The sequence below is a fragment of the Micromys minutus genome (genome assembly GCF_963924665.1).
Source record: "Micromys minutus genome assembly, chromosome: 2".
NCBI classification, from domain to species: domain Eukaryota; kingdom Metazoa; phylum Chordata; class Mammalia; order Rodentia; family Muridae; genus Micromys; species Micromys minutus.
Genome location: NC_137971.1, coordinates 4,504,984 through 4,649,162, shown reverse-complemented (window position 1 = coordinate 4,649,162; position 144,179 = coordinate 4,504,984). Strand labels below are relative to the sequence as shown.

General features: G+C 48.2%; 2 protein-coding genes across 10 annotated transcripts; one reads left to right on the top strand and one right to left on the bottom strand.

Moving 5' to 3' along the window:
* Positions 1-31,555: 31,555 nt before the first annotated feature.
* Positions 31,556-62,851, top strand: HABP2 (hyaluronan binding protein 2; the record flags this gene model as incomplete). 2 transcript variants are annotated; one of them, XM_080911570.1, is made up of 13 exons in its annotated part: positions 31,556-31,612; positions 40,983-41,019; positions 49,700-49,810; positions 51,706-51,813; positions 52,882-52,998; positions 53,708-53,827; positions 54,191-54,362; positions 55,201-55,298; positions 56,859-57,114; positions 58,087-58,229; positions 59,415-59,549; positions 60,942-61,087; positions 62,687-62,851. In XM_080911570.1, the coding sequence occupies 13 exons, from the start codon at positions 31,556-31,558 to the stop codon at positions 62,849-62,851; spliced, it is 1,665 nt and encodes a 554-aa protein (XP_080767696.1). The 2 variants fall into 2 exon arrangements, with proteins under 2 accessions (XP_080767696.1, XP_080767697.1); XM_080911571.1 differs by lacking the exon at positions 49,700-49,810.
* Positions 62,852-63,363: 512 nt separating this feature from the next.
* Positions 63,364-137,855, bottom strand: NRAP (nebulin related anchoring protein). Of its 8 annotated transcripts, none has more exons than XM_080912509.1 (42): positions 137,615-137,855; positions 137,216-137,310; positions 136,591-136,678; positions 133,783-133,881; positions 130,729-130,833; positions 129,247-129,354; positions 128,126-128,230; positions 126,886-126,993; positions 126,521-126,622; positions 122,657-122,761; positions 121,640-121,756; positions 117,606-117,710; positions 116,161-116,268; positions 114,937-115,041; positions 108,994-109,092; positions 108,073-108,177; positions 106,934-107,041; positions 106,549-106,653; positions 104,188-104,385; positions 103,693-103,797; positions 100,227-100,325; positions 98,425-98,529; positions 97,117-97,224; positions 94,792-95,103; positions 93,918-94,022; positions 90,843-90,941; positions 89,170-89,274; positions 88,314-88,421; positions 87,668-87,781; positions 85,671-85,868; positions 83,645-83,749; positions 81,492-81,590; positions 80,126-80,230; positions 79,658-79,765; positions 78,565-78,876; positions 72,847-72,951; positions 71,600-71,698; positions 69,849-69,953; positions 66,565-66,672; positions 65,069-65,380; positions 64,197-64,328; positions 63,364-63,615 (listed from the first exon to the last, which is right to left on the bottom strand). In XM_080912509.1, exons 1-42 carry the CDS (start codon positions 137,684-137,686, stop codon positions 63,511-63,513), a joined length of 5,190 nt encoding a protein of 1,729 aa, XP_080768635.1. In that variant the 5' UTR covers positions 137,687-137,855; the 3' UTR covers positions 63,364-63,510. The 8 variants fall into 8 exon arrangements, with proteins under 8 accessions (XP_080768635.1, XP_080768636.1, XP_080768639.1 ...); XM_080912510.1 differs by having other exon boundaries at positions 129,247-129,351; XM_080912513.1 differs by lacking the exon at positions 106,934-107,041.
* Positions 137,856-144,179: the final 6,324 nt, after the last annotated feature.

Here is a 144,179-nt window from a genome sequence, read left to right as displayed (position 1 = left end):
CAGCAAGTCCAGTTTCCAGTCGTCTAGTGCCCTCCTGTGGCCTCTGCAGGAACTGCACTCATGGGCACATACCCATATACAAATACACAGAATTTAAAACATTAATCATTAAAGGCATAGTGAATCCATACCTATGCTTTACTCCATAGATTTTATACAAGGTTATTTGGTCCCTCTGAGTTACTTTTGTAAATACCAAGAAGCAGGGGCCTCAGCTAATATTTTTTTTCTGGGAGCAAATTCGGCTGTCTCCGCCCATTTGTTGAGAACACCGTTCTTCTCTCCTCTAATGGTCTTGAAACGCCTGTCAAAGTCAAGTGGTCAGCGCCGGATGGGCGTCAGCTTGGATCCTTATTTCCACTCGGTGCACAGGGCCCTGCATGGTTCCCGCTGGGAGGGTCTGTGCTTTCAGGGGTGTGACTTACCCACGATGACCACTTTCCAGAGTGACCTTTTGGGTTGTGTTGTCATCTCTTTAGTATCTTTACCAACATTTGTCTTAAGGGCTGTCGCACAGTGTGGTAGGAGTTACTCTGGCCAACCTTTCCAGGCGTAGTTTCCACTCCACACTTCAACCTATTTGCCTCTTGTACATAAAATGAGTTCCTTATAAACAGCACCTCGTCCTGTGCTGCCTTTTAAATGGACACTTTGAACCATTTGCTTTTTAAAGTAATTTTTAATATGAAAGAATTGAAAGAAATTACACTCATTTCACTGTGATGTATGTTATATACATGTGACATATAGACATATATATGTATACATGCATGCGCGCGCACACACACACACACACACACACACACACACAATCCTATATAGGAATGATGGAGTGCTGGCATAGTTACCCCTGCCCCCTGCGGGTTGAGACAACTATCAGTATCGATAGATAGACAGATAGACAGACAGATAGATAGATAGAGAGACAGATAGACAGATAGATAGATAGATAGATAGATAGATAGATAGATAGATAGATAAATAGATAGATAGATAGATGATAGATAGATAGATGATAGATAGATAGATGATAGATAGATAGAGAGACAGACAGACAGATAGATATCAATAGACAGATACATAGACACTGATAAATAAATAGATTGTTGTTGAATATCGATTCCGCCATTAGTGCCTCCTTCGGGGATATGTATACATGTGTGTGCACATGTATGTGTGCATATGGGTTTGCATGAGTGTAGCAGTCAGAAGTCAACATCACATGTCTCCAGTGATGGCCTCCCCATGGCTTTATCTTTCTGAAACTCACTCTCACTGAGCTTGACGCTCCCCACTGTGAGTGAGCTTCCAGGACCGTCGTGATTCTGTCTCTGCAGCTCCGGACCCCAGGTTTGCTTGTTTTAACTCAGGTGCTGGAGTTCAAACTCTGACCCTCACATGCACAGTGAGCACCTTACTGCCTGAGCCTTCTCCCAGCCCCTTTGAATTTTGATTCTTAATTTTTCTGATTTTTTGTTTCACTCAGGTATGTTGTTAGATATGCAGAGCATATTTTTCACCTTTTTTCTCCAACTAAAGTATTTGTGTTTGCTTTTTTATTTATTTGCACATTTTTACTGCGTTCCAATGGCTTATTTTGTTCTACCCTGTCTCTGTCCTTGTGTATATGGTTTCCTTTAGGTCTTTGAGCACATTTAAACTAATTTACTCAGCATTTAATCTAGCCAACTGGATTGCTAACTAACACAGCTCCCTGGGAATCAGGACTCTGGTCCTACATACCAAATGCGAAACTCTCACATTCTTCGGACACATTCCTCTTTCTTCTCCCGTGGTTTTCTTTCTTCTAAGTTCCTTCTCTGTTCCGTCCTCTCATGAGTAGATGTCCTGGTTCTGCCGATCAAGCGGAGATGAAACCGACAAACTCAGGTGGGTTTCGGGAAACCGGATCTGATGGTTGGATCAGAAGTTGAGAAGGCAAGCAGGACAGAGACTGGTGCCGACCCTAGGTAGGAGAGGAAGGCAGGAATAGCAGCGACCCAAGAAAAGCCAGTGAGGGCTGTATCCGGAGGAAGACTGGAGAGACAAAGGACCCAAGATGAGTGGAGATCAGAGCAAGCCAGCATGCGCGGCCTGGTTGGGGGAGGTGCAGTGCCAGGTTCTGCCGTCTGGGGTCTTGTACCAGTGTGAACATTCTCCTTAAAGCAACAGCAACTATAATAATCACCATCCCAGTGCTGTGGGGTGGGGAGCACCCACACTTATGCTCAAGGCCCCTAATACAACAGTGGCCTTCAGAACCCTCAAGCAAAGCGACCCAGATAAGGAGGGGAGACTATTCAGCAGGCAGAGGGCTATGGCTTCATTGCTGGTTCCATCCCGCCTTGGTGAGATTATAAAACACCCTCCCTGCCTACAGATGTGCCAAGGAAGAGGCGCTTCACAGCACAGGAAGACGTGATTAAATAAATATAAAATGGACAGCGTGCTTTAAAGCTCAGGGATTAAATGGCTGAGCTTTGTGCTGAAAGTCGGAGGAGAAACAAAAATCTCGGGTCATGTTTCCAGGCTTAAACAAACATCTTCTAATTATTATTTATTTGGATAGCACTTTAGAACAAGAGAAGAAAGTCAAACGTTACATTTTCGGCATCAAAAAAACATATGTAAAAGAGTGCCTACTAGCCCACAGTTGACAGGGACTGCCTTTCTGGAGCGGGCTCCCACAAATACCTTTGTACTGCCGAGTTGTCCTTCTAGACTAGCAGATCAAGGGCTGATGTGAAAGCATTTTCCGCTCATGCTCAGCAAAGTTCACCACATCCCCGAGCAGAAGAGAAAGAGAGCACATGGCCGTTCTTTCTAGAAAGCTTGGTCCTTCTGGCAATGGGCAGAGAGGGAGTTTGCCCTGTGTGCTTGGACTCAGGAAGGAGGAGTTGGGATGTCCCTGCTTCGAGAAGCTTCCCTGTAGCTTCCTGTGGGTAAAGGTAGCTCTTTGGATCTTGTCTGGTAGCCCAAAAGTTGCAGGAAAGTCGTTTGGAGTTAGACACAGAAGAACTGAGAACATTCCAAATCCTGGATAGTGATTTATATGCACTACTCCATTTGATTTCCAGAATAATCTTCTGATGGAAGTCTTTAACCAAAGAATTATCACGTCTGGCATGTTTTTAAAATGAGACTTTTTTTTTAAATGGGTAAAGTTGCCCAGGTTAGCCTTAAACTTTCGATCCCTGCCTCAGCTGCTTGAGTTGTTTAATGTTTTTGAAGGTCTCTCATATCATGATTCAGACTGGCTTGGCCCAGAATTCACTGTATGGCTTAGGCTGGGTCAGGCTAGCCTCAGACTCTCGACAATCCGCTTGTTTCAAACTGTGAGTGCTGACACTACAGGCATGAGCCAAGCCCAGCTGAAATTATTACATTTTTCCTTTTAGATCTATTAGAAAGAAATAATTTGAGACACAGGCTGAATCACACGACACGAAGAACATCTGCACTGGTGCCCTTTGAGCAGAAAGATTGGTGTTTTGCATGAGATTTTATTAACGTTCACATTTGGTGGGACACACACAAAAGTTAGCTTCCTGACCATTTGGACGGGAGAGGCAGGAGGGCCTCTGAACCTGTGTGGCAACACCCTTGCACCGTGAGGAAGCTGTGCTTGACTCTGCATCACACTCTGATTTTGAGTGACAGCTTTCCATCATGTCATCTCTCTGGGATCTGAGCTCAGTCCCTCTGGGGTTTGAGTTCTTGCTGCCCCCTCTTTGTCACGCCCTCTGCTGGGCCCTCGGCTGCTGGAGCATCTGCCCAGTTGCAGAGATCTTACCTCCCTCCCCTCAGCCAACCCTGCTTCTTCCTTCTTGGATCTCAAGGAGGACCAGCCAACGGGTAGACAAACGGCAAAATACGGTCATTTTTAATTTAAAGAAATGGAGCTCCAGTAGATGTGTCTGCCTGGGATGCTGCTTGACTTGGGAACCGTCATTGGTGGGTGTAGAACAGTCCATATCTGATACAGTAAACATTTCTAGAGCAGCAGCCGGCTTCTCATCTGGTGCTCAGATCACCCTGCCCCTGTAGGATACCCACTGGGGGTCACCTGGGTCTGGAACAGGGTTTTTGGAGACTTTTTGGCCTGTGTGAGCAAGACCGTGGCCTCCAAAAGAGGCCAAATCCTAACAGAACCCGGAGCCTTCCTCAGGGTGTCTTGGGTTGTCTCTGCCTCTCTCTCCTTCTAAGTTCTATCCAGGTAGAAGCCAAAGGGGCTCAAAACTATGAGTCTGAGGCAACAGAGAGACTCTGTGTGTGCAATAGGGCCAAAGCTGTAAGACTGGGGTGATGGAGAGGCTGACTGTGTGCATGCAATAGGGGCAGGCACCCTGCCCTCACTAGGGAATCCTGTTCTTCCCAGCAATAAACGATGTCTTCCATAAGTTTCCAGCTGTGAGTGACAGGGGCTCCTGGGCCATTGCTCTGGGTCTGCAGAGAAGTGGAAGCCTTTGGCAGAGAGTTTGCCTTTGGCCTCTTCAGGCAGCTCCTGTCTGTCTCTCGAGCGATCGAAAAGACCTCTCCATTCCAGGAACAAGCGAGCGCTGAGCTAAGATGAGTAGAGAACTCCATCATGCCTCGGGAGAAAGGAAAGTTTTGCTGCTGCACAGAACTTCGGCTGTGTGTGGCTCCCTGCTGACCCAGCTAATGTTCCAACTTTCAAAGAACCAGGTAGGAGTCTGACAGGCTCACCGAGAACAGAGAGGAATCAAATCTTCCCTGAGAATCTTGCAAGGTACTTTTTTCTCTGTTTCTGAAAGGACTTAGGTCCAAGTTTTTGCCTGGGGAGAAACTGCTCTCAAGAGCTAGGGGGGCAGGAAGAGAGTGGGTTTTGGGGAGAGGGCCCCTAAGGGCAGAGGGAATTCCAACAGGGACCCCAGGCAAGATGGTACTGTGAATAATTCGATCAGAGCGGCTCCAAGCAAGAGACCATGCTGAAGATGTTACGTGGGGCCACAGCTCACCACTTCTCAAACAAGCATCCACTACGTGAGAAATCTCCAAAATGTGTGTGACTCTTAAAATGCGTAGCATTTCATCATTGAAATTAGTTTAATTGACAGTGCTCTCTCTCTCTCTCTCTCTCTCTCTCTCTCTCTGTGTGTGTGTGTGTGTGTGTGTATGCGTGTATGAAGATCTCATACTATATATAGTCCAGGATGACCTCAGACTCACAGTGATCCTCCTGCCTCAGTCTCTCCCTACTCAGCTGAGAGGCAGTTTATCTTATCCAGTGACACATGAAAGAAACTGGGGGCACCTTAGATTTGTGTAACTCAGCGTTACTTCATTGTGATTTGAATGTGACATGTCCCGCATAAACACCTGTGCTTGAACAGGTCTCAACAGGAGGCACCTTTTGGGGAGGTTATGGGACAACTAGGCTGTGTGGTTTTGCTGGACGAAATACATCTCTGGGGGTGAGCTCTGAGGTGTCACAGCCGGGTCCCACTTCCTGTTGTCTGTGTTCTGCTCTGCAAAGCCAGGAACACTGAGCATGCGCGGCTGCAAAGCCAGGAGCACTGAGCATGCGCGGCTGCAGTGTAGTTCCTATACCTTCTGGATCTGTAAGGGGTAAGCCCTTTCCAGAGGATTCTATCACAGCGGCAGAAAGAGGCATTTGTCCTGCAGATTGAGGACACCAAGGCTCAGAGAAACAGGTTAGGAGGGCCACATGGCCTCTACCAATACTTAGAATGGTCCATGCTTGCTTCTCGGGAGGCAGGAGAGGAAACTCCATCCTCTGAGTCAGGGAGCATCTGCTCTTCAGACACGGAAAGAGGATGTCACAAGACTGCACGCAGGCTGGTGAGCTGCAGAGTGACACGGGGCTGGGCTCCCCACTGTCAGCGCAAGGGTTGACTTCAGCCGTTGCTCAGTTTGCAAACTTCAACTGATTTTAAGGCTCTGCCTCCAAGTTAGATGCAGTTTTTAGATACATTATTGTTGGTTAATGGATGGATTCATCAGTCAATCGATTGGCTGATTGGGAGGTGCCACGGCACCTGTGTGGAGGTAGGAAAAAGACGTACAGGAGTTGGTGTTCTCCTACTGTGTGGACTCAGGTCATCAGCAAGCGTCCTTGTCCACTCAGCCATGTTCCTAGCCCAGAGTCACTTTAATTCGAGGTAGCTGAGATGTCGGTGGAAAGCAAGCAAAACCCCACAAAGGAAACGTTCAGACCAGACCAGCCATGGCTGACTCGTCCATAGAGGCAGATAGAAATGGAAGAACTCTGAACTTCAACATTAAGCAAATACAATAAGCCCGGATCTTGGCTTGAATGTGTGCACGTGTGTGTGTGTGTGTGTGTGTGTGTGTGTGTGTGTTGAGGGCTCCAAAGACTGAACTCTCTCTGTAGCCCAAGCTAGCCTTGACTCTCCCCGGTGGGGGGGTCACAGGCCCGGCCTCTTGTACTTTGTAATCAGTCTCAGTTCCCTAAACTCCCCGAGCCTCCGAGCCTCCGTGTGTCCGTCTGCAGAATGGGAACCGTAGGACACCAGGCAGGAAGTACAGTTGTAAACGTTTCCTATCTGGGAAAAGCCTGGCATGGCTTGTTCTCCGCTAATTGAATTTCGGGTTGTATTGTTGTTGCTGGGGGATCATCATGGGGATCGACAGTGCCGGACCTTTCTATCCACATTGCTCCTGGGACCACAGACATCTTGCTTTACCCAGTCCTCCTTCCGCCTCTCTGAGACACGCCCCCAGGGGCTGTGCTGCTCTCTAGCGCCCCCAGGTGTTCATGATGCTCGTGCACATTGTTTTCTCCCTGTGCCTTCAGGTCCGCCAGAGATCTCAGGCTAAAGGACGAGGGTCAGGGAATGGTGGCAGTCCTGCCAAGGAGTTTCTGGCCTCTCCTCCTCAGCTGGAGTGCCACAAACAAAGGGAGAGAGAGTACTGGACTCCCCCAAGAGCTTCCTAGGCGATCAACCCAAGTCCGTGTGCCCTGGTGCCCCAAACACTCCCCCAAGCCCTTAGGACCCCAAGATTCTCAGGCGTGCTGGGTCCGCAGCTCAGGACCCCAGTGACCCCTGAGTTCATCATAGCAGAAGGGGAGGGCACTGTGATAATCACTCTCCGATATGAAACTTAGGGTTGTTCCTCTCCAGTTTTGTTTATCTGGGATGCCCACCTTTGACCTCCAATGCAAGGTCAAACGTTACCTCCTCCAAGATGCCCTCCCAGCTCTCAGACAAGCTCTGGGCCTCCCAGACATCTTTGCATTAATGCACTAGAATTTGCCAATCTGCATATCCCGCATGGTCCACCCTCTTCCCCTCACTGACAGCACAGAGCTTTTCTATAGTAGATGCTCAATAAATACAGGCCGGACAAAGCCGGAGATGACTAAGTACCTGTTCCCGCATTCTGCTGGAAGTTGCAAGGAAACTATCCATTAGATCTCTGCATCCGCCTGCTGTGGCACAAGTAGTCTGAGATTAATGACAGCAGCCACAATAAAGGAAACAACATCCCTCCCCGCTGAACTTTCCTTGCTTTAAGAGGCCTGGTTTAGGAGTTGGATTTGGTATCCTTGTTTGTACTGCCCTCTTGTGGAAAAATATTGCTACTGCATTTGGGTAAGTTAGAAACTTCATTAAAAGCCAAGACGCTGTTTTTACACCCTGGAGTACTGTTATTTGGAGCCAAGGCTCCACATTCTATACGAATCTGTGACCTTCATTCCATATTCCCAAATTATAAGGGAAACTGTAAGTCTAATAGATAGTCCCCACCCCTAAAAGCATCATGACAGAGACCCCATCGATTGTGGATTAGAGCTGCTGGATGTCAGTGTGGCAGGAAAGGATATAAAAAGTATATAGTAAGTTTCCCCCTGCCCTGCAAAGACTTTAAAATAATCGTAGCAGTCTCATCCGAAGCAAGTGGCTCTGGACCACACCAGCCACCAGTATATTTAAAGAGACCAAGATTTGCATCATCTAACTACCAAAGTTTGTTTGGAGCCAGACACTAGTCCCACCGCGCGCACACCCTCTAGTTGACTCCAAAAGGCTGCTTTAACTCTGTGGATATGGCTCCCCATCCCCAGTGTGGCTCAGCTGGACAACCTGCTATACAGTTGTGTCAATGAATGAGACTTTGGAACGACAGGGTCAGGGCTTCAGGGTGCTGCTGGCGTCCAGTGAGCTCGGATAGGAACTGGCCATAACTCTGCTAAGTCCTTACCTGTCTGGTGTAGACAGAGAACGGAAGGGAGTCAGATCTCACCCCTCAGGGGCAATAAAGCAAGATGTTTATTGATGCAGTGGTCCATGGTAAGTTGAGACAAGCCATTGTCATAGGTTACAGGAAGACGCAGACATCCATCGGCTCCAGACAAAGTATACTTCCATTTCTCCCTCTTCTATCCATGGTAGACATCACTAATCAGCAGTCTGCCTTTCTTTGACCCATGGCAGACATTATTCATCAATAGCATCTCCTTCCTATAACCGCAGCAGACATCACTAATCAATAACCTCCTCCTATACTCGGGGATACATCCCTAATCACTGCTCTTCCATGTGGCCCATGTACCTGTTTCAGAGTACACATCACAGAGGACTCTACGCACTTACAACAACTGAGCCTAGTGGGAAAATGTCAGACAATGGAAACCACCTTTCCAGGTCATGGCACCTGGGTAGATTAAAGCTGTTCTGGGGGAGAAGGAAGGCATTTTAGCCAGAGGCAGTGGAGTAAGATGAAGTGTGCGTGAAAAGACAGATCTAAAGGGAAGAGGGAGTGAATTAAAGATGGGCTGGGCTCTAGCGCCCTCGACAGCTAGCTTTGGAGAAGTCAGAGGCAACAGAGAACCTCACACAGCGGTTGGGCAGGTAAGGGTGTGGTCACTGGCCTAAGAAACAGATCTCTGTGGCAGCCGGGGTGGGGTGGGGGGACTGGGAGACTGAGCTGGGGCCACCGTGTGAGGGAGGAAGACCTGCTTCCCCTTGGAGCCTCAGAACGGAAAGGGGAGATGGCCGCACATGAGGCTTCTTCCTGTCTGTACTCCACCTGCCGAAGGACCGTGACATCCCCACCAGACAGCAGGCTGGGGAGAGAGAGGAGATGCCTTGTTTCCAGCCCCTGGCCTTCGAGGGCTTCGGGACATCCAGCTGTGGGCAGCTGGCAAGAAGTTTGGAGCCAGCGCTGTAGCCGGAGAGGAAAGGGAGGAGGCAGTTAATGCTTCCTGAGTCCGGCCTCATTTTCCCTCAAAGCAGCCTAAGTAGGAAGAGAAGGCCAGAGCCAGGAAGCAGCTGAACTGGATAAAGGTTAGGCCTTAATTAAGAGCCATTCTCTGCAATCTGCTCACTTGGAAAGACACCGCGCATCTGGGTCACGTGTTCTTTTCACATCCTCACCCAACAAAACGGGGGGGGGGAACTTTTTTGGTACTGGGGTTTGAAGAGTCTCATGCACAGGACCCCTCATGTCCCCGTTGCTAAGAAAGAACATACACATTTAACTGAAATACCCAAGCAATCAGAAGCGGGGTCAAAGTGACAGCCCCTTTATTCCAAGACTCCATCTCCTAATGGGTGACAAGGTCCCTCGAACTTGAAGGTCAAACAGACTTGGGTTTGAGCCTCAGCTCTACCACTTCCTAGCTGGGTGACCCTGGACAAGATACTTAGCCTTTCTGAACCCCGCGTCCCTCATCCATAGAGCAGAGATAATAGAGTTTCTAGTTCATAGAGCCAGGGTGACAATCAAACGAAGTAATGCATATGCAGGCTGAGTGCGGGACTTGACACATAATTGAATGGATTAGAATCGCCTTTTTATCCAATCACCTACCTGCTTTAGGAACCAATTTGAAACGCCCAATCTGTCTTTTCAAGGCTGACATGGCTCCTTGCTCCTGCCAGGGAGACAGAGAAACACAATGCTGTAAGCCAACAGGCTAAGTGACTTTCATCTCTGCCCTCCACACCATCCGGGAAGCACAAAGTAGAAAAGGACCCAGGGATGTCACAGAGAGCACAGCTCATAGCCCCCTGGGAGGATCAGTGGGCTCTGTCTTCTACCCTTCAGTACTCGGACAGCCGTCTGGAAGAGGGCCAGCATGCCCAGGGAGGGTGAGGTCAGCATTCGCAGAGCAACCACTGTATCAGGAACTGTACTACACTCTGGAACCCGTTTTACCTGCATCGAAATCTATGAAGAGTCACCCCACTTCACACACGCACGGTCACTGCGGTCCAGAGACCCTAACCAACTCGCCCAAGGTATTTTTAATGTCTGTGCGATGTGTCTGGTCCCACAGGATTGGAGTTGCAGACAGGTGTGAGCTGCCATGGAGGTGCTGGAAATTGAACCTGGGTCCTTTGGAGAAGCAGTCGGTGCCCCTAACTGCTGAGCCGTCTCTCCAGTCCTTACCCAAGGTCTTACTTACACTTAGTAAGTTGCAAAGAAAGAGTTGAGTAAAGACTGCCGGGTTTTCAAAGACCACACAGTTTCCTCGGGTGAGCGCCTCTCTCTGGAATGAAAGCAGGGACAATTATAACTTACCAGTGTTCACCCTCTTCCCTTCCAAAACTGCCAGTGTTCCCTTCTGTACCTTCCGGAAGGAAACAGCACATCTTACTATATTCTCTTTCCCTCCTCTGATGAAGACACTATAAGTGTGGCAGACTCACCATTCCTTACCCCCTGACCTGTCCTACAGAAAGATGGAGGAACATTTTACGGCCACGGCCATAAAGACTGAGAAGTACTCTGAGAGCCCTAGCAGAGATCTCAGGTAGAAACGGTAGGTACAGGGAGAGGACGCTGACCTCCAGCCTGGGGGGATCTTTTGAAGTATGGCGCACAGATCCTACCCCAGACCCCAAGGCTCTGCTGAGCCTGGATCACTCTGAGACTAGTCCAGGCATAGGACAATCGTAGGAGGAAATCCGAGCACGCCCATTCACGGGCTTGCTCTTTCACCCCACCTACCTGTGTGGGGTGTTTGCTGTGCTGAGAGTCCTGCTCTGAGCTGAGGACTCAGAACCAAAAGAGGACAGACTTTCTGAGGACACTTGGGCACAGAAGTCTCTGGGGACCCAGCAGAGGTGCTCCCTGCCCCACACCACTGCCTGGAAAGTCAGAGCCCCTCCGCACTCTATCACGAATGTCTTTGTCATCAGGACCAAACAGGTGACTAAAGCAAAAAGGGAAAGATTTAGACTCAGCTTCTGAGGGCTTTCAGTCCATCCTGGCAGGGAGGAAGGAGGGGTGTTCTGTCCAAAGCAGTGGGCCCATGAGGCGGGACAGCTGCTCATACAGCGGCTGACCTTGAAGTAGAAAATGCAGGCCAGAACCAGGGGCCAGTATAACTGTCAAAGACCCACCCCTCATGCCTCTTTCTAGCAGCCAGGCCCCACCTCTTAAAAGCCCCATATTCTTCAAAACAGGACCATAAACCGGGAGCTGAATTTTCTGAACACAAGCCTGTGGAGATGTTTCAAGTCCAAACTGACACAGCCCCGTTTACTATAAACTCCACTGGGAAGACAATGTGGCAAGGTGACTCTATCTAGGCCTTGGGGAAAGGCTCCTGGTGTGAAGTCCTGCTCCGGTGGCTCGCATGTGAACCCAGTACCCAGCGCTCAGCCAACCTTCTTCCTTACCCACCCTTAGCAAGCCATGTGCTGCCCGTAGCTCAGTTAAGCCGAAGGTTTGAAGAGCTGTCCTTCTTCTTCCTATCTTTCTAAACAGCACCAGGTCATGGGGACAAGGGCCCCCGGAGCCCTCCTCTTTGAGGAACAGGCAAAACATTACAAAGGTCACACACACAGATTTCAAGCCAGATTCATCTTGGTTCCAATCACGGCTCTGCCCCGTGGGCAAGTGTCTTAATCTCTCTGGGCTTCAGCTTCCCCACCTGAGCACGGTGGAGGATTAGAGGACCTTCCTCACAGGGACATGGTGACAGCGATGACTTCAAGGCTCTTAGCGTAGAGCCTGGCACATCGGAGCCCACGACAAACGCTCGCTGTTAGTACAATGGTATCAAAAGTGTTTTTCATCACGTTCCTGGCCTTTGAAAATCAGAGTGAATTTAGAGGCAGAGGGCCTGGCTTAGAGTCTGGTCCTGCCTCACCTCGCTGTTCTTCACATCCATCTGTAAGCCCCGGGCTTCTCTTTCCTGGTCACTGAGAAAGAATGTCTGCCCTACTGTGTTGTGAGAATTAAATACCACGAAGGATGGGCAAGGGTTTTGAACGTCCAGAGCGGTATACATGAAGATCAGGAGCCCTGTGTTCCAGCCTCCCTTTATCTCTCTGGGCCAAGCACTGCCTGGTCCTCAGTGCTCCCTGGCTAACCCCCGCGCCTCCCTCACCTCCCAGAATCCCTTTGGCATTAGTATCACACCCCATCCAGAACTTCTTTGACTCTTCCGGTCTCCGAGGAAATTCTAACTCTCCCAAGATCAGCCCACACCTCGTACACTCAGTGTACAACCCAAGCCCCGTTCCTGCCCCGAGGTGTGCTGGTCTTTGTAGTCCCTGCACGTGCAGCTTGAGGAAGAGCTACAGGCTAAGCTAAGACTTTGTTCCAGTAATTTGAACCAATTTAGTCCAGCTCCAAGCCAAGTGCTTAGTCTCACGCAGATCTGGGTCCGTGGGCTCCTCTCCTCCACGTGTGCCCTTTCTGAGTTAACCGACATTTCTGTTTTAGTCTCACTCCTTGCCTATAGGAGAAGAAACGACACAGGAATTCATGACCCACACTGGCAAATACCTCTTAGACCTTACTGGAGTGCTGAGGGGTGAACAGAGACTGTTCACATCCCAGTTTTCCAGCATTCCCCCAACCCCAGGAGAAGGGCCACCCACGGAGCCCACACCCCACCCTGATTTCTCCCTGAAGCCAGTCCCAAGGTGTCCTGCTGTTCCTGTTCAGGCCAGCAAAGGCACGGGCCCTGGCTTTTCTCAATCTTACTCATGTCTCCTGCCCTGGTGACAAGGGTGGCCCATTCCTCTGGGACACGTGAGTAGTAAAATCTTCCGCGGGTCTCTCATCCTTCACCCTGTGACAGCACTTGGCACTTCCACACTTGCAAATGCCTTTGGAGACAGATCAGACTGAGCCTGTCCCAAGAGGTCTATGTTCAGGGGAAACCCAAAAGCGTGTACACGTGGCAGCCAGTGGCTGGAAAGGCAGGGGTGGCAAGTCCGTGGAGTTGGATGGTCAGAAGATGAGCCTCAAAGGAGTTTCATTTGGTGATACTTTTCATGAGGAGGGTATTTATTTCTGTTTACAAGGGGCGCAGGGCAAAGATACAGAGAGACATGGCAATGAGCCGCCAAAGAAAGAGTCCACCCAAATCGAGCCGAACTGATAAATTTATTGGGGTCGGCGACATTCCGGAACATGGATGGGAGGTTACTAACAGGAAACTGAACAGGAACCGCTGCATGACCAAAAAGTCCCCCGCTGCCCCTCTGGCATAGGTGAGCACTCAGAAAGTTCGCATCCCCCAAGTCTGCACAACCTGCAAGCAGCTCCACTGAGCAGTCTCCTCTGCCAGGCCAGTGTTGACTGAGTCTACAACTCAACCCAGCAGGGGGCCGCTGCAAGTCCCAGATTTTCCTTTGTGTGGTGATCCTCCAGAATGTTCCGTCTGGAGGCAACGTCTAACAACGCACCTGAATATGGTAGGAAAGGAGAAGTGTGTGTTCCAAGATGAAAGAAAAATAAGGAACATCGCAAACTAGGGAATGAGAAGCCTCTCAAGTATACCAGGGTAGAGAGGGAAGGCGAACTTGGCTGGCATAGAACTAGGAGAGTTACAGACGAGGCCAGGCGCATGCGCTGTCCGTGACTGGCAGGAGCATGCGCTATCCGTGACTGGCGGGAGGCAGGAACTCACTGGAGCATCTGTAGACAAACCGAATTCAACCTTTGTCTTTCTGGTGATGCTCGTGTGGGGACAGCTTAGCCTAGCTCCCCTGCTAGAATATTCAGCAGTGCCCTGGCTTATTTCTGGTCACCAGGAACCAGGTTCTTGGAGGAACAGAATGAACAGAAGTTGGAGACAATGCTAAGAATTCTCAAGGGTGCAAGGGCAGTCCTATAGAGAGAGAAATTCCCAGGAAGTGCCCCAGGAACCCTAGTAAAGACCCAAGGTTTGACAAAAGGTCCGCTTGGTTCTTAAAAGCGGCAGCCATGTCCCTCACATATTAAGTCTCCAGAGTGAATAGTCTCTCCGTGACTATTTCCTTCCCTGTCTCAAGGACTTCCTGCTGGCCACTTCCTGCAGGTTGGTGCCTGCTGGGTGCCTAAGCTGAGGAGAGATTTTTCTTTCTCTGACAAGCCTTGCACGTGTGTGTGTGTGTGTGTGTGTGTGTGTGTGTGTCTTCGAGCACTGTGTATATATCCTACATCCTGAGTCCTGATTTATTAGCTCTAATCCCTGTCTAGGGGGATGGGAAGTCTTCCCTGTAGGAATTCTGGGAGGAGGACTTGCCCATTATTATTTTATCGGGACACCACTGTGTATTCTGTGGTCCCTGAGTAGATGTCACAAATTCCTCAGCTGATTTAGAGAGTAGACAGCCTGGGGGCCTTGCTGTCCCCTAAACTGGGAACCGGGGGATACATAGATTCTCATGAGTGAGTCCCAGAGCCTGTCTTGGTTTCCACCTCCACTCTTATTCATGCCAAGCCTGGCCTTCCACATGAGTGAGGCTGCCAACCCGGGAAGAAGGCATCCTGTTTTCCCAACAAACGTGAGTGAACATCTGGGAAGCTGCCACCTGCGGCCCCACTTTCTATCCTCAGAACCTGTGGATATCTATCCAGTTTCCCTCCGAAATCAGCACCAAGAGAGGAGGCAGGGGCCGATTCACATGAGCTCACAATCACCTCAACCTGGCAGATGTGCTCCCCACAGCCTGTGGGAGAAAGCATAGGACTCCCTGCCAAGTCTTTAGCTTGCACTGTCCCCAAGAAGAGACAGCTGTCTCTGTCACCCACCTTCTCCACCCTGTCCCCATGCTGAGTCCTCAAACCCGACGTAAATTGCTCATGTGTGTTCATCTCAGCAGGGACACCCTGTCCCGGGTCTCTATGCCTCCTCCTAATACACAGACAGAGGCTACAATCAGGTCCTTTGGGGAATGGCCCACAGATTGTCCTTGTCTTGGTGTGTCAAGGAGCTCACGCTATGCCCATGGTTGCTCTCCATCCCCTCCACCCCCCATTGCTTTCCTCTAATCTGCTGAAATAGCCAAGCTAGGAATAGGCCATGGGAAGGCAGTTGAATCAGAGCTTCAAGGTTAAATCCTGATACTATACCTCATGACTGACAGCTCTTGGGCGGGCTCTTTCCCCTCTCTGAACCTCCATTTTTCTCATCTAGAAACTTCCCTCCTTGGGTTGTAAGCAGGACATGAAACAACACAGCAAAAGCAGCTCCTGGGCTTGGGGGCGGCGGTGGGGGCAGAGGGATGCCGCTGTGTAGGTTGCTGGTAAGCAGAAGGACAGTGGGGAAGGACATTTCCTCTAGGGCTAAGGTGGCTCTCAGCACTTGGGCTGAGCTGATAGGATGTCTTGGGTGTCACACTGGATCAGATGAATAGGGAGAACACTGGGCTGGTGTGACAAGGGTCACAGTGACCCTCTGGTGAAACAGACCTTAGGAGATGAGACCTTCGAGGACTCCTTTTCTCTTCTGCCTGGTGTGTAGCAGTGGGATTGGAGCACCAAGTTCTCACACTAAGTTTTGAAACCATTCCTGTTTAGCTCATCAATAGTTGCCTTATAAGAATGATTCTTGGCCTAAGAAGTGTTTTAAGCCTTTTAAGCTCCAAAGATTAGGGTAGGGTTGGCGGAAGGCAGATAAACAACAGACCTGAGAGTATTCTCCTTGCAGGCGAGTAAGCTTGCTCACTTGGGTTAGATTAATCCCCACACGGAAACTAGCTGACTATTGTTCTGAGGAAGGAGAGTGGGAGAGGAGAGAAAGCCCCTCGGCAAAGCCCAACATTGAGCGGTTTGCAGACCATGTTCTTTGCTCTGCAGCGAAGGACACATAGACCAGCCCGTGGAGGACAAATAGAGGGTGAGAGGTAGAGGGGCCAGAAAAGGACGGGAAAAGTATGACTTCCATGAATGATGCCCAAACTTCCTGTGAGGGTGCATGACATCATCTCTTCTCAGCCTGGGGACTGTTTGCCTGCCTGGGGCACACCCTAGGAAGTCACTGCACCAAGCCATATAAAGGCCAGCCTTTATATTGTCAGGGTGGCCAGCTTTGCTTCCTGTCCCAGGCAGGGGGATCCTCACAAAGGACCTCAGTACTCACCAAGAGGCCACCTAGTCTCCATTCCTAGGACCTTAGCCTTCTTGGAAGAGGTAGTTTAGGCTGGAAGTCAAGGTTGGCATCGGAGAGTCCAAAACAGGATGGGATATGTCAGCTGGATGTCCACTGAAGGGAACTGATACATCTTCCAGCTGGCCTCGGGGCTTCTCAGAGCACACCGTTCATTTGAATGTGTTGGTAGCTTACAAAGAAAAAGAAATCCAATGGCTCCGGTCATCTCTAGAAAGGCTGGATCTCATCCTCTGCAGACATAACCTGGAGGAGCCGGCTGTCGGGAGCAGAGATACAACAGGCCCTGTGTGCACAGGAAGGGCCCTAGCAGGAAGCTTGGAGAGCCAGTGCAAGTGACCTCAGAACAGAGGGAGGGCAGGCAGCCCGAGAGGCGCGGGTGGAAAAGACACCTGATCCTTGCTACCCGCTCCTGTGGTTTAAAGATGGTTAGGTATGATAAAGATCAAGTCCCAGAGCCAAGTGAGGAGGAAGGGCACCAGATATGGCAGTGACCCCAGAAGAACACACAGGGAAGGGCACTGAGGCTTCGCCAACGTCCTGATTCTCACTCCTGTCACAGAGAAGTCCCAGTTTGCATATGAACTTTAGGACACCGTTTGGTTTTGCTGTCCAGCTGCACAATGGCTCCAACCAGGGCCATCTGGCTTCTCTATAATTAATATACTTTTCCCTTCCACAGTGTGGAGTAAAGATGGCGGCCAGACAGGCCTGCCCAGGACTGTATGGGTTGCATCAGTGGAGGACAGTTTATTTGGACTCACTGTGGGAGCTTGAGTCAGCTGGTAATATTCCACCCCAGTTAGGAAGCTGAGGTAAGTGCTGGGGTTTGGCTTGTTTCCTCTCTTCAGTCCAGGGCCCCAGCCCATGAGAGGCAGCTTCCAACATCTGGGATGTCTTCTGTCCTTGTTTAAACCTCTCTAGAAACACCTTCAGGGGCATGTCTGCGGTCAAGCGCAGTCAAGCCGCCAGTGGATATGAACCATTGAAGAGACCCAGGGTATTTCCCAGAGCTCAGTGCGGGGCAAGGCTGGAGGACAGTGGCATGGAGAGGCTCATGGGCGAGCCTGTGAAGCCGAGAGAGGGCCCTCTGGAGAAGCAGGTCTCAGTCAGCTCTCTAGATTGCTAAGGCGCCCAGCACCAGCGTCCACCTAACCAGTCTCTGATAGATGTCATGTCCTTTCACATCCGGAAGAATCCATGTCTAAGAAAATATGACAACCTTGTAAGCTTTACCCAAACCACGGAGTTTTACAACAGGATAATTCAAGTTGGGCATGGTGGCACACACCTTGAACGCCAGAACTTAGGAGACGGAAGCAGGCCGGCGTCTGTGAGTTTCAAGCCAGTGTAGTCGATATTGCAAGTTCCGGGCTTGCTCTATGTCCAGCCAGGGTGACACAGTAAGACCCTGGTCTAAGAATAAACTAAGTAAGTTGTGTTGAGGTTATAGAAAAGCATGACTTTTTTTTTTTTAAATATCCACCTGCTGACTTGCGATGGAAAATAACCCTCCTCTCAAAACCCAGGGGTGACATCCTTTCTGTGTTAATATTTTCTGGTTTTCTTGCTGGTGCCCAGGTTGCCATCCTCAGATCATCTACTTCTTACCTTGTCTACTTGACAATTACCTGCTGACCTTTGGCCTGGGCAGAAGCAGCCTCTCAGAAGTCCTCTGCCCCTCTCCTTTCCTTCAGGGAGCCAAGTCAAGTCACCTCTTAGCCCCCCTCGGTTGGTCACAATGTCTAAATAATCTACTCACGTTATTCAAAAGCACACTGACAGGTCATAGGTCACAGGTCACCAAGGACAGCCAAGTGACTGTCCTTAGGCTCTTTGGTCACAGTTCAGAAATGTTTTCATCTGTGTGACCTCAGGACAGGTGATAAAATGTGGCGGGTGGGGCAGATGCATGTGGAGCTGATGTCCCGGACCCAGCCTGCACCACCGCATATATATGCACAGGGTGTTATCCTGTGGAGGGTCCTGCTTCTGTAGAAATCGAGAAAGCTTTGCCTGGTCCCTCGTCGGCCCACCATCACCTAGTTGTTGATGGCATGCTCAGCCTCCCGACATCTTGGAGCACCCAGCTCTGTTTCTCTACTTCCTTCCCTGCACCAAGCAGCAGTGAGTTCTCCTGGGCCTCTTACTGCTTGGACACTGAGAACGCAGCGTGCATAAAGGGACAGGTCTCCGAATCCTGGGTCTGAGGCTTCAGAGGCCACTGAAGGGATAGATGACCAGTAACCATGTGTTTCTAGGATCTCTCAAAGGGATGTTGATGGAGAAAAGGTGGAGCTCTTCCAGATGGAGCTGGACATATAGCAGCGGAGGCTAGAGAACGTGAAAAGAGACGGACAGACTGAAGGAAAGCCCAGAGAGGGGGAAAGGCACGTGCAGAGAGCACTGGCAGAGAGGAAGCCAGGAGGGTAAGAAACTGGGGAGTCTGTCGCTCAGTTGGCGTTTCGAAGTCAAAGGAAAGTGGTCCAGATAAAATGATAAAAAAGCCAAGGGGTGGGCGTACACAGACTTGCTTGCCCAGGAAAGCATTTTTATCTTTGCTAAGCGCATTAGGAAGAAGGCAGCAAATGATTTCAACACAGTAGCAATGACCCAGATTTGGATCCTGAAGGGCACTCTTCCTGGGGCATCCTCAGGGCCCCCTCTTTTCTAACTACAGGCTCAGACACCCCATTTTTGTGCTGCTCGCCTCAGATGCTATCATCTGTAGCCAGCAAGCATCCAGAGACCTGCTAGATGGAAGGGCCATCGCAGGAGCGCCGCCCAAACCAAGATCCCACATGGAACATTTTCCAGGGGGGCTCTTTCATCCAAGCTGAGAGACTGTTCCCTCACTTTGAGCGACCTCTCAGGATGTGTGGAGTCTGGCTGGGCAGGAAGACGCAGCGGCCTGCCCCCAGGATTCCCACTGGGAATTGGAAGACAGTGTGGCAGCTCTCTATTAACTTTTATATTTTTTTTTATCACCTGAACTCATTCGAGGTCCCCCAGGCTCCACAGCAGGGGTCCCCATGTGATATCTGCCAGGATCCACCCCCACTTTCAGAGAGTGGGGTTTCTACACTGCCCTCCGTTGTTCAAAGCCTTTTGCTGGTCATCAGAGACTCTTGGGTTGGGTTCTGAGGAACCGGGGGGCTTCATCTCTTCTCGCCTTCTCCCTTTTCTGCCTCCTCCACCCCCTCACTTTCTCTCCCCCTTTATACTGAGTGATCTGTTCAAAGCAAGCCTTCTCCTGCAAGTGCCCGAATGGGATCCTGGCTCTCATCAAAGCCACAGGAGAGTCCTACAGCCTAGCTCCAGTGTCTGTCACAAGGACTAGTGTGGATTTGGGGGGCTGCTTCTGGCTTTTGGGGGCTACATGGTTGGGGGCTAGGGTGGGCCTGGTGGTTGGGGTCAGAGTTGGCTAACAGAAGTGAGCCTTGAGCCAGGCCACCATGGTTTTTCACCCTTGTAAAATACCCATGGCCTTAGATACTCTGGTGACCTTGGGTCTCTTTCTGGCTATACCACCGACTGGTAGCAGACAAGTTCACCACTCTTGGACTCAGTATTTTCATCTGCAAAGTGGGCTGATGGTTAGAGCATCCTCTTCTCTGGTTGTTGAGATGATGCAATAAAGCATTAGACACCCAGTATCTGGGAATGGCAAGGGTCCTTGCCATAGCCAATCAGATTCCGCCAGGCCCTGAGCAGGCCCTGGGATGACAGAGGAGACCCAGACATATCCAGAGTGGATACAGCAGGCAAAAGAAGAGGAAGGACTCCTAGCAAACACTTCCTGTCATCTGACCTCTGTCGCCTATGAGTGGTCAGACGCACCTAGAAGACTAGAGAACCTGAGAAGCACAGTTCCCTCCATCAAAGTGATGCAAGGCAAGCCTGCAGTGGAGAAGGCAAGCTGTGTGCCACGTGCTGTGTGTGATGCTGTCACACTTGGGCATGCGCGCACACTGTCTAGGCTGTGTGTTCATAAGTACAACAGAGGAAACAGCAGAGTCTCCATCCACCCTCCACAAGGGTCCTGGGAGAGAAGGAAAGAAGAGCTCTGCGTGGACCAGGCCAAGGTCCAAACTCATCTCCTGGGAAAGCCAATGACTATGGGGCAAATGTTCAGGAGACAGGCCGCGTTCGGTGGGCAAAGGATGGAGCATTCAGAGCTTTTCTCACATGCCAGCTTCTTGACTCCAGGACGGTTGGGGAGTCAGACTGGTGCTAGTAAAGGAGAGGGGTACTCCCGTCTTCTCTGGGAACAGCAGTCTTGGGTGCCACCTTAAGTTGCTCCTTCAGGTCATTGAGGTTGCTGTGCACCTTTCTGGATCCAGTTAGCCATGTTATAGTCCTGGGCAGACTTCTCAGTGATGAGTACATTGATATCATAACTGGGTGGGATTTGACCCATCATAGGTTAAGGTGGCACAGAAGACGGGCAGAACGTGAAGACGGAGCTGGTGCACCTTCTCCTCCAGTTCCGGTCACCCATCTCATGCCTGCAGATGCAGGTGAAGAACCAGTGTTCTCACAAGAAATCCAGCCTTCGCAGCCAGGAACGGCAAGCCATACCTGTGAGCCCAGCACTTTGGAGGCTGAGGCAGGGGGGCTAGCTAGTTTGAAGCTAGCCCAGGCTACACAATGAGTCCCTATCACAAAACAAAAGACTTTGAAGTCCCTAAAGCAACCCGGACTGTGATCTCTACCCACCCAGGACTGCTATACCGACTAGGCTAAATGGAAGCTAATAATGACCTGTTCAGCTCTATTGTCACCCAAGCTAGAGCAAGAGAAGGCGGTGGCATCTTGAGACACTTCCTCAGCAACGTTAAGGGAGCCACTATCAAAAGCAGCATTTCTCAACCTGTGGGATGAGACATCTTTGGGGACCCAAATGATCCTTTCACAGGGGTCACCTAAGATAGATGAAAACACAGATATTTACATTACGATTCATAACAGCAAAATTATAGTCATAAGTAGCAATGAAAATAATGTTACGGCCAGAGGTCACCACAGCATGAAGAACCGTATTAATGGTGACAGCATTAGGAAGGCTGGGGGACCCACTGCTCTAGAGGGACAGAACTTTGGACTATGACATTTGCTTGGTGGTTGTGGTGGCCATTCTTGGTTGTCAATATGACTACATCTGGGATTACCTAGAACCCAAGCAGCGGGGCACACCTGTGCTGGAATTCTCCTAATTAAACGATTCAGAGTGGGAAGATCACCTTTAATCCAGATCTTTTGAAGTGGGAAGGCCCACTTTTGACCTAGACCACACCTTCTGATGGCAGCCTATATGGAAGACACAGAATAAAGGACATCACACCTGTCAAGGTCAGGCTCTCTGGCAAGTTCATTCCTCCACTGCATTAGATCTTACTTTTTCAGGGCTCTAGCATATATAAGAGCAGCTGGGAGATCCAGCCTTTTGGACATTTCTTTTAAGGTTTATTTATTTATTATAGACAAGTACACTGTAGCTGTCTTCAAACAGCACTAGAAGAGGGCATAGGATCTCGTTACAGATGGTTGTGAGCCACCATGTGGTTGCTGGGAATTGAATTCCAGACCTCTGGAAGAGCAGTCAGTGCTCTTAACCACTGAGCCATCTCTCCAGCCCCCGGAATTTCTATTAGTAGACAGCCATTGTTGGACTAGCTAGACTACAGCTTGTAAGCCACTCTGATGAATCCCCGAGCGTTCTTTTGTGTGACGATCTTCATTGCCAACTGGACTGAACTTTCAGCATCATGGAACATACCTCTGAGTGTGTTTGTGAGGTTGTTTACAGAGCAGCTTACAGGGGTGTGAGCAGCAGCATCCCACAGGAGACCCAGGCTGCATGAACAGGAAAAGGAAGATGAGCATCTGCGGGTGCGTCTCTCTCTGCTTCCTGGTTGTGAACTCGGCGTGACTAGCTGTTTCAAGATCCTGCCTCCATTACTTCCCCAGCATCATAGACTGAGCCTTGAACTATAAGCTGAGAATAAAACGTCCTCTAAGTTGTTTTTCCTCAGGTATTTTGTTTCAGCAGCACTTCGGAACACTGGGCATGGATTCACCCAAGGCCTCTCATGCCTTAGGCAGTGTGTCCAGAGCCCAGCTAGCCTCACTTGGAACAGAAGCCTGTGACTCTGGCCTTGAGCCGTGGATGGACCAGCCGTGCTCTCTGTCAGGAATATCAGTCTACCCCTTTGGGTGGAAAATCCTGCTGAGGGAAATCTCAGAGGACAATCATTCGAGCTTTGATTATTTCTGTCTGTGCGATTCACCATTTAGAATTGCTTCCTCAGCAAACTCAATCTACTGCTATAGGAAAAGTAAGAATCAATTATCCCAGATAGATAGGGAGATAGTAGCTTTGGGGGAATAAAAAATATTGAATTTTGTCCACACAGATGAGTTTCTGACAAAACCTTCAAATAATCGCCCCCCCTCCACGCAAAGTCTGAGTGGGCACAGGCAAAATGAGAAACAGCAAGAACAGGGGTGCAGCCTTCTGTCAGCCCGAGCCCTTCCCCCTCCCTTGGATCCCTAGACAACAAGGTGAGGGCTCTGGGGAAGCTAGGTTCTACCTTTCTCCTTCTCTGGAGATGGAAGTGGGCTTCGAGGGTGTGGTCTTTGTCCCCCCCCCCCACCTTCATAATAACCACTTAGGCTGCAGGAGCCCAAGTCCTACGTGTTTCTTCTCTGTACTGCTCAATTTTATTATCATTCTGAGCTTAATTTACTGCAAAGGAGGAGTAGATGGGTATCCCTGAGACCAGGAGAAGAGGCAGAAGACAGCCTGTCTAGATGGACCAAAGGCCTTCACTAACCCCATATCCTCCTCGGTCCTGCAGTTCATTGTTGTGACAACCCTCCCTCTGCTGACCCTGTGCCTCCGCCTCCCTCTTCCTACCCATCCGCTTGTCTCTGTGACCACCTGCACTTGCAGCCCAATGCGGTTCATCTACAAATGTCATTGTTTCTGTCTTGCCGCTTGATACCAGTTCTCCCTGACTCCTCTTACCACTTTCTGAGATAAGGTCCCACGTACCCCAGGCTGTCCTATACAGCACAGAATGACCTTGGACTTCCAATATGCTGAGAATAAAGGCAGGTACCACCAATACCAGGGTCATATAGGGCTGGGAATTGAACCCAGGACTTGATGCATGCTAAGGCAAGCATGTTGCTACCAAGTCTCTGTGGATTAAATTCACGGTGAAGGATGGACTGGTTTCCCCAGCTGCCTCTCTGTCCTGCCAGCTACCAGCAGTAGTCTGTTCCTCTGCCTGGGGGTGGGGGGACTGGCTCATGGTCCCTTCTGTCTTTACGAGTTTGCTTCTCACACTCTTCTCTCTGTCTCTGCCACCTACTGACACACATGTGACACAGCAGCCACACCTGCAAGGTCTCTAGGGGCAGGTGCTCCACCTCGCTGTTTCTCTTTCTCCTTCCTTCTCTCCCAGCCACCCCTCTGAGACCTGGGTTTTCCCACACACCCATGAAGTGATACGTCCATTTTTATACCTTCAGCCGACAATACCAAGCGCTGACCAACCACAGTGTCAGACCCTAAGTCCCACCAGGGTCCTAGGGCCACAGACAGGCAAGATGCCAGGCAGAGAGCTAGCTCTGAATCCAGGGAAGATAAAACCTTTCAGGAGATGTGTGGGACTCTAAGTCCAGATATTGAGAGTTCCTCCCTCAAACTGGAGAAATTAGAGGCATTAGTGAGGATACGTGCTGAGCAGATGCGTGGGGTCGGCCTGAGAGGAGCGTGGAGAGCTGGGGAGGGAGAGAAAGCTACGGGCAACAGATTAGCAGGGCCTCCGGTGTCACATTAATCCCACTGAACTTTGTCCTGTGGACAGTGTGGCAATACCGGTGAGCTTCAAGCAGCGGTGACACCAGACCTCTTTAGGCTCTTCCACCACAGTGAAAGCAGGGCTCCAAGGCTGACAAGGGAGGCTGTACAAGTCCAAGGATAGATATTCCAGGCCACGGCCACAGGCCTGCGGCTGGGGTGGGGCTGAGAAGGCAGAAATGGAGGCTACTTGGACGGGCGCACGTCTTCACGCCGCCTCTCTGCCGGAGGGCAAGCTCAGTCAGCAGGTCAGAGGACGGCTTAAATTCCAGAGACAGAGCTACTCACAGGACGAAACTGCCCACTGCCAGGTCGTTTTGACAAGCAGGGATGACGCGGTCAGCGGCAGAAGGGCTGCAGGGCACAGAGTACAGTCACACCCGTAATCAATACGCAGCAGTCCGGGGAACAAGGAAAGAATAGACGGCTGCTTTCACAGGGCATTGCCCTCCCAAGCCACGCTGGCCCCAAATAATAGAACTGTCTCCATGGGCCAAATAAACTGTAGCTTACAGTTGGGATCCCTGGGGTTGGAGGAAGTCACTCACTTGGTCCAGGATACAGAGATGCTCCCAGAAGATTAACCCCAACCCATGGACCACATTTTTTTCAGAGTCACACTGTCCTGTCTTCTCAAATTTAGGGACCTGGTTTTCAGTTTCACATAGAGGGTTGTGACAGCCTAAAGCGTGGGTCTGTACCACCTGCCAAGCACAGGCTCAAACCCTTTAGAGCCACAGACTGACTAGAGCCAACCATGCCGTTGGTGACCGTGAGTCCCTTCTGGAAAGAACAGGAGTCTCTTGCAAGAGGTGTTAGGATCTATGCCTCTCCCCTGCTCATTCTTGCTACAGAGAGAGTGGCTTTACCCCATGCACAGAGCATGCACAGAGACAAGAGCCACTCAGGGAGGCGTTCCTGTCAGTCCTCAGGCTGACATTTTCCAGCATTCTCACGGTACATTTAGAGAAAGGGATATTTTGCAAGCACAGCTGAGCCGTTGGGAGGCCGTGTAGCCCTGAATGTCCGCAGTAAAGGCAGTGGGCAGCCATCCAGCCTTCTTACCACATATTTTATTCTGCACAGACTGTGGCGGCGGCGTCTGTCCGTTCCTTCTCGTCATCGTCTACCTTTAGTATTGTTCCTTTGTTTGAAGTGTCCTTTGAAATCCTGAGACAGTAAAATTGGATCCCACTCTGTTTTCAGGCTTGCTTGATAAGGGACCCAGAGATAGTGAATAACATGGAAGATCCTGCTGTAGACATTGGAGGGCAGGCTGCTTTCATGTTCATAGATGAACCCAAGCACTTTGAACTTGGTTCGTTCCAACCCACGAAGTTGCAACACTATAAGACACACCCTAATATCCCCCAAGTCATAGACAACAAAACTGAAACTCAGAAGAGAGGGCTCCTGTGAGTGAAATGGGGCTTCTTACTCCAACCACACGCTCAAAGCCTGTACTAGACGCATGCACACGTGTACACATACACACACGGTGAAGATAATCGCCCACATGACATCTAGTATCACTTTACGTGTGCTCTGTGGTTGGAGTGTATGCTGAGGGTAAGGACTCATAGTCTGACATGACAGGTTTTGTCTTAGGGTTTGTATTTCTGTACAAACATCATGACCAAGAAGCAAGTTGGGGAGGAAAGGGTTTATTCAGCTTACACTTCCACATTGCTGTTCATCACCAAAGGATGTCAGGACTGGAACTCACACAGGGCAGGAACTTGAAGGCAAGACCTGATGCAGAGGCCATGGAGGGATGTCACTTACTGGCTTGCTTCCCCTGGTTTGTTCAGCTTGCTTTGTATAGAACCCAGGATCACCAGCCCAGGGATGGCCCCACCCACAATGGGCTGGGCCCTCCCCCCTGGATCCCTAGTTGAGAAAATGCCTTACAGCTGGATCTCATGGAGGCATTTCCTCAAGGGAGGCTCCTTTCTCTGTGATAGCTCCAGCTTGTGTCAAGTTGACACAAAACCAGACAGTCCAGATGGTCACTGTGTGTCCCACCATTCTTCCCACACACCTTCCTCCTGGAGTCGACAAGTACTTTGGCAAGGTTTCACGAGTGTCTGTGGATCTGTCTGTCAGATTTTTTCCACAGAGATGTTCTCTGGTGTTCCTTAGGACGCAGTGATACCAAGCCCACAGCGACCTCTTAAATGATGAGAGGCATCACACACCTGTCTGAGCACCTGTCACTGTCTCCACCCCACCTGACTCGGTTTTGTAAAATTCCCACTGGCTGCTGTGCCCACTTGGAGAACAATGCACATCTCCATGAGCAATTAGACAAGCCAGGCATGGCGGCACACCTATAATCTCATGACCTGGGAATTTGAGTCAAGAGGATCATGGGTTCCAAACCAAGGCTGCAAAGGGAGTTCAGGGCCAGCCTTGGCAACTTGGCGAGACACTTGTTTCTAAACAAAGGTGAGAGAGCCGGGGTACAACACAGTGGTGGGGCTCTTACCTAAAACAGGCAAGTTTCCAGGTTCAGTCAGTCTCCAGTCCCACAAAGGAAAAGGAACATTTAAAGAAGAAAAAAAAAAGACAAATTAATACAAAATAAGTATCTGTTGTATTTTAGGAGCTGTTGCTAATATAACTGTGCACATTTAAGCTCAAAACATTGAAGACAGACTCAGAAAGATTAATCAGCTTGCCCAGAGTAACTCAGCACATCAGTGGCTTTTTTTTCTTATTGGCTGTCTGATGCCAACCCAGACTGTTGCTTGCAGAACACATAGCCAGCATACAGATGTTTGGGAAGCCAGCATTGCCAGAAAAATGTCTAGAAGTTCATTTTAGAGAGGGACTCAGAGGTCTCTCTTCCTTCAAAGAGAAGAGGCTTTGAAAATATTGGTACACTATATTCAGAAAAACAGGAAGTCTAGACTTCCAAATCTCTAGTTCCCTCTCTTTGAGGTTTTCTATTTCATGGGAGGGAGATGGTTTACCATGTGCTAAATGAATGCCGAATTTTACTAAAAAAAAAAAAAGTTTAATAAATCAAAGATGGCACTGAGAACCAGAAGCATCACACAGCCCAAGAGATGGCTCTTTGTGATGTTGCAGATCCAAGCAGGCAGGCTGTGTCTCCACAGAAACGATTGGCAGGAAGGGACAGGCCAGGGGGAGAAGCTGCTCCCTGCCTTCCACACCATCTGAACAGAGGAAATGGGAAACGTGAAGGGGAAGACTGAAGCCCCCACTGAAAAGTGTAAAGAAATGGCACCAATGTGAACGGACCAGCCAAGTACTGGGGAGGGAGTTATGGTGTGCACTTCAGACTGGGTTTAGCTACAACAGGGCTCCCATCTCTCTCCAAAGCTCATGGTGTGTAGAAGTCAGAAGCACCAGTGACTCTGAGCTACATTCCATGTGGCAAAGGGGAGCACACCACAGTTTGGAGCTCATAGCTTGACTATGAACCTTGGCCAAAAGAGAGCATCTGCCTTCTGATCAAGCATGGCTGCCGCCCATTTCTTCATCCATTCATCTATCAAGCCCTGTATACATACATTCATCCATCCATCCTGTATACATTCACTCATCTTTACCTGTCCATCCATCGGCACTCCACCCTCATTCATACATCTACCCATATGTACATCCATTCACATATTTACCAAGCACCCACATTCATTCATGTGCCCAGACAGCCACAAGCCCCATTCATTTCTCACCCATCTATCCCCGTCCATCTACACATCCCTTCATCCTCCTAGTTACCCCCACCCATTCATCATCATCATCGACCACGTCTCTATCAACTAACCCATCTATTTACCTCCCACCCCTCACCTATTTATTTATCCAACAGATACTTATCAATGGTTGCTTCTCGGCAAGCCCTAAGTGGGAGGATCATGACATGTGAGGAGGAGAGCTCACTAATTAAGTGTCAGGGCGTGAAGCAAGGCTGGTGAAGTCGGCGGAAGCCAGACCAAGCAGGACCTTGGTAGAAAGTGGGGCTTGTTCACAGTTCAAGCTTTTGATGGCGTGTCCTGGGACTTCTGAGAATGGCCAGTTTAGAAGAGCCTTTCATCCTTCAGCTACCACTGCCTAAGCACCATCGTGTGCTGGGAATTCAAAACTTGTCTTGGAGAGGAGGGATCCTAATTGAGAAAATGCCTTCATAAGGTCCAGCTGTAGGGCATTTTCTTAATTGGTGACTGAGGGGGAGGGTCCAGCCATTTGTGGGTGGTGCCATCCTTCCCCCAAGAGGTGGCCATCTTACAGGGACGTTTCAGTGTCACAGGCACATGTTCTGCAGAGCTCTTCTCTTTTGTTAGTCCCTTCACTAAGCACGTAGCCCTTGGCCCTGCACACCTCCCAGTTGCCATGAAAAAGAAACTGTTTCCACCTTACAGGTGGGCAAACTGAAGTGCTGAGAAAGTAGATGATTAGCCCTAACCTACATGGTAGGTGTGGCCAAGAGGCTGGACCCTAGGTCTGTTATGATTCTAAGCCGAGCCTCTTCCAGGTTGCCATCTCTCTTGGGTTGCTTGCTGTCTGTCTCCCCAGGCTGTTGTCACTCCCAGATTGCAGATTGTTGTCCAAGGTTGCTGTCTGTCTGCCCTAGGTTGCCATCTGTCTTTTCAGGCTGCTGTCTCTCCATACTGAAGGCCTAACAGGAAGAAGGCTGGGGCTTTGAAGACAAAGAGTAAACATAAGTCATGCCCATTCAGTCACAACATGTGGCTCCTGTTAACAAGAGGCCTGGGCATATCAGAAAGGACCCGTCCTGGCCAGGACTCTGTGAGTGTGTCTTTCCTGAGAGCCAAAGGAACAGCTCAGTGGAAACTAGCTTCCCAAAGTCTGTTGCCCGGGACAGGGCTCCATTCAGAGCCATGTAACCCAACTCATGAGAAACTGACAGCCAGAATGCTCAGAGCACAGACGGTGGGGACACCTGAAACCACCACAGAGCACCAAGCGAGAAATCTGTTTCAACTCCCCAGCTAAGCACAGGTTACACAGTAAGCCAATCGGTCCCCTTTGCTGTAGGAAGCTAAAAGGATTCTCTTACAGAGAGTTCTCTCTAAAAAGTGTAGTGTAAAAGTGTCTTTAGGTTACAATATCGTGATAATATTTGGGGAAACGAGAGACAACGTATTGGAGGTCTGCCATTATTACAAAAAAGTGGGAAACTGCTCCACTTTTTAAAACAGAGTGGAGAGATGGTCTGATAGAGAAACAAGTCCAGGTTGCTGAGAAAAGCAGCAAATAGGCCCTGCTCACTGGAAGAGCAGTTCTTGGTTTGGTTTCTAGGAATCTCTTCCCTGACATAAAACAGGAGAGAAAATGGAGACACCAAATCAGTGAGTCAGCATGTCTACCTTACCCCTCATTGCCTGCAGATGTTCCACCTTCAAACCCAGAAAGCTGGGGTGACTCCCACAGCCTCTCATAACCACAGGCATCACCCTCAGGACACCCTAGCAACCCACTGAACTGCCACCACCGCCTCCCAGTCTCCTCAAAGCTTTCGTCTGTGTGGTTTCCATACCTCTGACTAGTTCTCCGTCTTTTATGCTCACCACCAGCTAAAGTTAGGTGCCTCACTTTTTCAATCTCAACCTGCTCCCACAGAACGAAGCTCGAAGCCTGGGGGTATGGTTTGGTGGGTAAAGTGTCCCGAACTTGAATCTCTAGCACCCACATATCAAAGCTAGGCATGGCGGCACACACCTGTGACTTCATCACGGAGAGATGGAGATCCCACACACTTGGTGGCCAGCCAGTCTGGCTGAAATGATGAGCTCGGTTTAATCACACACACACACACACACACACACACACACACGCACACACACACAAACATTGATGGCCAGCACCTTCATCCACAAATTACCAGTACCCATTCACAGTAGATGTCTATGAATCCTGTAAGGCTATTAATGGGTTTCTGAACAAACACGATTGTACTGAACAGTTCATAAAAGCCTCTGCTTTTTTCCCAGCCAGTTTGGTCTCCGCATGGATCAGTTTCTACCGCCTATTCCCCTTCGCATGGAGCTGCCTTTACTGTCTATTCCTGGGCTGTTCATCTTGAGATGAAACACCCAACTGCTGCTTCCATAAAGTGACTGTTCATCTGCTCCTGTCCCTCACATAAATCTACTGAGTGACCATCTGTCTTGGGAGCTTCTCCCTCAGCCTCACGAACATTCTATCTAAGGGGGCAGAGAGAAGAGATATTGATGATAGAGGAGAAATTGTCCTCATGATGGCTTTGTGAAGTTTGCAGAGCAAGATCCATCTAGTGAGTGGCTCTGACTTCAGGCCCCAGCACTGGACAGAGCCTGTGTAGGGTTGGCCACTCTGTTCACTGGCTTCTAGAGGGAGGAACAGCCTCTGGCTGAGCAGTGTGAGTGCTCTGCGGGATGGCTGGCGTGAGAGGTGAGCATCAGCCATGAGTCATTTGGCACCATTCCAAGTCTCCATTGAAGAATCAGGTGGGAGGATTCTTGGAGCCTATAGATAGATTATTGTGGACAGACTATGGGATCCGCTTTAGCTGAGATCAATTGAGTCAACAAGAACCCGTCCTTCCCAGGTAATCGCTGCCTCTGTAGCCTGCCTGCAACTGGTGCTACCAAGTAAGGAACACTGGGACCAATTGTCCCCCCAAAAATGAGCACCATGGTTGTTTTTTCTCCTCTTGGTCGAAAAAAGTCTCCAAACGAAAGGAGAAAATAATTAAAAGTAAAAGCCTTATGTAATGAGATTTAAAAGGAAACTTTTGAAGCCAACAAGCTGCTGTGGGCCACACTTCAAAAGGCCCAGAATCAATGTTTGTCAATAGCAGTTTGGTTTTCTTTAATTTATCTTTCATGACTGTAAAGTGTGGTGTTATTAGGGGCCCGGCCATGCCTTAGTTCTGGTTGAGATTTGAAGATCAGAAATCTAGCAGTAACCTCAGAAGTGACAGAGCTTCTTGCCCTACCTGGAGTCCTTTATCCTGTGGCCTATGCACCCAAACCTGAACTGAACCTCCCCCAGCTCCTCCTCCACCCCATGCCATGGGGTTCTTTATTTTGACTGCTATCTTTGGAGACTTTTTTTCTGCAGAAGACAAGGCACCCCTTGGCTCTGCCCAACCCCCAAGTTGCCATTTGTTTAATCAAGATAGTTGGTTCGCAAAACATTAAACAGTATTTGATGCCTAGTTAATAATTTGCACCCTCTTCATTTGTTCCGGAATCCCCGGAGACTGACATCGCCACCCCCACTCCCACCCCCAAAGGAATAGACAAGAAGAGAAACTGTAGAGGGAAGGAACGGAGAGGCCTTCAACTGCACAGATGTTTGTCAGGATGTTGGCGTTCCGTGTCCTGCTGCTAATCACCCTGGTGGGGAAGTCAGCCATAGGGGTAAGTGGCCACCTCACATTTCTATGGTTGAGGGGCACTGAGGGTTTTAGCAAAATCAAACCATCTGGGTTAGAAGCAAGGAAAATCTTATACTGGGGAAGACTGGTGTTGCCAAGTTGCGTGTGTCCTAACCACAGCAGCTACACAGGCCGTATCACGGAACTTCTGGGCAGGCAGTTTTGTAAGGACGTGTGTAGGACATGAGTTCTTGTGGCAGAGCCTCCACGAATTCGTCCCCACAGTGGTGACTAGAGCACACAAATACTCTAAGGCATGGGTGAAGTGTGGCACGTACCTCAGGGAATCCTCTGAGAAGTCATGGAAAGTTACATACTCTGCCCCTAGGAGAAACCAGCCTTAGCTCACAGGGCAGATTATCTAGCCATCTGGGGCTGACACTAAGAAAAAAACTCCTGAGCTTTGGCCTCAGGGGGATCCCCTGATGGTTGAAAGGAACCCAAAGGATTTTCTTAGCTGCCTTCTATTTGCAGAGACGTCCCATGGTTAATACTTACTTTTCTTTTTCCCATGACCACAGTGGACAAGACAGGGAAGATGAGCCAAGGCTCAAGGGAGCTTGTGGTGCACCAGAAAGGGAAAAACACTCTAAGGGGGCTTTGACCAGGGGCCTGAGACCTTTGCACTGAACGAGTAGTAAAGATGCTGGCCCATCTACACACACAGTAGAGCTTCCTGATATCTCCACGCTGCCCATGGCCCGAGGCTTGAGTGTTGAGCCTTGGATCCAGGAGCAGTCTTGATTTTGTCACATAACTGCAGTGACAATATATCGCCACAATAATCTGCTCCGAGCATCCAAGGATTCACCGACAGCCAACTGCTCTTGTGGTAGAGGTCACGGTAACGAAGGGTGCAGACCTGGTGTCTTCCCGTAACCCTTATCTCTTTCTGCTTTTGCTTTTCTTGCTGCTGCTGCTGATCAAATCCCAGATTCCTATCATGTGTGCCAGGCAAACTCTTTCCAGGGGAGCGAAGCCCCAACCTAGAGTCAGCTCTCAGAGAAAATGCCCAGAATGAATGTAACCCCCCTATAAAAATCAGAGCACAGTCCCTTTGAAGAAGAGAGGCAGGGGAGATCTGGGGGAGGGGAGACATTGTGAACTTCTTGCATCCGGTCAAGCACTTTTGGACTGGATTTCCCCTTTAGGGTATTTCCCCATAAGATATGGGGTCCATAAATAATGGTCACACCTCACCTGTCAGCCAGTTCAACCAGCTCAGCCACCTTCCAGCGTCCCAGGTCCAGTTGCCAAGTGATTTGCTGTAGAAGATTGTCTTTCCGAACTATGGGGTGGGGGCTGCAATTATAGTAGCTGTCAATCACAGGGATCCAGTCTTGTAATTTCTTGGTGGGCACCTGGGGCCTAAGAAAGAGCGGCTCTCACACAGGTGTACAAAACGGCAGTGGAAATTATCAGAGGTGCCGAGAGAACACCAGCCAAAAACAACTGAGCCTGAAGTTTGTAGGCAGGAGTTGACAGAGTATGATGTTCACAAAAGGATAATATAATATCCCAGCCCCCAACCTTCCCACACATCTTTCTTTTTTTTAAGAGCCAGGGAATTTTTACGGTAATCAATGAAACTGTAAGTCAATAATGGATAAAAACATATGAGGGTTAGCCTCTGGGCAATGAGCGTAGTCAATTCCAAAGAGAGGACTCGAGTTTTTTTCGCATGTTTGCTTTCCCAGGTGTGTGCCAAACAGGTGGTTGGGAAGTCTCTTCACCTGCTGCATCTAGGGCCAAGTGGCCAAGATGGATGGATGCTTGGAAGAGTTCTGGGCTTCATCAGGGACAAAGTCACGGCCTGATGGGCTGAGCTAAAAATTGTCAGCACTCAAGAGGTTGAGGCAGGATTATGAATTCCAGGCCATTCTTGGCTATATAGTAAGCAACATGGGCCAGCTTGTCCGTGATGATGGTGATGATGATGGTGACGATGATGGTGATGATGATGATCTCATAACATGTAGAAGAGTCAGTTCGAAGCGCTAGCCCCTAAGTTTGCTATGGATTGGTTCACTGCCAAATGGGCGCTGAGCCATGGGTACTCTGACCATTCCTATTTTATACATACAGAACTGGATAACATGGTCTCCAGCCCCACAGCTAGAAAATGACACAGTTAAGCCTTAAGCCTTTAGAGGACAGGCCGGGGTCCCTGAGCACAAGAACTGGGGTGCTTGTGGTATCAGGAGCCGCATCCTTGCTGGAGGCATGAGGCCATTTGCAGAGTAGACGGTAATGGGTTCCATGTGCCTCTGAAGCTGACAGAAGGGAGTCTTAGCATCAGTGGTGTGCGGGAATCATGCGTACTTATTCCTAGGGCTGAGTACGTCAGAGGCTGTTCAAAGCACTTATTGTCATCTTCATCATTATGCATGCGTGTGTGTGTGGTGTGTGTGTGTGTGTGTATGTGTGTATATGTATGTATGTGGATGTGTGTATATGTGTGTATGTGTGTGAATGTGTGTGTATATGTGTGTATGTGTGTATATGTGTATGTGTATATGTGTGTGGTGTGTGTGTATGTATGTGTGTGCACATGTGGTATGTGTATATGTGTGTATCTCTGTGTGTGGTATGTGTGTATGTGCATGTACATGTATGTATATGCATGCATGTGTGTGTCTGTGTGTATGTGTCTGTGTGTGTGATGTGTGTATGTATATGTATGTGTGTGTATGTGTGTGTGGTGTGTGTGTGTGTGTGCGTGTGTGTGTGTGTGTAAACAAAAGGACAACCCGGAAGGATCAGGTATCTCCTACCCTGTGGGCTCTGGGGATTAAGCTCAAATCATCAGGTTTCCCTAATCATCTCTCTGGCCTTGGCCCGAGACACAGCAGTGAGCTCCAGGCAGCCTTCATATGCCCTCATGCCTAGTCTAGCATGGTTTGTGTACACTTATTTTACAAATCATTTTGAGTGTCCATCCCCAGCATAGCTGTGTGACATTATTCCTGGTCTCCAGAAAAGAAATAAGACCGGAGCAGAGCTGCTAGGCTCTCTTCTACCAGACCTGAGACGAATCTGTCTGACCCTCATCCTGACAGGAAGACCACCCAGCTGTCAAAATCCAGGCACTGCCTTAGAAACTCTTTAATAGTGATTCTTAAAATGTTTGAGGGAGTTCACTGGGCTTGACCACAGTGAAATTCTATCTCCCTCGGGGTCAGAATGAGAGAATGATGCTTGTAACCCTGTCCTGCTTCTGTGAAGATGCTGGTTTCTCCATTACTGCACAAAAGGGAGGTGTGGGCAAAGTGCTCCATTTACTACAAATCCATACTGTTTGGCTTCTGGAATCTTCCTAGGTGCTGAACCACAGAAATGGTCTGTGTCGATTGCATGCTGGGAGCTTGGAGTGTATCCTGCTCACAGCCTAGCTTTGTTTGTTGTGAAGAAGGTAGGATGGCAGCCGTGTTCTTTGTCTTAGTTGCCAGGCAGCATTTGAGAGGCAGAACATCTCGAACAGAGATAGGGATTTCCAAGGTTTCATCAAAGTTCCATATTCCCGTAACAGTGAGCACACGTTCCTGTCCACACTGCACCACGAAGGGGATGCCCGGGAGCAGCCTCTCATCCTTCATCACCTAATTGGTGGAGGGAAGAGAAAAGGAGGGAGGAAGGGAGGGAGGGAGGGAGGGAGGGAGGGAGGGAGGGAGGAAGGAAGGAAGGAAGGAAGGAAGCAAAGACTGATGTACAGAGACAGAGGTAGACTTACATTATTCTTCCTCGAACACATCATAGATGGTAAAGTATTAATGCCATTTTGGAGTGGGCCAGTCCCCAGTCTCAGCACTCAAGTACAAGTGGGCCCTAGGGTAGAATCTGAAAGCCCCCTTTTGGGTGAAACCCCAACACCCAGAATGCATCTTTTTCATGCCTGAGGGTTCCCTCTTCTCTAATCGAGAAAAGATTTCTGGAAAAGGGAAGAGATTGAATTCCCCTGAAACTTCTCATAAATTTAAGAGGGGAAAAATCCCCAAAACCAATCCCAAAAACCTGATTGCAAGCAGGACTTCAACTCATTAGGTTTGCAGTGTACAATGACATTTATGGAAATCAGGTCGCTGAAGTCACGTGTGTGTGTGTGTGTGTGTGTGTGTGTGTGTGTGTAAGCGTGGATATATTTATATTCTAAATGCATTAGGGTTTCCCAGATGCAAAAGAAATTCTGCTGTCACAGAGAAACAGCATGGCAGAAAACTCAGCAGCCGGGATTTTAAATAAAACACGTTTTCTCTTCATAATTAATATAACAAAGTTTCCTGGCTTAGGGTTTGGCAAAGATCCCAGGGAAAAGCAGTGAGTGGGGGGCTGTGTGACTTGCCTGTGATCCACCCAACAAAGGAGTTCCTGGAGGACTCTGTGCTGAGAGGGCTCTCCCAGGCCCGCCCCTCCCACGCTGTGCACCAAGCAATTTGAAAATAGCAGCAATGAGATAAACTGTTGATACTGGTGTCTCGGAACAGCGCCACTGCCATTTACCGACTTTTGCCACATATTTCTTGTGGTTTGAACTTTCTGACAAACCCATGAGGTAGGGCCACGGTCGATCTAATAAATAATAAAGCAAGCTACAGAGACAAGGTAGCCTATCCAAGACGGTGCCCACAGCAGGTCAGAGAGCCAGACTCAAACACATCTATGCAAATCTAGTTTCCAGGTTTGTACCCAAGGTGACATCAGCGGGTGGTCACACCAGGTTCTGCCCAAAGACTACAGGTCTGATCGACGTGGAACCAGAGGTGTCAGGCTAGAGTGTGGCTTTGGATCCCTGCTTATGTGGAGGCCTCCACTAAGAGGTGAAGTTGGTTCCTCCTGGCAGCCTCCCTTCAGCCCAGGAAGCGTCCGGTCCTGGCAGCAGAAGAATCAGTCAGGCCAGACAAGCACGTAATTAGAATTCAGACACGGCTGAGTCTGCTCCAGAAATTCTGCCACAGCCTCCACTGATGTCTTAATAGTTCTGTTAAACAGACTTACCTTTCCCTTTTCTATTTTTTAAATTTTATTTTTATTACTTTTCTGTATGTACATCTGTACATGTGTATAAGTGTTTGTGAGTATACATGCATGTGCGTGTACTCGGGTGTACATGTATGCCTGTGTGTGTACATGTATGTGTATGTGTGAGTGTACATGCATGTGTGTATACTTGGGTATACATGTATTATGCCTGTATATGTGTGTATATGCACATTTGTGTGAATTACATGCTTTTTGTATACATGAGTGTACAAGCATACATGTTTGTATATGTGCACATACATGTGTGTATGTGAGTGTACATGAATGTGTATGTACATGAATGTACATACATACATATGTGTATATGCATGTGTGTATATCTGAGTATAATGCATGAATGTATGTGCCTGTATGTGTGAATGAGTATACATGCATGTACTTGTGCCTGAGTGTATAAGCATGCATGTGTGTATGAGTGTACATGCATGTGTGTGTACCTGAGTGTAATGTATGCATGTGTATATATGAGTGTGCACGAATGTGTTTATACTTGGGTGTACATATATGCCTATTCATATATGTATGTGTACATCCATGCATGTATGCACAAATGTATTGCATAAATATGTACCTGAGTATATATGCATGCATGTGTGCACAAATGTGTATGAACGTGTACCTGAGTGTATATGCGTGTGAACAGGAAGCTCGTGCATCCCGGTGGGAGGAACATGAGGTGGCACAGCTGTGGATAAATAATAGCACTGCGGGTCTCAGGAAACAGGCAGATCTGTCACCCGAACCACAACTTCCCATCTAGTGACACCCAGCCAGAATAACTGTGAGAAGGGACATGTCCAGATGGAAATCTAGGCTTCAGAGCTGGAGGGGTCATTCTAAATCCATGGCTGCACATTCTCACTACTCTGGAGGGGCGACTACTCCCAGTCCTTTAGGAAAGATGGGTCAGCTGTGAGTATGTGTTTAAATCCCACTGAAACCAGGAATGAGGTCAAAGAAGAAATGGGCGGCAATTTACACTCTATATGACTAACAAGGATGTTTCTTGAGATGTGTTCACCACAGCGGACTAGTTGAGACACCCTTTCCCACTCTCCCCAGCTGCCACCGTGGTGATGTGACTGTCACTGCCGCCTCCCAAGACTAGACCCTACTAGATAGAACTTTGATAAAGTGTCCCACTAACAGGATCCTTGGTGTTTCCACCTCACTCCAAACCTGCTTCTTGAGATTGAGGAGCTCTTGCATCTTCTCTGTGCCGGGTACTTTCTGTCAACTTTACACAAGCTACAGTTGCCTACGAGAAAGGACCCTCAGCTGAGATATTGCCTCCAACAGATTGCCCTGTGGACAAGTCTGTGTGGCATTTTCTTGACTGTTGATTGCAGCGGGGAGACCGAGCTTACTGTAGATGGTTCTACCCTTGGGAAGATGATCCTGGGAGATGTAAAAAGCCACCAACCATGAGTGTGTGAAGGAGCCAGCAAGCCCGTTCCTCCACGGGTACCGCCTCTGCTCCTCTTTGTTCCCTCCAGTGATATTCAGTACTGGGAACCTGTGAGACAAGTTAACTTTCCCACATGGCTCTTAGTCATATTTACCACAGCAAGAGCAACGAAACGGGGACAGTCTCTGCCTTCTACAGCAGTGTGGGCAAGCACTGACACAATCTCTCTCTGGTGGCTAGAAATCAGGACTGTGAAGGATGACGGCCACTCATATTCCAGGGCTATGTTGATGATTTGGGTGTTCGTTGATTATTACATATTGGAATGGCCAAGTGCCTTGGGGAATAGTCAAGACAGTGTATATGAAACATTTTACCACCACCCCTGGCTCACCGCCAGCTCTTCATAATTCAACAGGGCGCCCTGTTTTCTCACTTGCTCGCTGGCTATCCCTCACCACACCATTTCCTCCACTGAGTCTCATCTTCGGATCCTTACGTCCCAGGAGGAAGGACTCTTCTATTATTCCCGCCTGAGGAAAATCAGAATAGAATGGCAGCGTGGAAGGAGACAAATGGTGTGTGTGCCGCTTGCTTCTACACAGTTGGGGTTGGTTTGTAGAGACCCAGATAGCAGCCAGGTGGGGGACATTCCAAGGGGACCAGGCTGGTTCTGCAGGGAAGCCTGCCTATTTCCAGTTTAAATTCCTTCAGAGGCCTTGCCTAGAAAGGACATGTCTGCCACCTGCTGGCTACAGGCAGAACAGCATCAGCTGTCCCTTGAGCTCCACATATATTTGGAAGTTCCTAACTCTGGCCCGTCACCCAGGGCTTTTCTCTGCGGGCTCAGAAAAGATATCTCTTTTGTCCTGCCCATTGCTCAGGCAATAGTCAGTCCTCATGACTGCTCCTAGTTAGCTTGAATTGAAAAACCTTAGCAGAGAGGGTCACAGACCATGGGTCCCCCAAAAGTTCAATGGAGGAGAAATGGGGCTAAGCAGAGAACCAGGTCCGAGGTGCAGCCCCTGGCCGTACTGACAGTGGGGCCATTCTCCAGGGCCCCCCAGCCATTCTTCCAGCACCCTATAAAACTGTCATTTCCCCAGGCCTGAGAAAACCCCTCCTCACCACCAGTGAAACATGTGTCCCCATCCCATTCCCTATAAAAACGGGGGAGGGAAGCCACACGGTAATTAAACAGCCACACACTCCAGATAGTGGAAACAATTTCCCCTTTTCCTTTTCGTCCCCTTTCTCCCTGGGTTTCATTTTATCACTATTCCAACTTAAGGGGAGAGGGCTGCCAGGAGCCCCTCCCCCTCCACTTTGTCTTCCCCACATTTGTGCTCACCCTCGAGAGTATCCGGTGTTTGTTTCCTTGTCCTTCCCAAATAGAGGACAGACAGCACCCTAACCGGCTCTAAAGACCCTGTCCTACAGACACGAAATGCCCCCATTTACTCTCAGGAAATTCAGCAGAGACACCACGACACTACCTAATACATCTGTATTGAGGTTCTCTGTGATCTCGACAATGCCCTAATCCAGGGCCACACCCTGAGCTGGAATAGCCAGCCTTCCCATCCTTCTGCTTTTAGGACACCGTCATCTCAGTGGTGTGGAGATGGGGTGTTCTGTGGAGATGGGCTGTTCTGTGGAGATGGGCTGTTCTGTGGAGGTCCTGTGATCTTGAGAGAAGAATGGGGACCTGCTCCACCCCCAGGATGCATTTCTATCAAGGATGCTATTTAATGATGCCACATCCTCACTGCATGCAGACCTGTCCTTTCACTTTCTCTGTGTTATGACATCTTCCCAGTCCTCAATATGGTTCGACAGAAAACCACAGCCTGAGCGGGGAGTTATCACAGACAGCTCAGTGCAGGCACAGGGATCTGCATTTGAGCCCTAGGATCTGGGTACAAATGTGTCTTGTGGTAGTGTATGCTTGGAGTCCAAACTTTGGGAGCTGAGGACAGGAAGGTCTCTGGACCCTGTTGGCCATCTAACCAAGCCCACTTGTCCAGTTTTAAGCCCACAAAAAAGAAAAAAGGACATTTAAGGAATGATATGAAGCCTTTGGCTTCCACATGTGTGTCCATACAAGTACATGTACACCTGTGCCCACGGGTACCCTCACACATGTCCACCTGCATGTGAGCGTGCACACACCACACACACACACACACACACACACACACACACACGGAAGTAATGAATAGAGATGATGAGGTGCTGTTCTGGCAGGGCCTCTGTTCTGAGACTTGGTCAAGAGCCTGAAAGAAGGTTCCAGATTGAGGGAACGTCAGTGCAGAGGCTCAGGGTGGGAGGAACCTGGTTTGATCCAGTCTGAAGCCAGATGTGGCAGCTGTTCTCTGGGGGCAGGGAGGAGCGTGGGAAGAGGCTTGCACTCAGGACAGGTGTTTGTGTTTTATTCCAGGAACACTGGGGAACTCTGCAGAACTTTAAGTATTTGCTCATTCCCAATCCACAGGGGTGATCACCCCAAGAATCACTTAGACTAGAGCATAAATCCTAAGCGTTCTCATCTGTTAATGGGGTTGCCGTGGGAACATAACATAACCACATCATTCGTGATCCCAGAGCAACTGCCTAGTTAATATTGAGTCATATCCCAGGGCCACCATGTTCCAACAGGTGTGTGTGTGTGTGTGTGTGTGTGTGAGAGAGAGAGAGAGAGAGAGAGAGAGAGAGAGAGAGAGAGAGAGAGAGATGTGTCTGCAGAGAGGATGGGTCAAGATGTATGCACAGGAAGAATATCTTCCTCTGCTCCCTCAGCAGACTCCCAGCACCTGTGTCTGGGCAATGGTGATTTCTGGCCAAGGGCATCTGAGGGAGGTTGGCAGCTCAGTCACATACTCCCTCACTGTGTTGTTTTCTTTTTCAGCTCTCACTGATGTCCCTCATTGCACCCCCAGACCCAGGTGAGTGTGCCATCACCCCAAGCTCCCACCATCCAAGAGCTGGAGCATAGGAGCACTTATGGGATCTTGGGACTCAGCTGGTTTCAGACATCACAGAAACAGCACCGCAGCCATATGACATTCCACACAGCTCTGAGCTGCCGGTCTCAGCCACCTAAGGGAAAAACTATGAATGTGGCCAAACACCCTGTTTTACAGGGAAAGAAACTGAGGCCCAGACAAGGGAAGCCACTGGTTCCTTGTCCATTAGTGAATGAGGAGATAAAAATGTGACTGAGCAAGGGGCTACCCTACTAACCCCAGTTCCTCACAGGGAAGCCAGGACACTGGGTAGGTAGCTCCTTGATGAGATACTCCAGTGTTACCCCACCAGAACCACCACCTCCACTACTGTTGGGCTTAGGGTGTCCAGAAACCCCCCCCCCCAGGAGGTCTCAGGTCCATAACAAGGCATGCAGCACCGAGAGTCAGGTAGACCCGAGGTGGACGCCGTACGGCATTGGCACGGTGTTAACATTGCACTAAAAACTGGGAATGGCGAACACACAGGCAATCCTGACCCTTGGGAGATGGAGGTGGGAGGATCAGGAGTTCAAGACTAGCTTTAGCTACATGGCAGGTATGAAGCTAGCCTAGACTACAAGAGACCCTGTCTTAAAGCAACAACAAACAACCACAACCCCACAACATGACTGCATCGAAGTAGATATGGCATTCCAGTGGACTAGGCTGTTTCTCAGTCTCTGCCTCTCCCAGACTCAGCCTGTCACCTTGAACCCTCTCTGTTTCTTCTGCCCAGTGCCATAACCGCAATGGACCAAGCAGTATTACCCTCTGCCCTGCTCTGAGTTTGAGGTAGAAAGTCCTTACTATTCCAAGGGAGCAAAGTCAGACGTCCCCACAGGTAAGGTACTAGGTTGGTCACGATCAAAAGACCAGAGCAGGACCTGTACTTGCCGAGGACGAATGCGATTTGAGCTTGTGGCACGGACTCACTTAGAACAAAGACGGTGACCACGAGCCAAATGCTGATCAGCCATCAATATTCTCCAGGAGAGAGTTCTGGATGGGCAGATAGACAGTGGCAGTTCAGAGCAGATGACCCAGACTTCCACCCCACATGCTCTTGGGACAGAATAGAAGCCTGTGCCCAGGCAAGCATGGGCCCAGGTGAGCATGGATCTTAGAGGGAGTCTGCATCTTTCCCCAGAGCAAGGCAGAAAGGTGCATCCGCTCAGGTTCCTGGCAGGCAAGGAGCTCAGAGAGAAGTGGAGGCCAGGACTGGGCATCATGTCTCCAGCCTCAAGAATACCTCACTCGGACATTAACAAAGGATTCTTGGACTTGGGAGGTCAGAAGACAGAGAGACATAGCTGTAGATGCTACGGGGCGGCAAGGAAGGAGTCAGGGCCTAGAAGCTCCGAAGAACCTTGGATTCAAGTGTCCAGAAGAGTCTTTATGTGCCAGAAGGACGGCTCAATGGGAAAGCGCTTGCTTTGAAGCAGGAGGCATGAATCCAGAACCCATGTGAGCACTGAATGGACAGGGTAGCCACCCTGTCATTCTCACCTTGGAAGGTGGGGACAGGGATCCCTGGGGCAGGCAGCTGATGAGACTAAATGTAGCAATGAACTCGGAGTTCCATTGAGAGACATTATCTCAGTGGGCAAAGTGGAAAAACAAATAAGAATGATTCTTCATATCACTCTGTCCTCCACATGAACCCATGCACACACACACTCATGCCCACAGATGTGCAAACATGCATACACACATGCAACACATACACATAGCACACAGACATGCTACACACACACCACTCCACACACCACACAGACATAAACAGACCACACACACAAACATATCACACACGCGCACACGCACACACACACACACACAAATATACCACACATTCATACTACACACACACACATACACACATGAAAAAGAAAAAAAAACTCAAGAAGTGTCTTCACCACAAGGCACTTTACTAAGTGTCTTCAGAATGCTGCACATGACATCTACAGGGGGTTGTGACATTCTGGAATTAGGCAATGAACTGGCTGAAGAAGAGAGTGGATTCATTCTATGTGTCCGTCATTCCATGTGTCCGTATGTCTTTAGTTAAACAGATTACAAAGCACAGCGTCAGATTTGACCTACAGACAGGAAGACTGTCCTAACGTTAGACTATCTGAGCTGTGAACAGGCTGATGGGCTCTTGGGAAGAAGGGGTGAGCACCCCAACGCTGGAGGCATTTAAGACAAAGACTTAAGCTGGACAACAACTTAGGAAAGAGGGAGCAGCGTGAGACTGAGCACACAAAACACCGAGCCCTACAAGAACGATGCAGGTAACGAGTCAGTGAGCAAAGGAATGAGGCTGCCTTGGCTAGGGCCTACCTCCGGATGCTCCGTTGGCCTCTGGCCGTGGACTGAGAAAGTCAGATTTAAGGCATATCCTTGTCTGGTTCCATGGCACACGGGACCGTTGTTTGATGAAATTCATCAGCTCCGTGCTCCCTTCAGACAGCAGCGTGCTGAAGAGATGCCCGGCTCAAGCCCTCAGGCTAAGCGCTTCCTTGGTTCCTTGGTTGTTACCGGTGCCAGTGCATGGTAAGGGCCTTGCTGGAGCAGAAGGTGCCTGGTTCCTGGTCCCCAGTGTGTAGTAGAGGAGGTGGCTATCAAACAGCAGAGCTCTGCCCATCTCCCCGAAGCAGGTGACACAGAGCCGCCGGGCCTGCGGAAACTCATCTTCAAAGCCGGCTTGGCTCTGCCCAGCACCACAGGCTGTGCCGTCCATCAGCTGTCCTGATGCCTGCCAGCGAGGCCCTCAGCTGCGGTCGCCTGCCAGTGGGGCTGGAAATGTCACAGGCAGGCCGACAGGGCTGGGGTTTGGGGAAGGCGCCTCAGAGGAACCAGCTGTGGTACAGTGATGGATGAAGCCACCCAGGATGACATTCCAGGGATTTTCTCTCCGTCCGGCACATCTGGCAAGCTCCTTTATCAGAGCAGCTGTGGACTTCCCGCAGCACCAGCTGTGAGCGCTTTCCAAGAGGCCCTCACCGTGGACCACGGGAGTTCCAGGGAGGGGAGAGAGACATGTGCTAGCTGAAGATTTCCTGAGCAGGCCACTTTTTCCAACCTGCACCCAGATATAGTCAAGCTGACAACCAGGAATAGCCACTACACCTACCATGAGAATGATATGTGTTAACTCAAAACACCCCAACACTCTTTGTGGTTATTTTTAGCTAGACTCCGGAAAAGGAGCAAGGCCACAGGATTTCTTTTTCTAACTAATGTAAAATGCTTCTGAGGGTCACACTTTCTCAGCAGTTCGGAGGGAGTCTCAAGCAATCTGAATGTAAACCCAAAGCAGGCTTTGTATGTGCGCATACATGTTTGTGGATTCCAGAGGAAAACCTCAGGCATAGTTCCTGAGACAGACTCTCTCTCTCTCTCTCTCTCTCTCTCTCTCTCTCTCTCTCTCTCTCTCTCTCTCTCTCTCTCTCATTTTGCATGTGCTGCACATGTATTCATATGACATTATATATACTCAGGTCCATATATGTATAAATGCATTGCACACATGTTGTAGTGCTGGATGTCAGAGGACAAACTCTGGAGTCGGTCCTTGCCTCCTGCTGTGCTTGAGGCACATTAGTGTTCATTGCCACACATGCCAAGTTACCTTACCAACAACTTTCTGAGGATTCTGAGATGGGTCTCTCATAGATCTCAATAGTGGGCTGAGCTGGCTGACCAGTAGGGCCCAGGGATCCCAGCACTAGGATTATTAGTCTGTAACCAAGCCCCCTGCTTTTAAAAATATGGATTCTGAAGGTTGAATTCCAGTTCCCTTCCCCTCAAGGAAGACACTTTACCAACTATGTCTCCAAAGAAGTTTTCTCCAGTCTGCCAGAGTGAGACCAGATTTCATATCAGGCAATGAAAACAGTAATTGTTTTCTACTAAGAAAACAATAAACAACTTTATAGACTTGTACAAAGAAGATCTGATTTTTTTCCAGCACAAATCTCACCTGTATTCTTCCTCATGCTGCTTCAAGCTGAGCCAATCAGAAGGCAAGGAGGCTCTGTCACAGATAAAATCAATCTGTCACACACACACCAACAATACACAGGGCTCTGTGCTGGGCACTGTGGGAAGACAGAACAGAGGCAGCCTTGTTTTGAAGATTCCAGGAAACAAATCAGACAGATGTGTTAAGGTCCAGAGCAAAACAAAGATATTCCAGCCAAGACACCCATACTCTGCAGGTAACTAGGCTACTGAGGAACGCCCACATCTTAACCTCCAATCCCGTGAGCACCCAGTGTCAGTCAAGCTTATGTGTCTGTTGTTAATACAACCCCAACTGGAGATGTCCATCAATAAGCATGTATTTAGATATCAATTTTTTTGGATGCAGTTTAATCTGCATCCTTCTGGTCTAGGCCAGGTCTAGCTGATCTGAGCTGGATTTCCTTGCATCTTCAGCCATCTAGAGGTTGGTCTGTCATCCCATTTTGCTATTGTTTGGGCTTTATCCTGTCTGAGGCTTCATCTGGGCATGCTGTTGACTCTTGTGACAAAGTAGGCCAGACTATTTCCACAGGAGTTGGGAGGGCCCAGGAAAGTAGGCAAGAGGTGGAGGAAGGAAGGATGGAAGGAAGGAAGGAAGGAAGGAAGGAGAAAAGGAAGAGAGGACAACATGGGGTTTCATGGTCAACCTAAGAGCAAGTCCCAAAGTCAGCAAAGAACCAAGAGCTGGGTGGGTTGTGAACCATCCCTCACTAAAATGAACTGGGAAGTCCTGCTGTAAGAGAGAAAAGATGCAGGAAGCTGGAGGACTGGGGCATCCATGTCATTAGATTGGCTCAAACCAAGTCAAATATCCGGCACTGAAAGCAAAGATACCAGGCTTCCATGTGGCCACACCCACCCTCAGGCTCCTCATCTTGCTTTCTTTCTCAAGGCTGTTCAGACTGGAGGCTCCTCTAGGACCCGGCCATGTTCCATTCTTGTTGGTCTAACTTTATTATATCACTCTGTGGTCCCCAGTGCCTTCCACCACCTGGCATAACATATCATCCACTGTAGGTTTGCTGTATACTGTTCAATGCATACAGGGGGATGGAGTGTCAACATTACAGGAGAGGTAGGGTCTGCCTAAAGGGAGAGGCTTGTGCAGCTCCCCAACAGAATGGCTTCCTCTTCCCTGGAGATCTGAAGCCTTTGCTGAGTCCACCTCCTCCCAGAACCCTCATTAACTGTCAGACTTGCTGAATCTTCTCCATTTCGTGCTTTTTAAATGTGTGAGTGGTAAGTTCACATGAACAGATCTGTGTGTTCGATTGTTTTTTTTATATCTGTGGGTGGTGTGTGAATGTGTGTAGGTCTCTGGGTTTCATATGATTTTTATATGTGTGGGTTTGTGCGCAAGTACTTGTGTGTACAAGCACACATGTATGTGTTGGTGTTTGTATGTATATACACATGTAGAGGGCTGCAGTTATTGTCCAGCATCTTTCTCTATCGCTTGCCATTTATTTGTTTGTAATAGAATCTTTCATTGGACACAAATCTCGGGACGAGTAGCTGGGATCTTCAGGATCTCCCATCTCCAACCCACCCTGTCAGGCAGTAGAATTATAGGCATGTGCCACCGTGTTCTTCTTATGTACATACGTGGTAGATATCTGAACTCAGGTCTCAAGCTTGTGTAGAAAGCACTTTGCCAATGGAGCGCCTCCCATGGAGTGGGAATCCTTAACAACACAGTAAAGATTAGCCAGTCTGCCCTCCAATTTGTGGGACTATCGAGGGGACTCTGTGTGTCCCCTCTTATCTGTAAACACCTAGAAGAAAAACAAAATGAGTCCAGCAGCAGAAACAGAGATAAATCAATGTTGCAATCAACTCTCTATCTCCTTCAAATGTCAGTTTGGAATCTTTCGTGGCCAACCAGGAAGAGTTTTCCATCAACTTCTCCCCTCTTTCCTATTTTATTATGTTTATGGAAGGAAAGTCTATTGCTTCAGGAAGACTGTGGTCTTATCTTCAACCTAGACCCTCATCCCTGGAAAGGTGGCCTCCTCTGGGAACATTTCCATAGTGGGGGAGAAGCAGCCGGAGAAAAATAATGAGCAAGCGAAGAGAGTCTTGACTTGACGTGCTGATAAGTTAGGTGAAGCTTTGCCAAGGAACCTATGTGGGCAAATTTAAAAAAAAAGAAAGAAAGAAAAAGATGATTCTGCTTTTAATGGAAAATATAAAATAGCCACGGTGCAAATGTTGATTTTTTTAGAAGCCACAGATATAAGGACTATTTCCACAGAATACTGGGAGGATGCACGAGGCACTGTGCTTGGTAATCAGAATGGAGAGAGCGCTCCTCCATCGCTGCCTTGATGGGTTGCCTTTCAAGTCCAGCATCTGCATTTGCTCCCGCCTCATTACAATATGTCTCTCTGGAGAGCTTCTTCCCAGCTCCCTGTGCCAATTTGCCATCCTCTTATCAGCTGAAAAAGGCAAAATGAACTCCACCTTCTCCCAGTTCCAAACTTCTCTCCGCCAGCCACAGAGTCTCCAGCATCTTCCAAGACTCCATGTAACTCAGAACTCAAGTTCAGGTGCACACACAGCTGCTTGACTCCAAGTCCCATGTAACTGAATTCTCCATCTGTGGGCATCATGGCACTGTCTCCATTGGTAACCAAGATCCAGGAGCAGAGGGCTGTATGTGGGTGGCTGTTAAGTAGCAAGTAGCAGGCTAGACACTCAGTGGGGATGGTGTGTGTGTGTGTGTGTGTGTGTGTGTGTGTGTGTGTGTGTGTAAAGGGCCATTTAAAGCAATAGAAAGAAATAATTGTACTGGCTGGTTTTGTGTCAACCTGACACAAGCTGGAGCTATCACAGAGAAAGGAGCCTCAGTTGGGGAAATGCCTCCATGAGATCCAGCTGTAAGGCATTTTCTCAACTAGTGATCAAGGGGGAAGGGCCCAGCCCACTGTGGGTGGAGCCATCCCTGGCCCAGCCCATTGTGGGTGGTGCCATCTCTGGGCTGGTGGTCCTGGGTTCTATAAGAAAGCAGGCTGAGCAAGCCAGGGGAAGCAAGCCAGCAAGGAACATCCCTCCATGGCCTCTGCATCAGCTCCTGCTTCCTGACCTGCTTGGGTTCTAGTCCTGACTTCCTTTGGTGATAAACAGCGATGTGGAAGTGTGAGCTGAATAAACCCTTTCCTCCCCAACTTACTTCTTCGTCATGATGTTTGTGTAGAAATAGAAACCCTGACTAGGACAGTAATTGAAAATTGTTATTGAACTAGAAAGACATGGTGGTTGTGCTGAGACAAACTTTAATTTAAATCTGGCTGTGAATTGGCCATGGGACCTTGGGCACATTTCTATTTCCTATGGACCTCAGATATCACAATGTAAGGCCCAGTAAGCATACAGCTTCTCAGTTATTTTGAGACAGGGTCTCATCTATCCCATCCTGGCTTCACACTTTCCAGAGCCAACAATGGCTTGAACGCCTGATGCCTTTCTGCCTTTACCTCATAAATTCTGACACAGTAATGCCAACTGTCAACATGACAACTTCTATACTCCCCTAGAAGGCATGTCCCCCAGGCACATCTGTCGGGGGGGGTTATTTTCCCTCTGTGCATGTATGTGAGGAGAGAATGTGTTGACTAGGTTCATTGAGGAGAATTCACCATTTGCTGGCTTTAGCCCTAGATTGTCTAAAATGGAGAAGACAAGTTGAACACGGATGTCTCTTCATCCTCTATCCTTCCTGACTGTGAATCCAATGAGACCAGTGACCCAACCTCCTGGTACCTTGATTTCCCCACCATAAGAGACAGTACCCCTAACCTGTGATCAAAAATAAACCTTCCCTTCCTTAAGTGGATTTTTCAGGGTATCTTTATTTCATAGAACACTGAAAGAAACTAAGCCATTTGGGGTTACTCTGGATTTGGGGTTACTGTGTTCCACCATAGCCGGTTCATGCAGAGCTGGAATCTGCATATAAAGGCATTCTTTCAGCTGAGCTATGTCCCTGGCCCAGCTTCCCAGTTTTTATGAGGATAAATACGAAGTTACCTGCAAACGTTTAGCACAGGTCCAGTAAGAGCTCAGTTAAGATTGGCTGTTAAATGCTCTGTAGTGGCAACCGAGAGATGCTTAACCCAAGAGGGAAAGTGACAAGTGCCTTGGACTTCATTAAGCTAAGATGACGAATGAAGTCTCATGGGGAAATACTACATCACTCACTGTGGCTGCACCTCGTGCTCTAGCCCTGGTGACCCTATAAAGATATGTGAAGATCTGGAGGCCACAGGGTACATCCTGCGGTTCAGAGCTGAGAAGCTTAAGGCGTGGAGAATAGGCATAGTGCAAAGTTGAGACTTGATCTCCCCCATTTCTAACCCGGCACCGCCATGCCAAGCACCAGCACTGCCTCGCTGGACCATAACATCTCCAAAATTAAACATCACAGAGCCTGACCCTCCTGTCTTCCCGTGTTGCTGGGGAGAGCTGAAAAGAAATGTAATTCCTCCTTAAAGAAATTGAGCTCTCAGGGAAGAGGTGGTCCCCTAAATCAAGGATAACTTCCTTAGGCCTAATGACTAGGGTGTCTTCTGTCCTGTTCCTGCCCCTGCAGATTGGACCCCCGATGACTATTACTACAGCGATGAGCAGTCCATCCCAGACAAAGACGTCAGTGTCACGCCAAGCTCCCCCGAGAACCCTGACTGGTACTATGAAGATGACGGTGGGTGCTGATCTGGAGGGAGGGATCGTGGCTGGACTTACGTGTGCAAAGGCCTTTCTCTCTTGTCTCTGGGCTGCTGGTAAAATGGGTATTGAAGAGTTTTGTAGACTGGATCTGCCCCCCATTGAGTCCTACACTCGGAGAATAGGGAAGGTGCTTAGAAGCATCTCCCTACCTCCAGTACCAAGTGAAGTAAGAGAGGTCAAGAGAGGAGCAACCTCAACCTCAAGCTGTGTCCTAACTGTGCAAAAGAATTTAACTTAGCTTGGAGTATTTGCATTCAAGCATTGACAATTCTGGCTTTCCATCTTCATCCTTTCTCTTTTTGCTATTTATAATCTCTGTGTGTGCATGCCTGTTTGTGCATGTGTATTTATGTAGGTCTCTGTGTGTTGGAGGGGTATGCATGTTTAGATGCTTGTGTACATGTGTGCATATATGTGTGCATATAAAGCCCAGCAGGCAAACTCTGATGTACTGCTTCAGGACACCTGCCTCAGTGTTTTGAGACAAGACCTCTCCCTGGCCAGGGCTTACCCTGATTAAACTGCACTGACCGGTCAGTGAATCCCAGGGTTCTGCCTGCTTCTACCTCCTGGGCACTGGGATCATAAATATTTCCTACCATGCCTAGTCTTTTATTCAGAATCTGTATACAGCTGTTAGTGTGGATGTATGAATGTTTGTTTGTGTGTGTTTGTCTGTATGTTTTTGTGTGTATGTATGTGTATATATATATATATATCCGTATTTGTGAGTGTGGTTGTATGCATATATGTGTGTATATGTTTGAGTGTATTTGTATGTGTATACATGTGTATATGTGAATGTGGTTGTATGTATAGGTAAGTGTGGTTGTGTGTTTATATGTATATGTGAATGTAGTTGCATTTGTGTTTGTGTGTGTGTGAGAGTGTGGTGTGTGTGGTTGTGTGTGGGTCTTATTGTTGTTGTGTGTGTGTGTGTATGTAGTCACACACTTAGCTTTGGTTTATGGCTCCTTAGCCTGACCAATAGGACAGAAAAGAAAAATAAGAATCTAGATCCAGGCAAAAAAAAAAAGGCACATGACTGAGCCAAGTGAAGGCATGGAAAGAAAGCACTTAGCAGCTGGCATTAAAAGCTGTCTTACTGCAAAGTGGCCTGGAAGGCAGGGCCAAGATACAGGGCACAGGGGGAACATCAGAAGAGACCATCAAAACAGGAGCCAGGCCCCGGGATCCCACTTCCCGAACCAAAGAACAATGCATGTGAGAGCAGGACAAAGAATTCCCCAAGGGAGGATCCATTCAGACGACCATGAAAAAGCCAGAGGCACAGATGAAATATGACAAAATCTAACTGAACAAGGAGTTGAAGAAAGACGAAGGCCACTGGGTCACTTCCTCTGAGCCGTCAATCCTCTGTCACCCTCTTGCCTTTGCTCTTCCTTCCTGATGTTCAGAAAGCATGTGTTTCATGAGGGGTGGGTTAGCTTTGCACACTTCTGCCTGACCTCCACCCCTGGGCACTGGAAGTAGGGGAGGTCTTCAGGCTTGTGAAATGCCTTCAGCATCAGAGACAGACCCCAATGTACTCCCGGCGAGGTGGGAGGGGAAAAACACTCGAAAGAGGAAGGGGACTTTCTCAATGAGAAAGCCGGGTCCAAAGCGGGGCTGAGGGACACAGTCAGGATTGTGTCTGCCTGCCTCCCCTCTTACTCACCTGCGTCCCTCTCCCCGGCATGTGACTGCTGTCGCTCTTGATCTCGAAGGATGATACAGTTTTCGCCTTTGTCCAAGCAACAGTTCTATTGTTGCTCTCCCGTTTGGGGCAGGAGGCCGACGTTGGGTGAGAAGTGGGTCTTCTCTTCGGATTCCCCCTCTCTGACCTTGACTTCTGCCTTTGTGTCTTAGATCCATGCCAGTCCAACCCCTGTGAACACGGCGGGGACTGTATCATTAGAGGGGATACCTTCAGTTGCAACTGTCCAGCTCCCTTCTCGGGGAGCCGGTGTCAGACTGGTGAGCACAGCTTTGCATCCTTTGTCCCTTGGGTTAGCAGTGACGCCCACCCTCCTGCCTCCATGCAGAGGTGATGGGAAACCCCTAGGCGATCCTGGGGTTATAATTTCACAGGCTGTGACCATGCATGGTGGTGTCAGGTTCTGTGTGGCCACAGGTGGCTTCTGGGTGTACCCTGCCCCCAACACTCTGACCCAGGGTTCATGGTTCCATTCGGCAGAGACGAATATTGAGGTCAAGAGAGGGTGAGAAACTGGGAAATTTGCTTTTAGACTAACTTCAGCCGAGGAATGTGATCCTCAGATTTGATGGGCATATAAGGCCAAGTTTGAGAACAGGGTGCGTAGGAACCACAGACCCACCCCGACCACACAGCTGGTTAGGATGTGAGCAGAAATTAGAGCAGCCAGCCTGACTCCTGGGCTCTTTCTCCCACTACCCTCCTACTGTCTGCATTTAGAACTCCTGTAGGGCTGTAACACAGTGAGAATAGAGACATGGGCAAGGAGATGGCGTTTGTCCAATTGAGGGTCACCTCCTGGGGTAAAAGAAGGCGGAAAAACATGGTAAGTGCAGAGAGCTTCACCGTGGCCTCTGGCCTTTGTGCCCCTCCCACTTAGTCTTTCCACTTTGACCCTTGGGGTCTTTCAGGAAATGGTTGGGATCATTGGGACACAGCCGAGAACACTGACCATTGAGATCGGTGGGAATACGGCCTTCAGTTCGCCCTCTCCTCTGACCTCAGGAGGAAACTGGAAAATCAGATTATGCAACAAGAGGCAGAAGTCACAACTGCCTATTGAAGGTGTGAATGCAGAGATGTGAAGGTGTAGGTGTGAGCATGGAGGTGTGAACATGAGGGTGTGAACATGGAGGTGTGAACAGCTATCAGAGTGTATGTTAGGATGGGGGAAAAGTCAGCCAAGGTTAAAGGGAATCCTTGTCCTGGAGCAGCTTGCCATTCCAGGACTGTGGCTTGCCCTGCCTCCAAAATTGAGCCAAATGGGTCACATGTACCCCAAGTAATGTCCCACCCCCATTCTCCACTTCTCTGTGTGTCTCATACAGCCCAAAACAAGTGCAAGGACAACCCGTGTGTCCAGGGTGATTGCCTCATCACCCAGACACCTCCCTACTATCGCTGTGCCTGCAAATACCCTTACACGGGACCCGACTGCTCCAAAGGTGAGTGGCAGACACGCTTCTGTGCAGAATGTTGTCTCTAGCGTGTGCCTGTGCTGTCTGCACCTCACTGTATGGGTATGGACAGAACTGTGTCTGAAGTTGTTGTGGCATCCAAGAAAAAAGGGATCCTCCCTGGGGAACTCAGTGAAAATTTACTAATCTGTATTCCTACACACACACACACACACACACACACACACACACACACGCACACGTACACGCACATGCACATGCACACACACATGCATGCATGCAGTCTCCTTGGAAGTTGATTCCTCCAGGAAGCAGGCACTGATCTATTCCATGAGTAGGTACGCCACCCCAAGAGATTTACTCTTGTCTATGAGAGGGGAAAAAAAAGACAATTCATAAATGAAGAACCTAAAATTCAGAGAAGTTAACTTATCCGTGGTCACCTGGCTCTCAAGGACCACAGACAAGTTTCTACCGAGAGCCGACAATCTGAACAGGACCAGGTCAGCCTGTAATGACTCCGAGACCCATTTTGGAGAGAGTTGTGTTTGATTTCTGCTGTATGTTCTCCATCCATCTGCTTTATAGGTGTTGGTATTTGCTCTCTGTGACATTTGCCAGGGTGTCAATGATCTGTGGTGTCCCATCATTTGGGAAAGGGGGACTCCAGAAGAGTGCCACCATTCGGGGGTGTGATATTCTTCTTAACATGCCCTCTGGGTCCCTGTTTTCACAGTGCTTCCGGCATGCAGACCAAATCCCTGCCAGAACGGTGGGGTCTGTTCCCGGCACAGACGGAGGTCCAGGTTTAGCTGCGCCTGTCCAGACCAGTATAAGGGGAGATTCTGTGAGATAGGTATGGGTCTCCACCACTGCATCTGCAAAGGCCCGGGGACAAGTGAGACCTCCCCTTTCTGTTCAGGTGTCTCAAGCTCTCCTCTGCTCCAGATTTCCGACCTCAGAGCACAGAGCCCATTCAACTCCCTGCCAAGGAAATGAGGGTCCCAGGCCCTTCCCACCTCCCCTAGTCACTCTGTAAGCACCTGCCTTCTCAAACTGGAATATTTCATATTTTTAATTCTGGTTGAATGTGGAACATTCTGGAGCTTTTCGGTGAAACCAGGCCCAGTCCTGTGACCCATCTGATATCCCACAAACCCTAACTGAGGGCAGTGAGTCCATGGCTGGCAGTTCTCATGGGCGGCCTGCTCTCTCCGAGGTCCGGATGACTGCTATGTCGGTGACGGCTACTCTTACCGAGGCAAAGTGAGTAAGACGGTCAACCAGAACCCGTGCCTTTACTGGAACTCCCACCTCCTCTTGCAGGAGAATTACAACATGTTTATGGAGGACGCTGAGGCCCACGGGATCGCAGATCACAACTTCTGCAGGTACAAAATACTGCCTTCCCGAGGTTCCCATCTTGGTGGCTTGATTCTGAAGCTGATTGCGAGTCAGCGGCCTTCTCTCCGAACAGGGAATCACCCTACTTGGGATAACACAACAATGCCCCACCCCCAGTCTCAGGGCCGTGTGTACAACGTAGTTCATTTCTCACTAACGGGTTCTACATGTGCCTACGTGTGACTCTGAGGCAGAAGTAGTCACATAGGCCCACTTTCCATGAAGACAGAGGCTGAGGAGCAAACGGACTACACTTTCCTAGTCTTCTGTCTCCAGACAATGCTGGTTTTCTCCATCTACCTTCAGTCTAGCCATGGTCAATGGCTTGGGTGATTTGTGTACAGAGAGTGAGGGTGTCTTGCTGCCTTTGCACCAGCTCCACGAGGAAGGGTGTCTTATTTGCACCCAGCAACCTACCGCTGTTCTCCCGATGCTCAGTGGGAGCTGCCTTCTTGTGGAGTTGTTTTCATGGAGAAAGCCTTTGACTACTTCTCAAAGGATTCTTTTGCCTGGGACTCAGAGGCTGGGACCATCTCTCACCATGTCTGTCTGTCTGGGACACGTTCCTAAGCACATTGAATAGGAACCCTGCTTCTCTCATATCTCCCATGGTCCAGCACAAGGATTAGAAACTACTTTCCTGTTCTCCTGAAGTTAAGATTGTGCCAAAAATCTGCAAGCATGATGTTTGCCAAGGTTTGCTAACCTGATGGACTGAAGAACGGTCCTGGGCCATGGGAACTGGGAATCCTCTCACTCAGAAAGCTTCCATGATGGAAAGGCCTCTGAGCCTTGATGTTTGGTCACTTTAATTTTGTGTTTTAGAAACCCAGACGGAGACCAGAAACCGTGGTGTTTTGTAAAGGTGAACAGGGAGAAGGTGAAATGGGAGTACTGTGATGTCACAGTCTGTCCGGTGCCTGGTGAGTCTGTGCTACCTGCAGGGCCTGGGGAGGGGACAGGCAGTCCTGGTGCTTCACCACTCCCACCCTACATGTCCCTTGATCCTCACTTCACAAACGTCCATATCACTCCTTCTGTGGCCCTTAGGACAATGGGCTAGCCTGGGCACTTCTATCATCTTAGGTTAGATCTGGTCAGTAATCTCAGAATCATACACTGCGTGTGTGTCAGAATATGATGGCCATCGTAGGACGTTGGTCACTGGCTGAGTCAGGTGGACAATGGCCATCACTGGCTGGGCCCTTGTGGCCTCTCAAGATGAGCTATGGTGTGAAGTCCAGCTTCTCATTCATTCTGACAACCTTCACTGGCCCACCTCTCCACCCACATCTGAAAGCATATGCCGATCTGACCAAAGGGATTCGCTCTCTGTTTCTCATGCGCGGCACTGTTCTATGGGTACCTCACTGTAATGCTCCCTCTCATATCGGCCTTTGCTTGTTTTTAAGTGTTCTTTGAGAGCTGATACAAGTGTCCCTTTCTCTGACAACTCCCCCCTTAACTCTTGAATCAGGTGCTATCTCTCCCTCTGTACAACTTCAAGGAACAAAACAAGGTCACAGTCATATAACCCTTACATTCTTTGCTTGCCACGGGTTTCTGAATGAACCTCCTACCTTCCCTAGTCCACTTTAAAAAAAGCTCAAAAACACGCATTAACGATGCCACAGTATGCATGCCCATGATGGGTTGTGTGAATTTTGTGCATATGTTTGTACGTCCTAGGAATAATGCACTTTGAAATACAAAGATAAAAGCAACGTCTTTCACATCAGTTCTATGAACTTGCTTTATGTTGTGGTGAATATTAAGAAGTGGAAACCTTTTATCACACACTAGTGCTGGCATCCGGACTCTTTCTCTACCACGCAGTCCCCCCACACTGCCCTCTCTCAGCTGTCTCTCTTTTAGTCTGGAATTTTGGCTATCAGATCCTGCACGGAGCCGTGGGCCAGGCTGAAATCGCTCTCCCTGGCAGTGCCTCTACCAGCCAAGAACTTGGCTCACATTCTCCACAGTCTGGTAAAACTGTGACTCCACATCCATTAACTTATCAAACAGGTTTATATATTAAATTCTCAATCCACAAACCCTCTACACAATAATCTTACAACCAGTGGACAATGATCTAAACTGCCCATCGATAAGAGATAAATTAGACCCATAGAACCCCTTAAAAATAATCAGGACAACCTCATCAAGATAGAGATGTGCCAAGAGAAACATACGAATCTGCCACCATCTCCTTCTCCATCAATCTGTGACTCCTGCCTCCTCTTCTGTTCCTTCAGCCTCTCTCCCACCTACCTCTCCACTGTCCAATCATGTATCACCTTAACATCAACCCACAGCTTTATATTACCTAAGTCACCCAACAAGTCTCAGGCACTCACCAAACAACATTTTGAAGGTGTGTGGTCTTGGCTCTGGACACATGGTCAGCTTGTGGTCAGAGTTGTGACTCCAGCTATGTCCTCGGAAGGAACAGCTTGTATGACTTATCTTCATGTGCCCCACAGACACTCCTAGCCCAGTAGAAAGCCTTCTGGAACCTGGGATGGAGCTGCCAGGGTTCGACTCCTGTGGGAAGACAGAGATAGCTGAACGCATAGTCAAGCGAATCTACGGGGGCCTTAAGAGCACAGCAGGAAAACACCCATGGCAGGTGTCCCTACAGACCTCACTGCCGTTGACCACCTCCATGCCCCAAGGCCACTTCTGTGGGGGTGCCCTGATTCACCCCTGTTGGGTGCTCACTGCAGCCCACTGTACTGAGTAGGTATCCATGGGGAAGGGAGAACAAAGTGATTGGGGTGCAAACATCTTCCCACCAAGTGATACCCAAGAAGTTTTAGGCAGGACTGAAGTTAAATGCCGAGAGGGGAAAGAACAGAGCCTTAAGTGGGATTACGTATAGCTACCATGGCTTACCAAGGCTGTTCCATGAAGTTTACCATATATAGATAACTACCACAAGAGGACAGTTTTGTTAATTGTGATGACCCTGATGCCTTCACTACAGAGGTCTTTCCATGCAGCAAGTATTTAGTATGTATGTTGAAGGAAAGACATATAGTTGTTTCCTTTTTATAAAAGAGACTTGGGTTTTAGGTAAGTTTAATGTCTTAACTAATGTCTCATGGAAAGAAGGCCAGTAAGTAAGACTGAATTTGGGTCTGTCTTCCTCCTGCGCCTATAGAGTCTATCCTGGATGGGCAAAGTGGCCCATCAGTGAACTCCTGGGTCAGGAATTCTCGTCTGCACCTCTGGTGACTTCTGGGAGCTGAGAAATTATCGCCTCTTCCAGATCTCTAAGTTTATGATCAGAGCTGGTCTCATGAACCCTGGCTTGAGAGGCAGCCTGAGCATCATCTAGTCTACCACATGCTCTCAGATTCTAGTGTGGTCCCCAAGAGAAATTAGACACATGAACATTAGCACCTACCCATCAATTACAGCAGATTTGTTCAAGACTTCAGTGGCTGACTTTTAGCCAGGGCCAGAGAGGCGAGATCTCCTAGGAAAAGTGAGTGTGTGCCTGTACTTTCCATCCACCGATGAAGAGATTCCCTTGCATTGTCTTATCTGGAAACCGAACAGAGTTTTGTAAGGAAGCAAAGGACTGCAGATAAAGATGCTATGGCCAAAGGTCAGGCGCTTTACCAAGATCACAAAGCTTCCTAATCACATAGCTCCTGTTTTTGACATCCCAGGGCAGTTTGCTGAGAACCTTATTTTACCTTGTAGCATGGACGCCAAGCATCTAAAAGTTGTGCTAGGGGACCAGGACCTGAAGAAAACAGAATTCCATGAGCAGACCTTCAGAGTGCAAAAGATTTTGAAGTACAGTCAATATAAGGAAACAGATGACATTCCCCACAATGACATTGGCAAGTATCCCCTGGCCTCCTCTGTGTCTTACCCTGGGTGGATTTCTCCGCACATAGGAATCTAGGGTTTGATTATAGAAAGTTACCTGGGAAAGTTTGCTTTTTATCCCTTGGGGATCCTATAATGTAAATCATTTGTTTCAAAGCTTATAATGTCTTGGAGTAGATGAGAGTATCTTTGTTAGGATTTTACTGCTGTGAACAGACCATGACCAAGTCAAGTCTTATATGAGCTACCTACTGCCCTAACGAAGCTCCTTAAGTCAAGTCTTATAAAGGACAACATTTAGTTGGGGCTGGCTTACATTTTCAGAGGTTCAGTTCATTATCATCAAGGCAGGAGCATGGCAGTGTCCCAGCAGGCATGGTGCAGGTAGAGGTGAGAGTTCTACATCTTCATCTGAAGGCTGCTAGCAAAATCCTGACTTCCAGGCAGCTAGGATGAGTGTCTTAAGCCCATGCCTTCAGTGACACACCTACTCCAACAGGGCCACACCTTCTAATAGTGCCACTCCCTGGGCCAAGCAATACAAACGATCACAATAGCACTGTTGATAACTGGGTGAAACTCTTCAATGGAAGGGAAGAGATGTGAAGAATATTATATCATGGGAAGCACCCAGCCTTGAATCCCCAGCTCTCTGGCTTAATCGCTAGGATTTAGTTTATCTTCCCAACCCTTAGTTTTCTGTTTCATAAAATGGGGGTGTTTTTATATAGCTTCCAGCTGACTATGTGTTGTGACACAATGTGTATGTGCACTTGTATGGGACCTACTATGTGCTTGGGTGCAGAGGCAGTGCTGTTTTCTACTGTTGGGTGCTCAGGTCTGTGGTGCTGTGCCCTGACCCGTCCACTTTATGGGGTCCGCTCCCTCCCTTCCCCCTCCCTCCCACCTCTTTTCCTTCTTCATTAATAGCCCCTCCCATACAGCCTGCTTTTAAAAAGTGAGTCAAGAATGATTTTGAATTCAATAAGTTTTATTGACTGTTGATATTTTTTGTGTGTTGGATTATCCATTTCTGGAAGTTTTAAAACACAAAATGTGGATGAAAACATTTTACCATTGTGGAAGGAGTAATTTGGCTTGCAGACTCACTTTCTAAAGCAACAAGAAGGCAATAATTGTCTAACCAATGATGACATCACACCCAATTCTCCCCACCCCTTCTGTCTCTCATCCAGCTTTGCTCAAGTTAAAGCCAGTGGGTGGTCACTGTGCTCTGGAATCCAAATATGTGAAGACTGTATGTTTGCCCAGTGACCCCTTTCCCTCTGGAACTGAGTGCCACATCTCTGGCTGGGGTGTAACAGAGACAGGTGAGCCTGCCATGTGCTTTCTATACATACAGGAGAGCTACACCACCCAGAGAATAAGGGACTGATAGCATCTGCCCTCCTGCTCTGAAACACGTTCAAAATGCATCACTAAAGAATGCATCTGCCTCCTTGCTCAGGCTCTAGTTAAATGTAACCATTTGCATGGAGCTTGCCCTGTAGGCCTCTGATCTCCACAGTGGTCCCTGGCCTCCTGTTCCACACATGTGACCTTTTTCAAGCATTGACTGTACACCAGGAAAGACCACTCACCCTCTCGAAGATGCATGTTACACATGTGGGCATGCGCAGTGCCAGGCAGGTGTTCAGGAGCAAAGATAATGATGTTGGAAGCTACTGGCGTTGGACAGTTCTTCAGTGTCAGGCATCCTTGCAAAAAAGTCTTGCAGCTCAGTTTTACTTTCTCAGTTTGTCATTTTTACCTTCAAGGGCTTGGATTGCGTGCACCAAAATTATATCTTGAATACAAAGAACTTCATAAGAGTATTTTCAAGTTTTTACCAAATACTCAAAATATGTCGCCTCTTACTAGTAGAATCCTTAATAATGGATGGGTGAAAATCACTTTGACTAGGTTTAGATTCATAAAGAAAGGGAAATAGAATGTATACGTTTGCCAGAGGCTCAGGGGAAAGAAAATCTCTGACTAATTGGACTCAAGGTCAACCAGAAGTTTTTTGGTTTTTTGGGTTTTTTTTTTTTTTTTTTTTTTTTTTTTTTGTAGTTCTTTGTTGCAGTTGGTCTAAGCCTTTCCAATTTTGTTCTCCTAAATGGGGTCTGCTCAGAGTGGTGATTTCTTAGTTGGGAAACCTATAGGGCCTCAGATTAGAACACCTTTATTTTTCCACAAATAGCCCTTAAGATTATATGTTTGAAGTCAACAATGCTTTGAGCAATTTCATCATTTTTAAGAAGGGTATAGCCTCTCTAGGAAGCATATAAGTTAATGTATCAGGTCAGTTCAGCTATTTGCCCACCCATGTACATACTCATGAGTCCGTCTGTCCTTCTGTCCTCATCGATCCATGAATGCATTCACCTATTTATTTCTTGAGAATCTACTATGTGTTAGCTAGATACAAGACATTGAAAATTGGTTATGGACCATCCCCACTTTCCAGAGTTTGTTGAAAACGCAGAGAACAGAGCAAACGGTTTGTCTCACTGTGATTAGAGCAGCTTTAAAAGTATCCAAGAATGGGGTGAGATGGAAGCAGAAAAGTTGGCTCTTGTGTTGGTAGATGGGACATCTCTGCCCATCCTCTATAAAAAACCTTTTCACTGAACTGAGAGTTGATGGCTTCTTACTAATGGTGAATTCTATAGTGGGTATCATTCTAGTCTTCATGGTAGTGACTGTTTTTTACCCCACAGGGGAAGGGTCCCGTCAGCTCCTGGATGCTAAAGTCAAGCTGATTGCTAACCCTTTGTGCAACTCCCGCCGACTGTATGACCATACAATTGATGACAGTATGATTTGTGCAGGGAACCTTCAGAAGCCTGGATCGGATACCTGCCAGGTCAGAAATTCCATGTGGTACTTGGAGGTAGAGGATCACTGAATATCAAGCTGAGCAGAGAGGCCTATGATAGCTTTGGGATGGGAACTGGGGTCAAAAGGCCACCTGCTTCAGCATGAAGACACAAGTGGGTATATCTATCTGAGCCTACACCAAGATGGGTCAGCGTAACTGTAATCACATGTCGCTGTGTTGTCTTGTTTAACTCTCCCAGCATCCTATAAAGGGGGTGTCACCATTGTGTATTACAAAGGCTTGTGGACATTATCAATGTCAATAGCATCAGAGTACTAAGTGGCAGACAGGACTGAGATCAGAAAGACCCAGGTGTGTGCAACGCCTTTGCTACCCTGCTCCACTCCGATAACAGCAAATCCTCAGCTGCAAAGGTCTTTGAAGATTCCAATGTGCTCCTGGACACAGAGGACATGGTGAATCTATCACCTGTATGATAGCCCCAAATCCAAGCCCACACCCCATAGGTTACATTGTTCCTAGACTCCCAGGATCAGCTCTGTTTAGGCTTTCTGCTTGTCTTTACACACTGCCCAACCGTCCTGGAAAACTCAGCATAGCCACATTCCAATCCTGTGCTGCGATAGAGCTTCCCTACCAACAAATCCAGCAATAACCAGCCAACCCAGAGTCTATTTGGGTTAGGAAACTGGAGTTTCTGTCTCCAGAGTCCATTGCTCTATTTTGATCCTCTATACCTCTCCAAGGGCCCATGGATAGCCACATACTCAGGATGGGAACGAGTGAGTGGGTGTGGTTTTTCCTTAAGCTCTTGGAAGGTAAGTGGGATCACCAGGATCACAGTGTGCTTGGTTTTCTACATAACTCAAGGGCTATGCTGAAAGGAAGCCAATAGCCATGGTTTTGAAGCCTGATTCTGTGTTGTGTTATAAGATCTCGACTAATCATTGAAAAGATGTGACCAACTTCAGGTACCTATAATGTGACGGTAAGATCATAAGGCATTGGCTATAACCAGGAGAGTAAAGTACATGATAAACACTGTTAGCTGTGGTGACTAAGCAAGCTGCTTCCTCTCTGCTTTCCTTCTGCCCGTCTCTCTGCCCTAGTCTACACACTTCAGAAAGAATCTCCACAGTTCCTCTCAAGAGCACAATTCCTCTATGATTAGCACAGCTCTTCACTGAAAAAGCAAGGCCTTAGCTTGCTGGTCAACAGTCAGTAGGTTGGAGATATAGTATATCTCTAAGTCTCTACCCTACTCCTTATAGGTAGATCCATCCAAACAAACCATCACCCACCTTGGTCAGCTTCTGAAAGAAGTTGAGGAACCCTGGGAACTGAAAATTCTAGAAGTGAGAGTCAGGAAGCATTACTTGCCCACCGCACCGTGGTTGCAGCCCTGGGCTTCAGGCTTTTCCAAATTCAGGAACTGAAGCTAGGATTATCCTATCTCCCTTTGGAGCTGTGCATCATGGGAAGCTTGAGAAGAGCCTTCTCTGCTTTCCAGAGAAGTCTAGGGTAGCTAGCAGGCGATTTTGCTCCACCCTTCCCACCTGCAGGCAGTTTGGGGTATGTCTGAATCTAGTTCACGAGGCTGAACTCCTTTTGCTCTTCCTTTAGGGTGACTCGGGGGGCCCTCTGACCTGTGAGAAGGATGGAACTTATTACGTCTATGGGATTGTAAGCTGGGGCCAGGAATGTGGGAAGAAGCCAGGAGTCTACACTCAAGTCACCAAGTTCTTGGATTGGATCAAAACCACCATGCACAGGGAGGCTGGCCTCTGAGGTGCTGTCTGCAGAGCCCTGAAGCCCCTCTTCTTCAGCACCAAACAAGAGGGGCTTCCTGTGTATCCAGGGATGTCCTGGGTCCATGCTCTAGACAGAGGCATTTCTGTCCAGCCTGGGCTCTTTCAGACTTGCTCTACCCCATTTTATGAGGCCCACTTTGTCCTTCTCTCCATGAGAACCAAAAAGAAATACATTACCTTTGCCCGGCTTCTGGCAGTGTTGTGGGACCGTGAAAGCAGCCTGGATCCTGGTTGAATTAAGGCTAGAAACCCCTGTGACCCTGAAGGGACAGTAGGTGTTTTGTCTGACTTCCAGGGAGTCAGGCCACCTTTCACGGTCCCACAAAGCATGCCTTCTAGAAACCCAGAATTCAGAGACATTCTTCACCATAGGCACCTGCCGACCTGAGATTCCTGCTTGCTCAGCACCAGGGGATGTTACCTTGATCCTGCCCACACCCTCAGGGTCCTCCATGCAGCCTGCAGAGAAACCCACAAAAACACAGGCTCTTTGTTTGCTTTCAGAGTTGCTGTTTTAATAAAGGCAGATGTGGGAATAGGGTGGGTGTGCCATTTTTTAACTACTCCTCCAGACTGAAGCCACAGAGGCATGGCTCTGGCAAGCAGGCCTCAAGATGGCTTCTTTCTCAAGGAGGCTCACATCGGCAGAGTCTTCTTCCTGTTGATGTGTAGGATCTCCAAGGCATCGGGGTTCACTCCCCCGCTCTGATGATCTCCAAGCTCCACTGCCTCTGGCCCCACCTGCAGAAGTCACACATAGTACCCCCTCCCTGAGTTCACACAGAAACCCTTGCTGCTCCCACAAGCCGAGCTAAGATGCCAGGCAAACATCTAACGCGTTCCCCTCCCCTCCTTTGTCCTCTCTTCCACCCTGCCCAAGAAAAAGGACCCTCAAGGCAAAGATGAGAAAGAAGCAAAGCCCGTTTCTCATATTTAGATGTGGTGTCTCTCTCTCCTGAACAAAGTGGGGTTCAAAATGTAGTCTGCTGGAGCCAGCAAGCCCCTGACCCTTTCCTCCAATGTAACGAGCAAGCAGTCAGCACAGCCTGGGCTGCCCTGGCCCGGGATTGATGTCGCCCTGGTAGCTTTGCCTCTGCAGAACTAATGGCCGTGACTTCAGAGGTAGCCCGCAGGAAGTTTAACCTATGTATCCCCCGCCCGGTCATCTCAGACCCATGGAATTAGGCGCCTTGTTCCGCTGCCTTTCACAATTCTTTAGAACTAGCTGACCTTTGGCCAAAAATAAACTTTGAAAAGCAACAATGAGTTTGTATTTCCCGTGGTCTCGCAAGGCAGGGTGCAGCTTGCTGCTCATTACTCACAGACACCCCCCGGGTCCCCGGGCCCCTCCTGTTGGCCAGTTCTGCAGCCCGTCGAGCCATTTCCACTTTGTAGGAGCCAGGAGGGGTCCAGCCAACACCTCGAGTCAGGTTCAAGTCAGATTTGTACTTGACCTTGAAAGAAGGAAGAAGCAAGAGGAAAGTCAGCAGGATTGGGTGCTTTGACCCCCGAGTGAGGGAGATTTAAAAGGCAGCCAGGAGATGTGGACCACACTGACATCATTAAAGTCTAATCGTGTGACACACGGGGGACCTGTACAATGAGCCTGGCCACCGTGCATTCCCTCCTAAAATCCTCCCATTGAAACGGTGGGAACTCCAGTGGGGTAATACAAGACCCTGCGGGCACCTGGCTCAAGTTTACACTTCTATCTTAAAGTGTTCTGTGCCCTTGGAAAACTTTCCTCCACTCTCTGAGCTTCAGTTGCTTCTCAGAGAAAGCCTAAAACTGGCTTATGTCATTACCAAGACCCCATGGAAATAGCAGAACAGAGCCACCAGGGGCCCGAGCTTTCAGACTGGACATCTGCTGAGTGGGTAAACATATGAGCATGCGTAAGGCCCTCAGCTCAATCCCCAGCGCCACTGAATTAATTAAGAAAAATCAGAAGTTGAGCTATCGCCTCAAATACCCTGAGCCTGCCGCTCATTTTTCCGTGTGGTCTTAGGTTGCTTAGCTTCTCCTGTCTCGGGTTCCTTGTCTGTTAAAAAGGCAACACAGGGACTGGAAAGGCCCCACCACCCAACCCCGAGGAAGCATTTGCTACAGGTGGGGCAGAATTGGGAATGGCTGTCACTGGCCTTCTCAGCCTGCTCCCCCAGAATGCAACGGGGCATATGTGGAGGCAGCTCACATCACTCTGTAGCTCATGGGCTTTCTGGGCATGCTTCAGGCCCAGCGGCTCGGGGTCACTGGTGTGCTGGGGCAGCGGCTGCTTATAGAGCACGTCGCTGGCCAGCTGCTGGCTCCTCTTGGCCTGGAGGAAGGCAGGTTGGTCAGCGCGGCTGTGGAACTGGGAGCGACCTTTGGCAAAGTCCTTCCTGTACTCGTTGTCACTCTGGAGCCTGCCGACTCGGAGGAAGTGCCTCATCCGTGGGTCATCGTTGATGCTACGATACCCGATCTGTAGGCCCCGGTCTCTCAGAAATGCCTCTTTGTACCGGAACTGCAAGGCAGAGAAGCAGAGAGAGCTGATGGGGATGCCCCTTCAAAGCCAGCTTCCCCAGAGAAGACGGACCCCAGGACTTCAGCAGGAAGCTCAACAGTGGAAAAGGGCATAAGCTTTGGAATCAAACCAGCTATGGAGCCTCTCTGAACATCTGACAAAACGGGAGAATAAACTCCAGCCCATAGGGTGTTGAGAGAGGTCAATGATATGGGCCTGAAATGTAATCCACACCCATTGATGATGCCTGTACGTATACCTGTAACCTAGAATGTGGTAGTGTGCACCTGCAACCTCAGGTGTGTAGTGTGCACCTGTATCCTCAGGTGTGTAGTGTGCACCTGTATCCTCAGGTGTATAGTGTGCACCTGTATCCTCAGGTGTGTAGTGTGCACCTGTATCCTCAGGTGTGTAGTGTGCACCTGCAACCTCAGGTGTATAGTGTGCACCTGTATCCTCAGGTGTGTAGTGTGCACCTGTATCCTCAGGTGTGTAGTGTGCACCTGTAACCTCAGGTGTGTAGTGTGCACCTGTATCCTCAGGTGTGTAGTGTGCACCTGTATCCTCAGGTGTGGAAGGATGCACCTGTAACCCTGTATGGGTGCTATAAGTACCACTCCAACAGGAGTGGAAGTGAGTCATTCTTTCTTCTGTCCTCCCTACATTCAGAGACCAAGGCTAATGCTTCCCAAATCGCTTAGAGTGAAGAATCTAGTTCATTTTACACGGTTACACTTCTTATTTTATCTTGTGTGTATGTGTACATGTATCAATTTGAGTGTGTGAGTTGGGGAACGTGTGTCACCGTGTACTTGTGGAAGACAGAGAACAACTCTTGGCCTTCTGCAGTGTTAGGAAGTCTCATGTTAGCTAGTACATGTGCCAGGCTATCACATCCGGGGCTACAGATACACAGCACCACATCTGGGACTACAGATACATACCGCCCCTCCTGAAAAAGTTGCCAAAAACCCAAACCAAAACAAACCCTTCCCAAGCCCATACTTCTGGCTACAATCCTAATGGCCAGGCCCATGTTCTCACCCCTTGGAAACATACATTCTATTTCCATTTTAGTGTGAAGAAAGGCAATCTGGTGGCCCGTGAGTCTGCCCTGTGCCTTTCTGCTCACTTGGATAACCAGGGAGAACCCTGTCATCTGCAGTCAGGGTCTGGAGTCTTACATCACTGGCGATATCCCTGGATGCCCGTGCGGTCTGGAATGGGATAGCATCCAGCCTGAAGTCATAGCCACCAGCCCGGTTCTGCTCCCAGGCGTTCCTGTAGACTTTCTGGTGGAGAGAGCAAGAGCACCTGAGTGAGGAGTGCCTGCACACCTGCACACCTGCACACCATTTGGTCTCAGCTGGTCTCAGCAGGAAATCAGGCTCCAGGGATATCTGAGTCCATGGCCCTTCTGAGGCTGGGGGATTTCCTGACTCTAGGATTGATGGGACTGGCCATGAAGGGTTTCTGCTCTTCAGGAGTTGTGGTCTGTGGGTCTAGCTTGCTTGCTACACCATGCTATTCTCAGGTCGTGCGCCATCCGTTCTGTGTCCAGAGCTCCTCTCTGTCTCAACTTTTGAGGCTCCTGACCCCAGAACCTGGAGCTTTAGAACCTGAGTGGTGCTCCCACTATTGGAAGTGCTCTTCTCTGGGTCCTTTCAGCCACCTCTTGTTCCTCTGACTTCCCTGAGGTTGGGGGTTCAGTCTAGCTGTGATATCTCACCCCACTAATGGGAGGCATGGTGTATCTCTCATGCACTCCCGTGTGCAGGGAGGTCAGAGCTTTCATCTGAATTAGATGGATTGACAAGAACCTAACAGGGTACCTGACCCACAGTTTCTATCTTCTTCCTTCATCTTTCCCCCCTTTTCAAGCTGACCCACACCCCTGTCGTGTCTCTAATCACACCCTCTTAGGCCTGATACACAGCCACGTACCCTAGGGAGACACTGAACTCTTCCTTCCTGTAGCTAGCTATTTCTGTCCAAGATAAGGCAATTCCTCCATAAAAGGAGTTTTTGGGAGACCCCAGCGGATGCTCTCCCCTATTCGGCCTTAGAGAAACGGGGCAGCAGGGGAGTCACAGCCCCCACGGATGACAAAGTGCCAGCCCCAGACCCTCTTGGTTGCTAGCTCATTCCGAGAGCTGCGGCAGGTCGAGGGCCCCTTGAGAGCCCTCCCTCTGTTGTCTGGAAATGGTGGTCAGGAGGACCAGCTCTCTGTTCTGCAAAGACTTGGGGAATCAAACAAGGGAAGACAGGCAGAAGAAACACAAAGTGCTCCGCCCACTTTTCTTCTGGGCCTCCCACTGGAAGAGGAGCAGAAATGCCTGGGCCAAGCAGGGCGGAGCTTGTCATCCACCTGCCACTGCCTTGACCACACCACCTTGACCTCCAGCTCCAGCAAACAACGCGAAACACAGAACCAAGCCTTGCAATGGGAGCCACCTCACTGCGGTCACAGCCAGAGCCAAATGTTTCCATGAACCGGGTCCCTAACTTAGCAGAGAGGACGCGAAGATATTCAAGAGGAGGAGTCAGACAACATCCCACCAACAATCCTTCTAGCAGGCTGCTTCCTGTTCCAACATAGAGACAAGAACCCCAAACACTCTATGAGGGGGGAACCTAGTACTTTCCTAATAAGAGCCTCAGATCAGGGCCAGTTAAGGATGCCCGACATTCCTCCAACTTCAAGTCCAACACAAGCTGTGTCGGCCTGTGCACCCCATCCTCAGGTGACTTGGGGTATCTGGTAACTCGGGGACACCTGTAGACGCAGTGGCTGGATCTGGGGTGTCCCCAGTGTGCGAGCTCTCTTTCTCCACGTGCCCCCACCCCCACCCCCACACTGCTCGCTCATGGTGGCGTCCTTCGGTGTTTTCTCCACCGCTGAGGTCTCTGCTTTGCTGCCGACACTCTTTGCATTCAGCGGACAGGCGCCCGCTTTGATTCGGAACCCTGGGCGTCCCTCTTCTTGATCACAGTTTTGTCCTCGTCCTCACACATTAGAGTCATTTGATTGTGAGTTATTTCGGCTGCCTTGCACATCTCAATGGCTTTCTTTGCTCGGGAAGGTCACTCTGCCCCCACATCCTCCTCACAGAGGATTCAATTGTGCGCATCCCACACGCCCCTGAAGAAGTGCTCTTTCAAAAGAGCTTGACGAGTCCTCCACACCCCATGAGCCCTGGTGGCTAATTTCAGCTCCAGGACTCTGCAGGCTCCCCCCCCCACACACACACACAACTTGAGAGAACAAGTACACTGCTCTTGCCAGTCCGGGGTGGCTGTGCTCCTTAAGCTGGGACCCTCATGAACTAGTACTTTCCTCCCAGTCTCTGGGATGAGGTCCTTGGAGACTTACTCCAGTGGAGGCCTGGCCTCCCTGTCCTTCGGAATTAATGATCTGGACCTTCTGAGCCAGCTCTGCAGAGGGGGCGGTCCAGCTTCTCCAGATGGAGGCCAGCCCACCATAGCTGCTTTCTAAAATTATCCCTCGCTCGTTCCTCAAAAGCATCAAATGGTTGTAATAACTCATATTTACAAAGCATGAGAGCATTCACCGTGTGGGATCCCACAGGGCTTTACAACCTCAACAAACTAATACACACGCTAACTAGAAGGCGCCTCTCTCCAACCCCTGCAAGGCAGCCACCTCTGGGGTGAACAGCAGCAGCTGTCGATCCACACGCAGCCCCAGGACACAATGGCCAGGCCAGGCAAGGAAGAAAGGCTGGACCTAGGAGGCCGCTCGCTGCCCCAGGCCGACACACTCAGCCTGTGTTATTCCGACCTGACGGTGTCTTTTGATTGCACCGTTTCTTTACCTGTCATCTGGGGATCACAGCATCGCCGGCTGAGGGGCTGCCTATTCTATTACAACCAGGGGCCTGCAACCCCCGCCAACAACAAGCCCCGAGTCTAGGAAACAGCGTGTTGGTTATGCACGCAAAGGGCAGACGTCCAGGGGAAGCCGGAGTGTTGGCAGACGCGGTTCCATGCACAAAAAAGGCTATGTCCGGAACATCTTTTCAAACTACAGAGTAAGATGGCGTCATTCCATCCCCACTGACAGACATCTCTGAATGGCTAAAGAGAGGTGCCCAAGAAATTAGCAGAACAGGTGTGCCTACATCTGCCAGCACCAGGGACCACACCCCTGACCATTTCCCAGGACGTGCCGAGGCCTTCGAAGCCCAGCCTAGAACCGGAATGGCAGTGTGACGAGAGACTCACACTCATCCAGCTCAGCTTCATCTCTTCCTGGTTTACAAGAAAACAGAGGCCCAGTCAGGAAAATCAAAGGAAGTTACAGGAAGTTTACCCTGCTCTGGGTACAGAGATTCTTTTTTCACGTTTATGCCCTTCTTAGATGTAAATAAAAGTCAATAAGTCACTTGGGGGCTGGATGTGTTACAGAAGTGGGCATACAGCATGTGTGCCACGTGTTGCTACTCACGTCACTCAGATGCATGGCGTTCAGGCGGGCTCGGGTGAAGTCCGGGTGGTCTGGGATTGGGGTGTACCTATGCAGGGAGTCTGCATCTCCCAACCTGTACAGGCGCTGGGAGAAGACAACACGGTCAAGGCAGGGCTGGGATGCGACTGTCCGTAGTAAAAGCCCAAGAGAAAAGCTGTTGATTCCTTCCCCCACCTTTCCCCTCTTCTACACAAAGTGAAATTCATCACTGCTCTTAAAGACACTCCTTCTAGAACTTTCTGCTGCAGAAAAAGTGCTTATGTGGCCGGGATCATGTGATGGAGAGCCCTGTCAAAATATCCACATGATCTGTTCCAAAATGGACCATAAACCAATAACTCCCTCGTTGGCCATGCCTGTGTATGTCCCTTGGCTGCAAGTGGGCGGCTTTGTCTCAGACGCTCTGCAATCTAATGCATTTGTTCACTGGTAACTAGAGGCAACCCCCGGCCTTGAAGCCCTGTTGTGGAACATGAGTTGTTGTAATATAAAAAAAGCAGATTCATACTTAAAAACTTAAGGTTTTTATAATTTACCCAAGGATAAAATTTGAAGATTAATTTTTCTTAATTTTTAAATTTAATTAATTTATTAATTAGATTTAATGAATGTTTTCCTTCTTACAGCCATGTGAGCCTTGCCAACAGCTGTGAGAAGCAGGTGAACCCCATCTGTCGCTACAGGAGAAGACAACCTACTTCTGATCATTCCCAGAGCCACTTAGGCTTTGAAAATGGGAGCTGTTCCGGGCAGCACTGGGGACTCTGGCTGTCCTGTAACTGTGTGAGGAATAAGATCCCTTACCAATTCAAAGGAGAAAGCGCAAGCAGCTTCCTGTCCCTTGAAGGAGGAGACAGGGCTAAAGTACACAGGGAGCACAGGCAGACGGGAGCTTTGAACATAACTCTTCTCTTTCTCACTAGCGGGTTACAGGAGGCCTTTCAATTCCATTGCAGACATCAGTAATCACAATGCATCTGCTCCCACATGTGATACTAGAGATCACTACGTGTACTGGCTGGTTTAGTGTCAACCTGACACAAGCTGGAGTCATCACAGAGAAAGGAGCCTCCGTTGAGGAAATGCCTCCATAAGATCCAGCTGTAAGCCATTTTCTCAACTAGTGATCAAGGAGGGAGGCCCAGCCCATTGTGGGTGGAGCCATCCCTGGCCCAGCCCATTGTGGATGGTGCCATCCCTGGGCTGGTAGACCTGGGTTCTATAAGAAAGCAGGCTGAGCAAGCCAGGAGAAGCAAGCCAGTAAGTAACATCCCTCCATGGCCTCTGCATCAGCTCCTGCTTCCTGACCTGCTTGAGTTCCAGTCCTGACTTTCTTTGGTGATGAACAGCAATGTGGAAGTGTGAGCTGAATAAACCCTTTCCTCCCCAACTTGCTTCTTGGTCACGATGTTTGTGTAGGAATAGAAACCCTGACTAAGACACTATGGTTATAACTCAAACCATGATAGTGGCATTCATTGAGGAGTCACTGGGTTCCTGGTCCTTTTTTAAAGCTGCATTTGCCTTTTCTTATTTAATCCTCTTTAAATTCGCTCAACCGTATGAAGTGGTTGCTGTCTCCATTCTCCCACCCCATCCCTTCTTCAGATAAGGAGAACGTGGTCAGAAGAACTTAGCAGCTGGCCCACCTGGACAGCTTGTACTTCCAACTAGCACCAAGCCACAGCACCCCACTGCACGGCCAGGGTGGGTGAGGTTGAGAAACCCACCTCGTTACAGTGCACATAGCTCTTCCTGGCATGAATGAGGTCTGGAGAATCAACCACTGTAGTGAACTTGATGCTGTCTGGTTTTTTACGGTACTTGGTCTATAAAAGAAAAGATTCCCGTGAGAGATGATTGAATACGACTTCCATCTTTAATCCCAGTTTCTTGGGACCCAGTGTATAACTGACAATGGCATACAAGGAGACAAGCCACTTGGATTAATAGGCACCCGACAATCCAGAGTATGGGAGGGACCCAAGCTTTCCTCTATGATTAAAAGCATGTGAAAGATATTTAGCTTGACCAATACAGATGTGGATGCTCACAGCCAACCATCGGACTGAGCACGGGGCCCCCGGTGGAGGAGTTAGGGGAAGGACTGAAGGAGCTGAAGGGATTTGCAACCTCATAGGAAGAACAACATTATCAACCAACCAGACCACCCAGAGCTTCCAGAGACTACACCACCAACCAAAGAGTATACATGGGGGGAGGGGAACCCATGGCTCCAGCTGCATATATTGAGGGTAGGGGAGACCCTTGGTCCTGTGAAGGCTCAATGCTAGGTGTAGCAGGAGTGAGTGGGAGGGGGAGCTCTCTCATAGAAGCAGGGGGTAGGAAGGATGGGATGGAGGGGTTGTAGAGGTGAAATTGGGAAGAGGGATAACATTTGAAATGTAGATAAATAAAATAATCAATATTTATTATATATAAAAATATATAATGTATGTAAGCATTTTCTGTAAAGGAGTTCTGTTAAGGAAAGTGTTAGGCATTAGCTAAGCCTTGTTTAGACCCTCTTTGAGCAAGTTCTGTTAGTAAGGAAACCAAACACGACACTATTTTTCTCAAGGGGACTTAGGGCAGAGGTCCCAGGCCATCACCAGTTGGTATTGCTATCCCTATGTAACTTTAATTCCTGTATGGGAGCCATGTACTTCCATACACTGGACCAGACTCAGTGGGTAGATACAGATTGCCCACATTGCCGAGGAATATAGGGGCTGCATTAGATGATAACTGGCTAGAATGTGTTTAGTAAGAAGCCCCTAATACGTTTAATGTTCTCAACTCCTAGGCAATGAAATATTGTTTTAGGTTTGGGTTACAAGTGACTCCAGAAAAGATGCTGGGCGTCGATCAGCTGTGGTTCGATCTTGGATTGGTCTCTACTGGGTAAACAGGTTGCCTATTAAAACGGGAATGCTCAGGTCACCCTTGTCACTCAGGAAGGTGGGGCAGGTGGTACCTCACTGATGAGCTCTCCGGCCTTCTTTGCAGTCTCTATCTGAGGAGATCGCAGAGCCAGCCACCCCATCCCCTTCATGCCCATCAAGTCTGCCTTGTAGCGAAACTGCAGAGAGAAAATCAAGGGTTTCTGTCACAACCATGCCTAGGACCATAGGGTATCTCAGGGAGACCTTTGCTTTGTAATAATAACAATAAAGAATAGTTAGGTCTTTGTTTTGAAATAATAGCAATAAAGAAAAGTAAGGCCTTTGCAATCATCCCGAGGGCCACCATCTTCACTGAGAGAAGACTCTGGACACCATGCCCAGCTGTTTTGAGTTTGTGCATTTTTCACAAATAAAGGCGTACAATAGAGGTTCAGGAAGCCCCATCAGCAGGACTTGAAGCTGGCAGCGATGGCATCCACGGAGAAGCATTTAAAGAAAGAACTGCGTGCTCAAAGCCGAGGATCAACAAGGATTATTTGGGTTCATTCTGCCAGTGAGGTAATCTACCACCTGTCAACCAAGAACGATCTACACTCAGCTTCGGCGGATCAAACAGTTTTGAGACCCGGATGGAAACTGTTACAACTTTGAGACAATTACTTTTCCAAAAGGCAACCCAGTTTTGGTCACATGTGCAGGCCAAACAACCCTATTCTGAAAAAATGTTAAGAGTCCCTGGGGACAGGAAACAGTGAGATTTTGTTCTTCGTGTAGTGGCCTCACAGGGTGGCAGAGTCAGCTACAAGATGAATTTAAAAACTGAAACAAATTTCAACACAATGGACCAGCAACGAGGCCCCTTTAATCTCTTCAGGTCTCAGTTTACGCCCAGCTATAACTTATTACGATTTGCTCATATTGAAAAATCAGGCAAAGTCTTACTGGCTTTTTTTATTTTAAAGGCTTAGAAGGTTAGTTAGGCAGTAACACTGTTCCTGGGAGAAAATAAACAGGAAGCATTTCAAAGGTGACTCTGATTCAAGTCCTAAACTGTCAAATCTTATTAGGAGTCCTTCCTGTGTCACCTAGATGACGCCATCACCGATGCCTTTCTTCTCTTTATGGAAATTGGGTGGGTTTTGTTTTGTTTTGTTGTTTTTTTTTTTTAAGGTAGAAAAAGCCTCTCTAAGGAAATCTGAAATTCGAACCTAGACAAAGTTGATGGCATTTCTCTAATTTAGACATAAGCCCCGCTGTAACGCAAAATACCGTTCTAGATATCAGCCTCTCGGCCTCTTTAGTTCCTTTTCATTTCAGGATCCACAGCGCTCCTCACAGCTGGCCTCAAAGACGCTCTGCTTCTGATCTACTGTCTGCTGGTTAATGCCCCTGTGTCAACCCCTCACTGCTCTCCGACCGGCGAAGGGGAGGGCATCACTCACACTCGGGAGCAGGTTTCAAAACCCATGTCAGTAAGATTGCTTTTCATACCCTGTCTTTTCAGTCTACCGCGGTAATGCTTTTGCCTTCGACTCTGATAAAGAACAGAGAAAATTGGATAAATTTCTAAGTTGGGGAGAATGATCCTACAGGGCCTCTTCACAGCCGGGCTCTGCTCCTTTCATGAGCGAGATGAAGTGCGGAGTACCCTTTCAACTCGCCTCTTGTTCAGCTGAACAGTACGATTACAGGTAAGACAGAAAGCAAGATGCGGATTCCCCGAAGAGCTGACTGTGCCTTGAGTCCTATAAACAGATCATCCATTGATATCTCAGCCCCCAGACCAGCTTCCGCCATCCACACAGACCCTAAAATCAACACACCCACCCCAGACTTCACGATGAAAGGCAGGAGAAAGGAGGGGAGACGCAGCAATCCAGAGACAGTTTCGGAGGATTAGTCTAAGAAAGGAATAAAACCTGCTCAGACTACCCATCCTCATCTGACTTTCCCAGATGGCAGGCTCTCTTTTCCTTTACACACACTAAGGCCTGGAGGTCCACTAGAGAGATCATGGGTGGAGCTTTCTCAACACCCCCACCTTGGAGCAATCTTTTGCAAATTCTGTAAGCACCACATTCCTTTCCTGAGTGGTAGTGAGCATGGGTACCTTGCAAACAATTGTTCCCGAAGGTGCCTGGATGAAACCGTGTGCTCGTTGCGTGAATATGAAATAGCACCCTTCCTACCTAGGCAGTGTTTATGTAGAATCTATCCCAAGAAATGTCTGTTCTGCCTCGTAAAGGAGAGGTTTTTGTTCTCGCACACAGAACAATTTTAGTGATCAAATGCTGCTTCGGATACTAAGAGCTTGGTGGGAGACACACTGGGAGCAGTTGGGAATATAGACGCCCTGGGCCATCACATAGCCACCCACGGAAGCCAGAGAGACTGAGCCGGGAATCAGGAGACCAGAGTCTGAAGCCTTACTCTATCTCTTTCTAGCTGTATGGCCTTGGGAAAGCCATTTTCCCTGCCAGCTTGTGAGCCAAGGCAGATGGCTTTGATGATGATGGTATCATATCTGCACCTGAAAAAGTAAGAGTGATGCCCGTTCCTGTACATTAAATGAGATTGCAGAGTCTTTACACTAATGCCTGACCCAGGAAGTCGTAGCGGTTCTCCATGGTTCAGCTATTCTTGTTTCTCATGGAGGAACTGAAGCCTGGAGTATTCCACGAGTCAACCTGAGGTCAGCACACTGGGAAAGGGTGGGGCATGCGTGCTCCAAGACGTCCTACAGTCCTGGTATGAGATTTACACAGGAACAGGGAACAGCAGACTCATGACGGACCAAAGAGGTCACGGAAGGCACTGGCTTGTGTTCACAGTGGATGCCCCCAGGTCATGACCCTGGAAGTAAAGCAGAACTTGCACATGACATCAGTAATCATGGCCTCATGAATTTAGCCCAAGTCCAGAGTATGTCTCAGATCTTCTGGTACAATTTAATGCTTTCTTTTTGGACAGGTCAGGGAAGCACAGAAGCAGTTCAACTAACAAATTTCTGTTGGGGTGGGGGGGGCTGGCTTGGTGGTTGAGAACAGTTGCTGCTTTTGTGCCCAGTACCCACACAGGCCATAACACTAGTTCCAGGAAATGGGGTGCCCTCTTCTGGTCTGTGCAGGCATTGCACTCACATAGTGTGTGTGTGTGTGTGTCTGTGTGTGTGTGTGTGTGTGTGTGTGTATACACAAATAAAAAAATATTTTAAAAGAACAAAGACTGATGAAGTCATGTTCAGCTTGTGCTTCCTGTATTGTGTTCTTTAGCTATGAAGGGTGAAGATGATGGTGACTATAATAAAGTTACCATCCAGAACATGGTCACTGTTTATTAGAGCTGGGAGTTCAGACTTCTTAACATCCACCCAACCGTAGGCTAAAACCAGTGCCCAGAGCAGCATGTGTTGTGCCGTAGCCTTCAGAATTGTAAATCTGATCCTGTTTTTAAAATGTAAATATTCCGTTGCCAGCTACCATCTTTCCTTTGAGACAATGGTCTCGACTCTTTTTAAATATTAAACTTTTTTTCTTTCCTTTCAAAAATAACAGTAACATAAATCATACCTTCCAGTGGCATTTAGGGTTTTTTTTTTCTCCCTTTTTTATTTTATCTCGATAAAACTGATCCTTTTGGTAACAGAAAATTCCCTGTGACTCTCCAAAGTCTGAGATCGTGGAACAGATTAAACTTTGCTCCTTTTCTGATTCTGGGATGGAGTCCAGGAAATATAATGACTACTGGGGTTCACCCAGGCAGCTAAGGGCAGAGCTGCTGGCTCAGCAATTAGTGATGGTGAATTATCGTTCATCTATGAGGTTATTATCATAATAGTCCCTAGCCATTTCTATGTCTGTGATACCTTGAACTAAGAGCAGGCACTGCCCTGGAGGGGGGGGAGCAGAACTGAGGTTTGGTGGGGGGAACCTGTGAAAGCAGCCTAGGCTTCTGTGGGCCAGGCTTCAGTCTAAGCCCTTCACATAGACCAACTCTCAGCTACAAACTGGATTCTCAGCCCCAGTTAATTTCGCTCCCCGGAGGACTTCTTGGAGGCACTTGGCTACTTTGGTAAATGTAGGCTTGAGACATGAGTCCTCTACGTGCCTTGAGGTGCTCTGAACACACTTCCAAGATCTTCCAATGGTGGAAAGACATGACAAGAGCCAACTTCCCACATCTTACAGTCTAAAGTGAGAGCACCTTTTGCTTAGGGTTGGCATAGGGCCCAGAGAGATGGGAGGTGCTGTGCCCTGCTCTGTGTGTCCTATACAACCACAGCACATGGTCACTTAACAACTGTCACCAGGCCCAAGACTGGGCAAGGATGAGGGACCTGTGCAGGTTCACATGGCCGGTACAATGGAATGTTCACTCAGAAGTATATAACTGCAGAGCCTTCCTCTGGGGACATGGAGCACGGGTGCGTCCCCTCCCCTTACCTGCTCCTGCCCTTGATTAGGGAAAGACTTCTCCTTTGGGAGCTTTGGGTCTATACCTGTTGCTACTGTTTTTAGATCCTATAAGAGAGCCAGAGTTCAGAGGGTGGGAGAGGGTGCAAGCCTCCCTAGCAGCTGTAAGCAAGGAGAGCAGTCAGTGTGAGACACGGTCCAGTTATCTTTAGATCTCAGCTCCTCCCAATGCTCTCGGCCCAACCACGAACCTTCACTTCTTTCACCCATTTTCACATGTATGTAGTGTCCACGGTGTGTGTGTGTTCACTTGTGTGTGGGCATGTATGTGTCTGAGCCTGCAGTTGGCGATGTGTGTGTTCACATGTGTGTGGGCATATATGTGTCCGAGCCTGCAGTTGGCATCAGCCACATTCTTCAGTCATTCACTGCTTTCTTGGCTGAGGCGGGGTCTCTCACTGAACCTGAAGTTTGCTCTCCAGCTTGTCCTGGAGCCCCCGTCTCTGCTGAAATGGCAGGTGGCTGTAATTCTCATCTGGCTTTTATGTGGGTTCTGGGGACCCAGACTCTGGGCCCCCCACACTTGCTTGTCAAGTGCTTGTCCACTAGCTGTACTCCTGCTTGCTTCTGTTTGACATCAAACATGTTACAACAGGTCCTGCTTGTGGCTTAGCCTTGAAACTTATTGCTCTACCTGTACAGCTTCCTCTGTCCCTTCCCTCGTCTCCTCCAGGCCATTTTATTCAGATGTCAGGACGGTTCCAGTGAGAACTACGTGGATGTCCCATTGTAAATGGCACATAAGCTGCCACTACCTGTAATCACAGCACTTCAGAAGCTGAGGCAGAAACACGTCACATCTGAGGCCATCCTGGGCTACAGAGAAAGGCCCTGCCTCAAAAATGTGCATATATGCATGAACACACAGCACTTCTATGTTCCATTTATCTCCCTAGCACATAGCGTTATTTCTCCACCTGAGATATAAGATAATTGCCATATCTATCATGATCAATCTCCCTTCACAAGAGTTCCACAAGCATGGGAGATATGTTTTACTTTTGCTGCTGATGACTGACTGCATGCTCCCAGAAGGAGAGAAGAGTTGAAGGGATGGGAAGGGAAGGGCGGAGGGATGGTGGGAGGGGAGAAAGGTAAGAAACTCACAGCAGGAATTCAGATGAGAGAAAGTTTCTAAAGAGAGTCAGAAAACAAGGTAAGCCAGCAGAGTGCTGGCCACATAGTAGGTGCTCAATAAATATCAGTTGAATAAATAACCCCAACCTGCAGGACACAGGCCAGGTTTGCAATGGAGAGAATCCAAAGGCCAAAGAAGACCCTCAGGTGTGGTGGGCCTCTCGGCACTGTCTCGCCTACCTCACTCTGCAGAGCGTGAGCTTTCTTGGCCCAGGCCATCTTCAGATCCTCGGGCAGTGCGGTGAACTCGTGGCACTGTGTCCGGTACTCATGGTCACTGGCCAGCGCCTGGGCCTTCCTGGCATGGACCAGGTGCACCATATCCATGGGCAGGTGGCACTGAGCTTGGCTGCTGGCCGCCTCCTTCCGGTACTGAGTCTCACTCTGCAGCTGGCCCATCCGTTGGCAGTGCCGCAGCCGTGGGTCCTCACTCACACTCCGTACCCCGATGAGCTGCCCGCGCTCCTTCACAAACTCGTGCCTGTAGAGAAACTGCAAGGGACGGAGAGCTGAGCAGTCGCCAACCCACGCATGCCCACCTCACAGTGCCCACGTGTGTGTGCGACATCATCACAGGCTTTGTAGGGGAGTCACCTCTTCCTGTTCTAAGCAGTGAGAACTACTTCAGGCAGTTGGCCTGAAGCATTGTCCCCCGCCCCCGCCCCCGCACCCTCGGGCTGAAGGACCTTCCTATCTAATTAAAACCTGATCCTCAGAACTTTGGGGAGCTCCCTGCTCCCCTGGTGTACCCTGTGACCAACAGGGATTTCTATCAAACAGGGTAAATAAGAATCTTAACATGTCATCCACTTGTATTTGGAAAATCATTAGAAAACAGGGTCTGCCCATTTGAAGTCCGAGTTTTCTGTGATTTGTTGGCGGAAAAGAGAGTCACTGTCATGTCCCAAAGCTGTAGGTGGTGTGGAGGAAAGAGACAGAGAAGCCGAGAGGGAGATGATCTCCATCTCATCTTATGCTTGTTCTGGGTGATGCTGCGAACAGGTAACTCTCAGGTGACCACTGCCTGCTGTTTGCAGTTAGACTGGAGTGGCCAACTCATGTAGACCCGATCACCAGCTCCTTCAGCCAGAGGCCGTTGCCTGCTTTTAGCCTGTGATCTGCCCTCCCTCCCTCTTTTACAGAAGGACCGCATTCAGAACTAATATATTCTGTGGGTGACACCTTTGAGTCGGGGGGAAAAAATCAGCCTCACACATCGTTTTTCGTGGAGTTAGCAGACAAGGCAGGATGGAGGCCAGGGGACTCTACTCACGTCACTGGCTATGTGTCCAGAGGCCCTCGCAGCCCGGAAGGGGAGCGCGTCTATTGTCAGCTTGTTGCCCTGAGCACGGAGATTGTGCCAAGACTCCTTGTATTTTGCCTAAAGTGGGAACATATGGATATGTTAAAAAAAAAATACATGACTCAATCAGCAAAGGGTTCATGCCCTTTCATTTGGGGTGTGGTGTCCTCAAATCCGTTTGTGAGGAGCAAACGCTTTCTGCTTCATACAGCTAATTCTCATTAGCATGTGCCCTGCAGTAGGCTCTGAGCATGCTCAAGAGCGCACTCGCGCGCGCGCACGCACGCGCGCACACACACACACACACACACACACACACACACAGGCATCTAAACATCGGCAATGTGGGGCAAAGCAGGGAAGTGACTGTTGGGCAGCTCACAGCACACAGCACAGGTAGCTTCCCAGCGAGCTTGAGTGTCAGGGAGAAGGGCTAACCTCGCTCAGGTTGGCTGCGTTGGTTTTGGCTCGGATGAACTCCGGCAGACCAAGGGTCGCCGTGTACTGGTGTCGTGCGTCCTCGCCGGCTGCTCTGTAGAGACGCTGAGCCCGAATTGGAAATGGGTGAATAAGCAGACAGCAAACAGACGGATGAACAGTGAGCCACTACACACATTAACAATCGACTAACTGACTACTTCACTAATGATAAACAAGTAGTGAGAAGACAGTGGTGTGGGGGTCCAGGCCTGCAGCTGGGACGGCTTCTTCAGGCACAGCTTCAGCCTGGGTTGAGGGACATTTCTGTCAGTAGAGCCTGCCTGAGTCACATCAACTGAAACGGAAGGACCGAGTACGGAACTGCTTTACCAAACACAGAAGAAGATAAACAAAGGGCAAGTGTCCTGAAATTCAATCCCCTGATAGAGCACAAGGTGACCCTAAGACCTGAGAGCAAGCTGAGGCAGGGCCACTCTAGAGGACCGGTCCCTGTGATCAGAAACGGGTCAATCTTGCCAGATTCTATAGGATCAGAGGCCATCCTAAAACAGCCTCTCCACGGCACACGGTTTGGAAAGAGGCAGGAGGGGGCAAAGAAAATTTTTAAGTTGATGGCTTCTCTGTGCACGATGCTGAACTCTGGCTTTTTGGGCCTTATCTTCAGCTGACACTTCCAGCTTCTGAAGCTTGGGTTGAATTTGAAGGTGAGTGGGAAAACAGTCAGATCCCCACACAGCTTCTGAAAGCTAGAGCTGGGAGGATCTTAAGAACAAAATGATCTGATAATATTTGTCTGCTCAGTGACAGGACCCCAGCAAGGAGAAGAGCTAGGAGGGCGGGCAAAATAATTGTGACAGAAGGGACCCCTTCCCCTCCTTTTCTTTCTTATCGGAAATAGCAAATGTTGGGGTGAATAGAGCTAGGAGACAGTGACTGAAGTTGAGGTGAAAAATCCCAGACAGACACCATGTTTGGATAACCACACGTCTTCCACAAATGAACATTATATTGGTTAGCCACCATCTGCCTAGAATAGGATCACAGACAAGGCTTTCTGACTGTGTACAAACAAGTCAGCTGAGGGCCTTGTCCTTAGCTCTTTGGGTCCAGACACTGTAGGGTGTGGATTGAGGCTGAGATTCCAACCTTACCCTGGTCTAGAGGAACCAGACTAGAGTCCAAAGCAGATACCCAAGTGGCCCTCTTGTCACCTGAAAGATGTTTAGGCTCTGTACAAAATGTTCCTCTCTCCAAATCCCCCTATAAGTACAAATGACTTTCTCCAGGTCACAAAAAATTCACACATTTTTTTCTTTTCTTTTAAAAAATCTAGCCATCCTTGAACAACCATTGGAGATTTTACCTCATTGGTGATCTGGTTGCTGAACTTGGCATGCAGAAGGTTGGGAGTGTCTGTCACAGCTGTGTACTTGAATGACCCGGGGTGTTGGCGGTATTTACTCTGAGAAAAGAAAGAGAAAGCTTAGTGAGGGAGAAAACAGTGCTGTAAGTCCTAATGTGTGTGTGTGTGTGTGTGTGTGTGTGTGTGCATCTGAGCATGCGCGTGCACATGCATGTGTTCCTATGCATACATGCATGTAGATGGCAAAGAATAATTTGGGGTATTGTTCCCCAGGAACACTATAAATATTTTCTTTTTAAGTCCCTCATGGGACCTGGACTTTGCTGACTGGTCAGCCTGGTGGCCAGAGATACTCAATCTTTGTCTTTCTCCACAGTGGAATTGGACGTGTATGTCACCACGCCCACTTAAGCCTTCTTCTGTCCAGGCTGCCAGAGCATCCTGCTAGACCAGCAGGCCAGCTCCCTCTGCAGGTGAACTTGGACCAGTCATACTTTCAGTCAGCACTTGAGGAAACTGGATGTTCTCAGCACTGAGAACACATGACACACTGCGCACCTTCAAAACCACACTTATGTGGGGTGACACATTTGTAATCCCAGCACCAGAGAAGCAGACATGCAGATCCGTGGAGCCCAGTACCCAGCCTGCTTAGACTACTTATGAAGTTTTGGGTCCTGGAAAGACCCTGTCTCAAAAAACAAGAAGGACGGCTCCTGAGAACAAAGTTTAGGCCCACGTACATTGGCTTTCTGGGGTCTTTAGCTTTGATGTGGAGACTGTTCCTGGAATGCAAGAGCCCAGGGAACCAGAGCTCTCACAGGGCACTATCCACGCACCTTAGCTTGCAGGCTTGCCCTGAACATCTGTCCCTCTATCCCCACCACCACCCTGGTCCTTGAGTCCACCATGAGCATCGTGAGGTGAATAAGGCTCCCTATGCACTTAGAGAGCTTAGCATTCTGAGTCTGTTTACCTTTTTACCAACTAACCAGCAAGCACACTGCTGCCATCTCAAACACTGTCCGAGAAACCCAGTGCCAATCCTTGCAAAAGCTGGACAGGGGTGCTCTGTATAACCCCATGTGACTAATTTAGAAGCTGAGGATCAGAAAGGGCAGGTAACTAGGATGAGGTCACAAAGCAGATGAGAGCTGACTGAGAATGTCGATGCCTTATTTGTTGGTTTTCAAAGCCTTCCTGCTTTCCCCTGTACCACTGGGTTGCCCTTCAAAGGACCTAGAAGAGGTGCATCTTACAGGCTCATGAATCAGCCGACTTGATATTCGTGTACGTGCATTTGTGTGTGTGTATGCATGTGTGTCTGCAGAGTGTATGTATGCATTTGCATGCATGTGTGTATCCATGTGTGTCTGTAAAGTGTATGAATGCATGTTGCATTCATGTATGTGTACATACATTATGTGTGTAATATATGTGTCTGTATGTATATGTTGTATTATGAAGTATGTGTAGTATGTGGATATATGCACTATATATATACACACATACACATGTGCATGGACATGTATGTACAGTATGTGTATGAACGTGCATGTATATTTGTAGACAGTATATACAATGTGTGTGCACATGCATAAATGTGTGTGCAGTGTGTGTGTGTGTACAGTATGTATGAATGTGTATGTAGCGTGTGTAGTATGTGTCTCTATACGTATACGCTGTATGTATGCATGTGAGTGTATGCATGTGTACAGTATGTGTATGCACAAGCTCGTGTGTGTACAGTGTGTGTGTGCATGTGCATACATGTGTGTAGGAATGCCAGAGGTCAATGCTGGGTGTCTTCCTCTATCACCACCCACTTTATTCTAGAGAGAGTCTCTCACTGAACCTGGGACTCACTGCTTCAGCAAGCTGCAGGAACCCTCCTGCCTCCACTTACCCAGAACTGGGATTGCAGATGAACATATGGTCCCTGGCTATGGAAGTGGGTGCTGGGAGCCATCTCCCCAGTTCCCACCAAGTTTTCTCAGGTGGAGTCCAGTCTGAATGAAAACTCCTGTGAGGACAAGTACTCAGGACAAGAGGTGACAACTCAACCTCCAGCTGCCTGAGCAGCAGGACACACGTCCACTGGGGCGTCTGCCACAGACATCCTGTAGCACTGTCACCTCCGAGTCCCATGTTACCTCGCTGATGAGCTCAGAGGCTTTCTTCCTTCCTTCAATCTCCAGCGTTCCCGGGATGACGCAGGGAACGCCGCGCATGAAGTTCAAGTCCGAACGGTAGAGATTCTACGAGGAATATATAAACATCAGAAGAGCCACACTCTGAACAGTGACTCGAGAGAAGCCGGGGTGTCCGGACACCATCTGGAAGCGCACGGCTAGGACTCCAGGCAGCCCCGGTCTGTCTGTACAGATGTGACGCCACTCAACAACGGGGCTCGTGCTTCCCAGTAAAGGCTTATCAGGGGAAAACGTGGGTCAGAAGGAGATCGCTCGGCTGTCACTTGTCTGTGAGCAGCTGTGACAGAGATGCCACATGGAGTTTGGTTTTAATGTGAGCTATCAAAACCTAAATGCTGGACAGTACTGTGTCTAGGAAGCGAGGTGTCTGGGGGCAAATGTACAAATGGTTTAACCAGTCTTTCAAACAAAAGCCAGCAGCAGTGGGTAGTGTTAATTAGTCACGGGTAAAGGAAGAACTTATGAATGGATCCAAAATAAGTTGGCAAAGACTCATTCGGGTCTGCACCTCTGTGGGTAAGCGTGTTTTTAACCCTAAGCCTGAGTGATTTGGAATGACAGAGAGTCCCGAGTTTACTCCCCTCAGCCAGCAAAGCACCGGGTGTGCTGCCCTCCGACTGTTACCACGGCACGGGACAGGACAAGCCCCAGGGCTCTGCATAACTGACAACCGGGCCTACACTGAGCGTGCTTCCTCATCCCTACAGCTGAGCTCGGCTCCTGATAGTTAGCGCCGCCATTCGGTAAATGCTGGGCATGGCACAGCGTTCCACAGGTGACAGATTCCGGATCTGCGCACTAAACACTTCACTTACCCACCCTGAACCACGGCTCTCACCATCCTCCCCACGGCTCTCACCATCCTCCCCACAGCTCTCACCATCCTCCCCACAGCTCTCACCATCCTCCCCACGGCTCTCACCGTCCTCCCCACGGCTCTCACCGTCCTCCCCACAGCTCTCACCATCCTCCCCACGGCTCTCACCATCCTCCCCACGGCTCTCACCATCCTCCCCACGGCTCTCACCATCCTCCCCACAGCTCTCACCATCCTCCCCACAGCTCTCACCATCCTCCCCACGGCTCTCACCGTCCTCCCCACGGCTCTCACCATCCTCCCCACGGCTCTCACCATCCTCCCCACGGCTCTCACCATCCTCCCCACGGCTCTCACCATCCTCCCCACGGCTCTCACCGTCCTCCCCACGGCTCTCACCGTCCTCCCCACGGCTCTCACCGTCCTCCCCACGGCTCTCACCGTCCTCCCCACGGCTCTCACCGTCCTCCCCAGCACTTGCTGCCTGCACATTCCTGGAACCAGTGAACCTAGCAGGCTGGGGAGGAAGGTGGGTACCAGGGATGCCACTGTCTGTGAGGAAACACCCCTCATTTCTTCAGGAATGTAGGACACCTAACTCCCCTCTGCCTCCTTACCTTGCAGAACAGGCATCAGGAGTTGGGCGTGCCACCAGAGGAGTGAAGATACCTCTCAAGGGATTCTGGGAGAATCTCTAGGGCCTGACTAACTAGCCTTGATCCATCATCCCCCCCCCCAAAAAAAAACCCAATAAGAATGTTTTCCACCCAATCTGAGCCCAAGGGCAGATCCTAAAAACCCACAAACCCATGTGGTATCTCATGCCATCCCTATGTACAGTTTGCCCGATTGAGTTCCCTTCTGAACAGTAAGAACCATTAATGCAGGGATATTGTGGGGATTAAATGAGGTAGTTTCCAAATACAGCAGTTTGAATTCAACGGGAACTTTCGAGGACCGGTGGCTATGCTCGCTGGAGCACCGTAATTGTGAATTAGGGCAGTGTGAGAGCTCTTGAGCTAAATAAAAAAAAGTTTAGGATGCCTGGCCTAGAAAGGCTACAAAGAGCCACCAGGAACTTGAGGGTCACTGCCTTGTGATCTGAGCTGGCAGGAGAAGGGTCCTGAGGGAGAGGCCCGGGCACTTTACCTCACTCTGTAACTTGTGAGCTTTCTTGGCACAGCTGAGCCTCAGGTCTTCTGCCAAGGATGTGTGTTGGGGGAGCGGATGCCTGTAGTCCCGGCTGCTGGCCAGGGTCTGAGCCTTCTTGGCATGCACCAAGGTTACCATATCCAGCGGCAGATGGAAGTGAGCCTTTGAGTGTTCAAAGTCTTTCTTGTAATTTACCTAGAGGGGCAGACAGATCAGCGGACACCATTTCAAAGCTATGCTTGCACAGGATCACCGGGGAGAGCAACTGCGACACAACTGCCCCATCAGCCGGAGACGCTGACACAGGCGCATGTTGCTCCCTTGCAGACACAGATCTAATAAGCCCACTTGAGTCTGGCTCATGACTTTGCAACTCTTGGCCCTGGAAGTCACCAGCCTTGGTAGGGGGCCGTGGTTCCTTGACTAGACATGTCCAACGCCCCCTTGATCAGTTTCCTAGGTCGCCTCATTTTACATTGTCAAAAAGGCTCGTCAGCCCCATCCAGTGTATCCTCCCCCAATATCTGCTCCAGTTCGGGGGTTCTCAGATCACGGCACTTGGTAGAGAGCTTCGTCAAGCGTTAGATGAATCCCTAGTCAATCTGAGAGCCAGCAGGGGAGGGCTGTCTGAGAAGTGAGCCCTGAGGATAGAGTCTCACCCCCAAGCCCAACATATATCTTGAAAACTGAGGGCGGAACCCATTTCAGACTCACCAGCCCCACCATTCCTGGGAAGGGTGTGTAAAGGCTGGTGGTTCTCACCCTGGGCCTCCTCGGAAATGGGGTGCACACTCACCACATCTCCCTCTTGCCAGCTGCCCTCTGACACTCAACCCGAGCACATGGCCAAACCTCCCAACTCTTACATCGTGAATCATGTCCTCACTCTCAGAACAAGGTCAGCTCCCATCTAAACCATGACTCAGAGGTCAGTCACCCAAGACGGAAAGCAAGGGTGGAAACAGGGAAACTGAGGCAGAGAAAAAAAATGAAGAGAACAGATAAAGCTCTGGGGCAGAAGAGAGGAAGAGGGAGAGGAGGAAAGGGGGACAAAGGAAGTGAGGAGGGAGGGGAGGACAAGGGGAAGAGAGAGGGGAGAGAGAGGAGAGAGAGAGAGAGAGAGAGAGAGAGAGAGAGAGAGAGAGAGAGAGAGAGAGAGAGAGAGAACATGTACTCTGGGCAAGAGACTGAGCCATTCATTCTTGACCTCAATAAGCTAGTGGAGACCTAATGAAATGAAATAATACATCGGCTATACCCCTGTAACATGTTGGGCACAGCTTTCACCCTCTGACATCTGCCCCTCGCACATGTGCACAAGGAGGTTGCACATACACCTGTGCACCAGATCCGCAAGATCATATTCATTGTCAAAGGGTGATAGCAAGTCAGGCGCCTATATTTACATAAGCACAAATAAGAATAAAGCAGTGCATGCGTGTGTGAGTGTGTGTGCCTGTGTGTGTGTGCATGTGTGAGTGTGTGCATGTATGAGTGTGCCTGTGCATGTGTGTGTGTATTGTGTATGTATATGTGTATGTGTAAGTGTACCTGTACATGTATATGTGTGTGTACCTGTGTGTGCACCTGTGTTTGTATGTGTGTATACATATACATACCCCATCTACAAAGAACTGTTATCGAGCAACTTCAACTCGATACAGCCTCCAGGAACCCAATCTAGCATCTAACAAACATTCTAGAATTTTTGTATTTAAACATTTGTGGTAATTCACTTTGTGGCCTACGAAAGTAAGTATCTCTGCAGGCCAAACACATCTCACAGACCACCTAAACCCAAAAAGGAACTAGGAGGTCCACAAATCCAAGTACGTTTTCTGAAGGAAGAAGCTAAAACCCTGAAGGAGATTTCATAACTCCACCCGGCAGGTCGGGAGCAGCAGCGTCTCCCATTTCCCCAGGGATGGGGCCCTGGGCTGACTGCTCCAGGAACAGCGTCGGGTGGGCCCTCAGCTCCTGCCTCTGCTACTTACATCGCTCTGCAGTGAGGTCGCATGTACTGAATGTGCGAGGCTGAGGTCACCTTCCAAGCTCCGGGAGCCAAGCATCTGCCCTTTCATTCTCTCAAATGCTTCTTTGTATTTGTGCTAAAGGGAGAGAGAGCGGGAGAGAGTAACAGCTCGGGGACAAGGGACACGGAATGGAAGAGGTGGGAATTGGGCGAAAATGTTTTGTTCTTTTGACAGTCACTGGGAGAGTTAAAAGGGAGCACGCAGGAGTCGTGGAAAAGTCTATTCTTTCATATGCAAGACTCCCAATGACTAAAGGGCTTCCATTTGAAATGGCAGAAGCGTTAGCGCTCGGGCAGCCCAGGCTGGAGGACGGTGCAGGCATCGTTAGTGGGCTCCTCACAGGCTGGTTTTGTGAAAACTCTTGGTGAAGGTGCATTTCATCTGCCCAGGTTCCATGTTTACAGTCCCGCACTGGGCTTTGTGTCCCAGGCTGGGGAATTTTTTGTATAAGATGCACTTTCTCTCACTGATCATTATCCCATTGCCCTAACACAGTCAGCTTGGACAGGAGAGGATGTGAAATCCACGGGCAAAAGAAGGCAAGAGTTAGAGGCGAACAAGCTGAAACAGGTTTGGATTAACCATTGCCACAGAACTGGACGCTCACGTCACTTATGACTTCACTGGACGCCTTTGCTGCCTGGAATGGAAGGGCATCCAGCCTCAGCTTGTATCCACCGTCCCGAAGCCGGCTCCAAGACTCCTTATAGCGCGTCTGGCAGGGAGAAAGGCACAGGTCTGAGAGGCTCCTACAGTCTGCGTTCCCCACCCCCCTGCAGGGGTCTAGTGGGATTCCCTCTCCCACCCACGGCCCCATCTGGGGTTAGAAGTCACTGTATCTTAGGATGAATTATATCCTAGAGTGAGCTCCTGCCTCCTGTCCACCTTTGGCTGGTAAAGCCATAGAAGGGAATGGGTTCAAAGACAAGGGCTTGCATCTGACAGACTTAGTTAGCTCCAGCTTGCTACACAGCAAACTCAGTAAAAAGGCACAAGACTGTGCCTAAATAGCTCATTATTCAAGATAGAGAATAGCCAAATGCCACTAGCACAGGCCAGGAGTGACTGGATAGGGGCTCTTAGAGAAACGACAGGGGGAGGAGTAGAGGTCCCCAGATGTGTCCTTGGCACAGCCACCAGCTACAACTAGCTTTATTCAGATATGTCTGTATTGGGGCTCCTTTATGGGGGCCCTGATACTGAGGGAGACAACTTTTCCTGACTCGTTCTCCCTGGCGAGCTTGCATCTTGCACAGCACAGTAAGTCACTTACAGAGCCCAGTGCAAACACAAGTGGGGATCCCCTTTGTTCCCAACCATCATAAACCCCCACACCATGAAGCCCACGAAGGCACTCCATCCCCTCCTGTACCCCATTGTGGAACCAGCACAGGGCACCATGGTGCCCGTGAAGACACTCTGCCCTCCCGTCCCTAGCCCAGCATCGCCTTCAGCAGTTTCACCTCGCTGATGTTCATGGCGTTCAGCTTGGCCAGTAGGACTTCAGGCAAGTCTACAGTCTGAGTGTAGTGGTGTTTTATGTTCTCTCCTTGCTCCCTGTACAGTCTCTGTGGATGGAGAGAGGTCTTTGCATTACACCCAGAGCTGTCCCTATGAAGCCAGCAGCCATGTTGAACTCCAAGAGTCAGGGGTTCAGCAGCTGCTATGTCATCGTAGAGAGTTGATCAAGGCACCCTGCCTCCAGCCAGATCTCTCACAGCTGGTACAATGAAATTCTTGTCATTCTCTCGTCAGCTCTAAATTTCAACTTAGAGCATGACAGGTGGAAATCTTCCCCTCCGCCAAGGCTGCACTTAAGTTCTGCTGGGACAAGCATCACCTGGAGAAAATGAGGTCTGTCCACCCTTTGACGCATCTGGCTAGTCACCTCAAGTGATGGAATAGGGACTGGGGACCAAGAAGGCACACAGGAAATGGCATTCTGCAGAGGATGTCACAAGCCCACCTATAGCTTCCTTCTGCCCCCACCTTTAGGATTCCTGACCTAATAAACTTTCTCCTCGAATGTTCCGGTTTTCTCTACCGAGAACTCACAGAAAGCTTCGGGCAGTTTACAAGTTTGCTCAATAGTGTACAGAGTTGGCACAGCTACCTAAGAAACTTTCAAAGTTAAGTGTTTCCATCCCAGTGCCCATAGGACGTGTCCAGGGTTCTACATATCACAGCAGCGCCCCCTAGAGTTGGATCGGATGAGGGCACAGCAAGTGTTTTTCTGCCTCAAGAAATTCTTGTCCAACCATGTTTCTCAGAATTCAATTTGACTCTGATGAGCAGGTAAACAAGAAATCGGTTCCTAAGTCCAAAAGCCTGGAAAGCATGCCATCTCATAGCCTGAAGAGCACCCAGGCCCTTTTGGGGTGCCTGTAGACAAAGACGCACCCAGAATTTCTTATAAAGCCAGATAAAGAATTTTGAAAGCTGGTCCCAGGATTTGTAAATATTTCTGTGTGTCAGATGCTGAATATTTTAAGATATTTCAAAGCCAATCCTACCTTACACACAGATCTGTGGGCTTTGCTCTGGAGTAGCAGCCCAATTCCTGTGCTTAAGGGAGTTTTTATAAGACCTCAATGTTCTATCTAATCTCTAGTGAACTGCACACGGGGTCAAATCTTGGTTTTCAGTAATATACAGAATATGGTAAGTGGCTTGAAAGTCGGGCTCATATCCACAAATCAGCCTCAAACCATTTCTGAAAGTCTGGGGAAAATGAGAACACAATGTCAATGTCTGCCCTTGGAGCCCAAAGAGCCCTGAGCCTCATTCCAATTAGCCAGAATCTTACTCCATGTTCTAGCTCTGAAAACAACATTTTTGAACAAAAGGAGGAGGGGGAAAACGGCCTCGTGGCCACAAATCCGCAAGCTACACAGAGGCAAAGAGGAAGAGCATCCAAGGCAGCAGTGGGATGCAGAGCCCCACTTGGCACATGAGTATGGGAACGCCCCGTTTGCATCCTAATGAGGAAGGAACCCCACCAGGGGGAGCGTCATGAAAGACAAGGGTCCCTTCATCCTCAGGACGACAGAAGGAGCAGACCCGAGATCCTTTCGGCTTCAATCATGCCGCGGAAAGAGAGCACACTCTCGGAGTGATAATGTACATTATCACTTACATCCACTGCTTGGGTATAACTAATCCCGGCCTGGACCATCTCCGGAGTGTCTTTAATACTGGTAAACTTCAAAGCATCTGGATGCTGACGGTACTTCTTCTGTTGAGCAGGGAAAGATCAAAGCTGTGAATTTTGTGCCGCTCTTTCATGCCATTTGAAAGAGAAAATCACAGGTTGCTTGAGATTAGAGTGAATTTGTGAACATAATTATTATTCAGCTTCCTCCATCTTTATTTCTTAGGTACCTTCAGGTTAATATTTGTTTCAACTTAAGAATAACCTTGTGTCAATTAACATTAAAGTATTGCTACCCAGTGCAAAGACAACATCTCCAAATTAGATTACACCAGTAAAATACTATAGGGTGTACACTTCCAAAGCCGTCCTTTTTAGAGGCTTCAAATACTGTGTCACAGGTGTTTACGTCTTAGTTTGGCAAGAAAGCGCATTCCTGGTTACATTCATCGATTGAAGCTTGCTGTTTTTCTTCCCCCAAAGGACGCAGAACATGTCATCACAGCCAAAACCCTGCATTTAACACGAAGGGTGTGTTTTCTGTAGATTGTGTTTTATTTAGCGTATGTGCTAATTCTCAAAGACATTACAATATAGAAAAGGCTCCCGTTACCACTGAAAGGAGCCTCATACCATTTGAAAGACACAGAATGTGCACACCAAACAAAACAAAAAGCAACAGAAAATGAAAATACCAGCAAAGGTCTAGATGTCTCCATCTGAAGAACTCTGGATATCATGGTCCAGTTCATTCTATGTTCTCTTAATCAAAGCACATTTTTCAGAGCCTGAGATATTATAATCTTAATGGTACAGTGGAGTTCATTTTTCCCCGAGGTCATGTTATTTTCTAAACACCTGCTCATTTGTCTGCTGGAGTTTGTGTATACTCTACTAGGCTGTTGTAGGTGCAGTTAATCCCAGCTACCCACCTGTGTTTTGCAAATGACGCTTTACTATGGCATAGCCACACTGACAAATCCTCCATAAACATGTCTAGTGAGCTGCGATGGAAACTATGCAATCAGCAAAGCTAAAAATATTTACTAGCTGGGGCTAAGAAGAATAGTTGTAATGACTCCTGTGTCACACCTCAGATGTGTGTGTGTGTTCACGTGTGCATGCACGTGCATGTGTGTTTGTATCTGTTTCTGTGTTTATATGTGAATGCATGTATACATGTATTTGTGTATATGTGGATGAATACATGTATACATGTGTGCATGTGTGAATTCAGTTACACATGTTTGAATGAATGTATACATGAGTAAATGAATGTATACATAAGTATGTGAATTCATGTGTACATGTATGTGGATGGATGTATACATGTATTATGCATATGTATGAATGCATGTATGCAAGTGTACATGTATATAAAAATGCATGGATATGTATACATGTGCTTGTGAATTCATATACCCATGTGTATTTGCATAAATATATCTGTGAGCGTACCCATATTCATGTGGCTCTTTCCATGCTGTCTAATATTCTCTCTGAAAGCTAAGCAGCCCAATTTGACAGAAGCCTACAAACATCAGAGAGTTGTGGGGAAATTGTTAAAATACATGTTGCCTAACATAAAGTTGGATAACTGGCCTGAAGCAAAGATGTTAAGAACATAAGCAAATTTCTCGAGAAAGTCTGCGAAATGAGGAAACTATTTTGACAAAGTCTGTCACTGTGGAGCAAGTGACTCCCCCTGGAAGTCCGTGGTGTCAGACTGAGATGCACAGAGAAATCATCTGGAAATGAGCAGAGAGAGACTGAAGATTCCCCTTTATGAGAGGGCCCTGTGTTAAAAGTCTGTGATGACTAATCCTTGAATGTTTGCGCCCATAGTTTTGTGTGTTCATGCTGCTCTGAGGCACTTTCTCTAATTAAACAGAAAACCACAGACCCACTGACCCCACTGAGGTCTCGGGGTTCTCTGAGTGACGCATAAGGCCGTAGAAAATCAGGTCAGTAGTGCTACACGGTAAGTTTAGCAGATTTGTCTAATATTTGAGGAAACCAGACTGCAGGTCCTTGCAACACTGGGCAAGGGCGTTACAAAACCAACAAGGCTGTCATTCTGCACCGACTATGCATTTAGTAAGAAACATGCTTTGAAACAACATCTGAGGAGCTTTGCTGCCAAAACTAAAGTTTCAAGGACTATGCAAACTTAGGGCTCCTCCCTGTCCAGAAAGTTCCAGAAAGACCAGTCTACTCTAAAGGCAAAAGAAACTCACTTGCCTTCTGGACACAGGCAGGCCTTCCCAACAGGCACAAAGCGGGTGAGTTTGGGAGTTTGGTGGTGCCAAGCCTCTAATGAGCCTGGGCTTCAAACCACAGTCGTTCTGCCCCCTAGAGGGCATCTGCTGCCTCCTGACATCTCCAACCTTTCAGGTTACCACCGGAAAGAGAGTGCTTCTGACATCTAGAGGCCAGAGATGCTGCGACCATTCCCCAGAAGGAGCTGACAATATGCCAACAGCTCAGAGGCAGGACCTGACCCTCACAGTCTTTAATACTGCTGCTCGGGGGAAACTGTCCATGGAGCAGGAAAATGGCTGTTCTCATAGGCAGAACCGCCTTCAGGTCCACTAGGGTGGCTGCATCCTGACAATGTGACAGTGGGAGGGACATGTCCCTCTCACAGGAAGGAAACAACTCTGTGTGGGACAGCATTGTGAATGTTCACAAATTGTTTATACCGGGGCAACAGAGGAGAAATGAGCACAAAGCTAAGAGCTTCCTGGGAGCCACAGGCCGATCTTCCACCATCTCCCCTGGGTCACTCCGTTAAAAAGGTTAGTGGTGGGGAGCAATCGAGCCCCTTTGGTTGTCACTATTTTACATAATATCACTTGTCACTCACTTTGTTTTTGCCAGGGCTCTATGGGCCCCTACTGGTGTGTGTTTGGTGTGTGGGTTCTCTCTAATTATCAGCCCTAGTCCGGGTGTGGAGGCCTTTCATGTGGCTTTGCCTTTTGAGTGGAAATTATTTTAATTTCATACAGAAATGCTGCACGCCTAATGCAGCCCAGCCCACGCACCGTCAGGGAATCTCACCTCACTAATGAGTTCTCCTGCCTTCTTCGCCTGTTCCACATTTAATGACCCGGTGGCCACCCAGCTTCTGCCTTTCATCCACTTCATGTCTGCCCTGTATTGGTTCTGACAAAGGGAAAAGGGGAAGAGGCAGGTCACTGTCACTGCGAAGCCATTTAAAGGGCCGATAGCATTTCCAATGTGTGCTTGGTGCCAGCGGAGTCACAAACGCCATTGTCTTACCTGTTTCTGAGGAGTTGTGGGTAAGGCCCCCAAATACACAAATTAACCCCATTTTAGTCGGTGGTGTACGTTAAACAGTGGCTTTAGGCCTTGCCCAACACTACTGTATGTACGCAGGAGGTGCTGAGTCAACCTGGCTCTCACTGGGGACAAGAGCGTCCTCACTGTTATCTGTACCAGTGCTGTTTAAGTGGCATGTGGGGGAGAAGACAGCGGTGGCTCACAACAGAGCCAAGCAGGAGCTATTGGATGGACAACATGGCATCAACTGTTTCCTCCCAGCTCTGTGGGACACGGGAGGACAGGTCTCACCTCCTCTGAACACCTTTCTCTAAAAGTAGTCTGTCATCTATGTATCTTGAAACAAGCATGCCATGAAGGGATACGGGGTATTCTCCCCTCCCCTCACTCTTACACACACACACACACACACACACACACACACACACACATGCACATGCACTCTCACACACATTCACACACAAACATACACACACATGCACTCTCACACACATTCACACACACACACACACATGCACTCTCACACACATTCACACACACACACACACACGCACACTCACACACACACTCACACACACACACACACACTCACACACACATGGTTCTGTGTACACCGAGGCTCTGAGCTTACATCACTCTGCAGGTTATAGGCCTTCCTGGCCCACTCCACCTTCATGTCTGTGGGCAGGGCCGTGAAGCAGTGACACGCCGTCCTGTAGCCTACGTCCGTGGCTAAGTGCTGAGCCTGCCGAGCATGGGCGAGGTGAGCCATGTCGAGGGAGACGTGGCACTGAGATCTGGTACCCTCGAAGCCCTTCTTGTACTCCAGCTCACTCTGCAGCTTAGACATCTGCAGCGAGTGGCTCATCTGCGAGTCCCCCTGTGCGCCCTTCGCCCCGATGAGTTTCCCTCTGGACCTTTCGTAGTTCTCCTTGTACTTCACCTAAGTGTAAAGCACAGAGCAGGGCGCAGGTCAGTCTCCGCAAGGAGCCGGGGCTCCAAATCACAGGCATGAGGTCAACAACCGCCGTCTATCCAGACGAATTCTATTAGTGAGCAACTGGTGGGTTTTCTACTTATAATGTTCTGTTTGCCATAAAGACTCCAAGTCAGTCACCATTCTACCATATAATGCTATGACACAGTCAGCACAGAGAGGGGCTTCTCATTAAACTGGCAAATAAAACGTCACCACGGGATGCTGGATGTCATTACAGACTTAGGCCACACCTCTGTGAGGCGTCATCCCTGCTCTCTCAACTTGAGATGCCCTTCACTTGGTTTCTCTTTGATCTCCTGCACTTTTAAAGACGTGATTATTTTTTGTTTGTGTGCATGGCTGTTCGTCATGCGTGGACGTTTATGCATCGTACGCATGCAGTGCTCACAGAGGCCAGAAGAGGTCATCAGATCCTCAGGAACTGGAGTTACACATGTTTGTAAGCAGCCATGACGGTGCTAGGGATTGAATCCTCCCTGTGCTCTTGACCTCGAAGTCATGCTTCTAGTGTTTTAAGATTGTGTGTGTGTCTGTGTGTGTGTACATATGCACACATATATAAAGGTGCCAAGGGAGGGCAGTGAAACACTTCAGAGGTCCTGGAGGTAGATTTACAGGCAGTTAAGAGCCACCTGATATAGGAGCTGGACCCGAACTCCAGTCCTCTGGAAAAGCACCAGCCATCTCCTAACCCTATGCTTAATTCCCTCTTAAGTAATGTGTTGTCATCCACAAGAGCTGACCTGGAATCATTATGGACAATGAAACATTTTAACTAAACAGCAACCACAAAAATAAAACCAGGCAGCACTGTGTTCAACACTGCCACTCTTGAGCTGTGAGACTCTGCGCTCCTCTCCCAACGACACTGTTAACGCTGACTCTGTTTACTGTGAGTCAGACATAAAATAAGCCAAGGGAGCTCATGCGCCCACTGATTGTGTTATAAAATGTTATATGGCAGACTTCAAATCAACCCCATCACTAAGTAGTTAGTCTCTCTCTCTCTCTCTCTTTCTCCCTCCCTCCTTCCCTTCCTCCCTTCTTCTTTCTCCCCTTCCTCCCTCCTCCTTCTCCCTCCTCCTTTCCCCTCCCCCCTCCCCCTCCCTACCGGTACGTGTGTTTCATTTTATTTTTGGTTTTTGTTTCATGTTCTTTGTGTTTGGTTTTGCACTTGTTGTTTAGCTTGTTTTGGTTGATTGTGTCTTATTTTGGTTGTGTCTTGGTTTGGTTGATTGTGTCTTATTTTGGTTGTGTCTTGGTTTGGTTGATTGTGTCTTGGTTTGGTTGGTTGTATCTTTGGAAGCGGGTGCTGAGTCCGGATCCCTGTAGTGAGCAGACCTAAAACTTTTATCCTCCTGTCTCTGCCTCTAGAATGCTGAGGTTACAGAAATGGGCTGCCATACATAGTCTGTCCCCCTGCTCTTTCTCCCCACCCCACCCCGCTTCCTTCAAGTCTGTCTGTTTATGTTTGTCAGACACGACTTTTTCTCAAGGAAGGAAGCACAGCCTTTTCTCCGCTCTGGCCCACTTACCACCCACCTAACGGCAGATTGCATGGGACAGGAGGTGCGCGTCACTCTGTCTCAGGTCCTCAGAATCTTGCAATCTACCAGTTTGCCAGTAACTGAGGTGTGAAAAGGTTCAACCATCTGCCTAACTCACCACGCCAAAACATGACGGGATCTGATCCGAAGTCCGTCTAACCCATGAGCATATTCTCTGAACCATGAACAGGGTGTGTCTCAGTCACCTGAGAACAAGCAGGTGTTGCAAGACTCCTGCCACTGAGGTTTCAGCTTGCTGAACAGTTGGTGTGCAGCGACAGCCCTAACCGCAGGAGTGATGACCTCACCGTGAAGAACTTGCCATGATCCCAATTCCCCATAACAGCCCCAAGATTCGGGGAGACAAAGATCCTTCCCAGATAGGCAGCAGCAGAGCCTGGGGACTCACCTCACTAGCCAGGTCTCTCTTGGCTTTGGCTGTCAGGAATGTCAAGGAGTCAAGTCTCAGCTCAAACCCTTTAGCCTTCTGCTTTTCCCAGCTGCTCTTGTACAGGGTCTGGTGAGATTTAGGGGAGCATTGGTTATCTTTAAGTGAGAGGGTTTCTCTAGAACAATTGGTCCTCAACCTTTCTAATGCTACGACCCTTTAATGCAGTTCCTCATGCTTTGGTGACCGCCAGCCTTAATATTATTTTCATTGCTACTTCATGGCTGTGATTTTCCTACTGTTGGAATTGTATTGTAAATGTCTGATATGCAGGACATTAGATAATATATGACTCCCGTGAACTCCCCTCAAAGGGCTCTTGGCCACTGTTCTGAACTCTGTAAAAACCTTTCTAAGGAGCAAGAGCAACGGCATCCTTCCCTAGCCTGAGAGCCAGGTCTCTTTGTCCTACCTGAGGGCCTCCTGGTATATCTGACTTCCATCACAAGAAGCAAGGATTAAACATCACATTGCTTTTAAAACATACCCTAAGTACATCACAGAAGTCTCAAAAACATGTCAGATGCCACAACATTCTGTGGAACAGCACAGGGCTCAGCAGCAAGGCTCAGCAACAGGGCTTAGCCACAGGGCTCAGCAGCAGGGCTCAGCCACGGGACTCAGAGGCCTCTCTCCTGAACCACCCCTCCTCCAGCCCCCAGTCCTAGGGCTGCTCTTTGTCCCTTCCATTCCCAACCACTGCCCCCAAAGGCCTCCCTTTCAGAGTGGAAATCAGCCCAGCCTGTTTCTTCTTCTTGCCTATTCCCAGATCAGGATGACTGAGACTTGGGAAACTTGGGTATAGAGAGTCAAGAATAGGCATACGAGGATGGGATATCAGCCATGGACACTGTCACATCAGGGAGCCACCACAGTGCACATTCCTGAAGAACATCATGCATGTAGCCGAAGCCTCATGGCAACCCAGGGGGGAAGAGCTGGTATTAACTTCATTTTACTAGTGGACATCCAAGAGTAAAGACCTGGTCTACAGTAGCAAACTGAGGACCAAGGTTTCCCTCCTTCTACCACTCAGTGTTGACTCTTGGGATAAGTGCCCTTCTGCCCACTACGATCTAGTCAGGAACTGAAGACCCTGCCAGCCATTGCTAGGAGGTTTGTCTTTCTCTTCCTCAAAGCACAAGTCAGAAACCACACCACATACATTACAGTTGAACCAAACACTGCAGTGTAGCTGGTGGCTTTGGCGACCAGGTGACCACAGAAACACAGGGGATTTGAGCCCTCAGTGCCCACCCGTCATGGTACCTCGCTGAGTTGAGCAGCGTTGGCCCGGGCTTGTAAGAAGAAAGGCTCGTCTTTGCTGATGGTGTACTGATGGACGGACTGCTTGTTTCCTGCCTTGTAGGCCACCTGACAGAGAGAAGAGGGTCAGGGGGTGAGGATGGAACAGGGTGGGCTGTCCATCACAACTGGGGCGACACAGATGGAATCAGGGACATTGAAGTTAATGCAATATGCCAGGCACAGGCAAAGACTACACGATGTGACTCATCTGTGGAAACTCAAAGGGCTGACCTCGTAGACATAACAAGCAAAGGCGAGAAAGTGGGCAGGAGTCAGGAGGACCAGAGGGGGGTGCACAGCAGGTAAAAAGTACAGCTGCTGAGAGGTACTTCTGTTATATAGCACATATATGTGTATGTACATAATAAATACATATATAAGTGTATACAAATACATACATATATGCACACACATACATGTGCATATGCACACAGCACACACACATATATCACATGTATGTATGTATGTATGTGTGTGTAGGCTAGCTATGGACCCCAATTATTTTTACATCCTTAAGAGAGATGGGGACATGAAGCTTCCCAACACATAGAAGTCACACTGAAAACTGGAAATGCTAATTACCCTGGCTTGATCACTGCATTGTAACTGTGTGTCAGATTGTAACACTGTACCTCATAAGTACATATTGAAAATCAATGAAAGCGAATGACAGGCTTATGCCTGTGATCCCAGAACTGGGAAGGCTGAAGCAGGAAAACTGCTGAGGGTTCAAGACCAGCCTTAGTTATGGAGCAAGACCCCATCTCAAAAAAAAATATATATATATATATATGTGTGTGTGTGTGTGTGTGTGTGCGTGTGTGTGTGTGTGTATGTGTATGTATGTGTATGTGTATGTATATGATGTATATGTATATGTATACACACACACATATATACAAATATTAATATGTGTGTGTGTAATACCAAGCCAGACATTAAGAGACAACATGGGAAAAAATGTTCAGGGACAGAGACCAACACAGCTATCCTTCTGGTTTTCTGTTTTGCCATCGTCCCCTAGAATTGCCGTCTGCCTCAAAAATCTACTGTCATCTACATTTCCATGAGCATCAAAAATCTCCCAACCCCCAGAGGGCACCAAAGTAGGCTGGGTAGGAAGCATACTCCCTCCTGCATCCGTGATCACTTCATACACTGGGAAGTGCTGACACCAGGTCCGACCGCCTATCCCTGGAAGCAGATCTCTGCTTTCTCCCTCCCCCCCCCCCAATCCTGTTTGCAGGCATCGGCTTTCTTATGTCCTGACAGCTCTGGTGGGGTGGGGTGGGGGTGCAGCATCTACTTGCCCGATGGGAAGGAAAGCTAGGAAGGACAGGCTGAGGCAATTAGTGGGTGCTCTGGCTGAGCACCGGCCTGCACATCATACAAATGGCACCTTGTTGTTCGACCCCCTTAGTAGAACTCAATTGGCACCCAGCCAAAAGCAAATCCTCTTCCAATATAATTCTCTGTTAATCCTGAATTATAGTCTTGGATAAAGACAAAGAATAAAGAAAGAGAAGACAGGGCAGCTAAGAAATGTTGACAGCAAAGGAGTAATCAAATGGCTCTGTTTTGGAGACACAGGAGAAGCAGGGTGTATCTTATCTGCAGACTTTCTGGACGCTTGGGCCCACCCAGGTCCAGCCTCCTTAAGGTTTCCCGAGTTGTGCCTGGGGGCAGCACCTGCTGCTGTCCCCAGAGGATCCTGGTCCCATTGGCACAGCAGCCTTCAGGCTAGAGGGCAACCCAGGACTCACCGCATTCTGCAGCTCCTGGCTCTTCTTGGCATGCTCCATCTGGGAGCTGTCAGCCACACTGGTGAACTTTAACTCATCAACCTTCTGCCGGTAGTTTTTCTATTTCCAAAGAAAAGGTGTGCCATAGTGTTAGAATGGAGTTGCCCCCTTCCACCATATACACACACCCTTGTGTGCTTTTTATGACTCAAGCATTTCTTTGGGGGGGAGGGTGTTCTTGCAGGCCCTAAAAGAGAACCTCGAAGCCTGTTCTAGTGAAAGTGCCCCCCCCGTGTGTGTGTGTGTGTGTGTGTGTGTGCATATATGAATGAGTGCATGTTTATGAAGAGGCCAAAAGTCAGTTCTGGGTGTCTTCCCTGGTCACTCTGCCCCTGTTTTTGTGACACAGGGTCCCTCACTGAGCCTGGAGCTTCTGTCTGCTCCACTCCTGTAAGCATCCTCCTGCCTCTGCCTCCCAGAAGCCTGTTTTGATGGCTGCATACACACTTCAGTGCTCCTCAGCAAACCCCGCAACACATGAGCACACGGGGGTGTCCCCACCCTCCCCGAGGGCTGACGTGAGAGGTGACGTGGAAGGAACTTGGACTGGAGGCTGTTTCTAACCGCACCTCCCCCTTTTTTTTCCAGTGTCCTGACTGGGCACGTCACTAAACAGACCCCACACCGGCTTCCTTCAGTCACACAAGGCTAACAGTGACGAAGGAAGCTTTGTCACTCTGAGGTGGGGTGGACGCTTCAGCTTCATTCTTTCCATGTGGCACATGGGGTCCCCACAACTATACAAGGAGCTAACGAAGGGAGCGCCAGTGTCACAGGTGGAAGGTCAGAGGTCGTAGGTCACTCTGCTTCTCTGAGGTCAGTTTTCATTGTCTCCTCACCCCACAGCCACTAACTATTGGAAAATTTTCAAGTGTGTTAATTCTGTCTCCCCATGGGGACGTCTCATCGTTCCTGAAGATTACATCCCCCCGGCTTTTCCCCTGGAGTCGCCAAGATGACTGGGGAGAGTTGCCTCTGTGGACGGCTTGCGGAAGCTGTGGTGCCGCCGAGCTTCCACTCCCCTCAGCAGAAGCAGTATCACACCACTGAAGGACAGCCAGTGACAGAGACATCGGACCTCAAGTTTCCGTCTCTTACACAGAAAACACAGGCAAACGAAAAGGCTCAGTACAAGCATCAGATTCCAACACAGAAGGAATCGCATTCTTCCCCAACACAAGCAACATGCCTAATCTTGATTTTTCAGCCTACTGGGGTGTAGAATCAACCTAGGAGGCATATCCCCTGGGTGTGTCCGAGAGTATGCTTCCAGATGGTTCAACCGCAGTGGGAAGACAAGCCCTGAAAGTGGAGACGCCATCCCACCAACTAAGGAGCCAGACAGCATGGAAAAAGAACTGAGTATCGGTACCTGTCCCTTTTAAGTTCATTTTCCGTGTAACTGAGGGAAGTCACGTGACCCTTCTGTGGCTGGACATTCCCAGTCTCCATAGCTCAGGCACCGGTCAAACCCTGAGTCCTTACTTTGGAGCTAAGAGTTCATTATAGCATATTCTAGCACACAGAAAATCACTAAGAGAGAAAGAAACCCTTCAAAGAGCTTAAAAAGCTGTGGTCAACACAGGAAGTGAGGTAGACACCCACATCTCTGATACTGTAAAGACAACTTCCTGGACCCTTCCCCAACTGCATCCTGATCCAAGTTCTCCCTGGATCTCAGTAGATCTCACAGAAGGGAGTGACTGTTTCTACTGATTCCCTGACTGACACATTTTAAAACCAAAGGTATTTATGAGAGTAAGTAAGGTAGAAAATAAGAATAAATTATAAACTATATGCTTGAGAACGTGTACTGCCAAGGAGTCACTGAGTCTCATGCCAAGTACTGAGTACTGAGCACTGAACACTGAGTACTGAACACTGAGTGCTGAGTCCTGAGCACTGAGTACTGAGCATTGAGCACTAAACACTGAGTACTAAACACTGAATACTGAGTGCTGAGTCCTCAGCACTGAGTACTGAGCACTGAGCACTAAACACTGAGTACTAAACACTGAATACTGAAAACTGAGTACTGAGCACTGAACACTGAGTCCTGAGCTCTGAGTACTGAGCACTGAGTACTAAGTAGCTCTGCTTCTGAGTGGAACCGTGACTTACGTCTGCATTTCCTGTGTGTAAGATGGAGGAAAACAGAATAACCTCAGGATCTGTGCAGAGGACAGCAGTGACCAATACACTGCCCCATGACTCAGAGTGACCCATCAGCTACAGCAGTGACTGAGTTGGTATCTGTCTGTAAACGCAGCTCTTTCATCTCTGCAATGGGCAAACTCAACCTCCCGAGCCCAGAAGTGAGAATCCCCTTGAAGATCCTAATGTTCCTGACACAGTTTCTCTTCCAAACAGGACATCCTTCCAGAGCCCCCCTCTGCTCTGCCAAAGCAGCCCCCAAGACGTAAACAGAGGCACGGGTTTAGAGCATGGGGCCTGGAGGGGCCTCTGCTCACTCGGCCGTCTCGCTCTTTCATGAGGAGAGCCTCCACAGTATCCGGTGACCCAGCCCAAGTCTCCAGAGTGTGGTGACACCGAAAGTGCCAGGCTGTGACTCATGTAAGGAAGATGTCACAGGTTGATTTCTTGGGATGGGAAGTTTTTTGGATTTCAGAGGATCCTTCTCCCTTGGGTTGGTTTGGGGTCTGTCTTTGCACATGATGACATATTTGGGGAATGAGACCCTGGTTTAAATTCATTATGGCAGCTACAACCTTAAGGTCATTTTATGTGACGTTTTCAACAATTTAGTGCCTGATGTAAAATGTTGTGATGTGAATTGCAGTGTCCTGTTCCAAATGGTGGAGATGTTGCAGCATCTTTAGTGGTTTTTTCGGTTTTTAGTTGCTCTGTTTACACGATCTTCCTACACTAAGCCAGTCTCTAGATAAAACTACTTCTTTACAGGGGGTGGTGGTGCATGACTTCAGTGCTAGAACTTGGGAGGCAGAGGCAAGAGAACTTGGTGGATCTCTGAGTTTAAGGCCAACCTGGCCAAAGAGGGAATTCAAGAGTACAGCCAAGGCTACACAAAAAAACCAAAAACCCTCGTCTTTTAAAACTGATTTTTTTTTAAGACTACTTCTTAAAATAAATTGATAATTTTCTTAAAACTATGTCCCCGGAGCTGGGCACGGTGGCACAAGCCTGTAACCCTAGCCCTTAGGAAGTACAAACAGAAGGCTGTGGGGTTCAGGGCCTGTGAGGGCTCCACGGGCAGATCTTGTGTCAAGAATACAACGAAAAAAACCTATTTAAGGGGGTGGCGAGTTGGCTCCGGAGACTTTACTGCTGCAGACATGGAGATGTCTTGCCCTCTGACTCGAATTCAGAATAAAGCCCTGGAGGTGGGGGAGAGCACTGGAGGAAACCTGCGCTCCTGCCTGGAGCCCAAGAACAGACACTTAGTTACCTCGCTGATGAGCTGTCCGGCCTTCTTCGCCTGCTCCAGGTTCAGACTCCCCTCCGTCAACCACCCGACTCCCTTCATCCATGCCAGATCGGCTTTGTACTGCAGCTGCAGGAGAAATGTCACCAAGCTCTAAGCGGACACACATGCACACACAACCAGGTTCATGGGGAAATACAAATTCACCCTCCCAGACAGCTGCTCCCCACTAGTCCTCAGCAGCTCTTCCTTCGGGAGGGAAAGCCCTGCGACAAAGATGAACATGGTCCACCTTGGTGTTTCCAGGACATCTTGACTTTCAAACTGGCTCCAAGCCCCACCCCATCCTGAGTCTCCACCATCTTGGCTCTCTGTTTCTCTACACCAGTCTTCCCTGGACCTGGAACGGCTCTACCCCTTTTCTGAGCTACACAGTGAACTCACACACAGGTTCAGATGGCTCTGAGAGCGAGTCTAATGGCAGGTGCTGGGCCAAGCCGGCAACTGATGACCGCTCACCTCGCTCTGGAGCCCATAGGCTTTCTTGGCCCACTGAGTTCTCATGTCTTCACGCAGCACTGTATAGTCATGCAGTTTCTTTCTGTAGTCGAGGTCGCTGGCGAGCGCTTGGGCCTTCTTGGCATGCCTGAGGTTCACCATGTCCATGGGCAGGTGAAAGTGGCTTTTACTCTCCTCAAACCCTTTCTTATACTCCACCTGGAATGTGACAAACCAGGGCTGGTTGGTTAAAGGCTGTTCTCGCAGGAATTAAGTGAGAGTGGACGGAGAAACTCTCAGGCTTCTAAGGAGATTTAAGCAGTCCTGGTGAGGTCATCTGTCTGCTGGGAAAGTGGCCCCAAGCCATACTGGTTCTGTCCCCTACCGACTTATCATCTAAGGCCATCTCTTACCCAACTTCATCCTGTGAGTGGCTGTTGCCAGAGAGGGCGCCACCTACACTTTCTGCTTGGACCACAGAGTCAAAGCAGCCTAACTTCCAACCAGCTGATTCCCACTGCCCCTGGAAAGTGAAGTCACCTCCCTTAGGGCTCATTTCCTTAAGGAAACAGTTGTGGTGAACATTACTATGGTAGCCGGAATGTGCTTCAAATAGGGACCCTGGCCGGCAAACAGCACACGCTAAGGATGGGAATACAAGGGTGATGGTGATGGTGGTGGATGTCAAGGGTGGTTTCCATGGAAACAGCGATGCTGACTGATGGATGGTGGTCATGACATTGGTTACAGTTGTGGTGATGGAGGTGACACTGGTTATAATGAGTATAACGTGAGGAAAGAGAGCCCAGGTACTGAGAGACCTAGGCTCTGACTCTGCTCCCCTACCCAAGGGCTTTGGATCGCAGATACCTAAGATAACAACTTTTCATCCATTAAACCAAAGCCTAACTCCGATTCTCTTTATGCTTTGTGACCATGTATTTGACAAGACGTGGTCTATGATGTGTCTAAATGCATGACTCAAGCCGTGGTCTTGTAAAGGCCTGCCAGGTAAATCTGCTCAGCTGCTCAGAGCTTCACCGCTCCATGGCGTGGCTGAAGAAGGCCAGTCCAGGAACTCAGTGCTCGTGTGACCGTCCCGTATGCTTTGCATTGGGTGAAAGGTTTGAATGAAAACCACAGGTGTCCCTTCCAGTAGAAAGCTCCTTTCCCAGTGTCTCTGTGACCAACCTACCATTGTCCTTCTTAGATGATAAACTTTAATCTCCAGACATCCCAGTTATTTCCAACCAATGACATTCAAGTTGGCTGGAGCCGGGATATCTCATCTGCCTGGCAAATGTTTTGAACAGTATGTTGTAACCACCCAGAACGTCGTCACACAAAAAAGTACGATCTTACAGCTCAGCTCCTTGCTGTGATTTAGATGTGATTTGTCTCCACTGAAAGTTATGTTGAAGTTTAATTTCTCAACAGTAAGTGGTGGTCATGGTGATAATGGTGGTGATAGTGGCAGTGATGATGTTGGTGATGATGATGGGAGTGGTGATGATGGTGGTGGTGGTGGTGGTGCTGCTGCTGCTGCTGATGGTGATGGTGATGGTGGTGATGATGGTGATAGTGGTGGTGGTGGTGGTGCTGCTGCTGATGATGATGATGGTGATGGTGGTGGTGATGGTGGTGGTGATGGTGGTAGTGATGGTGTTGGTAATGGTGATAGTGGTGGTGGTGATGGTGGTGGTGATGGTGGTGGGGGGTTAGTGATGGTGGTGGTGGTACCAAGTACAACTGGTTTGGAGGGTAGAGTCCTGAGGAGCACATCATTGCTTGCCTGTCCTAGAGTTGTATTCATCATCATGAGAACACGTTGTTATTAATGTAAAGCAAAGCCACTTGTGTTCTCTCGAGTATATACATTCACCCCCTTTACATTTTTTTAATCCTGTGCAACATGAGGCCTAACTAGATGCAGCTGTACATCCTTGAACCTCGGAGCCTGCCGAATTATATGACAAAGCAGAGCTCTTCCTTCCTCGAGCGCCATCTCTGGGATTCTGGGTCAGCAACAGGAAGATGGACTAAGACACGCTCACATTTGAGCTAAGCTCTGCGAGGGGGTGTGAGGGGGGACGTGTGAGCTGCAGTGTTTTTCCCACAGCAACTGCTCGGCAAATATCTGTGGCATAAGTAGAGGAACTCAAACACCTATGTGCCTTGATCAGTAGACAGTCATCCTTGGGGCCGTACACCTCACATACTTTTAAAGAACACTGTGCTTTGGTGAAGTAAAGAAAGCGTACAAGTTCCTCAGCTAAGCCAAGAGAGAGAAGCCTGGCAGAAGGAAGTCAGCAGACAGACAGGCGGCCCAGGAGGGACTTTTAAGCACAACTGTCAGTGAGGAGCTGGGGCGGGAGGAGGTACCTCGCTGCTCATCTTGGCCACCTGCAGAGAGTGCAGAAGCTTGGAGTCCGCAGTGGTTCCCAGGACTCTGCCCTTTGTTTTCTCATATTCTTCTTTGTATTTAATCTTGAGGGGAAAAAGAAAGTCTAGTGTGAGCAAGAGAGAAACTGTCATAGAAGGGACTCTGACTGTAACAAACACAAAGAGAACAATTCTTGCGGGGGGGGGGGGGGGGGGGAGGAGGGGGAGGGAGGGTTTGCCCCCTCCATCTTTTTCAAACCCAGAAGGAGATTAAAGTGTTGTGATGTTTACAGTGTTAACAGTCATTATTTTTCCAGCAGGCAGCTGGCTGGCATCACATTGGAACGGCTCCTTATATAATTCTGAGTTAACGAGAAGAACCTACGCTGCTAGCAAGCTCCCCCGAGGCTTTGGCGGCCAACAGAGACATGAAGTCCAGCTTCATCTCAAATCCTTTCCCCTTTGTCTTCTGCCAGCCTTCTTTGTACTTTACCTGACAAAGGAGCACAAACACAGGTGAGTGGGCACTGCCACCCACCAGTCTGCCGGAAGTTGAGAGGATTTTTCTTGAAAGCAAACTTGGTTTCTCCCATTGTTGGCAGGCAGGAGAGTCTTGGCTATTGCTGTTAAGACTGTAGCAGTAATTGCTAACACGGGTCCTTAGGCCACTCAGGGGACAGGACAAAGAACCTTCTCTGCCTGATCATGTGACTTTGGGCCATTACCTCTCTGAGCTGTGGTGGACCATTTGCAAAATGCATATTATCATTCTCCAGGGTGTTGGAAGTGCGGCTGAGTGTGGAACATGAAGGCCAACCCTAAACCGGTGTGGCACTGCCAAGATGCAAGGGATAGACGCTGCCTGTCACAGCCACTGTGTGTGGTCCCTTCCTGAATGCTTGGTAGACTCTAAATCTTCACGAAAGCCATGGCTCAGCAAGTCGAAGGCATTTCCCAGGGTCGTACAGATCAAAATCCAGCATGACGTCTGCATCGGGTCTGTCTCATATCAAAACCCGCGGCAACAAATGCTGGCGGGTACCCTAACGTCGCGCTGCGCCGTCACCGTATCCTCCACCTCAACACAGAGCAGTCTTGTACAAACAACGTGTCCCTGGTTTTCGTTTTCCTGCCCCGTAACTCCCACCCACACTAGTGGCCTAGTCACAGTCCACCCTGTGATTCCGTGTGTCTTTGTTGATCAGATCAAGATTATTCTTGGAACTCAAAAATCTCTGCACACACCAGTCACCAGTCAGTCACTGGGTCGATGATGATAGTGACAAGTCTGCATGTTCACATAAACACACACACACACACACACAAGTGTCTTCACATACCACATATATGTTCATTCAGGAGCCGCATCGCTATAAACAATTCATACCCAGAGTCTGGGTGTCAAAACTCTAAATCCCACTGGGATGAACGCCCTAGGAGACTCTTCCTTGGGAGGCAAGTAGAGCCTGCTTGTTTGAGCGTTTCTTTCCACATTCATGCCAAGCTCTCCCACCTTCCCCTTACCTCACTGAACAGTTCCGCATTGGTCTTGGCCTTCAGCAGCTGAGGAGCGTCCTGGGGCAACGTGTAGTTCAGCTTGTTTCTCTCGTAGTCAGCTCGGTAATTCACCTGTTGGATTTAAAATAGGTCTGCAAAGTTTGTTCAAAACAGGAGGAGAGCCTTGGGGAGATTATTCTGTTCCCCACATCCCTCTGATTCCAGTTTTGTAGAGAGGGAGCCCCTGGGAAAGGCCTTGGACAAGAAAGCCTGTAACTTGGGGGAAAGTTTTAAGTTAATAGATGAAAGACACCAAGTGAAAAATGGAGCAACTCACGGGCACACTCGAGTTTGTGGGTGTGCAAAGTCTCTTTAAGCTACTATGGTGCTAAGTGTCTTGCTACTTGTAGGCTAGACACTCGCCAGGAACCAAACACCAGTATTACCAGCAATAATATTGATTATGTGCGGTTACAAAATGCACGTCTGGAAAAAAGGGCATCTTGAATCTAGTGTGAACAAAAGAGCTAGACACACGGGTAAGATGATCGTGTCATCTGTCAGGACTGTCGCTCAGAACTTAACCCTGGGCCACGGACATTGCCAAGAGTTGAAATTATTGTCAGGTTTTTGGTGTGCAGTATCAAAATTGTAAAAACGTGTTTCGTTCTTTTTGCTTTTGAGAGATTCATGCTAAAATGTTTACAGATGAAGCTAGGTCGTATCTTGGGTTTTCTTCAAACTAAGAGAGAAGGTAGAGGTCAGAGGGCATACAAATGTGGCAGGGTAGGCTGCTTTTGTATACGCTGACATCTTCTATAATAAAATGTTTGAAAGGAGGGGTGTCGTTTCTTGTCACACATTAGGAAAAGTAAAATCCTTGGGGATCGCTGTCCAGAGGCCTCACAGAAATTGCGAAGTCCCAGCTGGGCAGGGTGTCGCACATACATGGCTCAGCTGCTGGGCATTGATCTTAGCTTGAACAATCTGCGGCGTGTTTGTCACCGAACTGAACTTAAATCTGTCGATGTTCTGCCTGTAGTTGACCTGGGGAGGGACAAAAAGCAGACACAGGAAATGCCATCGCCGTCATCTCTGTGAAGTCTCGGCTCCCTTACTCAGCTGGAGTGATTCTCGGAGAATTAGAAAAAGAAGAGAAACTCCTAACTGGATACCAGGAGACACACCAAGCCCACAGAGCGAAGATGCTTCATCTGTAGAAGCTTAGATACCACGAAGAAACCACGCATGGCAGAGATCAGCTCACTCTGCAGCAAATGCACTGTCCTCACATTGCCAACCTTCCCTACCCACAGAGAGGAAAAGTCACACGTAATAGGACAAGTCACTACATCAAAAGTGTAGTGACATCTGACTGACTTCGCTAACAGTGCCTGAAATCCGGAACAGCGTCTGAGAACACACAGAAAACCTCTGTCCCAGTAATTCCATTGCGAGGTCCAGTGAGAATGAACACAGGACCATTTAATAAAACCATCAAGGGGCTGGAGAGATGGTCCAGTGGTGAAAGCCCGCGCACGGCTGCAGAGGACCGGAGTTTAGCTTCTAATACCCAAGTCAAATGTTTCACAGATGGTGATAACTCCAGCTCAGGAGCATCCGAAGCCCCTGGCCTCTGGGAACATCTGATGCTGAGGCCTCTGGGGGCATTGGATGCCACAGGCACTCAGGAACACACGCACACATTTAGACGTGTACACATAATTAAGAGTGAGGTGCCTCTTGACAAAAATTCAAGACGTATGTATATACACATATATAATGTAATTTTCCCGGATGTACTTTAAAAGAGGATTGTGGAGAATAAAGGAGAGACAAAAGTCCAACCAGTGTCATATTTATCCCATCTGTCATCCCCTTGCCATGCCAAGGATAAACCCAGGGCCTTGTGCCCTTGGGTGAGCTCCTCCCAGAGCAGTGCCCTGGCCCTTATGTGTGTGTCTGAGCAAGATTCGAAAAAGCACCAGTGGCCCTTGAAGCGCTGTCCTAATGTGCCCACACCTACACACTTGTGCACCAGCTACTGCCTGGTCCTCTCTCCCACCTTTCCAAGACCCCGAAGAGACTGCCATTTTTTTTCAGCGTCTTCTTGGAAGAGGGAGAGCCAGGGTCGCCAACCTAGCAGCTTTCCTACCTCTAGCTATTTGGGGCTGCCGGATTTCATTTTTGAAACTGCAAATGACTCTGGAAGGAGTAAAGCGTCACCAGCCATTTGTACACAGAAACACTTTTCATCCAGCCCGCATATCCCCCCTCAGGCCCCTGACGGTGATTCAGAATGGAAGGAAGGGAACCTGAAAAAAGACGTCAAGGCCCAGGCTTGTGGCCTGAGGGTACAAAGCATGGGAGGCTACTGTGCTGAGCAAGAAGCCCTCCATCCTACTCAGGACAGCAAGAGGAACAGCTGAGAGCAAAGGGGTGATGTCACGGCTGGCCAATGGTACCTTCACAATTTCACTTTCCTACAATCCAAGGAATAGATTAAGATGTAAACTGATCCCTACTCCTCCTCCTTCCAACCCGTCTGGACCACCTGCTCATTCATTCATTCATTCATTCATTCATTCATGCATTCATCTGTTCTTTCAACAAACATGAAGTCTTGCAGGACAAGCAAAATGAGACATAGCCCTGCCCACCCACATTCCAGTTGAGTCTCTACTGCCTACGTATCCCATGCTGACAGTGGCAGCTCCCTGGTGAATGCTTCCCCATCTTCTGGACTCCCTAAGTACAGTAAACCCATCTGGGATGCCAGAGTACATCAGTCTTTCTACCCAGTGCTCTCTGCTGGGGCCGCTCACACGGCCTCACAAGCCAGCACACGGCGGCTCTGTTTTCCAGTCGTTACCAAACGAGCTATGAATCCACATCCTGGTAAAAACCACTGCCATTTTCTGAGCCGGTGCTTGTGTTCATCGCCCAGTCTAGTTGCCCATCCCGTGTACATCCCATGTACATCCCATGCACATCCCATGTACATGTTTTAACGCATCTTAACGGAAAATGTATACACATGTGACTGACAAGTTTCAAAACAGATCTATGAAACCCTGGTTTTAGCAAGCCTTAACATGACCATTCCCTGAACAATTTCTCAATCTTTAACATTTTCCACAGCACTTTATCAATTCTAAAAACACAACTCCAAGACAGGGGACTTTGTAAATTTGGTTGTAAACATTTCCTTTTTACAGAGTATTTAACTGATCATTTTGCTACCTGGCGACATCATGCTGTGTATAATAAGTTCCATCCCCCTCTTCCCCTTGCCCTCCCACATCTCCCTCCCACACCCGCCAATCCCTCCATCCCCCTCAGCAGACCCTTTCCCAAATTCATGGCTTTTGCTTTTATTGTATGGCCGGCTTAGTTTAACCAGGACCACCTGGAAGCGGTCAACCCCATCCGCTGGCTCCTGTGTGGTTTCTGGTGAGTACACAGTCGAAGGCAACGGTCCTCGTCTCCCTGAACTTATCAGTAGCAAGTAGTTCAACAGAGAGAGAGAGACAGACAGACAGACAGACAGACAGACAGACAGACCATCCTCGAAACCATCTGCCACCATGCTGACTTTTGCTAGGCCTATTCTTGTGCAACTCTATGATTGGATTTGAGGGAATCCATTCCTGTAAACAGGGTCAAATATTCACCGGGAGGTCCTAAGATTATATGCCCCAGGTGAGGACTGAAGGCAGTTTAATAGCCGGCGTAATACCAAGCTGACTTCTAAATATGTGTCCTATAATCCCCACAGACAGCACCGTTCCTTTATCAGAGGAGCTTGTCTCCCAGCAACGGTAGGAAGCGCAGCGAACTGTGAATGCACAGATGCTGAGGGATGGAGAACGTGTCCACCGTGAACGAGACGTACATCCAAGGCTCGGGGCGTCTCTGCAGAAAAGGGAGCCCAGTGAAGGCAAACGGCAGAGGACAGGAAGACAGGCTGCAGCTGACATCTCCTGGGCAGGACACAGCCCTGCCAACTGCAAACTCCCAGAAAGTGCCTGCTCCACATACACTGCCATTTTAAGAGCTAGCACGTAAGTCCGTATAAACATTACTGCCGTGCTCGGAGTGCCAAGCCACTCATACCTGAATAATAATAAACTTGAGAGCCACCTCGGCCCCGCTGGCCTCCGGTTCGCTCAGTCCAAGTCTTCCCCCCACTCCTATCCGGCGGAGAATTAACGGAAGCTCTCTGTGAGTGAAGGTGAGAACCGTGAACGGCATCCCAGACCGACTGAAGAGTGGTCCTCTGAGCGCTTGAGTCTGTGCTCTGTAAGACCAGTTTACCTGGAGCACGTGGGACAGTTACTTACAGATGGACAGGATTCACCATGGAGAACCCTCTCTGCCTTGTATATTAAGATCAGGAAATCTCCCCCGTGAGCAAACAAATGACAGAGAAATTTGTCTTTAAAGCAGCACATGTGGACACTCCAAAGCTTCAGGCACAGAGCTGGCTGCTCTGTTGGGTTTGGAGACCATCACATTGCTGCTTTTCCATTAATAATTCACGAAGGGGAAAAAACTTTGTACATTTGGAGTATATAGGGAAAACGGGAGATATAAAGTCAATTCAATGTCAACTGCTAATGAGATTAGAGTGCTGTGACTATCTAATGCATTAATTCAGAGGAAAAATTATCAACTCATAATAGAGTCTTATTAGGATTCAGAACTAGGCATGATAAAATGTCACAAAAAAAAACTATATTTTTAAAATAGCACATTCCTTCCTGATAGTTCTGCACTAAATATGTCACACTGAGCACAATTACTTCTCTCTGCAGGACATAATTAACAGCCTCCATGATTAATTTTACAAACGTTTGGCCACTGCTTCAATCTACATTCTGAAAGTCTCTATGCTAAAGATAGAGACTCATTTTTGTTCTATTAGTGTTTATAAAAACTCATCTACAGGAATGCCCTCTAATTAAGGACCCATGCTATATTTAATTTCATGGCTATTTTACCACCTTTAAGGTTAACCACCAGATGGCAAGACCACAAACTCTCCTGAGAAAGGAATGAATTTGCCACTTCCTGAGTGCTAATAGGACTAATTTGCTCAGACTCATACCAGAGCCAAGACAGTAAGAGGAAGGAAGGAATGAAGGTAGGAAGGTAGGGAGGGAGGGAGGGAGGGAGGGAGGGAGGGAGGGAGGGAGGGAGGGAGGGAGGGAAGGAAGGAAGGAAGGAAGGAGGGAGGGAGGGAGGGAGAGAAGGAGGGAGAGAAGGAAGGAAGGAAGGAGGGAGGGAGGGAGAGAAGGAGGGAGAGAAGGAAGGAAGGAAGGAAGGGAGGGAGGAAGGAGGGAGGGAGGGAGGGAGAGAAGGAGGGAGAGAAGGAGGAAGGGAGGGAGGGAGGAAGGGAGGGAGGGAGGAAGGAAGGAAGGAAGGAAGGAAGCACTTGTAGATCAGCCCTGAACTCTGCTACACCAGACACAGCAGTCCTTTTGAGCTGACTGTGATTTTGACTTTTCTTCCCCACAGGCAAAAGCAAACAAGTAACAGCCTGGGCACCGCCCTTGTGCTGCCGGTTTAGAAGACCTCTAAACCCAAAGTCTATTGCAGTCCAGTTTAATCATGAACTAGCTACAATGTTTCAGGCGTAGACGTTGAGCTATAGTCCTACAGACACACCTGTAGTAGATAGAGCAGAAGGTAACCACGGAAATGCAAAGCTATAGATATCTATCTCATTTTACTTGTGCTAATTACTAGGCTCAGTCTCAAGTGCCCGATTGTTAACACACACTCACCACTTTACTTTTAATTGCTAAGTAGCCTATGAAGTATTTGGGACCAAAAACAAAGATGCTTTGGTTTCATTAGGATACAAAAGAGTCAGCCTAACAAAAGTCCTTGGGAAGGAGAAGTGCAAAGCTTGGTCCCTTCTGGGTCTCGTTGCCTGCTTCATTCGCCTTTGCACATCCCGGTTCATCCAATACACTGTCCTTTACCTGCTCTTACTCATCAGCGGTCTAGACACTGTTTCAGATCCAGCACAATCCATCTCATCCCGTCTCCTCTCAGTAAAATGAGGGAGTGCGTAAAGTCCTGTCTACCAGCAGGAAAACCCAGCTGGTCACTGCTGGTGTGCTGAGCCCATGGGAGCTAGAGGAAAGCACGTTGGGCGTGCAGGGAGCACACGCAGGATTACGTAATCTATCAAGTGATTAGTAACCTAGAGATTGCCTTTGCTGGGCAACTATAAGGTCAGCTCATTCTTAAATGATTGAATTACTTTACCTTTTTCTTTATGCTTTTTTTTTTTTTTTGCTTTTTCCCCTGTATTTTCTAAAATTTTAATACTGAACACATAATAAATACATTATGATACCAAAATAATAATTTTAATTAATTGTATTATTTTGTTTGAGATGCCAAACCACATATAGGATCACTTCTTTAAGTGAGGGATCTAGCTATTCATCTATCTGTCTCTGTCTGCCTCCCTGCCTGTCTGTCTGTCTATGTTTGTTAACATGCCCCTTGAGAAAATGTATAGTTAACATTACCATCTGCTCTTAGTTTATACCTACTCTATCTTGAACACACTAAGTTCTCATTTTTTAAAGAACATCGTTGCTATGGAATAATTACTAGAAATGTGTCCAGCAGATGTAGCTCTCCAGATTCTGACAGGAGATTTTCAAGACAAGAGCAGAATCACCCAAACTTCATCTAGAAATCGGGTTTTTAGTCATATGTGCATGAACTTCCCAGAGGAGGGACAGGCCCTGTTCCCAGCCCCTATGATCTCCTATATATTGATGAGATTTTTTTTCCTTCCCACCTGGCTGCCCAAGCCTCACTCTACAGCAAGCCGTAAAATGAAGGGGGTGGGGTGGGGGGACTCACATCCTTCAGGGGAGCCAGTTTCACCGTTGTTTGGTAGAATGGAGTTGCAGTAGCTGGGTAGTTGTAATCCACAATGTCATGTTTGTAGTCAGCCTTGTAGGCAACCTGAAACCCAAAGAAAAGAGGAATCAGCGCCCACCCTCCCCTAACCCTTCTGTGAATGACATAAATATTTCTACATAATGAGAAGCAAAGTTAATTCACTTTCATAACCCCTAAAGAAAATTACATTGTGTTCACACGTCTGCCTTTAATTAATTTGAATTACTCTTAATTAGTTCAGACTCAGTCAACTTCCATCTGTGGTACATTTATCTCATCTTCCTTTTTAATTATAAGGCTCTAGTTTTTGTTTCAAACCAGCAGGGACTCACAGGGATACAAGGAAAGGGCTTCTGGGGAAAACTTAAAAACTTTAGAGTAGTTTAGTAATTTTTGTAACTGTCAGGGTCAGCGTCCTTGGGCAGAGGAAATGCAACGCTTGGGTGTTTGAGTGTGAGATAGGTCTGCTATAGGTGTTCATCATTTCCGAGGAATAAAATTCAGTCTTTTCATATCTGTGAGCTAGTTTTCATGCTGCCCCGATGTCTGGCTAACCCATTACTCTAACCATTGCACGACCACAGCATGTCTTCAATGGAAAACAAATCCACCCCTCCGTAGACACCTCCCATTCATAAAACTGAAATCCCGCAGTATTTCCAACAGGAATCTCACTGGTCCATTTTATCGCATCGTTCAGAAGTGGGGTGTTACATTGCCCTGAATCATCGACAGAGATCCTTCGAGCCAGAGCACGCTGACTGGAGCTGGCTGGGCCTCTGAAAGTTTGAAAGGCTTTTGTAATACTTTATATTTGTCAACATTTAAAGATCCTCGGGGGTCTGTCTTTACAAATGGAAACACACACATTTCTAAAGGGGGGTTTAAAAGTAATTGGCCGGGCTAAAGAGACGGCTCAATGGTTAAGAGCACTGACTGCTCTTCCAGAGGTCCTGAGTTCAATTCCCAGCAACCACATGGTGGCTCACAACCATCTGTAATAAGATCTGATGCCCTTTTCTGCTGTGTCTGAAGACAGCTACAGTGTGCTCCTATACATAAAATAAATAAATAAAATAAAAATCAACTGTTTCATTAAAAAATATTCTTTAAAAGAAGTAATTGGCCAAATTCTTCACACCACAGACAGCTGATTCCCACTGTTGCCTAAACACAACTCACATTGCTGGCCAGGCTGCCGACCTTGAGAGCGTGGAGCATGCGTCTGTCCATGCCGACTCCGTCATAGTGGCCTCTCAGCTGGTTCTGGTAGTTTTCTTTGTATTTATTCTATAAGGAAACATTAAACTTTGGATGAAAAGTTCCCAACCAGGTAAAGGTAAACTATTTATCTTAACAGTCTAAGTCCAAATATAAGCATGATTCCTCTGCTGGAAAATAAAATAAAATAAAATAAACTTGTTTTTAAACAACTGAGATTTCCAGAGAGCACCAGAACTTAAGAAAAGACAGGCAGACATGCACACAGGAGCACATGTCCTGGGGAGCACTGCACCGAGCCAGACTGCGCGCGTGCGTGCGTGTGTGTGTGTGTGTGTGTGTGTGTGTGTGTGTGTGTGTGTTAGTGAGTTACATGATTACTTTTAAATTTGCCAGACTTTTCCGGTGTGGAAATTTACTGTGAGAGTGTGGAGCTGACGGTGGACAGCCGACGACAGACAAGCCCTGGTTGTGAGGTCCTGGTCTTCAAGCCCAGTCATTACAAGCTATTGGCTGCCTCTTTGCTTAAGTCCTTTAGCTTCTACATCTGTGAACTCAACCATACACAGATGGAAGATATTTGAAGAAACGATTGTATCTGTAGGGAACAGTGTTTTTCTCTTACTGCTTTTCCTTTGAAAGTGCAGCATTGGTATGTGTGTAGCACGCTCGATGCATCAGGTATCAGAAGTAATCTGGAGAGGCCTGGAGTCCGTGTGAAGCTGAGGCTCCATCACTACACCATCCTTATATAAGAGACTTGGTATCTGAAGACAGCCTACCGAGAGGCCTTGAACCAATCCCCATATTATACACAAAGAATAGAATCTGATCTCTGCCAAATTTTATGGTGTAAAAGTTGGTCGCTGTGGCAACCAATAGGAAAATGATTCCTGTACCAAATGCTGCTTATCAAATAAAGGAAAATGGAAGAGGAATGACTATATCTTCAAGCCTTCTCTGAGAGCATCCGAAACTTGTAAGTGAGACTAGCATGCATCTGGTCATATGCAAAGTGGGGAAATCCTGTCTGGCTCTTCAGCTGACTATGCTAAGTGAGATCATATATTAACTCAGAAGCACAAAGTCACAGTGAGAAAACGCTGCATGCAGTCAGGTTCCCATGCTAGGATTCCGCACCAGGAACAGCTGCTGAGCCACACGGATAGGATATGCAAACACAGTTCCACCTTGAGAACTCAGTCACATAGGGGCAGGCAAGGAAACTCGGGGACTGTGACATCATTTGATTAGACACTAATCACAGAAGACACTCCTAACCAAACCCAATGTACCATGCACCTGGGAGGCCATGCTTCTCTGAGACACAAGAATATAGTCACAAAATTCATCTCTCAGGAGACGCAGAAGCTCAACTCACAAAACGTGCTTAGGTAGTAACTCACATCGCTGGTGAATTTGGAGATCTTGCTCACATTCCTGAACTGGGGTGTCTCACAGTAGTTGATGCTGTGACCTTTACTAGTCTCCAGACCCTTCTTGTATTCCACCTATGCCAAACACCAGGTGCTTAACACAACCACCCTGAAGCCATTCTTAAAAACATTCCCAGGGCCTGACTGGGATTTGTTTTCTTTTTTTTTAAACGAAACTTACAACTCAAGACTTAAAGTAGGGCAGAGAATCCTGCAAGTGTGTGCTGTTTTCCTTTATAAAAAACAAATAATGAAGCAAGTTATTTCACCCTGGACATTACAAATACACAGTCCTTCTCAACAGCAGGTACTCGAATGCTTCACACAGATCAAGAACTGTAAAACAAGGGGTTGGAGTGTAACTTACAACAGAGTCTCCCCAGTATGAGGTTCTGGGCTTGCTTTACAGCTTTAGTTAATAGCAATAATGGTGTCAAAAATACTATTTTAGAAATGGCATGGATGCTCTTGGGGTAAAAGGTCTTGGGTTTTTATGTGACATCCAGACTTCTAGCCACGCCCTGCTTCTTCTGAGAGCCCATGACATAAACAAGTCCACCTAAGAAACTCCTTCCACCAGAGACCCACATGCATGACTCTGTGAACACATCAAGGAAATTTAACAGAAATACTTTACAAAGCAGAAGTCAAGATGAAGGAGGATGAAGAGGATCAATCTCCAGGTGGCTTTACAGGTGGCTATGAATATCTTATAAGGGATGGATTATTACAGGACAGTTTGTCTTATCTAGGTGGGCAGATGATGTCAGCATCAGTTGGATCTGAGTTTATTGTGTGGACGCTTTGTGGAGTGAGAATTCACTGATATTAATTTGATTGTTAAATTTTTTAAAAGGTAATTTATACAGCAATATCAAAAAGGAGCAAACTCCTAGGCAGGCCATTTTTAATTTTAAACAAGCTGGTATTCAGGTTCCCTGGGTGCCTGGGTGCGGGATGTGAGGTTATGGTTATCAAACAGACTGAGTCAGCACATAATTGCAGAAAGCAGATAATGGTGTGTCCATTAGGAGAGACAGGGCTGGCTCATCCTATTGAGTAAGAGCCCTTGGGATGACTCGTCAAAGGAAATACAATGCAAATTGTTTTAGTGATTGATCAAACAATGTGGGAAAGCTATGCCTCTTAAACGTATGCAAGGACCACTTTAATGCTAACAGTATGATATACAGTTAAAAGTGCAAAACCATGTATGCATTTGAATCTTAACTCTAGAGATCCATTCTTATTTTAAAGCAGAGGCTGGAAAGATGGCTTAGTATTAGGGGCCCACTGCTCTTGCAGGGAACCCAGGTTCAGTTCCTAGCACCCACACGGAGGAATCCAATGCCCCTTCTGACCTCTGGGCATGCATGTGGTGCAAAAACATACCCTTGGGCACATGCACCTCCACATAAAATGAAATATACTAAAGGACTTAAATTTTTAACTGTGTGTGTGCATATGTCTCTGTGACTGTGTGTGCATTTATACACACACACAAGTCCACATGCAGAGCCCAGAGGTCATCCAACTTGAATTCATTTTTTATTACTCCCTACCTTACTTTTTTGAGGCGTGGTCTCTTGCTGACCCTGGAACCTGCTGTTTCAGCCACAGTGGCTGGAGAGCAAATTCCTAGGACATAGCTGCCTCTGCTCTTCCCACTCCTGCCCACAGAGCTGCACTTCTAGGTTGTGCCACCATTTCTGGCTTTAACTGGATGCTAGGGATCCAGACTCAGGTCCCCGCGTTTGTGCAGTAAGCTCTGTACCCCTGAGCTGTCTCCCCAGGCCCTACAAATGTGTCTTGATACTCCTATGTTCAGTTACGGATAGTCACAGAAAAAGGCACGGCCCTTTTCTATGTGACTATACTCTTCCAGGGTGGTTGAACTGTCCCCGACCTCTATCTACCCAATGGACTCTACTTTTGACCCTGAGATCTGTGTGTCAGCCCAGATTCCACGTTCCTTTTCTAGACCTATGGAGAAGGGATGGCCCGGTGATTGCAGTGATCTTCCAGAGCGAACAGAATGATCATATAGTTATTATAGATATAACAAGTGTTAATATTAATTATATATCGATATTATCACTGTTATATTCTATATCATATAGATAACAAAATAGATCAAGTGCTCCAGGCTTTCCCCTCCACACAGTCTCCGTGTCAAGTGCAGATTTTCTGTGTGAATCTAATGAAACAGGCGAGATCAGTATGTAAGTAGAGACAATGTGCTGGGCCCCAAACACAACTTTATTCATTTAAAAAAAATAAATAAAAGGCCCTGAGCTAGATTTGGGCCATGAGCTAGAACTGATATCAAGGCCGCAGTGTGCTGACTTCTGCTCTAGAGTACTGGAGTCATCTAGGACCTCTGTCAAAATGCAGCGTCTAAGCTCTCTGCACTGACCTTACTGCCTCAAAGTGTCCGAGGCTCTATCATGATGAGGCTTGGGAAAGTATGATGCTGAGCATTTAAAAGTCAGTGTCACCAATCAGCTCGGTTTGAGATTAAGGCCGTTGGAAGTCACAGAATGTTCTAAGTCATTTACATCTCTGCAGAGAATACTTTTTTCATAGCCACAAATTTTTTCTGTTGTCACCCAAAGGTCTCCAAGTGCTGAACAGCGGTGTAAACGGCAGGAGCCTCGATGAAGGGACACTAGAGCTCCGGAGAGCTCGAGGACCTATGTCCTTGCCAACTAGTCCTGGTTCAGAAAGGCTTAAGCATGGGGTGGTTTAACCAATGCACCCTCCAGCAGCTAGGCCAGCCTGGAAGGAAAGGGAAACTTGGGTGGTAGACACAGCTCCTCTGAACTCTGACCCCCGTGATAAGGGACACATGGCATTTAAAACAGACTAGACGTTGATTCCACACTAACATAACAATTTATGGTCTTAAAAGTTGGAGCGCAGGGGCAAGAGGGATGTCTCAGAGGTTAAGAGGGCTTGCAGCTCTTCCAGAGGACCTGAGTTTGGTTCCTAAGTTGAGCAGCTCTTACCGGCCTGTAATCCTAGTTCTAGGGGGATATGGCACCCTCTTTTGGCCTCTGAGAGCACCTGCACTCACATGCACGCAGAATTAAAGAAAAAACAAATCTCTATAAGTTGAGTGCTCTTTCTAACAACTACAAACCTGGCACTTCTGAATATTTAGTAAGTTTTGAGCCAACAGGAAAAGATTTCATGTGTTTGGTTCTTTATTTGGTGCATTATTTGGAAACTGGCAACATGAGGACATTCTGCATGGTTCCATTTTGTATACTTGTTTAGAGCCAGGATATCATGTAGCACAGGCTGGCCTCCAGCTCACTATATAGCCTAGAGTGCTCTTGAGCTTCTGATCCTCCTGCTCTACCTGACAAGTTATATTATGTATGTGTGTATGTTGTATGTATGTGTGTATGTGTATATATGTATGTGTGTATATGTATGTGTGTATGTGTATATATGTATGTGTGTATGTGTATATATGTATGTGTGTATGTGTATATATGTATGTGTGTATATGTATGTGTGTATGTGTATATATGTATGTGTGTATGTGTATATATGTATGTGTGTATATGTATGTGTGTATGTATATATATGTATGTGTGTATGTATATATATGTATGTGTGTATGTGTATATGTGTATGTGTATATATGTGTGTATATGTATGTATATATGTATTGTGTATGTGTATTATGAATGTATGTATATGTATCTATGTGTATATGTCTATATATGTATTTGTGTGTGCGTATGTGTGTATGTTGTGTGTATGTGTGTATATGTGTGTATGTATGTATGTGTGTATGTATTTTTATGTATGTATTTATATGTGCATATGTATGTGTGTATGTTGTATGTGTGTATTTGTATGTATGTGCAAGTGTCTATATAAGGTTATAGATATGTGCCACACCCAGCTGCATTATTTTTAAACAAGGCACTGCATTCACTATCTGAGAGAGAGGGGGACAGGACAGAAGTGTGGGTGTCCCCAGTACTCACCTCACTCGCAAGCTTGCTCACACTCTGAGCTCGCTTGAGAACCAAGTTGTCCTGGGCTGCGAGGGAGTGGAAATGTGCCGCGCCCTTCATCTTATGGAAGTCCTGCCTGTATTTGATCTGAAAGAAGCACACCAGGGGTGTCTGGAGTTGTGGCTGCCACATTAACAATGGCTCAGGAGGATTCTCTAAAGGAAGGAAGTTCCCAGGGGCTTTCTAAAATTTCTCGGTAAATCTAGAAGCCACTTTATTCTTTTTGTGCTAAAACTTTTCCTGGCTATGTCCGCACACTTCTCACTCGTTGCACACTCCAACACTGCCTGGATTAAGGAGACAGGTTCCTCAGGCTACTATGGCAAAGAGAATAAAATCCAACCGCATTCTGCCCAAAATATCAGCACCCATTTCTGCAGTGTCTCAGGAGACCTGCATTTCCCATCTCAGGGCATAGGTGGCGCTGTTCCGGGTACCTCGGCACTCACTGAACAGTGGCAGAAAGAAGGGCTTAGGGTGGAGTGAATGCTAGGCTTCCTTCAGAGACCGAGCCCAAACTGGCATGTTAAGGACTGTGGTGCGCACCGCACTCTACCAACTTTAATTATAGCCCGTCTCTCAAGGACCGACTGCCAGCGGCCTAACATTCTTTAAATAAAAACCACTTCTCGCTCGCTGGGTCACACCCATTTTGGTAATCACAGGACTTCCTTCGCTGAGCTTTAGCTCACAGGACGGCGCGGTGGTATTTTGGCAGAGGCTCGCCTCGTCCCAGCTAATCTGCGTGCACAGCGCTCGCACTTTCTGCACATGGCCTAAATGAGCAGGACACTTGTCCAACTGCACTTCCAAGCAAACAGATAACACAATCAAAGGCTATGAACCGATCGATAAGACACTGAGTTTGCACCACAGGCTAGCAGTCTGCTCTTGCTTGGCTCTGGGAGATGTGTCTGTGCGTAGCTTTCGGCACATGTGGCTGTCAGCATCCCATAATAAACCCTCAGTGGCTCTGCCAATACTTACATCGCTAGCAAGTTCATTGGCCTTCTTGGCGTTCTGATAAGCTGGGGTGATCATGGCCGGGAAGCTGCCCTTTCCTCTAGGTTCCTCACACTCTTCTGAGTAAACCTGAGAGTCAGTCAAAAACTTGATCAGTAGTGTGTCCCTCCTGGCACGGGTGGGGGCAGCAGTCATAGCCCCCAAGACTGATCACAGCAAAACTCATCCACACTGGAGATTCCACTGACTGCCAGAGGTGTACATGTGGTGAATAAGATTCTAGAGCTTGGAGCCTGGACCATTATATCATACGTACATGTATACATACATACACCATATCATACATACATATTCTATAGCATGCATATATGCGTGCATAGATGCACACACTATATTATACACACATAAACTATTTCATGCACGCATACACACACTACATCATAATGCACGCACACATACATACATGCATACATACAAAAACTATATCATACATACATATGTACACTATATCATAATACAGGCATGCATGCATACATATATGCATACACATACACACTATATCATGCATTCATACATACATACATACATGCATGCATACATGCATACTATGTACACCTGTCACCATGAATGTTCTCCTCCTTATCAATCATCACTATGTCAGATAAGCCAAGAGACTCCCCCACCCCCATTCTGTTATTGAAAATACATATTTGAATCATGCCAGGGAAGGGTCCACTAGTCTCAAATAATACTTTGCTAAACACAGAGGGGGGTGTGCGCAGAAGGGTATTTGACATCTCTGATATTGCTCCCCATCAGCAAAGTGTGCTGTGTGACCAGATGTCAGGTTTTGTGATGAGGAGCTCCGTGCTGCCATCAGTCTCCGCGATAGGGTAACCGCGTTTTGAAAGATGAGAGTTATTGTTCTCTTTTTAATCTTTTCCTTCCTTCCCCGTCACCACTTTTCAACTCCAGTAAAGAAAATCCTTCTTTCACAAAACCAGCATCCCGTGAACAAGAAGGGACACAGTAAGTAGAGACAGTTGCACCTTCTCCTGCAAGTCCTTCACCCCAGACCTGTCCTGGGCCGAGCCAGCTGCTTCTTCATCTGAACTCTGCCCTGGGCAGGACACAGTCTTCAGAGCCCCAGGATCAAAGCACTCACCCTGGGGCCTCCTCTGAGACAAGAGCACCATGATGGGCTCCAGCAAATACATTTCCTTAAGTAAAATACTTGGATGAAATCTAAGGAGCCAGGCTTCTTCCCTTGGCTGCCAGACTGTTTGAGTGAGGCGTGGGGAGAAAGGTAATTTCAGAGGAGGAAAAGGATCTAAGTTTGCTGTTTGGTTTTCTGCTCTTTAGTTTTGCTTTGGTAGCTTCATTTGAAAGAGAAGGGGGATAGGAGGGAGGGAGGAAAGAAGGGAGGGGGAGGGAGGGAGGGAGAGAGGGAGAGAGGGAGAGAGAGAGTCTTTTGTAAGGTACTGACTTCTATTGGAGAATCGCTCAGTTATAAATAACAAATTTGCATGGTATGGTTTTGTTTTGTTGGTGGGTGTAGTCATTAGCAAGGGTGAATTGTGTAATGTTTAAGGCACTACAGGTATTCACTGGTTACTCGCCTGCCTGCCTCAGTCCCTCCTGCTCATACCCTGCAGAGTTAAATGACACAGGAAAATGCCACACTAGACCGAGCTCCCTCCACAGCCAATCACAGCGCTAACACTCACCTTAATTCTTGAGTTTGTTATCGTCAAGACTGGACATGGCAGTCAACTTGCTCTAATGACTAGTAACCCACTAGAACACTACCAAATTACATGTCAGCTACAGGCCAAATTTAGCGTCCAGGCTTCCCCTTGACCCTCTCCCCAAATGAAGATTGAGTAAGCTCTCCCTCCTGATTGGCTGCCTGAGTGTTCTGGGTCAAACACAATCAGTGAAAAAGGTGTATTTTGAGGGTGGGGGGGAGGGGAGAAAGAAGCTTCTAAGATTTTTTTGCTAATGGGCTCTGTGGTTTCCCAACCTGTGTGAGCACAAATGAAATTACGCATGTGTTATAACTAGATAGTGAAAATACAGACTAGATTTTTTTTTTTTTTGCTAAGTATTAAAGCAAGAGTTTTCTGTTCTGGTTTGTTTGTTTCTTTGTTTGTTTGTTGACATAAGATCTCATTATGACGCCCAGACTAGATTGGAACTCACTGTGTTTTCCCTTCTTGCCTCAACATCATCACACTTAGCTCCTGCTAGGTGGGGTGTGTGTGTGTGTGTGTGTGTGTGTGTGTGTGTGTGTGTGTGTGCTTTTTCAAAAACAATAAAATAAAACAGTTACTAGGCATTTTTCTGTGTCTTCTAAACTATGGGATAAGTAAGAGTGCATCTCACTGAGTTTAATACAAGATGCCTATAGTTCGCTGTGTGCTTTAATTAAACTGCCTTTTAAATTCCAAACTGAGCATTTCTTGCGTAGGCAGACACTTCGAAAAGGGTTCAAAACCTATCTTCAAATACATTCCAAGAGTCACGAGGGCATATGCCCTCCTGTGGTGACTTGGCTTTCTTAAAGAGGAGAAATCAATTGTCTGCAGTTTGCTATATAATTCATGCATGCTGCCAAATAACTAAGAAAAATACCACTTAACCTCATTGAATGTATCACTAACACACACACAGTTACACACACACACATAAATGCACTCACACACACATACACACTCACACACATACATATATACTTATACAATACACTCACACACACACCTACACAAACTCACATATACACTCACACAGTCACACAAACACGCCATACACTCACATATATACACTTACACAATACACTTTCACACTCAAACATACACATACACTCACATACATACATACATACATACACACATTTACACACTTCCAATATTTTCACCTGGGACTATAAAAGAATAGTGCTTCCTTTATGTCATGATGACTCTGTAATACCATGTAATACACAGGAATGTGAATATAAGTCACACAGAGTGTGTTATCTTGACCTTTCTACTCCATGACCTGATACAGTCCTGTTGGAAAATGGAATGGAGAACAAGACTTTCTAGAGTATACTACAATGTCTAGCAATCTAGGTGAAATAGTTGCTTCCTAAGAATTTAATTCCTGTAACTTGGAGGAATACTCAATATTTTTCAAGATACACACACACACATGCACATGCACATGTATGTGTAGGTGTGCATGGGTCCAGAGGCCAAAGGATGACTTCCTGCTCTATCGTGCTCCACCTTATTCCCCTGAGACAAGGTCTTTCATTGAAACTGGAGCTAGGCTGGCAGTGAGTAGGCCCTAGCACTTTCCATGTTTCCATCCTAATCCCAAGCTATAGTTTCACATGGCAATGCCCAGGTTTTTCCTTCCTTCCTTCCTTCCTTCCTTCCTTCCTTCCTTCATTTTTTTTTTTAAAAAAAAACATGGATGGTGGAGATTTGAACTTACTAGGCTCTCTGCCCAGCTCTCAAGACATATATTTGAGTCCTGTCAGTGATGACCTCACCCAGGCAGTGATGACCTCACCCAGGCAGTGATGACATCACTCAGACAGTCATGACCTCACCCAAGCAGTGATGACCTCACCCAGGCAGAGATGACCTCACCCAGGCAGTGATGACCTCACTCAGGCAGTGATGACCTCACTCAACCAATTGGATTCCTTGTAACAGTTTTCTAACGAACAGATGGAAATGTCTTCTCACTGGCCAAAATACCACATTAGAACAGGTTTTTCTTTCTAAACAGATGAGCTGAGCTCTGTACATTTCCTGCACCAAGTCCAAACCCTGATCACAAGTCCACGGCTGTCACAGCTGGCCTGGGAGAAGACCAGCTCCCAGAAGTGTCACGTACCTGGCCACGTCGGTCTACAGAGTCCTTTGTCACCGTGCCCTCAGCTCCGACAGGACTAACCACTCCCTTCATTTCTCTCTGATATTGTTGATGGTACCTCACCTGTTGGGAGTAAGAAAAAACTCAGTGAGTCCCAGTGTAAGAGCCACAAAGGTAAAAGTCGGTGCTTTGTGGCCTCTTCAGTCTCTGCTTAGGTCTACGGAAGTAGTAAGTCACTGTCATGGGGAAAATGATTGACAACCACGACGAAAAGGTACTACTTGTCTCTGACAAATATATAAGAAACAGACAGGAAGTTGGACCTCTCTAACCAGGTTAACTTCCTGCTTCCTCCTTAACAAGAACACACAACCACGGGCACTTACATCACTGGCCAGTTCAGCGGCTCTTTTGGCTATCTGATAAGCCGGTGTGATCATAGCAGGAAAACTGCCTTTCCCCCTCTGCTGCCCACCGTCTTCCATGTATCTCTCCTGGAAAATTAAAGAGAGAAAAACGGAATGACCTCCTGTGGTTGTACAGATGATCCGAGAGGGGGTTCCTCTGGGAGCTCCGTGAGGCCTGCCTATCACCTTGGGCAGTTCTTACTGTACAGATCAGCCTACAGCTTGGTGGGCCACACTCATCTGTCTGTTCATCCCCAACACCCAGCACGAAGCCTGGCTTCTGAAGACACACAGTGTGGAGTTCGGCACATCCATGGGTTGCACCTAGTGTGGGCCGGGGTGGGGCTGGGCAGAGCAGTTAGTCTCTCTCTGAAGAGCTGATGTCATGTTTGGGAGAAGTGGGCATCTAAACCTCAGATCTCAGCCGGGCAGGTGGAAACTACTTCTGAGCATGAAGTTGGGGTTGTGAAGCTGGGGTTGTGTTTCAACTTTCCATTCAGAACCATAATCGATTCTTTGACTTAGCACAATGTGGAACTTGTGGGCTGAGAAAAGGGGAGTAGTGGCCCCTTCAGAAGTCACCCCCTCGGGTCTGCAGTGGCAGGAGAGGTTTCTCTCTCATCTGCATCTGACAGCCTGGCTTGGTTCAAATACAACAGACTGACTTCTGTTTAAAGAGTTTTTGCAAGTCCTGTAAGGGCGGACTTATGTCTTGTGACCTCGGGAACTTCTTCCTCGTACCTGGGCATGGCCAGGATTCTGCCTCTGTTCTTTCTTCCCTCCCCTCCAGATAACAACTACAAAAAGGGGTCTTAAGGGTCAGCGTGCATTAGACTGAATCATTTGAATGTGTGTGTGTGTGTGCGGTACACATGTGTGTGTATGCGTGTGTTTATATGAAGGAGAGTACACACTGGGTAGGCTCATTTGCATATGTATATGCTTACACAGAGGGGCCTGAAGTTGACATTTGGTATCTTCCTTATGCACGGAGGCAGGGTCTCTCCAGCAACATGACGATCTCTGATTCTGGCTAGTCTACCCTACCCATCTTGCCCCAGGCTCTGCTGTCTCTGCCTTCCAAACTCTGGGACTGCAGGGAAGACAGCACACTTGTCTGGTTCTTGTAAGGGTTGTGGGGATCTGAACTCTGGTCCTGATGCTTGTGTGACAAATGTCCACTCAACCGTCTCCCGGGACCTCCTGTGTCACTTCTTACATCATTTTGAAGCTGTCCCCCAGCTTTGGCCCGCAGCAGCTCGGGAGTGTCTGCCACCGGAGTGAACGTGGAGACTCGCTCATCATGGCCTCTCTTGTATTGCACCTGATAAGGAGAAACTGAGTCAAAGTGGTGCCATGCCTACCTCAAGTCTCTGTGAGAACCCTGATCTATATGCTCTAGAAGCTACATCTTCAGGCAGTAAAACAAATTTGTTCCAAGTCTGTACCAACAGACACTATCTTTGCTAATGTACCGGCTCTTGACCAGGCCACCTAGGGACAAGTTGCCCCCTCCCTGGAACTTTCCAAAACACCCAAGAATGTGAGGCTCTTGTCCAGGTCAAGTTGCCCCTGCTCTGAGACTTTTTCAAAACACCCAGTTCTGAGAAACAAAACAAGGACAAAAACCCACTGAATTTACTGGCTGACAGCCACAAGGTCTCATGGAAAAGTCCCAAATATGCATCATCATCAGCCTAAAGCCCCTTATCCAATGAATCCAAGGGTCACTGTGACCCACCAGTGAGGCGCCACCACCCCATGCTGTTGCTGAAATCTGCCCTCAGAACTGTATTTAAAATGTGTACTTTGAAACCTTGGGGTCACTTCTGCCCCACTTGCAGGACAGCCTCAATGCACTGGAACCATTAAACCAAGAGCAAGAGTTTATTGAATTGATCTTGGCCTCTGTGTCTCTGTGGAAGTGGACACCCTGGTCGTTGGGTGGAACTATTATTTATCATGAATAATTTGACAAGAGCTACACAGAGAATGTTTGAGAGAGTCAGGATTCAGATCCTAAGTTTCTGTCTCTAAAACCTGAGCCCTTAACCCACAAGCTGCGCCAATCCCAGGTAAATCCACATCTGCTCTAAGAAAAGACAGCAACCTGGAGAAACCTTTACTTTAGCCACTGGGCAAGTCACAAGGTCTCTGGGTCTTCCCCCTTTCCACATCTTGTAAACATGGCCCAATGAAGGCACAGAGGACGAAGCGTTAGGAAAGCATGACTTCCTCCACAGCCCTATAACATTTATTTCGTGTTGTTTTCCTGAATTGCAGAGCTTGCTGCGTTCATATCCAAAGTTAGCATCGTCAATGGAGCCTGGGGGCTCTCACCTGGCTGGCTAGCTGGTTGGCTGCCTTGGCCCGTTGGTAGGCAGGGGTGATCATGGCGGGGAAGCTCCCCTTACCTTGCTGCTGTTCACTGTCTTCCACGTACCCCTGCTGGTCAGAACCACAGCAGCATGAGAACAGACAGGAAGTCACGAAACTGCCACCAAACCAGAGATGCTGGACTCATTCTCCATGAGGAAAACACTGATGTCTGGGGTAAGTTTGCACATGGCACGTGAGAAAGGCTGAGACCCTCCCCTGTTTACACCATATTGTGTAGAGCCTGGTACAATCCTCTCAGGTGTTCTTATATCATAACACAGGCATAATCCAGGAGCCTTGGCTGGAACTCAGCTCCAGGGAATGTTCTACAGCTCAGGAAGGGAAATGTCTTATTTTTCCTCCTTACTTTTCTAACGAGAAACAAGACCTCATATTTCTATTGCCTTCTGTTTTCGAAGGTGAAACAAATTACAGAGCTAACCATAGCTGGGCAGTGGTGGCACAGGCCTTTAATCCCAGCACTTGGGAGGAGGCAGCGGCAGGAGGATCTCTGAGTTCAAGGCCAGCCTGGTCTACAGAGTGAGTTCTAGGAGAACACAAAGAAACCCAGATTTGGGGTGGGGGGGGAGAGAAAGGAGAGGAAAAAAAAAAAAACTAACAGTAATTTCCCGTGTAGGTTTTTCAAAGAAGAGCTGTGTACCGAAGGAGCGAGGGCAGCGCCTGCAGTTCAGGGTCTCTGCGGCCCTCTGTTCCTACACTGCCTAAGCATTCCCTCACAGTCCTGGAGGTGAAGAGTCTAATGGAGGCCATTGGGACTGGCTCCTTCTGAAGCAACAAGAGGAGATCTGCCCTCCTCCCTGTCCCCACTGCCACTCGGGCAGTCCTGCCATGCCAACCTAGCCTGGCCCAGCCCTATTACTCTCCCACCTAAGCCTCCCCCTTGCCCCTACCTACTGACTAGAGAGAACCTTGTGAGTCCACCATAAGAATCTAGGTTCTTCCCATTGCAAGACCCTTCACCACATGTGTAGGGTGTCTTTGATGGGTGAGGTCACTGAGTATTGGGGTCTACAGACTGGGACCTCATGGGAATCTGACAGGGCAGTGTTAAAACTCGACTATAACCTTCCTGGCTCGAGTGTTGAATACTTATTCCCTACCTTAGCATGTGGCACTCTCACAGAGAAACCAGGCTGGGCCTGGGGTAGATGTAACCTTCAAAGGCTGACCCCTTGTGAGACACTGAGGTCACATCTACTCCAGACCCAGCCTGGTTTCTCTGTGCGAGCAAGTCACTTTGATGAAAGGGAGGCCCTCTGCACCCAGGAGCCCAAATAAACCCTTCCCCTTTGTTTCTGCCAGGCATTTTTCACCGTCGTGACAAGACTCATAAGGGGCAGGGTGTTTACGAAAATCTCAAAAATAAAGGACTATCTAAAGGAATTGTCACCTACTAGTTGTAAGTAGTCCATAGGCCCTTACCTCACCGAGAGACTGCCGAGCTTCGACCATCCTTACGATCTCGGGGTCCGGCAGAGCTCCTGGACACCAAGTGCTCCCTTCCCCATACCCTGGCCAGTAGTCTCTCTGTGCAGGAAGCATGATCATGCATTTAGACACACTCCCTAGCATGATCATGCATTTAGACACACTCCCTAGCATGATCATGCATTTAGACACACTCCCTAGCATGATCATGCATTTAGACACACTCCTTAGCATGATCATGCATTTAGACACACTCCCTAGCATGATCATGCATTTAGACACACTCCCTAGCATGATCATGCATTTAGACACACTCCCTAGCATGATCATGCATTTAGACACACTCCCTAGCATGATCATGCATTTAGACACACTCCCTAGCATGATCATGCATTTAGACACACTCCCTAGCATGATCATGCATTTAGACACACTCCCCATATGCTTAGTTGTTCATCCCACACCCCCATAGTCCACCCTACACCCCGAAACACTCACGCTCCCACAGTCACCCCAAACTCCCTCCAGCTCACCCCACACTCCCCATAGTTGACTCCACACCCCTACAGTTCATCCCACCTTCCCCCACCCATCCCACCCTCCTTCAAGTCCCCGCCCCATTCCCAGGAGGACCCCGTCCCTGTCAGAATAAGCTGTTCTCTAAAAGCAAGGAGCCCCTCCATTCAGGGTCTCAGCCAACCAAAGTACTCATGCTTCCCAGAGCAGAAAATGACCTAATCTCTTGAATAATTGAATTCCCTGAGACTTTCCATGTTATGGAAACCTTCCAAGTGCAATCAAACATCTCCTTGCTCATCGGTGTACTAAGACTGAGCAGGGAGAAGTCCCCATAGACAACAAGTCTGAGGTGAGTCAGCGCTATCTGGAAAAAAGTTTCAAAACCTGCCACTTGTCTCAGAAGATTGCCAAGAAAAAAAAATAGGTTTTTTTTTTCCTTTTAAAATATTTGCTGTAAAACTTCAGGAATAAAGCAAACACAGAAAATAATGATTAGAAAATATGTGTGTGCTCGCGTGTACTTTAAGGAAATTTTAAGGCATGTACTCATTTCTTGTTGTCTGTTCCTCAGAAACACCCTCCTTATCCAAAAGAGACTGAGGGAAAGAGTGTTTGTTGCAACCTTATTGTTTATAACATAGACAACCTGCCCATCAATAAGAAAACAGCTACATCTGCTCACAGTGGTGCATCCTGAACACACCCACAACAGCTGGAAAGGGAAGCTGATGTGGAAATAGCTCTGGGGTGTCTGTAGGATGTAAGGTGACTTGGAAAACAATGCGTATTGTTCAGTGAGAAAAACCAAAGATAGATTAATATAGAATCATCAATAAAAATATCAGTAGCTGATGTTTTTGCACCTGACACTATCCTAATATCTTTGCGTTTATCTATTCTTTCATCTTCGCAATAGCCCTGTGGATTAACAAGTTTTATCGTTAAGTTTACTTTGCATGTAAAAATTGTTTTCTGATTTGATCTGAGAGGGATCTCATGCTACACATGGGTCTGGACCTGTGACCCTGGCCAACATGTCGGGGCCAGAGACATCATAGGTCCTAGGGTCCCCTACTGGTGTTGTGTTAAATAGAAATGTTGTGACCCTGCCACTGAACACTAATGCTTATATCCTCAGATCAGTGATCCTCTTGCTGTTGGTCGGAGACACAGAGGTTAAGGCACGGACTCATAAGTTGCCAAAGTTCCAAGAATACAAGACAGTAGATCCCTAGCCCCAAATGCATCTATATCCCCTGCTCCCACGCCCACCCCACAGCTCAGGGAAAATCACAGGAAGGGGAGGAAGAATTTGAAGCTGAAGGATGAGAAAATGGCCCCCACAATAGACAATGCTGGGACTGCATGCAGTGTCACCATCTACACAAGACTGGTCCCCACAATGTCACACCACGGATTGGGAAGAGCCTCTGAGGCCACAACCTTCCTTGGAGGACTTCTGGCCATTAGCGGTTGTTGGGTGAGAAATGTCATTTTCTTCGGTGGTGTGGACACTGATGAGGGGTCTACATTCCAGTAAATAACCTCCTACCCACCCACTCGTGTTAGTATCAAACAGTAGTCAGTCAGTCTGTCTGTCTGTCTCTCTCTTACACACACATCATCATCATCATGAAAACAGGAGTGTGACTTGAAGAGTTTCGTGAGCAAGCTAATACAAACACAGTCATGACCCAAATTCACCATCTATATGCATAAAAATAATAATTTTAAAATAAAAATTAAATTAAGAAAAAAAAAGGGGTGGCTAAATAGGTCAGCCCAGGTCCTTTTAGTAAGGGAGTAGCTGTGCCCAAATGTAAGTACTTGATGCTAGCGATGGACAGAACATTGTGAGACAGATAAATGGTGGAGAGACAGACAGGTGACAGTTACAGACAGAGAGTTAGAAGACGGATCTAAGTACACAGGAAAGTCATGCACGTTAGGAAGGTGGGCACAGAGGTAGTAGTTAAAGCCCTGTTCATCAGTCTTTCACGCCAAGGACGTTTTAAATACTGTATATGGAATCAGAAATAAATATGCTAAGGACATTTTAAGGAACCGGCCATCAGTAGACAGGCCACAAGAAGAATAAGTCAGGGACATCCAAGACACTGTGTGACCGATGTGACACGCTGGACTGCGGGTGAGATGACAGGAGAGGGGAAGCCGTTCTGGGAGGCCCTCCTAGGGCCAGGCGGCAAAGACTGGATCATACAGGGGACAGAGACATGGAGACTGGGGCCAGGTGAAGTGTCACAGAAGAAGAGCAACCCTGGCCACAAGGGGAAGATGCTGTTCCTGAGGACAGAAACCCTGCGGTTGTCGGAGAGTAGGCAGCGGAGCTGAGCTGGAACAGGCACAGTAGGTGCTCTTAGGAAACAGGCACAGTAGGTGCTCTTAGGAAGGATGATGGGGGTCCCCTAAAGACATGTGGACAGAAAGGCTGGCTGGCTGTCTCTAGAGGTGTGCTATCATTGGTCTTCGTCCCTGTAATTCGCATTCTCTCTCCCTCCACACACTCACCTCATTCATCAGCTGGCTAGCTGCCCCTGCTCCGGCCTTGGACTTCATGTCCCAGTGGAGAACGGATTTAAACTGCTCGCCATCTTCTTTGCCGTCGATCTGTATACAATGAAAATGTTTTCAACGCCTTATCAGTCCCACTGGTTTCCTTGGTGCCACCGGCTGGATGACATGTTGAACTTCTGCTGTGTGCAAAGCTCTATTGAGTGGTGCAATTTAAAAGGCTAGAGTTACTCCAGCAATGTGGCTCAGCCAGTAAAGCCACCAAGCCTGACGACCTGAGTTCAATCCCCAGCACCCACAGGGGGAAAGAAGATAACTGACTCCACAAATAGTCATCTAACCTACACACACACACTCACACACACACACTCACACACACACACACTCACACACACACTCACACACATACACTCACACACACACACACAGACACACACACTCACACACACACACACTCACACACACACACTCACACACACACACTCACACACACACTCTCACACACACTCACACACACACACACTCTCTCTCTCTCACACACACACACACAGAGAGACACACACACTCACACACATACACACTCACACACACACACTCCCTCTCTCACACACACACAGAGACACACACACTCACACACACACACTCACACACACACACTCTCTCACACACACACACACTCACACACACACACACACACACACACAGTACAAATATATACATACATACCCACACATAAATAAATGTGTAACTTTTAAAAGATAAGATAAATTCTAGAAATGTGAACAGGAAGCTCTAGCTTAATGTACATTTTTCCCCCCAGAGTGAAATTTGTGAAGTAGAAAACCATGGATCTCTGCCGAATCCCCACTCAAGGTCTTACCAAAATTCCCAGTTACTACCACCTTTCTTTCCTTTCAAAGATTTTAGCATATGCACAATATATTTATCTCTTTTTTAACTGGCTATGTCTCTCAGGGAAGCGGGAGCAATATTGAAAATCTCATTCATTACACACCTTAGTTCAAAGAATTAAGGCCTAGAAAGAACATGATTGGCCATTTCAACTTTTCCTGATGGAAAAAGAGGTGAAACGGGTTCCAATAATCAACTGTTTTATGTGCACACACACTCTATACACCATACATATGTGCATATATGTATGTGTGCACACACTTTTACTTACATGAACAAAAGTACATGCTGCAATATATCAATGTACAGAAACATATTCACAAAAATATACACACACATTTCATACAGACACACCCATACATGCACACAGGCACACACACATACATATTGCATACATACAATACACATGAATGTATGCACATATAATGCACATATACAGCAGTCAGTGCACATATCATGTGTCTTTATGTGTGGTCGTACATGGCCATTCACACTTGCTAAGTGCACTCTGCCCATGTGCAAACATACGAACATCACCTCATAGTCTTAAATGCAAACACATAGACACACTCAGGCCTCCTGGGAAGCTGGCTATAGTCTAAAAGACAATGAGAGGTTACGCTATGTCCTGCCAGCCCAGTTATGTCACACACAGTTAGAAGGAAATGAATCCACTGCCTTCTAGAACAGTAGGTAGCCCTAAGGCTGGGGAGGCTGGCAATGGCAGGCAGTGTAGATCCCTTTGTAGGGTATGATACACCCCAACAGATGCTTAGAGCAAATACTTCTCCCTGTCCACATCTGCAGAAACATCTGGATGTATGAAGTTTCAGTCTTTCTGGCTTTTGCAGTTTGTCACCTTCCAGGTGACACAGGGGGCCAGTAGTATGGACTCTGCATCCAGACAGGTCTGGATCTGCGCACAGTGGTGTGGATGGAGTTGTACAACATCTTTGAGTCTCGGCCTTCTCTCCAGAAGAACAGGATAAGAACAGTCTCTGCTCCCTTGGGCTGTGGTGTGGATGGAGTGAAGTAAACAACCTCCAGTCAGGGCAACACACACCGGGAAGTGAAAGCACAAAGCGGAGAACTCGGGGGGGATAGGTCTGGTCACGGCAGCTGGAGACAGTCATGGGCAAGGACGGAAGCATTGAGACACTTCCTTAAGGACAGTCCTGATACCAGAGTCCATGCAAATGGGAGCAACACCAGGAAAGGGCTCTGGGGTGAAGAGAGATCACTAGAGAGCCCTCCACCTGCTGGGTAATTCCTAATTTTAGAAATCTGCCTAATTCCACCCCAGAGCCTAGTTTCTCTCAGGCCTGCTGAAGGACCAGTGACTCATCGTGTGAATAGACACAGCGGTTCCGGCAACAGCTGAGCGGGTGAGAGAAGCTAGCTCACTGTTGGATTTAAGGCCCCACGCTCCCAAAGCAAACTTCATTCCTCAAAGCATAGCTGAGCTATCCTCCCCAAAGGGGGATCGTGAGGTTATATGTAATCGTAAGCCACCGCTCAGTTCAAGGAGTGTGAACTGCAGGGTTTCAATATTCTATTCCAAAATAATACCCAGGGCTTTCTTTTCTTTTCCTATTTTTTTTTTTTTGGAATAGTTTTCAACTATGTAAATTTTGTTTTATGTGTTAACGATCTAATGTAAGCAAAGCCTATTGGATAAAGCGATACCATGGTCTGGCTGGCCAGACATAACTTGAATTGGTCTCTAACGTTGAGGTAGGACAGAGCGCAGCAATAATCTTTTAAGAGCACTTTGCATGTGTCTGAGGAGGAAGTGAATTGGTCCGCATACAGGCAGAAACACTTAAAGCCCAACAGGTGTCGGAGTCCATGGACTTTCCTTATAGGTGCTTTCAAACGGCAAAAGTGACTTACCCCACCCATGGGTGCCACAGACTTCTTCAATGTTAGATTTAAAGGCGCATGGTAGACACTGGTGAACGTGTTGTTCTTAGGGTTGTGCCTGCAGAATTAATACAGATAAAAATTAGCCACGTTCTCATCCGAAGGGGAAAAGGGTTCTTACAATACCAGTCTCTTTTTACGGTGGATGAGCACAGCACTCAAGGCCTCGGCTCCTGAGCGCCCAATGAATCGCCCGCAAAGACTCAAATCATGCAAACTGAACACATGTAACAGTGAGGGACATTTCGCTGAGGACAGTCACTTGAGAAGTTCCCAACAGAATAGATGAATCTGACATCACTCGAGAGAAATAGCTTTCTCGGGTGCCTGTCTTCGGCTGTTCCACTGTTCTGCGGAGCTCACCGTCCGACACACAGTTACAGAGACAGACCTGGTTTCTCCCTAACTAGAAATTCGACATTTATTGGCCATGGCTGAAAACCCCACTTGGGCTCTGCTGTGAGTAGATATGAGCGAGCACTTTGGGAGAGGCGCTGCTCGGAGTCCAGCCCGGAGCCTGGGAACTGGTCCCTCAGTTGGCCACTTGTTGAAAACCAGAAGTCATGCTGTGGCAAGCAGGGCACCAGACACTTACGCGTGACAGTACGGCCTTTTCTGGTGACTCACAAAGTTATTAACAGAAAGCATCATCTTGCAGACTTCACAGTGAAAACATGCTTTGTGCCATGTCTGAAAGTCACAGAAAAGATCTGTAAGTTAGCTGTCTTCCTCCATGCCTGGAGCTCACAGACTTTAAGGTAAAAGGTTGGGGATTTTGGATAAAATAAGGTTAAAATTCCTAAACTTACACATGAGTATGTGTTAAGATGAAACTCCCCCCCCCAAACAGCACAGAAGACATAGGGATGAACAAAACTTAAATAAAGTGGGAAAACACATCTTTCTTTTATTATTCAGTATACCTCTATACGTAAGACGATAAAAGTCCCACGTTTGTCACTCTACCCAAAGACCATAGAGTGAGTCCACTGACCTGGTCTATGCAGCTGATCTTCTCAGCGGGGTAAACCCCATAGCCACACCGAGAGCAGGCCTGCACGTTCATCTTGGAGTGTGAGAGACAGGGAGATGCAACAGGCGAGATCCGCTAGAACCCCCGGCCGAGTCTCTACTGTCTTCAAAACCCCACCACTATGAAACCCCTCTGGACGCCTGGAGCCTTCGGAATCCAACTTCTACTTTCCTACGCCGACTTTCTGCTTTGGAGTCTGCAGCTGGTTGGCTTTTAAAGCTGCCACTTACTCAAGTGACAATTTTTGGCAACCCCGTCAGCACACATGCGTCTGAGACAAGGTAGAGGTATTTCAAGCTGACATGCTTCTCAAAATAGAAAAGTTAACTCACGACGGCATCATGTTTATGTGGATAACCAACTCTTACTCTCTCTCTCTCTCTCTCTCTCTCTCTCTCTCTCTCTCTCTCTCTCTCTGTGTGTGTGTGTGTGTGTGTGTGTGTGTGTGTGTGTGTGTGTCTGTGTGTGTGTGTGTGTGTGTGTGTGTGTCTGTGTGTGTGTGTGTGTGTGTGTGTGTGTGTGTGTGGTCGTGTTGTCAGATGCTTAGGCCTGGTGAACACTAGCTGTGGTCATACTCCAGAAAAGGAGCCGAAAGAATAGCCATGCCCCCATGTAGACATCAGATTAGAAAAGCTGACTAACACTCGCCTCTGACTAAGGCAGTAGGCCAGTCCCCAGAATATTAGTGAATGAAGAAAAGAAATAAAAAGGAAAAATAAAAGAATATGACTGCTCCCCAGTGTGGTGGAGGAGAAAGATTATCACAAATAAAAGGGATATCGGGCTATCTGGGGCAGTCCGGGGTAGACATGGCCAGATTGAGCCGGACCAAGTATGCATAAGGGTGGGGGAAGGGAGAGAGGGAACTTGGGGCAGCAGCCAAGAGGCTGAAGGTACAAAAGGGGGCAGGTAACCAAACTGCCTTGATCATATAGGGAAGAACCTCTGGGAAAGGGCAGTCTGGAGATTCGGGATAGGGGATGAGGTGTACCAGCCATACCCTGTAACGGGTAGGGACCAAGGGAAGCTGGGAGAACCTGGTGGCCAGGTCCACTTGGACATGTTAAATAGGCATCGTGGCTGTTTGCCCAGTGTGACATCTGACACTGGGGAGAGATGAGAATTGATTCACTCTCCTGGAAGGATAAAGACCAAATCTGAATGGTATCGACTTCGCAGTAAGAAAACTAAACATGTATTGTGATACTTAGTTGTGTTTAACTTTTACTGGAATTGAAAAATATGTAAGAACAAGAATGCTAGGTGTTTGGCCTTCTGTCTTGTCCAGAGGTCCTAACAAAGATAGTTTAATGACAAATATCTCTTGGCTTTGGGAACGTTCCCATGACCTTCTGTCTCTGCTCACAGGCAACCTATGACCTTCTGAGACACCCTCTACAAAATGGCACCTCACTTGTCCACAGCAGGACTGCCTTACATGTCTACCTCCTCCTGGTCAGTCTTGCAGCAGTGATTGCCACCTGGAAATATTAAATAAACCTACTGCTCAGAATCATGTCATGTAACACTGTGATGCAGATTGCAACCTCCATGTTCCAGGGTCCTAAACTAAGGCCTGTCCTTGGTGCTCTTTAGAGCTAGTAAACTAACTCCAGAAACCTAATGCTTACACCAAAATACCTACAGAGGCTGCCTCTGAAGTCCCAGGCAATGGTAAGACCTCAGACGGCTGCATAAAGGTCCCCTCCATAGCGGGAAACATGCCCCAGCCAACTGATGCCAAGAGGAAACACATTCTCAGCACTGCCAAAAATTCTCATTTTTCCATGGAAGCCGGAAGTCTGGATTTACAGATGAAATTTCCTTTTAAAATTCAGACTGTTAATCAGGACTATGGTTAGTACTTTTCTCTCAGACTGTCAGTTTGTGACCTTGGGCCTTTCTTCCTGGTGATAAGGCTGTGTGGGGAGAAGTCAGTCAGAGAGCAGGAAGCTAGGAAGCTCAAAACAGAGACTGGGGTGGGCCTAGGGCGTGTCTCACTAAACAAAGACTGGGATGTGGCCAGAGGCTGCCTTCTTGGTCCTGCTCCCCAGGAACTCCAGCTGCTTCCCTAAGAGTAACCACCATCCTGGTAGCAGGATGGTCCCCAGCCTGAGCAATGGGAACAGACGTGGGGTGCTGCACTGTCTTCCGGAGTTCTCAAGCCTGACTCCAGAGTTAGCTGGGAGCCCCCAAACCATGAGAAGGAATCACTTTCACTTACCAGAAAAAGCTATGAGCATTTGAACCCCAGCAAAGGCCAACTTTACGGCTGCTCCAGCTTCTGACAGAATGAGGATTGGGACAATCTAAGGGTGTCGAAGTAAACAGGACAGACACTGACGCCCCCTTGGCTTACAGACACTACGTTTTAAACATGTCCTCCAAAGTTTGCCCTGGAAATTCTATCTCCAGTGTAACAGGACTGGGAGACAGGGCCTAAGTGGCAACTAGTGGATGGAGGTCACCTAGGAGACCCGGAGTCCCCTCCTCCCTGCTCCATCTCATCCCCCTCCACCAAGGTGTGACACAGCAGGCAGTCCTTCCCAGATGACAGTGTCATGCCCTTGGCCAGCCTGCTCTCCATAGCCAACCAAGGAGCAGCTGAACCTTGGCTGTTACTGTAGCTGTAGGAACCAGATAAGACAATAGGTTGGGCACTTGGCCCAAACCACGACTCTCAGCTTTTCTTTCTCCATCCAAGCTCTAGCCCCTTGGATCCAGGATTATATCAGGCCACTGAGCCAGAGAGCACAGGGGTTTCCTCTGACCTCGGAGAGTGGTTCAAATAATATAGGCCTTAGCCTCGGTTCTCCAGAAGCTGAGGCAAAGCCTGTGCTGAAGATGGACAGTATTCGGGGAGTACTAAAATGCTCGGGTTTCAGCTTATAATTTAGTTTGGAATATTTACATATATTATGAGATATCTTAGGTGATCAAGTCATATGTAAGGATGACAATCATGTTTTATATATACCCTAATACACAGCCAGAAAATAATTTTATGCATATTTTCAATAACTGTGTGTATGAAGTGATATTTCCTGGTGTGGAATCTCTCTTTGGAACTGCACAAGTGACCACGTTTTGTAGCATCGGGACAGCTACTGAATGCTGTTGGTCAGCTTTGAATGGGGCTGCCCACTCTATCCAAGCAAAGGGCTAATATCTGTCTTGGTTCAGGCTTCCATTGAATTGGAACGTAAAGCAGGAACTTGGGTACTGGAAGTGGGGTGGGGGTGGGGATACTTAGGAGTTAGTTGGCAGGAGTGAAGGTTTGAGGAGAACGAGGCGGAGAGAATCAATAAACGGTGTGTGCTGTGACCACTGCTGCTGTGGACACTGAGGCTAAGTGTTCCTCAGGACTCTGAGGAACTTACAGAATGCACCTCAGAAATGCCCCACAGGGGCATGAATCCACTCAGCTCTCACCTGCCACTAACTACTCTATACCTTCAAAGTAAACCAGCCGAGGAGCTAAGTAGACTTCTGGGGTAGATGGCTGAATGGGCGGAGCCAACACTGGGTACCCTACAAGTCAGAAGTTAGAGATAGGAAACTAGATGTGAACTTAGCAAAGACTTTACCCGAAACTCACCACGAGCTTCCACTGTGCTGGAGCTGGTAGTGTCCGTCTGTCCGTCCCTCCACTGAAGACACAATGCAGGCATCAAAAATTCACAAACCGGGGCCTGGGTCTGGGGCCTTCAAACCTTTCCGAGTCACACCTTCGTCAGCTAAGGATGGAGCACATTTGACATGCTTCATTTAGCTAATGCTGTCATACAAAGTCCCCCCGGGGGGGGGGGGGACACAGTGTGATCAACTTCCTCCCAACTGTGGGTGCTGCACATCACAATGAGAGTAACGACAGGGCTAATTTTCCCCAAGGTGTCTCCACCTGACATGGCCACCTGCTCCCTGTGTACTCTCATGGGCCCCAATCTGTACCTCATACCAGGACAAAGATTATGCCAGATTACAGCCTTCAAAGATCCCCGGCTTGGAGAGACAGCTTGGTGGTTGTGAGTTTATACTGCTCCTGCAGAGGGCCTGAGTTTGGTTCCTGGCACTCACACTGACAGACAGCTCAAACGTCCTTATAATAACCCCAGCTCCAGGGGACCCCTCAGACTCTTCTGGACTCCAAAGGCACCTGCACGTGTGTTCATCCAAGTGCACGTGTGCGGGTGCACATGCACACACACAAAGTTGAAAAGTGAATATACATTTTTAAAAAGACATTATCTCCAGATGCAGATGATTCTGAGGTGCTTGGCGGTTAGTGCTTCAGCACCTGAGCAACCGTTGCACAACATACAGTAGACACGGTGATGAGATGTGTGGAATGTCACAACACACTCCTGCTCATGGAGCTGAAGGAAGGGGCTCGTCCCAGTGTATTTCCTGTTAAAACGCAGACCAAACCAACACGGGGGAGCCCTGAGTTTATGAGGCTCACACTTCCAGGTCACAGCCCATTGTGGAAGGAAGGCAGGACAGGAACTGAAGCAGGAACCTGGGGACAGGAACTCAAGCAGGAACCTGGGGAAAGGAACTGAAGCAGAAACCTGCGGACAGGAACTCAAGCAGGAACTTGGGGGCAGGAACTCAAGCAGGAACCTGGGGACAGGAACTCAAGCAGGAACCTGGGGACAGGAACTCAAGCAGGAACCTGGGGACAAGAACTCAAGCAGACACCAGGAAGGATTGCTGCTTGCTGCCTTGCTTCCTGCGTCTGTTCAGCAATCTCTTCATAACAATTCAGGCCCCTCTGCCTGTGGGTGGACCACCCTTGATGGGTTAGGTCTTCTTCCATCAATCTGTTGTCAGAAAACACCCCCCTGCCCTGCCCCAGACATGCCCAGAGATCAAGTTGATCTATGGCTAGAATTCTAACAACTTCACTTGTCCCTCAGCTGAAGTTCTTCCTTAGTTGCCAATCAAGAATAGCTATCACAGGGACAAAGAAAAGTCTCATGTCTCCTCTGCACTCCTTCGGGCTGAGGTCCAGACCTTGATGGAGAGGTCATGGCTGAGACTCAGTAGATATGCAGTAGAACTTGGTACAGGTTCCTTCTCTACAACTCCACAGCAGCTGATACTGTAGGGACCAGACAGAGAAGGTCTTGGGGAGGATCCTTCGCTAGGAAAACACATTAAGAGGATACCAAGGGGAGCTACTGGCAACGGAGAGCTTTGTCCCACTAGGTGGGCTATGGGGACCTGCCACTGAGTGTCCCCTGCTTCTGCGGGATGCAATGAGCACAGAGACTACAAGAAAAACTTCGCATCACGGAACGTGCCTTCAGCTCCCCACACATAATCACACAGTGTGTAGTCCTAACACTGGCATGGGAAAACTACTTAAAGGACCTGAGTAAATTTTCACAGAGCAGACAGAATGCATCTGGAGCTGAGAGGCAACAAGAGTTCCTTCTGTAGGAAAAGAACCCTGGGCCCTTGAGCTCCCTGTGCTCCTCAACTAGCAGAAGGCTGTTGGTATCTCAGCATGAGGCCTGAGTTTAGGTCTGGGTCTGTGGGTACAGACAATGGCACTTCTGCTAGTCTTGGGGTATTGCTATACTGGAGTCCTGTGTAGTTGCAGTCTGAGCTGTTTGTGGAGTATTAGATGGAGACGTGCCACTCTGGTACCCTGGGGGGTGAGGTATGGGCTGGTGTGCCTTGCAGGTAGGTATGGGAACTTATTGTCAGCTTGGCTACCAGAGGAAGCTAAAGACAAAATCTAGAGAGATAAGGCCAAGACAGGTTCTGAGGTCTGCTCTAGGGAAACCACCCAACAGATAAGGCTGGTGAAGGTCTTAGGAGGAAGAGTCCGTGCACACACTTAGCATAGACCTTAAGCTTAGCACAGTCAGGCGGCTGGGAACGGGGTATAACTTAGTGGAGTTTCTTTTCTGCAAGGTTCCAGGGTCAACCCATGACATCACCACACCACAGAGGGACGTTCAGGAGAGAGCATCACTTGCATTCAAGGTGTCAATATTATAAAGGGGAGGCTGTGGTGGGTTTCTTTCCTTCTGTGCTTCTAGAAGTTTAAGTGTCGGAGTTGCAACAATCCAGTCTGGGAGCAAGTAACTGGAGGTTCTCACGACACCCCACAAGCAAGAGCGAACAAGGGCTTTCCAGTCACACCACCCTACCTCTCCGTCTAAGTCAGCTATGGATTCCTGTGTGCTGGGGTGTCACATATGCTATTGCATGGGTGACACCTTCCTGTGAATAGGACGTCACTCTAGGCAACAGGACCCTGGCTCTGTGACGTGGGCAACTCAGCCCATTCCTTACCACAAATGAGCAGAGATTGGTTGTAAAGGCCCTTCCACATTTCAGGACTAGCCTGGAAAAAGCCACAGTTTACCCTGAGATAAATTATAGTGTCAATGGGATTCTTTGTTTTTCAAAGAATTGTCAGTTGAATTATTTTAAAAAGCAAACCACCAGACTGTAAGCCATGGCTTAGCCCAACATTTACCTCAACACCAGCATTAAATAAAAAGGAGGA

What these genes read in the sequence shown, in the direction of transcription:
- NRAP (XM_080912509.1), bottom strand. Translation starts at nt 137,686, where the DNA reads ATGAACGTGCAGGCCTGCTCTCGGTGTGGCTATGGGGTTTACCCCGCT. An exon ending in AAAAGGCCGTACTGTCACGC is followed by an intron (nt 136,679 to 137,215) that starts GTAAGTGTCTGG and finishes TTAATTCTGCAG; the next exon opens with GCACAACCCTAAGAACAACA. An exon ending in CTGTAGACCGACGTGGCCAG is followed by an intron (nt 122,762 to 126,520) that starts GTACGTGACACT and finishes ACTGACTCTCAG; the next exon opens with GTTTACTCAGAAGAGTGTGA.